Consider the following 136,431-nt stretch of genomic DNA (forward strand, 5'->3'; position numbering starts at 1 on the left):
TAACAAAACCCTATTTCCGCTACATCCAACATGTGGACAAATAGGACACAAATGAACCAAAAAAATTAAAAGTAAACAGTATTCATAAACTTAATCAACTCAAAGTCCGATAATTTTAATTGTAGAATGAATCAACTCAACGATTATCAAGACCCAAATACAAAAGCTAAACACTATAGTTTATGCTCAATAATCAACAACAACAACAACAACAATGGCGGTATCATACCCATACTTGATGACGTCTGTAGTGCTAGCTTGCCTACGCTAGGTGCCTGAAAGAAACAATCATGAGAATTGTTAGCTGGGGTAACAAAGCAAAAGTAGTTCACAATATAAAATTATATCTACCATTCTTCATACTCAAAACGATTTTAAATAAAGATCTACTGAAAAATACACGTTTAAGTTCATCCCTTGGAGGAAGGATAGAGAAAGAACCTAGCAAGATGTGTGACTTCTGCACTCTCTCTCAACAAAACGTAAATGGAATAAAAACCAGCATGTCATCATCACAAATGTTATGCTGCCTTCTCAATCTTTCAGTTATCACGACCAGCACGTCCTCTATTTAAGTTATTATCAATTTTATTCCAAATTATTAAGTCTACCTCCCTCAAACAATCAGTTGTTGAAGATACATCATTCACTGCCATGAGCATTGTGGCATACACATAGACTCCAATAGCTCACCAAACTGAAATCCAACTAATTCATAGAATAAAATTGTACAATAAACATATGTAAAGCTACAAGGACTCACGACCATTATGGTAATTATTACCTTATTAATCGGAACTTATCAATACCAAAAAACACGGCAATAAGTGACGCTTTTTTGGTAACATATCGACAGAATAGAGCGTCGAAATTTAGTATAGCGACGCCTCCGAGAATCGTCGATATTTTTATAGCCGATATTTACCGTTGCTTTTATGCGTCACTATTGTCTCCATTTTCGACGACTATTTTTTTACAAATAGACGCTGTTGGTGGTTGAAATATTTGGACCGTAAAAAGCGTCACAATTTACTTCTATTTCGCGCTGGCTTTATATCAAATTTAGACGCTAGAAAACGACGCTATGTTCCGTAGTTTTCTGTGTTACCGCCAAACATATATTTTTTCCCCCATTTTTTGCATAATATAGTAATTTAAAACCATGTATTTTCTCTAAAAATATATATCAAAGCACAAATGAATGCACAATTGAATTTATATATAATGAACTACATTGTCTTAAAACAACTCTAATTTATATTTAGCAAAAATTTAGTTACAAAAAGCGATAGTAATCATCCATACATTACACTGCTTTATTAAACAAAAATAAAAACAAGTTCTTAGAATCATTTTTTAGACATTAATCCAAGATGGACAAGTCCAAAACTAAAATAAAAAACTTCCTAATTAATTGAGTAAATCATATCGCCATGCTAGCTTAGCTTCAAGATAACTTGTTAATCTCTTGATATACATTATACTATTACCGCTTGAATCATCAATAACCTGCAAAGAAAATTTAATAAGTCAAATATATCTTTTTTGGTAAATAAGCAATCTAATAACCAAAAAGTGAAACATCATCCATACAACGTTATGCAAACAACAAAAAACCGCCATCCAAAAAGAAAGTTATCCGACAAAGTTAAACTAAATAACAAACAACATAACCCAACTAGTACCTAGGGCCTAAGCGCTAAAACAAAATGAAGGCCGAAATCAGAACCCTTACAACACTACTACAACCTTATTACTAGTCAACCAACAATAACTCTCAACACATTGTTGTTGAGAAGAAACAAGCAGAGCCGAAAATAAGGGCAACAAGTAAAGGCAACCTCTAACCTACACATACCAGTAACTAAACAACACAAACCCGCAACAGAAAAAAGACAACAAATCCCAGATAGCTGAGTCAACAAAGTCACAACATATATAATGCAACAGTAATGTTTTCTAATGTTGCATTGCCTGATCCACGCCTAAAAATGACATTTGTGAAGTTTTGTTTGCCCGACTCGAAGGCTTTCATTGTTCTATAGAATATTTCAAAGCCATGTGATGGATATGAGATTAGTATGACGATATGCACCCTTGAATTTTACCTCAAAAGTATCAATTTTTGCATAAAAGAGTTCAAGACTACTACTTAGTAAGAAAATGTCTGTAACTATTAAATTTCATTCTTACTCTTTTGCTGCTGAGGGGTTGTATCATCTTTTTATTTGTCCAAATATTTGAACACCAAGTTGAATCTGCTCCCTTTAGTTAGCCTTGATCTGTTTGTTGAACAAAATATATGTTTCACCTGCATTTAAAAGAACATCTTAGCACCCAAACAAGTGAAAGAACCGCTATAACTTTTCTACATTCAGGCTTCTAAAGATTCAATTTAGTTTCCTAAAGACAAGATAATCCTATCAGCAATGGAAATCATGGGGAAGCTTAGATATTATGTCAAATAAAAACATGTTATGCTAATGATAACACCTAATTGCCAAAGCACCTTTAGAACAACGCCTGATCAGAACACACGAGAGGCTTTAGAGGTATCATAAATCAATGCTAATGATAATACAAACCGAAACAGGTGATTAATACACAGGTAAACAAGTTTTTTATAGAGACAGGAGAAGATTGGAAGGGTGAAATCACATTTAGCCACAACAAAGACACTACTAGATCTTAGTAATCGCTTTATGATTCTGCAGAAAACTGTAAGAGTGCAGAAAATAGAGAAGTTCAAAGAAACAATACCTAAGAGTTCTCCATTTTGTCCAGCATCCACGAAATCATTCAGCTTAGAAAGCTCTTGACCAGTGAATATATTTTCGTACATCTTCAGGCCTTTAATGACATTTACCTGTCAAGTACAACTTTATATCAGAAACATATTCAAAACTTTAGTAACAACATAATTTCCATAATATGCAAGTCTATTATATACAAAATAATAATGTTCAACTTTCAACAACAAAACTCGTCATGTACCTTTCACTGGCGTTCCTTTCACTCGCCATGTAACCTAAGAGGAGTTCCATATCATCTGGAGATAAGATGACAAGGGGATACCATGTCAGTAACTCCCAGGAAATATGATGAGATCATATCCCGTAACCTAATAAACCTCTATGACATAACACCCAACCACAAGCAGTTTATGTAACGATATTTGAAAGGTCAAACCCCTATGACAATTGACAAGGCTTTATGTAAGAGTTTTATTAACCGAATGTTGGTAAGGTCATTCATATTAAAGACGCTACCATCATTTGGATGTTGATACCTCCATTGTTAGTCATATTCATCCACATCTGCTTTGTTTACTCTCAAGTCTCAACTGAGAAACAAGCATTCACATGTCCGAAGAGATAAATATAATATTTATCCTATCAAATTCGAATAGGCATCCGAAATTTTTGATGGCTGGCTAAATGATAAGCTAAGACATCCGCCTTTCTTTTTCTCGTACAATTATCTTAGTATTATATTAAAGATTGTTCAAGAACTATCCAGATGATAACATGCTTTCAACTTGATATTACTTTCATTAATTAGACTAAATCAACCACACAAGTGACTATCCAATGAAGCAAATGGAAGCTAAAAAAAACATCTTGCCTACTCTGATATTGTTGATAGAATATATATAAAGCATGGAGCATTCCTATCCATGTATTCTGGAGAATCTTTCTATGACAATCATATTCACATATAATAGTAAAGTAACATGCTATAGAAAATACAAAGGATATCTTTATCTGCTATCACAATCCACATGCATGTCCTTTATCAGCCACATATGATGCATGCAAGATAACAGATGCATGTCGTCTATTGATTAAGGATACTAGTAACAGGAAGGATCGATGCACAAGAGTATAACTTTACAATTTTACTAAAATAAGGAATTACTATCTTTCTTCTTTTCACACGAAAAAACACATAACTAAATTAAACTATTAAGCTTATTGAAATTTGTCTGACCTTATTTTACTCCATGTGATCGAATTTGGCTATGTAGCATACTGATTACAGAGTATAGATCTACAAACAAAAGCAAAAAATTCAAGATTACTCTATATTATCTAATACAATAAAACTTAAAGCAGAATTAACATGTTGCTACATCGGTAAACAAAAGGAGTAAAAGAAAATAAAAATAAAAACAGAAGCATAACATTAATTAATACTACTTCGTATAACATTTCTAGATATAAATATGTTGCGTTTTAAACGATGTACCCAACATTTAAATGCAACAAACCCATCCGACCCACTTGTGCTCCGTACATATGCAAGGAGAAAACAGAAGCCGCAACAAAGGCAATAACATGACAACGAAGAGCAGCCACTACAGCCATTGCAAATAGTCGATGCAACACAAGGAGGAACCACTAAAAAGAGTGGAGGCAACAACGTTAACTCTTAATTCATTAAGATAGTTGTCTTATTGTAGCTACCATTTTGTTCTAGTTACTTTTCTTAATTAGTTTTGTCTGTTAATGATTGTTGTAATTAAAAGGAGAAAGGAGGGTAGAAGAGAATCATCTAGAAAGTAGTGAATTAAATTGGGAGATCGAGAAGGGAACCTCTCGAAAGTTCTCCATTTTAACTCTTAAGCGTTATGCTCTATCTATCAAAAAATCAATCAATTCCTCTACTTGTTGGTGTGCTATTTTTCTGTATTGCAGGAACTTAGGAGGCAGAATACCTAGTTCGTTCCAATAAACTCCACCATATATAATCCAAGCAATCAACCAGACATTTATACCAACACAACAAGCCAAACATTTTCATTTTCCTCAATGTAAAACACAACTAAGAAACTTAGATGGTTTTCCTAGTGTTCCTTCACGGATTATTGGCTACTCCTATAACGATGTATGCTTGCTGCTATTGTTATACACTAAGAGTAGCTCCAATACTGGATTACTCTAGCTTGAGTGGTAGAGGTTGGGTACATACCACTCTATGCGTGCATGCAACTGATAGATTCCAAGTAGTTCCAAACAAAAAATATATAATTGATGAATCAAGCAGATGTTGGTGGGATGTACCTTGCCTCTCAAATATAGAAAAAAGAATCTCAACTTGGTCCGGGTCAACGACAAATAAATATTCTATATTCTTAATTTTTCAAACAATAGCAAAAACAAAATAAAAAATATTCTTAATTGTTCATTCTCACCCTTTTTCCATTGGTCATAGCACTCTCGAAACTGTATAATTTATTGTATAAATAAATATAGTACTGCAAGTTTCTAGGTTACTAAAGGTGTTGAGGTCAAGTGTTGCAGTACAATTTCATCCCAAGGGTTTAGTTGGCATCACCCATGAGTCTTAATTGTGTATTGGTCAACTTGTGCATGATGCACCGGAGTTTTGGATCAGCATGCAAGATTATCTAGAGGAAGAACTTAGGAACATACAAAGAAAAGTGTTATGTCCCTATTAACAACAAAATCACACTATTAAATTCAAAGGAAAATATAAAATTCATAAAAGAAGAGCTGATATTGATGAAGAAAACTTCGTTATAGAAACTAAGCAAATTTGATTCTCCATTATCAAAGCAAACAAATCCAGTTTCCCTCAATCCTTCAAGGATTGTGCTAAGGCGATGCTAGGTTTATTGGATTTAGGCTGAATGGAAAACTTTAATTAAGTCTCATACTCCTAAGATTAATAATTTGATACCTGACTTGTTTGGCTTCCTATACCAGATTACAAAAAAACAAGTTACGGTCTTATAGTTAAAATGTGTGATTGTGTGGCTTGCAGGACTGAACAGGTTGCAGAAAAAAGATAAGATTTTGAAGATTAGTGTTAGTGACTGTTCTTTATGCCTGATCTGTGGTGATCAACCTGAAACTCACAGCCATTTTTTAGGAAATGTGTATTTGCTAAAGAATGTTGTAACCACATCCTTGAATGGTTGGGAATGATGAGAATATTTTTTTTTACCTGAGATGATAGTCTAGTGCAGGCAGAAATATGAAGGCTCGAAATTTAGGAAGCAATCTTATGTCGATGCAATGATTTTTTAAAGCCACAATACAAATAATTAATTTTTGGAAGGGAGGTAGTTGATTGTATAGATTATGTTTCTAAGAAAATTAGAAACATTGTAAAAGCTACACATGTATAATAAAATAAAATAAATTCAGTGAGGATGACCAATTATGGTTTGACAATTTGTATTCTTCGAGAGTTAGTTTAGGACCTTTTAAGACTTATATGTTCTATGAATTTTAAACCAGAGCGTCATAAAGAAACACTTTCTCAACCTTATAATATGATTTCTTTTAAATATCCCCATTAATTCTTTCTCCATGTTACGGAACATATAAGAAAACCAACAAAATCATCGGTATAACAAAGTTTTCAAGGACTGTGCTGAAATGGAGACCTACAAAATCATGTTACACAGTCAGACTTCTAAAAATATTCATGGATACATTAATACTACAAGAAAAAGGCCTTTGGGCGTCAACCCATGACCTTTATTTCGACACACAAAGTTTAGGCGACGGTTTCAATTCGACACAAGGTCGTGGCACAAACCCCGCCGCACATAACTTAGGCGTCGTAATTTCAGTTTTCGTCGCCCATAATTTACCAATTGCCACAGTTATGCTTTCGCAGCCCTTACTATGGGCGTCGGTATAGGTTCTTTCGTCACCTATGATTGAACAATTGACAACTCTTTTCTTTGTTGGCCTAAGTTATGCGCGACGAATTTCGAAAATTGTGTTGCCCATGGAAGAACAAGTGCTACACTCTTACTGATTTTGTCGCCCTTGTTACGCTCATTTCTAGCGCAGTTTATATTTTACATTTTATTAGTAATATCATCATCACTACCATTATTGTAAAGGGAAAAAGAAGTCTTTATGGTACACATTTGATTCCAAAATGCTTAAATGCTCATTTATATAATAGAAACTTTGTGAATTATCACAACTTTACAGAAGTATACATGATATGAAAACATGAAATATTTTGCCATTGTTTATACATAATCGCTTCTCCTGAACTCCTCGCAAATAATTCACTGTCATTAATCATGATCTTGGATGATATCTGCCAAAACAAATGCAAATGATATAGTGGGAAGTTTGAGAACATATTATTAAAATATTATAATCACTCAATGTAAAAAGTCAATTGAACTCAATGTAAAAGTATTTATTTTAGGGAATGTATAAGTAAAAAATACATAAACTTCTTGTTGAATAAACACATTGAATTCCCTTTTTCCGCTTCAAATGAACCACTTTGAACCATTCAGGTTCAAAATTAAGTACTCTCTTATGCATGTATTATTAGAAAACATAGATAATAAGACAAAAGGAACAATAAAATAAGAGAAATCAAGAAAAACACGGACAAAGAAGTTGCAGATAAAGAGGAACGAGACTGAGACAACATAGCCTACATTTACAATTCATATAAACAAGTAAAGTACAAAAAAATAAGGAGTAAATATTTGGAGAAGTTACTCACCTTTGTATGTGTTCTTGCGCTTTCTTCCTATGATCTCCAGGGGGTATAAACTCCATCAGTATTGTCAATAATTCTGATCCAACCTAAAATAAGTTAATTACTCGTAAAGTCTTGATAGTTCACCAATAAGGTATAATTCGACAAGCCATGAAAGCACCAACTAAAATCTCAAGGAATATGCTCAAATTTAGAGTATATTTAAAATTAATAAATAAAATTCAATGTAAAAAAATAAACACAATGTTACCCCTTACTATAACAATAAGTATGAACACAATGTGCTTTCATCGTGATCACGAGCCTCGAGCACATACTCTTGGTGCATGCCTACCTTATTGCTAGAACCTCAGCACACACCCATCAATACTCACATGTCTACCAACACACTTGCATATTTACACACTCACTCAATACCACACCTAGCTACTACATCCCTATCTTCCAACTTATATCAACACAAGTTACAGAACCCCTTATAGATACTATCACACACATATTCAGTAATTCTAAAATACACATAACACAACATTTATACATGTAACCAATTGACTGTTGGTTCAGTGGTGATTGAGGCTGAACTTGGTAGGGAGGACCTGTGTTCGATCCCCCGCAACAACAATTGGGAGGGGAATGGAACCTATCCACTCAGAACTCGCCCCGAATCCGGATTAGCCCTAAGGGTGAACCGGATGGTACACCCAAAAAAAAAAAAAACATTTATACATGTATACGGGGACAACCAAGTACAAAAAAGCAAGTCTGTTGTGCAAATATTCATATTCCTAAGTCATTGGTCGTTTGGTCCAGGGAATTAACGAGAGAACATGAATCGAATGGAATCAAACATTCTAATTTTAATTTTAGTTAGTTTCAACTTTCATGAATTTATTTATTAATTTTAAATATACTCTAAAATTGTGAAAAATGTATTCCCAATCCAACAAATTGCAAGCCTGCGTCTAACATAACAAATAGTTCTTCCATTAAGTGTTTTCCACCTGCACGATTCAAGTTTTCCCTGACACTAGAAATAATCAAACACTAACTCGTACCCCGTATCAATCAATGATTCAACGGAACAGGTAACAAGCTATATTATAAATTATAGTAGGAATTGTATTAAATAATTGTAGCAGACAACATCAAATACAGTTAATCTAAAACTAGGGGGGATTATAGAGAAGGAGATGCTCAAATGCACATAACCTCGAAATGAACATTACAGAGAAGGAAAAAGGAGATACCTATTACATGAAGATAAGGAAACAATGGACATGATTTATGTCAGATCTAGCGGATACGACTCATGAGTGTTAACGGCTCGGCGACATCGGCTCATGAGTGGTAAGGGATCGGAGGAAACGACTCATTCGCGGTAAACGCTAGGCGGCGGCGGTGACGACAATGGGAAAAGGGGGTTTCATAGTTAGGGTTAGGTTGAGGATGGAAAATGAGATAGAGGAACAAAGAAAAATTGAGAATTGAAACCAAATTTTATTTTCAGAGGGTAAGAAGACCGCCTAAATATCTAGATTTTCGGTTTTTGGGCTACAAAATTGTAAAATCGTAGCCCAAAGTTGTATCTATGTGCCACGCTAAAAGAACTTGTGGCGCGTGGTCTCAATTTGTGCGATGAAAACTGCATTTGCCGCCAATAATAGCGGGTTGGGCCACGTTTCACATTTTTGTAGCCCATGCTTAAATTTTGTGTGATGAAGCTGAACTTTTGTCGCCCTAGATAAATCTTTATGCTACAAAATCACTTCGTCGCCCTTACTTCACTAGGTGCCACGTTTTTTGGTTTCGTCGCACTTAGAAAAATTAATTCGACGCCCAATATGATCATATAAACGTTAAAAAGTAGTCAATTTTACATGAGTTTGGTGATCCCCGTATAGAATCTGACAAACGTTCTTAATTTTGCACTTTCTCTTTGGCTGCCAGGTTTTGAATCCCTGCATTATTGACAAAAAATTGTTTCACCTTAAAATAAGTTTCCAAGACTACACTACACTCGATCTGTCTTACATAATAATACTTGTAATCAATCTAATCAAACTGAAATAAAACAATATTTTGTAACAAAAACAACTTACTAGTGTACGGGGTCATATCCAGAGAGGACAGAACATCAATGACAGAGCAAACCCTGACACCCAGGGCACACCCAAGTCAAAGAAAGACTCTAAACCCCAAGCCAAGCATATGCAACCCAGGCAGATTAAACCTCCTCAGATCACGTATAAAGACACAGAGCAGAGCTAGACAAAGCTGCATCAGTCCAAAAAGGGACCTGCAGGCTAAACGACAACGACAAGGAATAAAGTACATCGCCGTCATACACGTGGCGGCATTTAAGTAGGCCAAAGTACAGAATAGTACGCCTATAAATAGCACCCACATCATTCATGATGGGACACATTCTTACACACGGTACTTGCTCCACCTTCTCTCTATATTCCCTCTCTAAAGACTTCTTATCTATTTGTTGACTTAGGCATCGGAGGGGGTTTCCTCGGTTAAACACCCGAGGTTAGCTCACGTTTGCTCTGCTTGACAGGGCCAAGGCACTTCGGAACGTCCTCCCAGTTCCATACTCGGAACAAGTGGCGCTAGAAGGAGGGGACTTCCCAGACCTTGCTTCTAAAAGACCTACCCTCTCACAAAATGACTGAGTCAAGCGAACCGATAATCCAGCAGATAGAACCACCCACCTCAAGAAACAACCAGAGAACCACAAATGTACCTTTGTTCGGCATGCCTCAGAGTCTTGGTCCGCCAAGAGAGACACCACAACCCATAGCTATGGCAACCCCTAGCCAGGGCCAGGGCATCCCAGTTCCAACCAGTGCCTCACTAGCACGATTGGGGGCACAGTTCTCACCCGACCAGATGCGCACGGCCATAGAAGTCCTGACCTTCCTTACTCAGACAACACCACAAGCCCAGGTCATGAGGACAGCCCCAGAGGTTGAGGTTGAGCAGAGGAGAAAACGTCCCAGACCCCAAAATAGTCCGAACGTCTGGAGGAGGAATCTGCAGCAGGAGATGGAAGGGGCTGACAGCCAAGAATATGAGGCAGAAAGTATCACGCCTAGCAGAGCTCAACCCAGAGCAAGGACCGAACAAGCACCCAGTCAGAGGCACCACTCCGGGTCAGGTATGCCAAATCCCACCCGAGCAATAGTTAAACCTGATAATTCCCCCTTCTGTGATGAGATACTCTCGGAAAAAATGGAAAAGATAAAAATGCCCACCTGCAAATATTCCGGAAAGTCAGACCCAACGAATCACCTCTCTGCCTTTGGGGGACACATGATGCTATATACCAACACAGACTCTATGTGGTGTAAGGTCTTCCCTTCCACTCTGGAGGGGATAGCACAGAGCTGGTTCGGTAAAATACCCAAAGGCACCATAACCTCTTTCCGGCAGTTAGCCATCTTGTTTCGCACCCAATATGTGGCAAACATTGCCAGAGAAAGGGTGACAGGGGAGCTGATGTCAGTCATCCAAGGACCTCAGGAATCTCTGAGGGAGTACATATCCAGATTCAATATGGAGGCATCGAATATACCCAAGTTACAGCAAGAGGTAGCAGTCCTGGCTATGATGACTGGTCTGCGGGATGGAGAATTCAAGAGCTATCTGGGCAGAAAGTCATTCACAACCCTGGCAGAGGTACTGGGGAAGGCAAATGAGTTTATAAAAAGTGAAGAGATTGGCAGAGCAACCTCACGACGATATGTAGCAAGTGAGAACAATTACGGTAGTCAGAGCAGAAAAGAGCCGTACAAAAAAGAATACCCAGACAAAAGAGAAAATCAACAGCCCAGAAAAGATTGGCACGGGCAGGTCAGAGGAAGAGGTAGTGAGTTCAAAACTGAAAAGCGAGGCAAATTCAACGAATACACTCCTCTGGTTGCATCCAGAACCCATATTTTTTTCTATCAGCAAGGAGGATGAGAAATGGCAGAGACCACCGAAAATGTACAACAAATACAGGGACACGAAGAAGTACTGTGATTTTCACAAGGATTACGGTCATCTCACAGAGGAGTGCACTCACTTGAAAGATAACATTGAGGACCTGATCCGAAGAGGGTACCTAAAACAATTTAAGGCAAAGAGCTCGTATAGCAGGACCTACGAAAACAGGGATGATGAGGGTCGATTTGATAACAGAAAGACAGAGCAAAAGCAGAACCACCCAGCAGATCAGAAGAGGTCGAATGATATACTGGTCATAACAGGAGGACCAGTTTACGCTGGTACTACAGCCAGCGGTGCTAAGGCCAGTGTGAGCGAATTTAAACACCAGGTTAATTACCATAACTCAGGAAAATGGCCTGCCCCTCCAAAAATCCCACAGTGCACCTTTACGGAAGATGATTGTAAGGGCATAATTTATCCCCATGATGACCCAATTGTGTTAGCTCTGGATGTGGCTAACAGAAAAATCCATCGAATCCTGATAGACGGAGGTAGCTCTGCAAACATTCTATTCTGGCCAGCTTTCCAAGAGCTGCAGATTAAAGAAAAGCACGTAAAACCAGTTAACTACCCAGTAATTGGTTTCACAGGGGCAACGGTGATACCAGAAGGAATAGTCAGCTTACCTGTCCAAATTGGGCAGGGGAAAGATATCAAGGATGTCATGGTTGATTTCATGATAGTGAAAGTACCTGCAGCATACAACGCCATTCTGGGCAGACCATTTATCCATGATGCAGGAGCAGTGGTGTCTACTTATCACCTCACCATGATGTACACAACGAATGATAACAGATCAGCTAAGGTCAAGGGAAACCAAGAGCAGGCCAAGAGATGCTACCACACAGCCCTGAAACAGCCACCCAGACCCCCACCCCTGGCAGAGGTAGACATTCCCTTGTCCAGAAAGAGAAAGAGAGCAGAGCGTAAAAAAGACGCACTACTGGACATGGAGAATTTTGAGCATCGTGAAGAAGGACTGTTAAAACCAGCCCCAGCAGAAGAAACAGAGGAGATAGAACTGGAAGACGGAGTAGAGGACAGAACAGTCCGAATTGGCACAGGTATAGACCTTTCCCTGAGGGTAAATATCATCGATCTGTTGTGAGAGCACGCGGACATATTTGCCTTCTCTGCCGACGAAATGCCAGGGATTGATCCCAACGTCATGGTCCACAGGTTGAATGTTAACAGAGAAGTCAGGCCAGTAAAACAGAAGAAGAGAACTTTTTCGACAGAGAAGAATGTAGCCATCCAAGAAGAGATCAGCAAACTGTTAGCAGCCAAATTCATAGAAGAGTGTGACTACCCAGAATGGTTGGCTAACGTCGTGATGGTAAAGAAAGCAAATGGTCAATGGAGGATGTGCGTAGACTTTACAGACCTAAACAGGGCTTGTCCGAAGGATTGTTACCCGCTACCCAGGATAGATCAACTGGTGGATTCCACCAGCGGGCATGCCCTGCTGAGTTTCATGGATGCCTTTTCGGGCTATCACCAGATCAGTTTGTTAGAATCAGACCGGAAAAAAGCCGCCTTCATTACAGACGCTGGAGTTTACAACTACAGGGCTATGCCGTTTGGTCTAAAGAATGCAGGGGCCACATACCAGAAACTGGTAGACAAAATATTCGCATGACAAAAAGGCCGAAACGTGGAGGTGTATGTAGATGACTCCATAGTCAAGAGCAAAAAGGAGGGTGATCACATTAAGGATATGAAGGAAACTTTTGCAACATTGAGGCAATTTGGTATGAAGTTAAACCCAAAAAAATGCGTGTTCGGTGTTAAGTCCGGAAAATTTTTGGGGTTCCTAGTCAGTGAAAGAGGAATTGATGCCAATCCAGAAAAAGTAGAGGCCATACTCAACCTACCAGAACCAAGAAACATACGAGACATCCAGAGGTTGACTGGGAAAATGGCAGCACTCACCAGGTTCATCAGCAAGTCCGCGGATAAGTCTCTTCCCTTTTTCCAGGTGCTAAAGGGAAACAAAACATTTAAATGGGGAGAAGAGCAAGAGAAAGCATTCAAGGAGGTGAAGAACCACTTGAAAAGCCTCCCAACCATAGCCAGACCAGAAGTGGGGGACATATTACAGCTATACATCTCTGCCTCCAAGAAAACTGTAGCAGCAGCTCTGGTAGTCGAGAAGGATAAAATCCAGCAGCCAGTCTACTTTGTCAGCCACATCCTCAACCCAGCAGAACAGAGGTACCCCCTGATTGAAAAAATGGCCTTTGCCATCATGATAGCTGCCAGGAAATTGAAACCATACTTTGACGCACATAAAGTGCAAGTGTTAACTAATCAACCTTTAGAGAAGTCATTGCAAAGGTTAGATACTTCTGGTAGACTCCTGAAATGGGGGGTGGAACTCTCAGAATATGACATCGAGTACAAACCCAGAACCGCCATAAAAGCACAGGCACTGGCAGATTTCATAGCAGAGGCATCATACGAGGAGGAGGAAGAGCCATTGGGGACTTGGCAGATCTCAGTAGACGGCTCCGCTGCAGTCACAGGGCCGGGTGCAGGTATCATAATGGTATCACCAGAAGGCAACGTTTTCGAATATGCTATAAAATTCAAATTCAAAGCTTCAAATAACGAAGCAGAGTATGAGGCGGCAATCGCAGGAATCCAGATGTGCAAAGCAGCAGATGCTAAGAAAATAGTGCTCAAAACCGATTCACAGCTGGTGGCCAACCAATATAGAGGTGAATATGAAGCCAAAGAACCGTCTATGCAGAGGTACTTGGCCTTGATGAAAGAAGCAGTAACCCAGCTAGAAAGCTTTGAGATTCAACTGGTTCCCAGGGCAGAGAACAGTCAAGCAGACGCCCTATCCAAATTAGCAAGTTCGACGCTACAGGACTTGGAAAGAACAGTGATGGTAGAGGTCCAGGAAGAAAAGAGCATTGACAAAAAGCCTGCAGTCAACTTCATTGACACTGAGCCACAATGGTATGACAATATAGTCTCATACAAGCTGGGAAGGGGCCTTCACACAGCAGAGCAAGAGCAGAAAAAAGTAAAACGAAACGAGCATTGGTTCGTCATTTACCAGGGTAAACTGTACAAGAAGTCCTTTTCGTTGCCTCTGCTGAGATGTATATCAACAGAGGAGTCACAACGAGTCATTGAGGAAATACACGAGGGAATATGTGGAAACCACATAGGTGGCAGGACATTAGCCTTGAAAGCTCTCAGAGCAGAATATTATTGGCCAACCATGGTAAGTGATTCTCAAGCATATGTTAAAAAGTGCGACAAGTGCTAGAAATTCGCCCCAGTGATCAACCAGCCCTCTAATGACTTACAGCCAATCATCAACCCCATACCATTCGCCCAGTGGGGAATGGATATTCTGGGACCATTCACAGCAGCAAGCGGGGGAAGAAAATTTCTGATCGTGGCAGTTGACTATTTTACTAAGTGGATTGAGGCAGAGCCCACTAAAAGCATAACAGCCAAGCGGATGAAGGATTTCATCTGGAAGAACATTGTGACAAGGTTCAGCATCCCAGAAAGTTTAGTCTTCGATCATGGAGTACAGTTCGACTGCACTCCTATAAAGGATTACTGCGCTGAACTAAGAATAAAATTCGCATACGCATCTGTGTGCCATCCCCAGAGCAATGGTCAGGCAGAGGCAGCAAATAAACAAATCCTGGGAGCACTGCGAAAGAAGGTAGAAGATTTTAAGGGTGCATGGGCCGACCTTATTCCAGAGATCTTGTGGTCCAACAGGACCACTGAAAAAGAAGCAACAGGAGAAAGTCCTTACAAACTAGATTTTGGGGCTGAGGCGGTCCTGCCTGTCGAAGTGGGTCTACCTAGCTTTAGAGTGCAGTACTATGAGGAAGGCACTAATGAGCAGCGTATGAGGGAAGCATTAGATCTCTTACCAGAAGTCAGGCTGCAAGCAGAGCTCAAGTTGGCAGCAAACAAAGAAAAAATGAGCAGGGCATACAACAAGAGGGTAAAGCACAGACCTATGCAGGTGGGGGATCTGGTCCTCAGAAGAACAGCTGCCACTGGAAAGGGAAAGGCAGAAGGAAAATTCACTGCCAATTGGGAAGGACCTTACCAGATCACAAAAGAGGTAGCCCCAGGCTCGTACCATCTAATGACGATGGAAGGAAGAGAATTGAAGAACAGCTGGAACGCCAACATGCTAAAGAAATACTATGTATAGACACAAGAAGTTAATACTATAACAAGGCAATAGAAGCCAGAGTAGATCTCTTTACTTTTGTAATTTTCCACGCTTACAAGCATAATAAAAATTGGCCCAGCTACCTTCGATAAGAAAAAAGCACGTCAGGTCTCTTGGAAAAGTAAAGGGTGAACGGCTAAAACTCGTAAAAAAAAAAAAAGAGAGAGAAACGCTACCCACAAATAACTTGGTCTGATCAACCAAGTTATTGGGTAAGTTTTTTCTCAACGAGATTTAAGCGAAAACGTTTCTCGAGTTTTGTCCTGGCCAAAGCCAGAACAATTCAATAATGCGCAGCCAAAGTAGGCTGGAATAAATACGAAGACACTTCTTGAGCTTTGTCCTGGCCAAAGCCAGGACAATTCAATCATACGCAGCCCAAAATAGGCTGAAGTAAATACGAAAACACTTCTTGAGTTTTGTCCTGGCCAAAGCCAGGACAATTCAATGATACGCAACCCAAAGTAGGCTGGAGCAAATACGAAAACACTTCTCGGTTTCCGTCCTGGCCAAAGCCAGGACAATTCAACAATACGCAGTCCAAAACAGGTCGAAGTGAATATAGAAATACTTTTTGAGTTTTGCCCTGGCCAAAGCCAGTACAATCAAACATGCAAAGCGGGTCAAAAGGAAATATGGGGGAAACAAAACAATAAAAAATAGCAAGCAGAAAAACAAGGTAAAACGCAACATAAGCACGACGAGTTAACAAACAATGGGACCGGCGGCTATACCTCAAAAACTTATGCAATGTACAACCCTACAAAATGGCCACTGTTGATCAAAACTAAAAACGATAAATATTATTTCCAGAAACAAATTTTTACTCTCCACGCAGGGAGGACAAAAACAACCAGAAGAAATAAACTATGCATTGGCTGAGGTAGTGCAAGATGAACATGGGGACAGCCGTCTGTGCCATCATTGCCCAGCATCATCTTCAGCATCCGACAGAGGCAATTCCCCAGGGTGGACATTTTCAACACAATGATCAGGCACCCCATCATCCTCTGGCACCGCACCGCCTGCAGCCAAAGACGCTTGCTCGGCCTCCTTCTTCTTTCTCAGAAGCTCAACATGGAGCCCAGCCAACCAAGCAGCTTCGATAGGAGACCAGTCAAGATCAGGATGCTTTTCTTGCACTATTAGCGAAGCAGCCTTCCACCCGCCATCATAGCTCTGAGTGCGTAGAGCATACTGCTCATCTGACCGACGGAAGTCGCGAATGGCAGCCGCAAGTTGATCTTCGATGGAGTTCTGCAGTTGGGCCATCTCATTGTCATGAGATTGCTCAACAGAGAGAAAGTCTTGCTGAAGAGTCTCAATTTTCTGCTGTCCGGTAACCAGATCAATTTGGGCCTGGGAAAAGCTAGCCTGCAGCTGATCACGCTCTTCAGTAACAAGCCTCAATTGATCGTTGGCCGAAGTAAGACAGGTCGAAGATAGCTCCAGACTATCAGTTAGCTCCTCAATTTTTTTCTTTTGGGCCTCCATATGGGCAGCATTGGCAGCAAGTCGTTTCTGATAAACTATGAAAACTTCTGTCAACTCACGAACAGCGTTGCCACACTAAGAACATAGAAAAAGAGGCAAGCATTGTAAGTTAGTGCATACCAAAAGAAACGAACCAATGTACCAAAGGAGAAGAGAAATAAACCAAGTATACCTCCATGACCTTCTGGCAAGCATTCGCCCCAGGAGTATACAAACGCTCTTTGGGCAGGTCGCTGGGCAACTGCAGACCTCTCAACATCCTCAGGGCAAGCGTCCCGCCTTTCTCAGGGTAGTTCCCATATAAGCTTTCTGATTCGGATACGTCCCAGCGCGGAACAAAAGTACGATCCGAAGCAGAAGGACCAGAGAAGATAGCAGCCAGCTCAGGGTCGGCCTGGGGACGAATGTCGAGAAATTCTTTCTCAACAAACTCCTTATGCCGACCTGTGATATGCAGGTCAAGATCATCAGCAGCCAGATCATTTCCTTGAAGCTCTTGCTCCAAAAACTGTCGAAGAGAGCTACCAGAATTGTTGCTACGATGGGGATCAGCCGCAGAAGGGGAGGCTCGGAGTAGCTCAGCCCCACTATCAAGCCTGGGTTGTTTCCCAGGACGCTGAACAAAAGGCGGCTCTTCAGCTTCGATGTCCACAGGATCCGACGCAGAGCCCGAACGACCTGGCTGGTCACATACCTCATCAGCCACTTCCCCAAAATCATGACCTGCATCCTCTGTTGGAGCTTCGAGCCCAGCCTCGAAATCAGATCGGTCACGACGAGAGCCTGACAGGGCACCGCGATGGGAAGCTCCACGAGAGGTCTGCCCTCGGCGAATAGGAGTGCTCGCAGAGCCAGGGGTTGTAGAAGAGACCACCCGAGACACTCTGGGAACGATCCCAGAACCGCCACCCCGACCAGATCGGCGTGTAGAACTTCTCCTGCTGCCCTCTATTTGGTCAGCCAAAATTTGATACCCATTCGCAGCGGGATCGGGGGGAGCAGCGCAGATGAAAGAACCATCAGCCCGAACACCCAATTCCTCAAGATTCAAGAATCGACGACCTGGAAATAAAAAAAAAACGTAAGGAAGAGAAAAACAACTCGCACAAAGAGAAAAGAAAACACGAAGTGAGAAAGTAACACAGAACTAACCTTGAGGGTGAGTAGAACAAAGAAACATAGCGGACAACACGTCATTCCGCAGAACATAACTTGAATGCGGAAGCCAAACACGAGGCAACCGCCCAACCTCTTTACCAGCAGCATTAAACTTGGGCTCAGATGAAAAATGCTCAAAAGCCCTCTCCTCCAAGACAGCACCATCTAAAATCTCGACTCCCTCTAGCCGAGTCCGAGGTCGAACAAAACCCCGAGCAACAGGAAAGTCAGCAGGGACAGCGAGCCAGTAAAACCTATCCTTCCACTCCTTTTGGGCGGTAGGCATCCCATGGCAGGTCAATCTTCCACGATTGCAATAGATGGAAAACCAACCAATCTTGTTCCCAGTACCACTGTTGCGCAGATGATGGACTCGCTTACAGAGAGAAAGGGTCTCAGGGAACTCCAAAAACCGACAGACCCAAATATAGCTGATCAAAGTACGAACAGCGAAGGGATGGAGCTGAGCTAAGCAAACGTTAAACGCACGAAGAATCTTCACCAAGGTAGGATCCAGAGGAAAGCGCAAACCAAAGTCCAGACTATAGGCATAAACGCCTATGCACCCCTCTGGTGGATGAGTGATCCGAGCATCGTCGTCTGGCACGATGAGTCGATAACCATCAGGCAGACCATAAAAATCTTTGCCAACAACAGCGTGATTCTCTTTTCGCGCATCATCAGTCCACTTAGCGTTCAGCTTCGCGTGTAAGGGACCAAAAGCAGAGGCCTCAGAAAGGAAGGGCGTCGAATCCCCAGGAACGACATTCTCTTCCACGTAGTTCGGAAAAGGCCTCATCTCATTCACCTGGGCCAAAATATCTTCCCCACCAGCTTGCCCACCCACAGAAATAGTGACATGGTTGGCCATCATAGAAAGAAAAATAGATTCCCGGCGTCTGTAAACACGCAAAGACAGTTCAGACTCATTAGCTCCAGCAAGCTGCTCAAAATCATCTAACCAGGCCTGTTCAGACAGAGGCTGAACATCAAGCCCTGGGGGGACATTGGACGGCGGATTTATCCTAACTATCCGCGACAGATAGTCATGGCGCATCTCCCTAAGAGTTTGACGTAAAGATGGGGACAGGTCGGCTGTAGAGTCAGGACACCCAGAATCACCCGCATCTGGGGGGGGGGGGGGGCGGCTCCTCCCCAGAGGATTCATCGTCAGAGGACAAAGGAATCACAGCAGGCACAGAGCGAGACAAAACATCATGCATTGATTTGGTTCTGTGCTCAGCAGAAGCCCGAGTCTCCTCATCAGAAGATAAAGAGACAGAGGAGGGAGAAGAGGTAACATAGGAAGCAGAGGAAACGCTTTTAACGTCTGAGCTACTAAGGTTTTGGCTATCAGATGCATCAGACATTATGAACTGAAAGTCACAGGACAAGGGAAAAGGGCACAAAAGTTAAATAACAAAAAAAAAAAAGGGGAAAAGCTACTCAACAATGGCGGAAGTTCAAAAACGACTTAACAATGGCGAAAAAAACCAGAAATTGAAACCCAAAAAACCTCCAGAAACACTAAAATCAAGCAAACAACAAACAAAAGTCGTACAAAAGAATCGGAAAAACAACAAAAGATAGAAACTTACCGGAAAAAGAAGATAGGGTTAGAATCAAAAGGAACACAGCAACGGAAACCTCCTTCGCGAAATGGCAAACGAAAACACGAGGGGCAAATGACCACCACAAGCAACAAGAACACTAGCAATCGACCGGAAAAGTGACGACAAACACAAAAATGAGCAAAAGATCGAATTTTGAGAAGACTTTTGCAAATAACAAGCAACGGAAAATGAGAGCACTCGAGTGTTTTTCTCAGAAACACCAAGGAGAGAGAAGGTAAGAAATGAAGATGAAGAAGGAAGGAAGTTACCTTTTCTTTTTAAAAGCCAAAGAAGAACGGCTAGGATGCGAGCAACGATACAGTTGCACAAGCAGGATGAAGGACACGTGTAGACCTCAATTCAACTAAACTTAATCATGATGAAGGACGGTCCAGATTGAGCGACGATTCCAATTGACTCTTCGGATGGGCAACGCGTGGCACGAGGAAAAGCCGGTTAAAATCCCCAAAGATTTCTTACCATTCACCTCAAAGAAAGCCCGCCCAAAAAAAAAAAAAAAAAATAATAAAAAAAAAATTATTATTAGATCTACTCTGGAGGGACTGGTAGCAAGAAAATACACAGCCAGGACAAAAGCAAAAAGCCAACAAAACAAGCATTGCAGCTAGAGCTGTCAAAAATCGACCCGACCCGAAAACCGACCCGAACCCGACCCGAAAATACTGGGTCCTGAACAAGATTTTGTGACCCGTAACCCGATTTTATCCGAACCCGAACAACCCGAAAAGGAATGGGTCAAAACCCGACCGAACCCGTTTTAGACCCGACCGATTGAAAATCATTGTATTTATAGCAATAAATGAGATTATGAGAAAATTTAAGCATAAAAGACACGTTGTTTTTACTATTGTTCTGTGTAATATGATTTTAATTTGAATTATACGCCATTTTATGATTGAATTTGACAAAATATAAACTTTCGTAGGAAAATTTGTTAACTTGTGCCAATATTTTGTATATTTTTCACCTAAATTAATGAAAATATAATGCGCGTTTTAAAATCTCTCAACCCGTTGGGTCGACCCGAACCCGGAAGTTCTGGGTCTTGAACAAGCATTTGTAAACCCGAACCCGAAAGTGACCGACCCGATTCAACCCGAACCCGAAAGTAAATTTTTACAACCCGACCCGACCGACCCGTTTGACAGGACTAATTGCAGCCCCAAAGAGTCCAGATCAAGGACAGAAGAGCAGACCTGACTTAAAAGGCCAGCTCTACTCTTGAGGGACTAGTTGTACGGGGTCATATCCAGATCAAGGACAGAAGAGCAGACCTGACTTAAAAGGTCAGCTCTACTCTTGAGGGACTAGTTGTACGGGGTCATATCCAGAGAGGACAGAACATCAATGACAGAGCAAACCCTGACACCCAGGGCACACCCAAGTCAAAGAAAGACTCTAAACCCCAAGCCAAGCATATGCAACCCAGGCAGATCAAACCTCCCCAGATCACGTATAAAGACACAGAGCAGAGCTAGACAAAGCTGCATCAGTCCAAAAAGGGACCTGCAGGCTAAACGACAACGACAAGGAATAAAGTACATCGCCGTCATACACGTGGCGGCATTTAAGTAGGCCAAAGTACAGAATAGTACGCCTATAAATAGCACCCACATCATTCATGATGGGACACATTCTTACATACGGTACTTGCTCCACCTTCTCTCTATATTCCCTCTCTAAAGACTTCTTATCTATTTGCTGACTTAGGCATCGGAGGGGGTTTCCTCGGTTAAACCCCCGAGGTTAGCTCACGTTTGCTCTGCTTGACAGGGCCAAGGCACTTCGGAACGTCCTCCCAGTTCCATACTCGGAACAACTAGCATCATCTTTTGACGTTAATCAAGATATCAAGTGGACTTTCAAGCAAGCTCATTGGTAGTCACAGCAGTCTTGGAAGTCAGATCAAAGTGCGAGGAGGGGATGGGGGAGAGATAATGTAATGCTGCAATTACTGCGACTGTTATTTGGTGGTGGAGAACTGTTTAATAATGTGTGTTTACTAATTGGAAGGACTGTACAACTAGAATTCTTAGCCACATTAATATATCTTATATGGAATCATAATGAAGAGAAAAAACACATTAATAGAGTAAAAGAATACACGTCAGGGAGCAACCTTACCCTTGACGTAACTGAAGTAATATACCAGATACTTCCAAAATACGGAGGTTCTAGATACAACTAGTGGCCAGGGGCCAGCAGTAGAGTCTAGTGGAGGTCAACGACTCAACTGTCAGCATATAGGAATTGTATTGAATAGACGAGCATTGGGTCTGGAAACAATTTTAACTACCAACCTTCAACAGAAGTGATTCTTTGGTGGAATAATACAACCAACCAATGTGGCAATGGCAAATCCATATACGACAACAACAAACCATTCTCCTTATATATGGCATTAAGTGATTCAATAAGGCTAGTGCTAACTAAGTCAACTATTTTATTATTGGATCCTGATTTAACTGAACATCTGCTACTTTTAATTATGATACCATTGGCCAAAAATCAGCTTCTTCAATTAAAAGGATAAAAAATAACAATGGAAAAGAAAAAGGGAACTGGTGAACAAGAAAATAAGGTAACCAAGACATGAAAGCCTATAACTTCAAGGTCTCCTGTTATACACAGGAGTAAAAGTCAAGGAAAAATAATGAGAAACACCAAATTGTTCATGCTAAAACTAAGACTTAGGCAACTCAAAGAGACTTGTAAGGGATCAAGGAAGGTCCATAATTGCAGAAAAAAGAGACTTGTAAGGGATCGAGGAAGGTCCCAGATCAACATACGACATAAAATACCTACAAATAAAACCCAGATCGATCATACGGAGTAATAAAACAACGATAACTAACAATTAACCCAGAATCAAAAACATAAAAATATGTTGAATTGTCTAAAAAATGTTATAATTTGTAGAAAAGAAAGTTAAATCATACAAATTTAGGTAACATAGTGAAAAATCAAACCTGCGAAATATTCTTCGCATGGATTTTCAGCAAATTACGAAGGTGAAGAGTGAGGCTAGGAGAGGTAAATTAGGGATCTTGAGAACTCGCAACTAGCCATGGTGTACCAACGCGTGGATGGTGCGTGCACCTGCACCAAAACGCAAAAACATTAAAAGAAAACGCAAAAAACAAAAAAACGAAAAAGAACATTAAAAACTAAATAAAAAGAACTAGAGTAAACAAAAAGAACATTAACTAAACCTGAAAAGAACACTAATGTCAAAAAACTAAAGAAAATGTACAAAAATAAAAATAACATATTCTCTCTCCTGATAACTATAAAAAGAACAACTATTTTTCAAAAAGAACATCGTGTGAAAAATGCAATAGAAAAAAAAAAAAAAAAATACATATTATCGATAATATTATTAAATATTAAAAAACTGTAAAAAAAATTAAAAAGAACACAAAATAATTATAAAAAAGAACAACAACATTTTTACAAAACACAAAGAACAAAATTAGAAGAAAAATAAAATAACAAAAACTAAAAAAAAAAAAAACCACAATAAAAAAAGAAAAAAGAACAGAACACATGAAAAAAGAACATCATTTTCTTTTTCCTTATCAAACAAAAGAACATAATGAAAGGGACGAAAAGAACAACAAATCTATGTTCTTTTATTAGTTGTATTTGTTCTTATCAAACCAATTAGTGTTCTAATTAAAAAGAAGAAAACGACGATACTTTGATGCACTTAAAACTAGATCTATATTTTTATTTAAATGTATTTTTGTTTTTATCCCACACATAAGATCTATGTTCTTTTATTAAGTGTTATTTTTTCTATTCAAACGATTTTATGTTCTAATTAAAAAGACAAAACGACGATTTTTTGATGCACTTAAAACTAAATCTATATTTTTAAAAAAAAGTATATTTGTTCTTTTACCACGAATCAGACTATGTTCTTTTTTAAGTGTTATTTGTTCTTTTCAAACCATTATATGTTCTTTTTTAACAATCTATGTACGTTGATATAAAAGAACAAACTATGTTGATGACACAGTAAAAATAAAGTTGTGAAAAAGAACATAACAATCCGAAAAGAACATTAGATGAAAAAACAAGGAAACGTACCTTAAACACTTGATCAACATTTATCAGGAGCATCAACATTGAACTAGTGTTTTTCTTAATTCACTCATTTTCAACAAACGAGAAACATTCAGAAGGAATTTTAGAGAGAGAATAAGGAGAAAATGTATTTTTTTACTCTTTCATTTACCATCTCACTCTTTCTCTCTCGAAAAATCTCTCTTATGTTGAGAGAATATAAATCCTCTCCCCTCTCTCTCTCTCTCCAAAATGTATTTCTAAAATGACTAATGGTTATGACTCATAAGTACAATTATTATATATATAGTTGCTGAAAAATAGAAAATGAACAAATAGGAAGTAGAATCAAAGAATTGAAGAACAGAGAAGGAGAAAAGAAAAATTGTTAAAGGAGTGCATAATGAGAACCGTGCACATGTTTTTATTTTGTTATTTTAACAGAGTATTATGAAAAGAACAAATGAAAAGTCTTAAAGAACAAATATAGAGACTAAAAGAACAAGTCAAGTACTTTGTCCCACAATAACATATGATTCGGAATCATCATTTTCATCATTCTGTTATGAATTATCAAGCACATTATTCATAATATCTGAAAAAATAATAGGTTAATATGTATAAAAACAAGAAAAAGAACGCAATCAAAATAACAAAGGATAAATAAAAAATAACAAGAAAAATAACACAATAAAATAAAAAGAACAAGTTATGAAATGCAAATAAAATTGAAAATAATAAAAAAGAAGAACACAATAAAATAAAAGAACAAATTATGAAACGCAAATGGTCTATTTTTCTACTATAATGAAACTGTTCTTTTAATACGAGCATAATGTAATTGTTCTTTTCATTCGAGCATATGTTCTTTTAATACGTAAAACTGTTCTTTTCTGGAAAAAATCGTAATTACATAATCAAAATCTTCAAAATCAACGATTTCAACGAAATCAGCGTGTTATTACATAATTTGATTCATTAAAATCATCAAATTCATCAAAACACGATTATTACAAAATCAAAATAGTCAAAATCATCAAAAACACAACTATTACAAAATCAAAATCATCAAAACATGCCATTTGTTATTACAAAATTGAAATTTTACCTCCCAAAATCTGATTATCAGCTGTAGAATTCAGATTTGAAGAAGAAGAATCAATTTAATTTGATGTTGAAGCAGAAAAATCAACGAATTTTTGGGGATTTTCATTAATTTCTCTCTCTAAAACCCATTTTAGAAAACCTAGACTTTCTCTCTCCTCTTCACAGTTTGAATTCAAAACATAAAACCCAGAAGAATATATATCGCAAAAATAACAAAAATCAAATAAAAACGCGATAAACATAACTGAAAAGAACAGAGCCTTTAATGTTCTTTTGTTCAGGGGTGTTCTTTTGTTCAAGGGCATTGTTCTTTTTTCTGGGAATTTAATGAAAACGCGCGTTTTGTGTTTAATGTTGGTCGTTTTAATCCCGGTGCACCTAGAGCTACGTGCACACGCCTGCACCATCCAAATTGCGATGGTGTACTACGATGCCTTATGTCAATCGGGCGTCAACCACCATGTTATGCATCGGTTTTAAGCGATAAGGCTGCTGAACGATTTTGACTTTCATACATGAATTCAATTAAAAATTTATGGGGGAAATATGTGAATTGGAAAATGAAAGGATAAATTGGTACCTAGGGTTCGTGAATGATTGGCGGTGAGAATTACGGACGGAAATTAGGTGCAGCGGCGAAGGAGGCGGTGTAACATTGGATGGAAGGAGATCCAATAGCGTTGAGGAAAGACCTTGAGACAAATCACGCCATTGTTGTTTATATCTCTCTCCTCTCTACTAGACATTGAGGTTGAATTGTCAACCGTGCAGGAATTCGTGGGAGGTGGGAAGTGGAAAGTACTGTAAAAAGCGGGATTTTAGAATAATTTGTGCTTAAATTTTTAGATTAGCGGGACAATGGAAGGATAGGAAAGCTACACGTGTTTATTTTGCAACATAGTGACGCTTTTACGAGCCTATATATGCTTCGACTGATAAAAGCGTCTAAATATGTGGATAAAAAAAATTCGTCCCCAAATTTATAGCGACCCTTTCCAAAAGGGTCGAATCAAATCCGTCTAAATTTGTATGATTTTCTTGTAGTGTATATATGGGTTGAGGAAATAACAAACAGAATCTTAAATAACAAAAAATCTGCAATTTAAAAGCAACAAGAACAGGAACATGTTCACAACAGAAACAAATAGAAATTTTCTCCCGAAGTCTGGACACATTAACAGATAAACCTTCAAAGCCAAGCAACATGATAGAATACATAATGAGAAAGGACTTGCATAGTATGGAGTACTTAGCAACTTACCATCCAGAACCATATATACGGTCAACTTTAACATCTTGCGCATCACCATCGTTATTCTCCTTAAATTTACCACTACTAGTCCTGATGTACGCCAACCTACCTTTTCCCCTATTTCCACCATAATCTCTCCTCTCACACCATCATACCACTACCAATCTTAATGTACTCTAGCCTACCTTTTCCTCTACTTCCACCAGAATCTCTCCTCTCACACCATTCCATTTCTATATCCCCTCACTTCACCTTTGGGTTGATTACCTTCATTTACATCCATTTTCCTACTTAGTTGCTCAGAATTAGCATCATTATCTTGAACCTGATCCTCATAACCTCTCCTCTCGCTCTCAAAGCTTTGCCTTCCATTCCTGTATCTACTCACCATTATATTGACCTTGCATGATTCTCACAACCCTTTGTTTCACCAACAAAACCTGGTTTCCTATTCCTGTAAACGATAAAATAGTGACAAATTTTCAATTAGAAAAAGAAGAAAATTGCGATTAATGAAAATTTCTTAAATCACATAAATTTAGTCGTTCATACATCTAGGCCAAAAAGCTAAAACAAAAAAAATCGTCCAAAAAAGGGGCAACAAATCTCAAAATTGGTTATTTTCAAATAATAGAAGTTTGGGGAAGGAAAGAGATAGAAAGAAAATTAGTCCATACCTGACAACCGAGAACAACGACGATAGGAAAAGCCTTCAAAGATGAGAGAAATAAGAGCCACCACCGCAATCGGCGACGAAAAAAGTACAATCAAACTCTCTGTTGTTAGAGATCTTATATTGATTTTCTATCAATATCTTACGAGAATCAAAACCTTAGAAAGCAAAATCCCTAATATGTGAAGAAAGAAGCTAAGAATGTGGTAAAAAAATCCCCGCAATGGGAGATGGGCGAAGAGCACGTCCCACAAAAGCGAAGAAACAAAAATAAGAAAGGCAGCACGCGTAATGGGAGATCGAGGGGACAATTGAACATCCAAAAACAAGAACACAAACAAGGGAATGGAAGGAAAGCAGGAAAAGAGAGCAAGGAAAAACTGGAGGGGTTAGAGTTGTAATCACACTGCCTGTAAGGTAAAGGACAAAAAAATTTATGAAGGAAAATAGGGAGATTTTGGTAATTTCACTATTGTGGGAATAGTAAATACAACTGCATGCTTTTATAAGTGTTAGGATTTGGTTACGATTTTAAAATAAAAAATAAGGCCAAATGGTTGTATATTGTTGAATTTGTTTATACTAGTCTTTTTTTACTTAGCTTATTTGTTAGACTTTGTTTATTGTGTTTTTAGGTTTACAACTAGACATGTCAAATGGGTCGGTCGAGTCGCGCGGGTGGTAAAAAATTGTCTTCGGGTTCGGGTTACTTCGGGTCAATCACTTTCGGATTCGGGTTAATTTACAAATGTTTGTTCAAGACCCATAGCTTTCGGATTCGGGTCAACCCAATGGGTTGAGAGATTTTAAAACACTTGTTATATTAATTTAAGTAATAAATATACAATATATGAGCACAAATTAAAAAAAAATTACACACAAACTTATATTTAGTCAGATTCAACCATAGAATGGCGTATAATTCAAATTAAAATCATATTACACCCAACAATAGCAACAATGTATTTACCATGCTGAAAATTCCTAATAATCTCATATATTATGGTAAATACAATGAAAATCATACCACCGCATAAAGCGTGTTCCCTTCTTTCGAAAGAAAGATTTTCAATCGGTAGGGTAAAAAACAGGTTCGGTCTGATTTTGATCGATTATTTTTCGGATTGCTCGGCTTCGAATAAAATCAGGTTACGGGTCACAAAATCTTGTTCAAAACCCAGTAATTTTGGATCGGGTTCAGACCAGATCGATTTTTGACAAGTCTATTTACAACACATCAAAAGAGGAGCCTTTCACCAATAAAGAATTTAATTAAGGATTATTTACTTTTAATAATCCAACCTTTGAGCCATTTTCCAAAATTAACCCAACCTTTTGATTATTATCTAATAATCTAACCTTTATACCCCTTTAACCGATAATGCTCCAAAAAACTGGGAACCGACTGAACAAGTCAACTGAAGCATTGCTGCCAACGGGACTTGGGAATACCCCTTTAACAGATCTCAAATGTGGGAATACGAATGGAGTATTGAGTTTAAGAAACTGCCAAAGAGCGAATCCCGGTCAAAATAACCCACTTTAGTATCACATCCATTACTCCATAGAGCTCATAAACATGGGTTTTGCAGGATCAATATCAATCACAAGTTGCAAAAGGGGCAAAATCGAAGTGACAAGAGCAAACATCAAAGTTCGAATTGCTAATCGCCTTGCTAAAGATCCATGAAAGGCCATTAACCTTGAATTAAAAGTAAATAAAATAAAAATTGAAGCTTGGCCATCAATGGCGATTTCTAAGGATCTGGAGAAGAAGAAGAGGAGGAATAAATGTAAAGGGGGACAAATAAAAGGAAAGTGGTGTTTTAAATGTCCCACTCACACTATTTACAACAGCCATAAGCCACGTCATCAATATGACCGGCTTTACCTGTTTCGTAACAGGTAGGGTGCATTATTAGTTAAAGGGGTATAAAGGTTAGATTATTAGATAATAATCTAAAGGTTGGATTAATTTTGGAAAATGGCTCAAAGGTTGGATTATTAAAAGTAATTAATCCTTTAATTAATGTAATACAAAATAATTTGCATCGTATCTAACAAATAAATATGTGATGGCTTGAACCAATGCCAAAAATTTCTTTTTGTACATGCAGTTAAGTATTTAGTAAACAAAGATTTAGTTTCACAAAATAAGGCCACGTCACGAATAATATGGCAAATGATCTTTTTCATGCACGGCAAATCCACATTATTTTACTAGTGCGTAACCCTAGGCACCTTTATCGACTTACAAGATAAGGTGGTGTTGTTTGTTCGTGTATAGCGTCAATAACAATATTTATCATATATCATCTTTAAATAAGATTTTGTGTTTCTAAAATATACTTAACCTAACCCAAATACAAAGAATCACTAGTTCAACCACCACCTCGTGTTTTCGATCATAAGTTATAGCCAGTTGCAATAATTAAGTGCAATATTATTTAGAATACGTCAGTTTGGTAACGCTAATCAGTGCCTAATACCGCATTGTAACTTTTTAACTAGCTGGCAGATCAATAGACAAACTCAAAAAATTGAATATAAAAAACAGGGTTTTGGTTGAAACTAGTCAGATTGAAGAGTAGCTATTTCAAATTTTCACCACCACCAAAATGGGTGTCAGTATTTGGTTATTTTTTTCCATTTTTCTGTTGAATGGAATATTTGTTGTTGTTACACTTGCATCAACCAGTGAAGCCCATTTCCATGAAGTTGCAGTTTCTTTACTCGCGGTCAGGAGAAGAGCACGTCCTATAATGACTCCGCCTCCTCCTAAGCCTCATACTCCTCTTTATTTCAAGCGCCCACCATCACTTCTTCCACCGCTACCGCCACCGCCTCCACTGCTTCCACTGCTACCACCACCACCTCTTGATTCCCAGCCACCTGTATCTTATTATTCACCGCCTCTTTATCGTCCGAGATATTTAATACCACCACCACCGTACGGTTGAGGCTGGTTTCTTTTGCTGGTCTTCGTTGTTTTCTGGGTTGTTGGCACTCATAATATTTTTTTATCTTGATTTTGGACCAATTTTTATTATTATTATTATTATTTTGTCGTTTTAAACTTTGAACTAGATTTTTGGTCTTGGTATACCCTGTATAATTACATGGAGAACTATCATGGTGCCCTTAGAGTAATAAGTGAATCCTAATTATGTTATTGTCTTTATTATTTTACCATTTATTACTATTTTGTTTGGAAAAAAAACATGAAATACCGAGTATCACGAGCACTGGCTAATCCAAGATTGTTCAGCTGGTGTGTCACCATTGATTATAACGCATAATACATGTATTAAATTTTTTTGTAAAAGTAGAATTCGTCCCAAAGATAATAAATAATCATATTGCAATTAAATACCTACAAAATTATTATAATTATTCTGTAAGAGTTTCTTGTAAGTGGTGGAAACTCAATTTAAGAGACCAGGTGTATAAATAACTGGGCTCGTAGGTTTCTTAAGTAAATTGTGAAGGTGTTTTTTCATAAACATAAGAGACCAGGGTTTTATGGGACTGGTCTGTTAGATTTTATTGAGAATTTACCCGCCCCTGCTGGTCTCCTTTGATCGTTTTATTATTACCTAAAAGACCAGTTCTCTGATACACCAGTTCTTTTAGCTCTCAGTTTTACTTCTTTTTCCCCAATAAAACATTTGCTTGGTCACTTGACCCACCGGGTAGTTCCACCACTGATCACGAGTATGACTTATGTTAATGCATTCATATCGTATCCCTAAAAAAATAAAACTTATGTTAATGCATAAGTCCTTATTGTTAAAAACTCTTGATCAAGTGTATGTTTAATTTGATTCTCTATAAATAACTAGATTATGTCCCGTTGTAGGGGGTTGTTTTTCCGTATCGTGGTTTTGTTTTCCCCTACGGGTTTTGTAGATGTTGAATTTCGAAGGAGTCGCCACCAAACAATATTTAAGGGTCCGGTTTGGAAGACCAAAGTTGACTCTTGTGGATAAGGCATTGAATCTTAGAAACCGAATGGGTGAGATTCGGGCACGGGAACGAACCGCTTATTTAGCGAGCTTTAGAAGTACATTCGAATGAAAGACAAGAATCGTTTTCCAATAATCTTAATCATGACGCTAAGTTGGTTGGAGCATGCATTTTAGAACATAGAAATCGCTACTTCTATGTGGTCACTTTGCTTTAAATTTAATTAAAGGAACCTAAAGCCGATTTGTCAAAGAATTATCTTTGTTAAGCGTGATGTAACCTTTTGTATGTTGTTAAATTTAGCATGTGAGGTGATGAAAGAAATAAACATGTAAAACATCATCACAAGAAATAAAGGAATTATTGAAATGCGTACAAAACCACATCACCTTAAAAAAGGTGAGTAAAGAGTGCGGAATTGAAATTGCAAAAGTAAAGGTGCGATATTGAAACTGCGTTATTCAAATGCGATATTGAAATTGCGGTATTGAAAGTGCGATATTCAAATGACGATATTGAAATGACATTATTGAAATGACGATATTGAAATTGTATTATTGTAGTTGAGATCCAACAACTACTTAATAATAAGTGTGCCCGGTACGGATTCAATTCTCTGAAAAATCTCAACTTTAGACGAGTTGCACTTCATAAAGCATCCTTGACTTTGATTATTGAAATAGAACTTCAGTATTGAACTTGAATATAGAACTTGAATATTGAACTTGAATATTGAAATTAGGAGACTTGGTTCTTAAAGATTAGACCTTTTAATGTGAAAAAAGCCTCACCTTTAATATGCTCCATAACTTTTGAATGCGACTCTAGTTTAAGGAGTGATTACTAACAACCTTAAACATCATAGAATCTTGAAAATGGGACTTGTATTTAAACATAAAAGATGAATGTTCATGTGTTCTAGTTTGGAAAAGGGTTTTCACTTTTCCAAACATCCTTGAACTTGTACCACTACACCACAATAACCTTTTAATAGCGCTTTTTTCAATGAATAACAGCGCTTTTAATTATGCGCGCTGTTAAAAGACTAATAAGCGCTGTTAATGTTTTATCAGTTAACAGCATTCGATATATAAGCGCTTTAGATGCTCAAGCAAGAAGCAACATACTAATTTTATACAAGACTATCTATTTATTAGATTTTTGTTTAACAATTAAATGCATTAATGTACCAATAATAATACAATATACAATGTTTTAAATCCATTAACAACAATTCAATATAAACAACAAAAGCCATTTCATTTCTTCAATTATATATCAAATAAACATCTCATAGTTTTTAACCGTGTACACTATCCATTGTAACAAATTGGTAAAAATATATACTACACATAAAACACACAAGAAAAACAAGACAACCAAATGAGCCCTCATTCCATAATCTGGTCTTGATCAATAAACCATTATTTGAACTCTACATCTTCATGAATACATGTATGCTTGTGGATGATGATCTCCATTCATGAATCCAGTGCCATATCAGCCAAAATCAATGCCATTTTGCCGATAGCACTACAAAATCATCAATGTCAATTAATAATCAGTTTATTAAAAAAAGAATGACAACGAAACCAGATTTCGCGCAGAAGCTGCTGCATGACTTACGGCTTAGGAAGCATCGGATGGCCACTGCTTAGAACTCAGGTACATTTAACTTTTCTTCCTGCAATTAATGAAACAGTCCATCTTTTAAGCTGCCGATTTCAGGGTGAATTTGTTAATGTAAAACGTTAATTGCATACTTATATTAACGGAGCATTTCCTTCTGTCCAGAAGTCTACAAACCTACCTGAATTGTGATGTCACAACACTGTACAGAAAAACTCTAGCGACTCTGTATCAAGTAGCCAAATTTTGATTCTTTTCTTGACGTTTCAAACCAAAAATTAATTAGAGTAGGCAAGTATAGAATCTTAAAATGTTAGACAAAAATAAAGTAGGCAAGTATAGAATATTAAAATGTTTAACGTTCAAAAGATAAAACAAAAGCAAGGAACAACAAATACAAGTATAGTAGTATACTTGTTCTTAGCAGCTAGACCAAACAATTCTAACACCAGAGACCGGACTAACCTTCTAATATATTATGGTTTATGTTTCATTAATCTGGAGTGAACAGATATGCACGGGAATTCGAGGCAGAACTTAAAAGGATCAAGGGTAACAAAGACACTTGAATTTGTCAGATATGCAGACAGCAACACAATAGCTGATTCCGGTTAATCCTTAACCAGATACAAATTATTGCTCAATAAAGAAGTGCTGAAAGTACAATGGTTCTCTGCTCAGTTAATTCTCAAGATTTTGTAAACCGGTTAGCCACAAGCCCACAATTCTAACCAAATCTCTTTCTGGGTACATGTATTAACTAGAAAAATGGTTTGGCAACCAGTTGTGATTTGTGAATGTAACCCAAAATATGGATTCAAAAACCATAGTCTACAACTCTACATCATCGTCTTTTATAGAAAGTTCTAAGAAGATGAAAATGAACAGGAAGAGTAAACATAATTATACTGTCCCCAACAAACCAGATGCATACAACATAAAATTTTCATTCACAAAACACAAATTAATAACATCCCCCTCCCAATATAAGTCATGTTCTCTTCCCAACTCTCTGTTTTATAGGGGAGAGGAATCCCTTGGAACTCATAAGTCATAAGCATTAGCAATTGCAACACTCATATTAATAAGAGAATGATTAATGACACATTCACACATCCTAGGCTCGATCTCAACTGACATAAGAATATGGCACCCTGGATTCTAGTATATCTGATGTATAATAAATTAATAATAATGCAAGTATTTGTCTGTTTTAAAAGTCTAGCAAAAGAAATCAATCAGGGGGTAAAACAAGAAAAGAGTCAAGGACATAATTTTAAAATTAAAGAAGAAAAAGTACAGGTAATCTTGTGTAGTTTAAGGTAAACATAATCCCAACAAGTTGAGGGTTTAAACTTTTCATATCCACCCATAAACATTGAGGCCTGGTCCGCATTTTTCATACTGAAATGTACTTCCTGGTCAAGTTTAAATACGAAGTATATACTGTATAAATTTTGTAAATAAAGTTGTAGAGTTTTAGTTCACTCTATATCAATCCCAGAAATACCACTATTATTCTTTTAAAAGTCAAGGCAACTGCAGGGTTACTTGTAAGAATGTACAAAAATAATGAAGCACTTAATAAGGTAGTTCAAACAGAAAATTTGGATCAATATAATACGACGTGAGTGAGAGACGGAATTTTCTAGAACTTGAGATGACATAGCCATATTCACAAAATCAGTAATAAAAGTTATATTGAACAGACTACTAACCCAAGAAAATTCTGGCAAATTTAAATGGTTGTGAACCTTCCCTCTGCAGATCCTGTATGAGTACATCACAGCATTAGACCTTGAGTTCCCTTCATTCAAAGAAAACACACAAGAAAACAAAACATTTTGACTATACAAATTAAAGTAAATACCTCTTCTTCTGCTGCTTCCAGTCCTCCTTGAACCCAAAAGATATTTTTGTACCTGGCATTACAAAGCTGCTCGCAAGCAGGTAAAGATCTACAAACTCATATGCGCTAATGGTGTTAGGGGAATACAATATGAAAAATACTGATGAATCTAACATTAACATAAAATTCCCATAACCTGATTGTTCAAAGGGTTGTTTTGCATTAGCTAACTTGCAGGTCCAAAATCATAGGGAAGCCTAGCAAGTAAAATATTATAGAAGAACTACCACTCGATTCAGTCATCCCCAGTTAGGTGTCCAGTTGATGTGGACAAATGATTCTTGCTTAGTTGCTTACTTGCTTTAACTTTGTGTCATTTATTTTGCAACAAATCTACAATCTCAATATCGCTCTTGTGCATGTCTTGTTTATCATATACTGACATATCGTCATTTGGATCATTATTGTTCACATTCTATTTCCCCTTTCCATAGAACACAAAGATGAATGTGTAAAAAACATCACTGACCACAAAATTCATTCAGTTTAATACTTCAATTGAATCAGAGGCTCAAAGCACATCAAAATCATCTAAAATTTTAAACTATCCGAGTGAACTAGAATTTATAGATTAAAACCCAATTCTTCTGAAGATTTCTCAAGAAAAATAAAGGGAAAATGCAACAAGTCACAGATGATGCAGGCAAGAAAAATAAAGGGAAAATACTACATTGTAACTGCTAATTCCTAAAATAATATTTCTAGAACTTCACAGAATCAGAAAGTTTCTAACATTCCCAGAATCAAAAAGTTCTAATAACTCTCAATATCTAGTAACTAGGTGATAAACAAGCATATCAAATTGCTATAAAACTTGCAAAATTAATTACAATTAAAATTCCTGAAAACCCAATTAAATTGCTAATTTAGAAGAAACTCACAATTGATAACTCAACCAAACGCAGCCAGGCAATAGGTTCGCCAGATAGTAATCGCCGCTGAGAAACGCTCACCGGAGAAGAAGCTAAATACGAAAACATCTGGATTTGGATTGAAGGGAACCTGTAATTTGGATTTGGGAAATTTCGGTTTGAGTCAAATTAAATAGAGATTGAACTCTTCAATTCAGATTGAGATTGAACTCTAACTCTTGAATTCGGATTGGGATTGAACTCTTGAGTTCGATTGGAAACTCGATTCTTAACTGTGTAAGTCGTGGTGGGAGAAGAAGGAAGATGGAGAACGTGGGAAAGTATTTAGGCGGTGCTGATCCTTAACCGTGGAAGGGGTTTGGTTCTTTTAATTTGGTTGGCAGGTGTCAAAAATTTACTTACTATAGTTTTTTTGATAAATTACAATAATATCATAGTGTTTAAAGAAAAGTGCTATAATATATTAAGAGGGAAATTAAAATTGCTTTATTTAACAGCACTGGAAAATAAAGTGCTGTTATTTCATATAAATAATAGCGCTTTTCTATAAGCGCTATTAATTAGGCGCTGTTAATTAATGTTTTTGTTATACAAAGTTGGGGTTTTTGAAGATTTGATGATGATTGTTGTAAGGAATACTTTCAAGGATGAAAGTTTCAACTTACTAATCATGTTTTTTGAAAACAAAGCATAAAGATTGAAACTTGAAACTTGTAGAAGGAGTTTGGATGATTATTTGAGAGGGGTTTCAAGTATGAAATCCCCTCAAAGATTACTCCTTTTTTGACATTTCCTTGTTCAAGTGTGTATGAACATCACAAGAACATCATAGGAAAACTTGAAATAAGAAAGGTAGAAACTTTAATTAAATCATGGTAATTTGTATTAGGGATTTGGGATTACCTATTTAGGATTAGGTTAGCTTTACGATTAGTTCTCCCAATTTCTTAAGTATTTGGAAATTGTAATGGAAATTGTAGATTTGAACTTGAATTTTGTATTTGATTTTGAGAGGAAAATTGGAGATTACGACGTTGTATTAGAAAACTGCCTCCTCAAATGCTTAGGAAATGAGGGTTTATATAGGGTATTAAGTGTCTAAAATCCAAGAACCACCTGCGCCTGGCACAGGCCCAACGCCTGGCACTGGTGACGTGGTCTAGAATCCGCCAAAACAAAGACGATGACACCGTCCTTGTTTTGTTTTGTATTGATTTAACTTCGTACTATTTGTACAAATTTGGCACATAGTGTTCGCTTGGAGATTAAGTCTTGGGTTTGCGTCTAAAAGCAAGCCGTTTTAGAATTCGGATTTCGTGTTTGGACTCGGTTTTACGGGAAGGGGCCCGGCATGCTCGGTTTTGTGGATCGGCACTCGAATTTGGATTGCTTAATGTCATTTCGACTGGAAAGGACCTTGTAAAACCAATGGAGAGGTCCATTGGGTGAGATTGTGTTTGGATTTTGAAATTTATTTTTGGGAATTTAATTTTGTACCGAGTTCTGTAATGGGAACGGGCTCAGGAATTGGACTTTGGAATACACTTTAGCAATTGAGACTTCCGCACGGAGTTTCACCAACCACCTAGCAAGGATTATAGTATCGTCATCATCCCATTAGGGGAGACACGAATTAGGGTCTACAGAAGCCCCCACTTTGACTAAGCGTTCGGTTAGGAAAGCGAAAGTCAAAGTCAAAATTTTCGAATAGGGACGGAGAAAAGTCAAGATGCTATGCAATCAAGACTATTCTTTGATGCCGATACCTACACAAAACAAGTGTTAGAAAAAAAGGATAGAGTCTACCTCCGGGCGGTTGTGACGAATCTGATCTTTGTATGGATTGTATTGCTTTTCCGTCTTTGACTCAGAACGAAGCTTGGCATCAAAAATTTTGAATTTTGAATTTTGAATCTTGGATCTTGAATTTTGAATTTTTGAATCTTGAATTTTGAATTTTGAATACCCGGAGTTAATCTGCTGGGCTTTTGTACGAAGTCTCGTCCAAGGCTTGACCCGCTGGGGAATATGTCCACTAGGGAAAGAGTTTTTCTATTGACTCTTAAAATTTTGAAGATTTGGTTGATTTTCCCGGAGCTTGGGTCCACTGGGAGTCGAACGCTTGAATACTTGTATTTTTCGGATTTTGTATGCTTGAGATATTTATCTGTCAATGTATACCAGTATTCATCGGAAAGCAGTATGATTTGACGTTTGATGCCTAGTGCAAAAAACCGTAGCAGCAAAGTACGCGCAATTAGCATGGATGACCGGGCCTAGATTCTCATTGCATGAGCATAATCACTTGTTTTTTGCATGAGCATCGGAAAGGGCCAGCGCCCAGCGGAGGGCTTGCTTATATAAAGCCCCCACCGTGATCTTTGCATGAGCATAATCACTTTTTCCTTCTTGTTTTCTCGAAGTTCGATGGCTATCTCCCATTGATTTCATTGCTCTTGTCTTTCCTCTACCTTTGTCCATGTAAGTATTTCATGTTTTGCTGATGAAATTACCTTAGGATTGCATGTATGATAGGTTTTTGCACTTGAAATGTTCTCGTATTTGTTGATGTTGTACTTGTATGATAGTAGGCTTCTTGTATGAAGAAAATTGTTTGATAGCCACTTGAACTGTTGGAACTTTGTAGAAATTGAACTCTTGTATTTTGAATTTTGTACTTAGCACTTGTAGAGTTGTAGATAGTGATCGCACTGGTGACCTTGGTGGGTCTTGTAGGAGAATAGGCTGGGATAGCCTAGGTGTTGTAGAATTTGAATACCTGCTTCGGCGTGGATAGCCTAGGCGTTGGTGTAGAACTCGAATACCTGCTTCAGCATGGATAGCCTAGGCGTTGGTGTAGAACTAGAATATCTGCTTCGGCATGGATAGCCTAGGCGTTGGTGTAGAATTTGAATACTCTCTTGAAATAGAGGTCCCTGGCTAAACTTGTATGGCCACTGGGGATTTTTAGACTCTTGAATTTTTGTACGGGCTAGCATAAGATAGCCCCCAGACTTGGATGTTGATTTTGTATTTTGAATGTTTTAGTATGCCTCGGGTGAGAGTGCGTCGTTGGATGCTCGTGATTGATTCCTTGAAGAAGCATTGTATCAATCTGACCAAGAAGCTTGTTGGTCGAGACAGGGATGTGAGTTTACGAGGTGTTTGTACTCTTGAAACTAGTATATGGATGCCTGATGCTTGAAATTTGAATTTTGTACAGGAGCGTCGTCGAGGCCACAAAGGATATGAGGATAGGGAAACTCGAGCCAGTATTTCGATGGAGCAGACCGGACGTAGCTTAGGTCGAGGCACAAACTTTGGTGCTGCGACTCGCTAGAGGCACTCGGATGCTGGTTGGGGAGATATTCCCTCTACTTCTGCCCAGCCTAGTAGGCATTCGTATTCTTTAGGAGGTACAGGCGGTCAAATGCCTTTCATGCCTTCCCCTGGCGTCCACTTAGGAGCGAGTAGTTCTCAGCCCTAGGGTGCGGCGTCTTGGACTCAGTGGTACGAGATGGAGCGGATGCATCAAATTCAGGACATGGAGATGCAACGTCGGTTTATTGCGACCCAACAGTCTTATTGATCAGTTTCCTTCCCATCAGCAGGGTCCTCAACAGGTTCCTAGTATTCTCCGTAATCTCGGAGCAGGAGCCAGTTACCCCTGAGACGGAGCTTGATCGGGACCTAGAGCAGTACATGAGCCGGAACAAGAACAAGGAGCCTCTGATCGAGACTGTGGTTGAGGATGACTCGGACTGATCCTGCATGATAGCGAGTTCTATCTCTGCCCTTGGTTGGGCTTTTGTATGGATATTTGTGTGGATATTTGTAGTTGTACTTGTATTTGGATTTGTATGGTTTGAATTTTTGGATTTTGTATGGTTTGGAATTTGTATGGTTTGGACTTGCACGGTTTGAATTTTGCTATGTGTTTTTTTTTGCGAGGTTTTGAATTGAATTTAGCATGCGCTGTGTGTGCATTTTTGATATTTGTGGTTACATGTATGCATGTAAAATGAAAAAATTTGCCCAAATTTTTGGGTGTATATACCCACTATAAGCCCCCACTTTGACTGAAGTTTTTTGGTTAGAAAAAGCGCAAGTCAAAGTATATTCAACTTTTTCTCATGCACATGGTGACTCTAAAAACAAATTTACCCATTTATTCGGGTGTATATACCCACTTAGGACGCCGATCTAGGACTAGAATGCTTTGAATTTTGAACAAATTGACCCGGGTGTTGATTCGAACTGCTTGAAATTGCGCGGCTTGCGGCTTCTGGAATATACGACATAAATCATTGGAGCTGATTTGGTTGTACAATTCCATGAGGAGTGCGTACTCGATGTCATAAAGTGGGACGTTGGGTTAGTCCTTCTTGCAAGCCCTACGCTTGGCGCAGGCTTTGACGTCCAGCGCAGGTGGTACTTTCGAATACCACCATAAGTGTTGGTTTTTGTATAAATAGAGAGCATTCCGGATCACTTTCCTTGCACCAATCCTTCACTGCTCTTCTTCACCTTCTACTTCTTCTCAAAAAAGAAAGCAAATGGATGTGTCATTTGAAAATGCCTTGAACTCTTGGCTTGGTTCGCTAGGCAAACTGGAGAAAAGGGAGCTAGATGGCATGCATCTTGGGTTGCTTGTCTCCTTCCGATTCGTGAAACTTGACATGCATTTCATCCATGCCGCTTTGGAAGCTTGGGTTCCGATTCACCACGTTTTCTGCTTTGCTAACAACGAGGTATGTCCCCTCCTTGAAGAGTTTAGTGCCATATTGGGCTGGCCCCTTATGATAAAGCCTTGTATGCCTAGTGTTGAGGAACACGTTTTACTTGGCTTTAGAGTGGTATTTGGGCCTAAAGCCCCCACTTATGAGTGCTGTTGTATATGGCCGAGGGGTGGATTTGTCCCTCTTCATCACCCATTTTGCTGGACTTGATATCCCCAAGGTCTACCGCTTGAGGGCTTTGAGTTTTTGTATCTTTGCTCGCTTCCTGTTTTCGAGGCAGGGTTTTGGCAATGACGATGCCTCCCTAATAGAGATTGTGGAGCAGTTTGTTTGTGGTAAGGACCCAATGCCTCTCGTGATTGGCGAGACATTGTTGGGCCTTGATGTGCTAAAATCGGACCCCTCGTCTATGCCATCGGGAAGCGCGGTGCTACTCCAAGTAAGAATCTGGAGTTTTTTCTATATTGAAATTTGTACTTGTATTTAGAATATTGAATATTGAATTTCTTTCTTGTATTTTCCCCAAGGTGTGGCTTTTGGAGAGACTCATGTTGGTGGCACCACCAAAGAACATGTCAAGCTATAATAGGAAGGGATTCACCGTGCGGTCTATGATGTATTGTCGGCTTTCACTGGACGAGTGGCGCTGCGCACTCTCGGAGATTGGATCTTGTATCAGTTGGGTAATTCCATGGTGGGGGAATTGCGGCTATAAGATATGCACCTGGCTCTACTGCTTTGAGGGTGCCGAGCCTTTCTATGTTAGTCTTCTACTCTCCTGCTCAAGTGATGAGACAATATGGCTTAAAACAAGAAATCCCGGATTGTGTTGAGGAGCATCCAACCCCTGTTGTACTGAACGCTGATCGTCTTGAAGTTTGGAGTCGGTATTGGGTTGCCAAACCATTCTTGAACATTCAATTCCCACCTGAGCCAGCTCCTCTGTCTGCGGGGTATATTGTATGGATGGAAGGTCCAAGCCAAAGATACATTTCTCTCTACAGGTCCGTGGGAGCCCGAGGTTCTAGAGCTAGACGCCCTGCATCAATTGATTATGAAGAAGGTGATGGGAGTGTGGCCTGTCCGGTGCTTGACCGTTCTGGGTCTAAAGGAGGTTCATCATCCTCCCGTCTTGGAAGATTAGCTGGTTCCTTCTTCCGCCGCTTGGGCAAGGGGAAGATTGACGAATGATCGCAAGAAGGGCAAGGGGATAGTACTCAAGGTGCCAAGACTGAAGAGCATATTCGCCCAAGCCCAGATCTTTGTAGGATTGATGTGTTTGAAGTTGTATTTGTAGGAAATGTGTTTCAAAGTGTGTTTAGAAGATGTATTTTGGAAGTGAAAAGTCTTTGAACTTTGCTTCACTTGATTCCAACCTTGTAATCGAATTAGCTTTGATAAAGTTATTTGAAGATTATGCTTTGCACAACAATTGGATTTTGAATTTTGAATTTCGATTTTTAGGATGCCCTTAATTGAGCAAACTTTGAATTTTTTGTATTAAGGTGGCCGGGCCTCGGAATGAAGTTGCCTACCTATCCCGTTAAAGAATCAGGCCGAACTTAGTTCTAACATACATAACTTTTTGAATTTTGAATTTTAAATTTGGACATAAAACTTCTTGAGTTGATCCAGGCTCGTCAAAGAACGGAATTCAGTCCCATCGGCATCTGTTAACTCGACTGTTCCACCGGAAAGGATTTTCTTGACAATGTATGGCCCGACCCAGTTGGGTCTGAATTTTACCCTTGGGTCCATGACGCTCTTGCGAAGGGCTTTCCAGACAAGCTCGCCTTCCTTGATGTCTCGGGTTCTAACCCTTTTGTTGAAATGTCTGGCCACTCGGCGCTCATAGACTTGTACATGGTGAGCGGCTTGAAGTCGACGCTCATCGAGCATGACTAGCTCGTCGTATCTTGATTGTACCCATGCAGCTTCTGGGATTTTGCTTTCGAGGACTATCCTTAGGGAAGGCAGTTCTAGCTCAAGAGGTTGTACCGCTTCCATTCCATAGACCTGTAGGGGAATACAGTTAAACATACATAACATGTGCGGAACATCCCCAAAGCCACGAAACATGTATAAAGCACAGTTTCAGCATACTTACATTCGAAGAGTGTTTTCCCGAGTATTGTAACAACGAACACGAACAAAGAATTCCACTTGTCGTTCCTCTATTTGGTTCACCGACACATTCAGATCCGTCTTAATTATTGTAGCTTAGACAACGCATAAGATTTTTGCTTTTCGGGGTGAACAGTATTTGCAGAGAGAAAATCTGAAGAACGTAATTTAGGAATTAGGTTTAGGTTAGATGGAAAACTAATTATGTCAGTGTGTGGAAAAATATAATAACCTAATTATATTATTAATGTAACCGGCCAAGACCAAAAGGCCTTGACCGGCCACATCCCACAAGCGAGCAATAACCCGCACCCAGCCAACACACTGCAGGCCGAAGCCCACAGCGCGCGCAGCTGAGCAGCATGGGCCGTGGGCCTTGCGTGCTCGCTGCTGTGTTGATGTGCGGTGATGCGCGCTGCCACGCCCCGCGGGCTGGCTTGCTTGCTGCGTTGCGAGCTCGCTGGGTCGTTGGGCCTTGCGTGCTTGCGCGCTTGGCTCGACGAGCTGGCAGCTCCGATGCAGCTCGTATTCGCGACCAACGCCTTACGGCTATTGTATCATATACGACGAATCACCATCGTATGATACGATTATTCGTTTTTCCCTGCTTACGAATATTCGCGGTACGATATACGATTCCGACGCAAGGTCGTATCGTATAATACGTTTTCCAAACTAATTCCCGAAAAGCTATTAAATGAATTTCCGATTCATTTAATCCGGTGATCTGTTACATGCCATTGGTGTGACCTTATAGGTTCAGTCAAGAGTAAGTTGTGAGCCTAATATAGATTGGAACTCACTGATCGGAAGCATTGCTCCAACTAGCTGTTCCGATCACTTGATCTTACTGAATTAATTGTTCGCAATTAATCTGAACCTTGGTATTAGACTTAATGTGTAACACCCTAATAATTCCTTGATTTTATAAAATCATTTTTCAACTTAAAATAATGGAATTACTAAAGTATTACCGCCACCGTGATAACGGTTAAGGCTATTACCAGAATTACGCAGCGGAAATTAATGTCAACTAACTTTTAAAAACATAATTAATGAAATATTGAGGCCTCCTACAATTTGGAACCATAACGGCCCAAAAACCAAAGTATAAATAGTTCAAACATTTCAAACATAATTAAAGTATAATTAAGTAGTTCAAAATACGAAAACATGCAACTATCTCGATCATCCCAAGCCACATGATTCCGATTAACCAACCTGCTATATTATTCTACTCCCCATCAATTCAAGTGCAAATGATAGATCATCATAGGGTCATTAAGGCAAAGGCCATGACCAAAACACACAAAGCACGTAGTCAGCAAAAGTTGAGTACTTACACGAATAGAGTGAATGAAACTAAAACATGCATCACTCACTAAGTACTAATCAACATGCAAAAGCCATTAAATAAATAACAAGCAAATCATGAATACAAGACTCGACTCTTGACTCGACTCTTGACTCACAATTTAATTAGAATAAGCATCGAACGGGCCAAAAGAAATTTTATAAAGGAAAAGGTGATGGGAGCCAACCATACACCAAGTAATAAATAATAAATTCGGGCCATACCGACGGAATTACTGCGCATAATATAAATGAAACAACGTCTTGTATCATTAGTAGGAGTACGAGCTTTCCGGCAAGACTCCCCCCATTGTTCATACTCAAGGTACATACGTTCCAAGAGTTTTGAAGCTTGTTCTGGTTGCACTTTACGTTTATTAATATTTTATTAAAGGTGAACTCAAGACTCAACAACGTACACACATACAATTAATAAACAACAACCAAAACACTCTTATTTTAATGTTTTTAAGACTTGTGATGAACCAAGCAAGACTCTTGTGAAAATTACTACCATGTTCCTCCTCACTAAAGTGAGATTCCACATCATGCCCATTAGCATGAGGGTTGTGCCCTTGCACGACAAATACCAATTCATTTCATACAAAATATTCCCAACTGAACCCTACATGTGTTGTGGCTTACGTGAGCTAACCCTTCACATGTGGTAAAATAAATAGTACAACGAAGTACGAATAATTGGCTCAAAGTATGCTAGACATCCCGTACAATAGCATAAAAATAAATAATCCATCCATTGCATGTGAAACAAACCATACGTGCGTAAATATTGAACAACATGATTGACAATGAAATCCATACTCATAATCATCTCAACATGCTTGTTCAATCAACAATTCAATAATTCCAATAATATTAATCCACACGATCGTTCACCAAAACATATATGAATCCACATAATATAATTCACATCATCAACAATCATGTAATGTCCTTGACAAAAAGTGTGGTCGCCCTAGACTTGTACGTACCTTGAATACCTAAGCGTAGGGGCCACTTTGCAACAACGAGCACTCACTCAGAAATCACCTCCTATTAAAAAAATAATGAAACTTAAATTATTTCCAAGTTCATTAAATTTCCAGCAACTTTATAAAATCTAAAACCTTATTTAAACTTTAGAATTCAATCGTTTTTCAAAATATAATCGTCTCAATTTGCAAAACCAATCCCTAGTACGAAAACGTACTTTTTCCGCCTTTAAAATCAATAAAAATCAACACTTTAAGCCTTTATTCAAATCTGAAAATATAATTGATTATCATAATTAAAATCATCACCTAATTATGCTAATCAATTGACTCATTAGGTCTAGATTAAAATCCTAACTTGAAAATCCCATTAAAACCAATTTATCATCATAAAAATCAATTCTTTATTCAATAAACGAATCTGAAAATTCATTATTTAATAATTAAAACAAGCCTAATGAATCACAACACGTAAATCCTCAAAGCACGGTGTTCATAACCGATTCCCAGCATTTTAATCATCCAAAACAATATTAATATTATAATTTAAAATACGGAATTGAAATAGAATATGTAAGGAAGAAGAGAATTATACCAATCCGGCCTATAGCACGGAACAACCACGAATTAGAGTGATTGGGCCAAAAGGAATTGAATTACGAATACGAACAACACACACACACACACATCCGTGTGTGCACGCGCAGGGACGAAGGGACGCAGCAGCGCTGGCGTGCGGGACAGGGAAACACGGCACGCTGGGCGCGCGCGAGGAGGGGCGAGAGAGTAGGGGCACAGCGCGCGCTGGCGCGAGAGAGCGAGCGAAGGAGAGCGGGTGTGGCTGGCGCAAGCAACACACACAGCAACAACAACAATGGCACAGCAGCAGCGCAAGGGGCGCGCTGGCTAGGCTCGAGCAAGAGAGTGGGCGAGAATGTGGGGCGAGCAACAAGGGAACGAGCAGCACACGAGGCACGAAGTTCTCGTGCTGTGCGTGCGGGTGAACCGGACCAAAGAGGAGAGAGAAAGAGGAGTGTGGGGCAAGAAAGGAAGGGAGGCTTTAATGAAAAATAAGGGGTTCATTTAATGAGGAGAGTCCTATTTATTGGCTCTCAAATCCCTAGTGGACTAGGCTTGGAAATTTAGAATTGGGCTTAGCAATTAAATGATTGGGCTAGCCAAGAGCTTGGAATTAAATTCTTTTGATTGGGCTCGTTTAATAAAACGAATTGGACTTTTCATTAAAACCCAAAACCTTTGAAATCACTTGCAACCCATTTAATTTTCCGACTCAAGAATTAAATTCGTTTCGTAATTAATTAAAATAATAAATATTCTAATTAATTAAAATACATTTAAATATTATTTAAATGCGAATTAATTTCCAAAAATCTTAAAATGCTTTGTAAATATAATAAAATATATTAATAAATATTATAAAAATACGAGGTATTACAGTCTACCCTCCTTAAAAGAAGTTTCGTCCCGAAACTTGGGTTCGAAAATCAAAATTTAACTCAAAACTTGAGACTTTATGAGACTTTTAATGCGTGCATTTGCAAAAATTTTAAGTTGTTGTACTCTTTACATGATTAAACAGGACAATAATAAGCGCAAATTCAATAGAAAGCACTAAATTGAGCATAAAATAGGGGAAAACAAGGTAAAAAGCGCGAAATTCTACCGCACTCTACCCCCCTTAAAAGACACGAGTTACGACCCCGTAACTCAACTAACCTCGGGAAAAAGCTCGGGATATTTCTTTCTCATTTCGTCCTCTGCTTCCCAAGTTGCTTCCTTAGATTCTTGATTAGACCACAACACTTTGACAATTTTCACATCTTTAGTACGCGTACTACGCACTTTGCTATCAAGATTTTGACAGGTCTTTCCTCAAAGGTTAAACTTTGGTCTAATTCTATGGTCTCCGGTTGCAACACATGAGATTTATCCGGGATATATTTCCTTAACTGAGATATGTGGTGAAGGAAATAATGCCCTTGGTCCAAGTATGCATATAACGTTAAGTCTAATAAATGCGGTTCAGTATTAATTGACAAGTTAATTAATTCAGTGAGATCAAGTGAGCTTAATGCCTAGCTAGAGGCCGCTTCAGTTCAAGTGGAATTAATTATATTAATCCACAGCTTACTCTTGACTGAACCCGTAGGGTCACACAAATAGTACGTAAACAGATCAAGTATTTAATGGAATTAAATACTCCATCTATGGATATTCGGAATCGACAGATCTTGGTTTCAGTGGGAGCTGAGATCGTCAAAGGCAATAAATGAATACTCCGGAAACGATGATATTGCCGGAAACGGAAATATGGATCGTATCGGAAATATAAATATTATCCAAGTCGTAGATGTTGTCGGAAACGGAAACATGGTACGTATAGGAAAATATTATTGGAAATGGAAATATTGCCGGAATCGGAAATATTGCCGGAAACGGAAATATTGTCAGAATCGGAAATATTATCGAAATCGGAAAATAATTCCGGAGACGGAAATATTAAATATTTGTTCGAAACGGAAATTAATTCCGGAATCGGAAATGTTAAATATTGTTCGTATCAGAAATGAATTCCGGAATCGAGAATTTAACCGGAAGCGTATCGTACGAATTAGCATCGGACTAGGCCTGCCAGACGAAGGCCCAACACGAAGTCGGGCCATCGCCCAACAAGCCAAGCGCAACAACCACACGCCAAGCAACGACCAGGCCCAGCGCAAAAGCCAGGCCCAACAGAAGCTTGGGCGCGCGCACGGATAAGGCTGCGACGAGTGGGCCTTGCGCTGTGCGCTCGGCGTGGGCCGCAAGGCCTGCGTGCGGGCATGCGGTGCTTGTGCGCCACTCGTGTGTGTTACTCGGAATCCTAAGGCTACCGGGATTTGTAATATGATTAAATCTAATCCTAATAGATAATGTTTGTTTAATTAGAGTCCTAGTAGGATTATAATGAAATAGATTTGTATTCTAATAGGATTATAATTCCTTTCCATAAACTCTATAAATAGGTGCCTAGGGTCACATATTTACATCGAGAATTGAAGTATTCAAAGGTAAGATTTTCAAGCAAAAATCAGCCACATACACTTTCCCTATTTAGCCGAAATTTATAGTACCTTAAGGGCGATTCTAGTTGGTCAATCTTAAGGCGGATCCGGACGTGCTGTGGACTATCTACGGAGGGACGACACTTGGAGTCCTAAAGACTTGTTCTTGTTCGGTTCGGGCGCAGCTAGGGAGGGCACGCTACAAAGTGTATGCATCTGAATTATGCTAAATGATTATGTGTAAATAATATGTTTCCTGGCATTAAGGTTTTTCCGCATGATTTATGTTTTTTCATATGTATCATAACCTAACAGTGGTATCACGAAACTCTTATTATTTTCATAATCTAAATTGCATGAACATGGTTAAATTTTACAAATTTGCAAGGAATTAAAGGGGTGATTAGTTTTCGTAATTAATTACAAATTGCGTTTCTTTAATTATATGTACGCAGTTTTTCGGCAGAATATTCGTTACTCAACCAAATCGAGTGATTTTTGTGTCAATTTCGCATGTAAAAGGCATTCTAAAATTTTGATAAAATTAATATTTTCCGGCCGAACCCAGAATTCCCAAATTCAAAGCCTAACTATGACTTTTCGGAGGTTTAAGTTTTTCGAACGCAAAAGTTTGTAAATTTAAGATGTTAAATTAAGTATTTGCGATTCTTGTTGATAAATCTTGAGTTTTTAATTGACCTACAGTATATGTTTAACAATTATGAATGCCTAGACTTGTTAATTATACAACCTAATTTGTAATTAAGATTAATTTGTTGAAATTCGAATAATTTAGAATTGGTTTGTTTTTCATAATTAATTAATAATTTAATTAGGTATCCATGATTAAAATCCACCATAAAAATTGTTAATTTATGTTAAATTTTAAATTTTTATGACCTAGATTTGAATCTATGTTAATCGGAAATTAATTGATTAATAAATTTTCGATTTTTCGCCGTAAAATTATGAAATTAATATGATTTATTAATTTGTCATTAATTTTGAATTAAAAATTTTAAATTTTTATAAAGCACACCCATAAATCTTGCACGCACAAAGCAATGGACGCTACGTGTTACCCTTAAGGGGTGTTGTATAGTGCGGGCACGCGACGACGAGCAAGGGAGCTCGTCGCCCGTGCGGTACAATGCAGCGAGCAAGGGACATGGCGTACGAGCACAAGGCAGCACGCTGCCCTTGTGTCGAGTGCCGTGTGCAGCGTGGGCGAAGGGGCAAGGGCGAAGGCATTGGCGCAAAGCCAGGCGAGCAGTCGCGTGTAGGCAGCGAGCATGCTGCGCCACAGCGCGCGCTGCAGCGCCCAGCGAAGCATCCAGACGCGTCGAATTGAGCGGGCTGCGCGTAGCGTGGCCTGGGCTTGCTGCGTTGCGTGTGGCCTGCTCGCGTATGCCATACGATTAGTCGTGCGGGGCGATGCGGCCTCGTAGCTCGATGGGGCTTGGGCGCAAGCCCTAGTGCCTAGTCTTGAGACGATTGATACGTTTTGATATTAATTTAGGAATTTCTGTTCGGAAATAATTTTAATTAATTTTAAAATTAATAATTAAAATTGTTTTCTCGGATTTTAATTTTGAATATTATAATTATTATAAAATTTATTTATACTAATTATTTTACTAAAATTAAACCTTGAATTAATTTAAATTTATTTAATTCAACTAAAAAATAAATTAAATAAAATGGATTCAATTATAAATTTATACGAGCTTTAAATTTTAATTAAATTTGTATGTTTCCGGTTAGACTAGAAATACATTTTTATGTTTAAAATTAGTAAAGCATATGAATTTATTGGTTTAAGTGGGAGCAATTTTAGTCATAAACTCTTTATTAGGTCTACAAATCCTTTAAGGTTAAACAACTTCATTAGAATTAATAAGGACTGAATAATTGGTAGATTATTGGTGCCCTTGATTAATTGCTGCAAATATTTATGTGATGCATACAATGTGTTTTTACTAACCAATTATGTGGGTCATTCATGATAATGAATGGGTGAATTGTATATATTGTATATGTATTGTTTTGCAGGTTATGAAGTGACTAGTATGGCCCAAATAGGATAGAAAATATGGTCTGCGTACCATTAATTTGAATGTAATTGGTCTAAAGCACCAAATTTGTTTTTCAATTCAAATATGGTCTGCGTGTTAGGTTATGATACATATGACAATTCATAAATCATGCGGAAAAACCATAAAGCCAGGAAAGCATATTATTTACACATAATCATTTAGCATAGTTTAGATGCATACACTTTGTTGCGTGTCCTCCCTAGCTGCGCCCGAACCGAACAAGAACAAGTCTTTAGGACTCCAAGTGTCGTCCCTCCGTAGATAGTCCACAGCACGTCCGGATCCGCCTTAAGCTTGACCAACTAGGATCGCCCTTAAGGTACTTAGAATTTTCGGCTATTGTAGGCAATTGTATGACTGAATTTTTGCTCTCAAAAATCACTTTGAATACTTGAATCGTATATACAAATAATGACCCTAGGCCCTTATTTATAGAGGTATGGAAAAGGAATTGTAATCCTATTAGGATACGAATTAATTAAACTAGAATCCTAATAGAATTCTTTATTTAATTAATTCATCCTTTTAGGTTTAGGAATTTAATCATATGTCGAAACCTGATAGCTTTAGGATTCGTATAGCACACAAACACACACACGCATGCACAGCAGCTCATGAGGGGCGCCATGCGCGCGCGCGCAGCCCGCGAGCTCGCAGCCCATTGCCACGAGGCCCACACGCTGCCGCAGCCTTGGCGCGCGCTGGGCCTGCCTTGCGGTGGGCCTGGCGCAGCCTTGGCTGGTGCGTTGTGGCGCGCTGGCTTGCTGGGCGATGGCCCGGCTTCGTGCTGGGCCTTCGTCTGGCAGGCCTCGTCCGATGCTAATTCGTACGATACGCTTCCGATTAATTTCCCGATTCCGGAATTCATTTCCGATACGAACAATATTTAATATTTCCGATTCCGGAATTAATTTCCGTTTTGAACAAATATTTAATATTTCCGTTTCCGGAATTATTTTCCGATTCCGATAATATTTCCGATTCTGACAATATTTCCGTTTCCGGCAATATTTCCGATACTGGCAATATTTCCATTTCCGATAATATTTTCCGATACGTACCATGTTTCCGTTTCCGGCAACATCTACGACTTGGATAATATTTATATTTCCGATACGATCCATATTTCCGTTTCCGACAATATCATCGTTTCCGGAGTATTCATTTCTTGCCTGTGACGACCTCAGCTCCCACTGAAACCAAGATCCGTCGATTCCGAATATCCATAGATGGAGTATTTAATGCCATTAAATACTTGATCCGTTTACGTACTATTTGTGTGACCCTACGGGTTCAGTCAAGAGTAAGCTGTGGATTAATATCATTAATTCCACTTGAACTGAAGCGGCCTCTAGCTAGGCATTCAGCTCACTTGATCTCACTGAATTATTAACTTGTTAATTAATACTGAACCGCATTTATTAGACTTAACATAGAATGCATACTTGGACCAAGGGCACTATTTCCTTCAGTCTCCCACTTGTCTTTAGGGACAAGTGTGCATTTCCTTATTCCTTTGTCGCTCGATGCTTGCTCTTGAACATAAGGTAAGAGTTGTCATCCTTATTATGTCCAGAGGTGTTCCTCGATTTCAGAGTTCAACTGATCAAATAAACAGATAATCATAGCCTATGATTCATCCGAGCACGGCCATGCATTTCACAGTTTCTAGCTCTCCGAGTGGCCTTGTACAACTTTTAAGCATTTCATCCCGATTTATGGGAGGACAATCCCAATCTTGCGATCTTGAGATTAGACTTCGTTTGATAGGTGATTACCTGAGCGTTGCCTTTATAGCCTCCTTTTACGGTGCGACGGTTGGTCAACGTCAAAGCAACCAGTTCTCAAACAAGTAATCTCAAATCACTCACGTATTGAGGATTTAGTGTCTAATAATTTTAATGAAATTTACTTATGACAGATTTTCATCTCTTACAGTAAAGTTTCATAGGTCTTGTCCGATACTAGTCTTCCCAAAGCAAGTATCTATGCAAATGATTATGACATTGCCATGTCTACATAGTTCAAGAAATAGAACTACTAGTCATCTTGCATTCTAGTCGTCTAACGTTTTCTATGCGTCCAATTTTATAGAAAACTCCGACCAGGGACCATTCTCAACTTTTGACATTCAAGTTCACTTGATAGACATTTCTTAGTCACAGGACTGGTCCTGACAGTCTATCTTGAATATTTCGTCAAATTGAAGGGACTCATCATTTAATACTAAATCAAGATTAAATGGAATATGAAAATACATTTCATATATGATAAATGTTCAACCCCAATGTTTTACAACCATGGGCCTTAAACCCATCTTTAAAACAGTTCATGGAATTTCAAAGCTATGTTTGATTTCCAGTGCTACAATGTGAGGGTTGCTTCTCACTTGTTGCATAGGTTTAGTTATCATGCCTTGCCAATCTTAATATCCTTTTCATCGAATGATTTTCGAGATATGATGATAAGATCTTTTGAGTTTGTTTATTATGTGATCTAGTCTTTCTTACTTAAATAGTGGTTCTACGCATTTTGCAATGAAGAACCATCAAGTTAGCAGACATGTGATCCACCCAAGTTCAATGAAGAACTCTTTAATATAAACAACTCTATTTTATTGCTTCTAAGGCAATAAGTACTTTTACTTCAACTGTATAGGTTGCTAGTGATGCTTTGTTTGGATTTACTTATCCAAGCAGTTCACAGATATGCGGAAGACTTTCCAACTATATCTTAGAACTTAGAAATTTAATTTCCCACGCAACAACTCATGGTCTCCAATCCATGTTGCCATTTCAAATCACGATGCTCTATGGCTCGTCTTTGTCAATGGTTAACTCCATAGGGTCTTGCTTGATCCTTTGCCAGTGTTTATGCGTGTAGCATCAATATTTAGCACATCTTTATTTCCTTGAATCAAGAACTATTCCTATGTACCCTTTTAAGTACCATAAGTATTCTTGATCTCAATCTAGTTGATCTTTACTTAGATCAATAGAGATTGGTATATGTTCGTCATGCCTAAAGTCATACGATACATTTTTGGCGATCCTCATATTATATCATACATGATAAATTCTTTTGCAGAATAATTCTCAATTGAATTGTATTCATGTAACTTTAGCTCATTCAATTTCAGTAGATACTGAATCCAGCTAAATTCTTTGACATATAATATAGGTTAAGAATCTCACTTAGATCCTTTGATGTTTTAACTTAGTAAATGCTTATACATAGTTCAAACATTCTTTTACTTAGATTTATTCACATGGGTCGAATATCTCCAATGGAGTATTTCGTGTTTGATTTAGTAAATGCCATTACTTAATCCAAAACAATATTATAAGATCTTTGTAAATAGATCTTAGTACCCAGTATGTACTAAGTTTCGCCTTGGTCCATCATTGATGAATAATCTCAAATCTAAGTATTTAGCATTTGAATGTTATTTCACAATAGAGAGATATGTGTGTGATACACATAGGACCAATTAAGTTTTATGTACTCCCACTAAACTTCTTATATATCTATAAGAATCATGTACATTTTATGAAACTAAAATACTTATTAGCTTCACTAAAATACATGTCTAATTCCCAATTGCTTGCTTAAATCTGTACTTAGATTTTATAAACTAGCTTTTCTTTTCAAGCATTTATTTGGATCCACAAATCCTATGACATACCATGTACATAGTTTCTTCCAACATTTGACTGAGGAAGATGTTTTGTCATCCAATTGCCATATGTACCAATATGCAATCATTGCTTGAATTATAGACTTAAGCATTACGATTTTGCATGAGGTTTCAACACAATCCACATCGTGAATTTGCTTGTAACCTTTAGCAACTAATCTAGCTTTGTGTGTGAACACAATTTCATGTTTGATGGTTTTTATCCTTAAAACAAACTTTGCAACCAATAGGTGTGAAACTATTCTTCCAAATCAACAAAATTTCAATTTTGTCATCAAAACATTGAGTATGTTTTATGGCCTCTAACCATTTAAAACATTTGAGTCTATATATGGCCTCTAACCATTTTAGGGAATCTGGGTTTCGTCATAGCTTTCTTACAAGTCACAAACTCATTAATCTACATGATAATAGTTTAACTGCAAGTTGTAGGTTTCTTCACTATCTAATAGAAGAATTGCATAGTTTCAGTGACCTGAACTCCATGTTTCTTCACTATCTAATAGAAGAATCTCATAGTTTCAGTGACTTGAACTCTATGCCTACAAGGGTATAGAACATCAAACAACAGAATATCAATAGCCACTTAAAAGTCCTTTGAATATTCTGTTCTCCTTGAAGCACTTGTAAAGTCTTCTAAGAGATGTCTATTCTTTAAAGCCACTTCTAAAGTCCTTAAAGAATACGTGTTCGGATTTTCTAAAGAACTTCGAAAAGCCTCCGGAATGTCCGTTTATGTTTGTTGTTCGCCTCGAAGACTTTCGAGGTCATTTTTCTCCCACTTGTCATTTTGGAAACGAATCTCCAAAAGGACATTATTTCGAGCAAACAAACATTATGTTCTCAAAAATTCGTGGTAGAAACAATACCCTTGTGTCTCATTTGAATAAATCACAATGAAACATATATCTATACTTGGGCCTTAGTTTGTCGAATAACAAACACTAAGCTCCCACTGAGTTTTGCAACTCTCTAGATATATTTTATGAAAAGTTATTCTGAAATTACTTTTCAATAGCTTTGACGAATTTGGTTTAGTTTGGTGGTAGTTGAGCATTTTGTTTTAGAAATTATAGGAAAAGTCTTTATGATTCATCATTAATCGAATCAAGTACTAATTGACTTCGATTATTCCAACTAAGATATGCCATATCTTATGGACCTAGATTGTGAAATTACAACACACAACCATTGATGATCATATTTGGTCTCAAGTAATCATCAACATGATCTAACCTAGATCTTTATGATTTCTTGCCAAGTGGATTTTATACTTCTGAATCTTGGAACTACCCAAACAGATTCAACTTATATCACATTTGAGTCAATAAACCTATATTCACTCAAATCCATGTGAAATAATAAAGTCATAAAATCTTTCTTTAGATTTGAACTCTATTGTCTAGGCGTTCTAACAATAGTTCATATCTTTTGTTACTTTCAACAAGTAAGACTAGTCGTCTTAAATTGATCTAGAAATCAATGAACTTTCAAAAGTCCATTAAAATAGAGCTTTTGAATGTTAACTTGTTGATATGGTCTAAGCAACAATGCCAAAGATTAGTGGAACTCAAATCAAGGGTTTGATTTGAACCTAGTAAAGTTTTTATTTTTAAAGAGTTGTTTGTTTTAATCAAGCATATTGACTCAACCCGTAAATGACCATTTCATTCAAATAAACAAACAAACATTGTTTTTGTTTTTCTGAATGTGAGTCTTTCTGTGTTTGAAACAGAAATTTAGGTATGCTGATTATGGAACAAAATATCCATTAAGTTCCAGCCTTTGAAAGGACTTAAAACAAACTAGATGACCCTACAACTAATATAGCATTGCCATGCTTCATTTCCCACTTGTAGGTCATTAGTGTAGCCTAGCTTCCATTGTTTGAGTTATTACCGAAGTAAGAACCTCAAGCGGTATATGATACCAAGGAAGTTTGATTGCTAGGTCACTTCTCTTTAAACATAAACTTATAGGTAGAAACGGAATCGTAAATTCCTTTCATTTGTTCCTTGTTTTCCTATTTCTTGTACCCTTTCTTATAGTCTTAAGAATTGAATTCTATAGTGTTGACTTTTATACTTTGTTAGACATGTCCGATGTCATTCCAACAGAGTTCTTACCATTTTATTTATGTTGAATATTCTGTTTCAACTAGATGATCTTACCAGAAGCTTCTAAAGTTCTCTAAGCATCAATCTTATTCGACTGTCTAGGGACTAGACTCATTCGAGAATTAAATCGACAAAGATATTAGGTTGTTAACCATTGGTAAAGCTGAGTGTTTAAACTCAAAGCTTTATGATCTCAAAACTACATTGTATTTTGAATTCACAAGCACCAATCGGTTTGCCATTCGACTTTGATACTCGAAAACAACCATAAAAGTCGCTAAAAGAAACGTATATTTTAAATCGCTCATTTTCTCTCATTTCCGTGAATCGTTCTTGAATTCCTACCAATCGAGGAAATTTACTGTTACCTTTCTAAAAGGATTTATTGCAGTGCAAGATATTTAATTATAAACAATAATTAAAACATACATTGAAGCATGCAAAGTCTAAACATTTATCATGAATAATAACTTGAAAATGAAAGCAATCATGCAATTTAAACAAGTCATTAGCATTTTATTCGAATTATGTGTTCCGGCAGGTGTGAATAAAATGATTCAAAGACCCTAAAACCATTGAAGAATTAAGCACAGTTTGTCGACTCAATTCTAAAACATTTTAGGTAAGCAAAAGCCTTTTGCTAATAGTCTAGAAACTATTCTTGGTTGATAGGTACGTCTAAGAACTTATTAGGTAAACCTATCGATTTTGCCACGACATAAAAGGACTCCTTACTTATATCGTTGAGTTTCACCAAAACTAACATGTACTCACAATTATTTGTGTACCTTGCCCCTTTAGGACCAATAAGTAACACCTCGCTGAGCGAAAACTATTACTAGATTGATGTAAAGGATATCCAAGCAAGTGTATATTTTGGCATGACACCTTATAACTCAATTTTTAAGTTTGGAACTTAAGGCTCTTACTATGTTGGTTAGATTTTAAGTGAACTAAAATCCTTAATCATGCAACATAATCAAGCCACAATCTCATGCATAATTAAGACATATTTAAAGCAATAAATAACTTAAAGCATGCATAAGATAAATGTGATCTAGTATGGCCCGACTTCATCTTGAAGCTTTAACTTCAAAGTCCGTCTTGAAAATCTCCGTGGGAGGCATCATTTTCTTCAAATAGGATAAGCTATAATTAAAACTAATTACAACTATTTGATGGTACGCAGACCATATTTGAATTGAAAAACAACTTTGGTACTTTAGACCAATTACATTCAAATTAATGGTACGCAGACCATATTTTCTATCCTATTTGGGCCATACTAGTCACTTCATAACCTGCAAAACAGTACATATACAATATATACCATTCACCCATTCATTATCATGAATGGCCCACATAGCTGGTTAGTAAAACACATTATGCATCACATAAACATTTGCAGCAATTAATCAAGGGCACCAATAATCTACAAATTATTCAGTCCTTATTAATTCTAATCAAGTTGTTTTAACCTTAAGGATTTGTAGACCTAATCAAGAGTTTATAACTAAAAAGGGCTCCCACTTAAACCAATAAATTCATATGCTTTACTAATTTTAAACATAAAAATGTATTTCTAGTCTAACCGGAAACATACAAATTTAATTAAAATTTAAAGCTCATATAAATTTATAATTGAATCCAAAAAGTTTAATTTAATTTCAATCGTATTTAAATTAATTCATGATTTTAATTTTAGTAAAATAATTAGAATAAATAAAATTTATTATAATTACAATATTCAAAATTAAAATCCAAGAAAATAATTTAAATGATTAATTTTAAAATTAATTAAAATTACGTAAACTGAAAATTTCAAATTAAAATTTCAAAACGATCTAATCGAAACGCAACAATCCCACGCAACGCACGCCCATGGGCCACACGCACACAACCATCGCTGGCCATGTGCGTGCAGCCCATGCGCTGCGTCACATCGCTGCTGCTCACCATCGCAAGGCATCAATCGAACACGCGAGCTGGTGCTCGCTGCGCGCGCCAGCGCTCGATGCACGCGAGCCATCGCTCGCTGCGCTCGCTTGCCAGCGCTCGATCCATGCGAGCCATCGCTCGCTGCGCGCCTGCCTTTCCCGCACGCGAGCTTGCGCTCATCGCACGAAGCAGCAGTATGCGAGCTGGCGCTCGCTGCGCGCGAGCCATCGACGTTGTGCGTAGCGCTCGTGGCACGCGAGCTTGCGCTCGCTGCGCGCGAGGCTCCGCATGCTTGCGCGAGGCAGTGCGCGCTGTGGCGCAGCACGCTTGCTGCCCACACGCGACTGCTCGTGCCTTGCTCTCGCCCCTGCCCACACGCCCATTGCTCACAGCCCACGACACAAGGCAGGGCTGCTGCCTTGTGCTCGTGCACCATGCCCTTGCTCGCTGCATTCGTACCGCATGGGCGACGAGCTCCCTTGCTCGTCGTCGCATGCCCGCACTATACAACACCCCTTAAGGGTAACACGTAGCGTCCATTGCTTTGTGCGTGCAAGTTATATGAGCGAGTCGCATAAAATTAAAAATTTATATTCAAAATTAATGACAAATTAATAAATAATATTAATTTCATAATTTTAGGGCGAAAAATCGAAAATTTATTATTTAATTGATTTCCGATTAACATGGATTCAAGTCTAGGTCATAAAAATTTAAAATTTAACATAAATTTACAATTTTTATGGTGGTTTTTAATCATAGGTATCTAATTAAATTATAACTAATTATGAAAATCAAATTAATTCTAAATTATTCCAATTTTCAACAAATTAATCATAATTACAAATTAGATTGCATAATTAACAAGACTAGGCATTCAAACTTGTTAAACATATACAGTAGGTCAATCAAAAATTCAAGATTTATCAACAAGAATCGCAAATATTTAATTTAACATCTTAAATTTACGAAATTTTGCATTCGAAAAACTAAAACCTCCGAAAAGTCATAGCTAGGCTTCGAATTTGAGAATTCTGGGTTCGGCCGAAAAATACTAATTTTGTCAAAATTTTAGAATGCCTTTTACATGCGGAATTGACACAAAAATCACTCGATTTGGATGAGTAACGAAGAAACTGCCGAAAAACTGCGTACGTATAATTAAATAAACGCAATTTGCAATTAATTAACAATTACGAAAATTAATCACCCCTTTTAATTCTTGCAAATTTGTAATATTTAACCATGTTTATGCAATTTAGATTATGAAAATAATAAGAGGCTCTGATACCACTGTTAGGTTATGATACATATGACAATTCATAAATCATGCGGAAAAACCATAAAGCTAGGAAAGCATATTATTTACACATAATCATTTAGCATAGTTTAGATGCATACACTTTGTTGCGTGCCCTCCCTAGCTGCGCCTGAACCGAACAAGAACAAGTCTTTAGGACTCCAAGTGTCGTCCCTCCGTAGATAGTCCACAGCACGTCCGGATCCGCCTTAAGCTTGACCAACTAGGATCGCCCTTAAGGTACTTAGAATTTTCGGCTATTGTAGGCAATTGTATGACTGAATTTTTGCTCTCAAAAATCACTTTGAATACTTGAATCGTATATACAAATAATGACCCTAGGCCCTTATTTATAGAGGTATGGAAAAGGAATTGTAATCCTATTAGGATACGAATTAATTAAACTAGAATCCTAATAGAATTCTTTATTTAATTAATTCATCCTTTTAGGTTTAGGAATTTAATCATATGTCGAAACCTGATAGCTTTAGGATTCGTATAGCACACAAACACACACACGCATGCACAGCAGCCCACGAGGGGCGCCATGCGCGCGCGCGCAGCCCGCGAGCTCGCAGCCCATTGCCACGAGGCCCACACGCTGCTGCAGCCTTGGCGCGCGCTGGGCCTGCCTTGCGGTGGGCCTGGCGCAGCCTTGGCTGGTGCGTTGTGGCGCGCTGGCTTGCTGGGCGATGGCCCGGCTTCGTGCTGGGCCTTCGTCTGGCAGGCCTCGTCCGATGCTAATTCGTACGATACGCTTCCGATTAATTTCCCGATTCCGGAATTCATTTCCGATACGAACAATATTTAATATTTCCGATTCCGGAATTAATTTCCGTTTCGAACAAATATTTAATATTTCCGTTTCCGGAATTATTTTCCGATTCCGATAATATTTCCGATTCTGACAATATTTCCGTTTCCGGCAATATTTCCGATACCGGCAATATTTCCATTTCCGATAATATTTTCCGATACGTACCATGTTTCCGTTTCCGGCAACATCTACGACTTGGATAATATTTATATTTCCGATACGATCCATATTTCCGTTTCCGGCAATATCATCGTTTCCGGAGTATTCATTTCTTGCCTGTGACGATCTCAGCTCCCACTGAAACCAAGATCCGTCGATTCCGAATATCCATAGATGGAGTATTTAATGCCATTAAATACTTGATCCGTTTACGTACTATTTGTGTGACCCTACGGGTTCAGTCAAGAGTAAGCTGTGGATTAATATCATTAATTCCACTTGAACTGAAGCGGCCTCTAGCTAGGCATTCAGCTCACTTGATCTCACCGAATTATTAACTTGTTAATTAATACTGAACCGCATTTATTAGACTTAACATAGAATGCATACTTGGACCAAGGGCACTATTTCCTTCACTGCGTACCATCAAATAGTTGTAATTAGTTTAATTATAGCTTATCCTATTTAAAGAAAATGGCGCCTCCCAGGGTGAAATTCAATACGAAGTTTCCAATCCATTTTCAAGACGGACTTTGAAGTTGAAGCTTCAAGATGAAGTCGGGCCATACTAGATCACATTTATGTTATGCATGCTTTAAGTTATTTATTTCTTTTAAATATGTCTTAAATATGCATGAGATTGAAGCTTGATTATGTTGTATGATTAAGGATTTTAGTTCACTTAAAATCTAACCAACATAGTAAGAGCCTTAAGTTCCAAACTTAAAAATTGAGTTAAAAGGTGCCATGCCAAAATAACACTTACTTGGATAACCTTTACATCAATCTAGTAATAGATTACGCTCAGCGAGGTGTTACTTATTGATCCTAAAGGGGTAAGGTACACAAATAATTGTGAGTACATGTTAGTTTTGGTGAAACTCAACGATATAAGTAAGGAGTCCTTTTATGTCGTGGCAAATTCGATAGATTTTCCTAATAAGTTCTTAGACGTACCTATCAACCAAGAGTAGTTTCTAGACTATTAGCAAAAGGCTTTTGCTTACCTAAAAGATTTTAGAATTGAGTCTAAATACATAATGTGCTTAATTCTTCAATGGTTTTTAGGGTCTTGGAATCATTTTATTCACACCTGCCGGAACACATAACTTGAATAAAATGCCAATAACTTGTTTAAATTGCATGATTGCTTTAATTTTCAAGTTATTACTCATGATAAATGTTTAGACTTTGCCTGCTTCAATGTATGTTTTAATTATTGTTTATAATTAAATATCTTGCACTGCAGTAAATCCTTTTAGAAAGGTAACAGTAAATTTCCTCGATTGGTAGTGAATCCAAGAACGATTCACTGAAATGTGAGAAAATGAGCAATTTAAAATGTACGTTTCTTTTAGCGACTTTTATGGTTGTTTTCGAGTATCAAAGTCGAATGGCGAACCGATTGGTGCTTGTGAATTCAAAATACAATGTAGTTTTGAGATCATAAAGCATTGAGTTTAAACGCTCAGCTTTACCAATGGTTAACAACCTAAAATCTTTTTTCCATTTAATTCTCGAATGAGTCTAGTCCCTAGACATTCGAATAGATCGATGCTTAGAGAACTTTAGAAGCTTCTGGTAAGATCATCTAGTTGAAACAAAAATATTCAATATAAAATGGTAAGAACTTTGGAATGACATTGGACATGTCTAACAAAGTATAAAAGTCAACACTGGAGAATTCAATTCTTAAGGCTATTAGAAAGGGTACAAGAAATAGGAAAACAAAGGAACAAATGAAAGGAATTTATAATTCCGTTTCTACCTATAAGTTTATGTTTAAATAGAAGTGACCTAGCAATCAAACTTCCTTGGTATCATATACCGCTTGAGGTTCTTACTTCGGTAATAACTCAAACAATAGAAGCTAGGCTACACTAATGGCCTACAAGTGGAAAATAAAGCATGGCAATGCTACATAGTTGTAGGGTCATCTAGTTTGTTTTAAGTCCTTACAAGGCTGGAACTTAATGGCTATTTTGTTCCATAATCAGCATACCTAAATTTCTGCTTCAAACACAGATAGACTCACATTCAGAAGAACAAAAACAATGCTTGTTTGTTGGTTTATTTGAATGAAATGGTCATTTATGGGTTGAGTCAATATGCTTGATTCAAAACAAACAACTCTTTAACAATAAAAACTTTACTAGGTTCAAATCAACCCCTTGATTTGAGTTCCACTAATCTTTGGCATTGTTGCTTAGACCATAACAACAAGTTAACATTCAAAAGCTCTATTTTGATGGACTTTTGAAAGTTGGTTGGTTTCTAGATAAATTCAAGACAAGCTAGTCTTACTTGTTGAAAGTAACAAAAGATATGAACTATTGTTAGAACGCCTAGACAATAGAGTTCAAAGCTAAAAAAATATTTTATGACTTTATTATTTCACATGGATTTGAGTGAATATAGGTTTATTTACTCAATGTGATATAAGTTTGAATCTGTTTGGCTAGTTCAAAGATTCAGAAGTATAAAATCCACTTGGCAAGAAATCATAAAGATCTAGGTTAGATCATGTTGATGATTACTTAAGTCAAGAATGATCATCAATGATTGTGTGTAGTAAAATTCACAATCTAGCTCCATAAGATATGGCATATCTAAGTTGGAATGATCGAAGTCAATTAGTACTTGATTCGGTCAATTATGATTCATAAAGACTTTTCCTATAATTTCTAAAACAAAATGCTCAACTACCACCAAACTAAACCAAATTCGTCAAAGCTATTGAAAAGTAATTTCAGAATATCTTTTCATAATATATCTAAAGAGTTCCTAAACTTAGTGGGAGCTTAGTGTTTGTTATTCAACAAACTAAGGCCCAAGTATAGATATACGTTTCATTGTGATTTATTCAAATGAGACACAAGGGTATTGTTCCTACCACGAATTTTTGAGAACATAATGTTTGTTTGCTCGAAATAATGTCCTTCTGGAGATTCGTTTCCAAAATGACAAGTGGGAGAAAATGGACCTCGAAAGTCTTCGAGGCGAACAACAAACATAAATGGACATTCTGGAGGCTTTTCGGAGTTCTTTAAAAAATCTGAACACTTATTCTTTAAGCACTTTAGAAGTGGCTTTAAAGAATAGACATGTCTTAGAAGACTTTACAAGTGCTTCAAGGAGAACAGAATATTCAAAGGACTTTCAATTGGCTATTGATATTCTATTGTTTGATGTTCTATACCCAAGTAGGCATAGAGTTCAAGTCACTGGAACTATGAGATTCTTCTATTAGATAGTGAAGAAACATGGAGTTCAGGTCACTTAAGCTATGCGATTCTTCTATTAGATAGTGAAGAAACCTACAACTTGCAGTCAAACTATTATCATGAGTTTGTGACCTGTGAGAAAGCTATGACGAAACCCAGATTCCCTAAAATGGTTAGAGGCCATATATAGACTCAAATGTTTTAGATGGTTAAAGGCCATAAAACATAACCAATGCTTTGATGACAAAATTGAAATTTTGTTGATTTGCAAGAATAGTTTCACACCTATTGGTTGCAAGTTTGTTTTAAGGATAAAAACCATCAAACATAAAATTGTGTTCACACACAAAGCTAGATTAGTTGCTAAAGGTTACAAGCAAATTCACGATGTGGATTGTGTTGAAACCTCATGCAAATCGTAATGCTTAAGTCTATAATTCAAGCAATGATTGCATATTGGTACATATGGAAATTGGATGAAAAAACGTATTCCTCAATCAAATGTTGGAAGAAAACTATGTACATGGCATGTCATAGGATTTGTGGATCCAAATAATGCTTGAAATGAATGCTAGCTTATGAAATCTAAGTAAAGATTTAAGCAAGCAATTGGGAATTGAAATTGTATTTTAGTGAAGCTAATAAGTATTTTAGTTTCATAAAATGTACATGATTCTTATAGATATATAATAAGTTTAGTGGGAATACATAAAACTTAATTGGTCCTATTTGTGTCATACACATATCTCTCTATTATGAAATAACATTCGAATGCTAATGACTTAGATTTGAAAATTATTCATCAATGACGGACCAAGGCGAAACTTAGTGCATACTGGGTATTAAGATCCATTCACAAAGATCTTATAATATTGTTCTGGATTAAGTAATGGCATTTACTAAATCAAACATGAAAGACTCCATTGGAGATATTCGACCCATATGAATAAATCTAAGTAAAAGATGTTTGAACTATGTATAAGCGTTTACTAAGTTAAACATCAAAGGATCTAAGTATGATTCTTAACCAATATTATATGTCCAAGAATTTAGCTGGATTTAGTATCTACTGAAACTAGATGAGCTAAAGTTACATGAATAGAATTCAATTGGGAATTATTCTGCAAAAGAATTTATCATGTATGATATAATATGAGGATCGCCAAAACCGTATCGTATGACTTTAGGCATGACGAACATATACCAATCTCTATTGATCTAAGTGAAGATCAACTAGATTGAGATCAAGAAAAACTTATGGTACTTGAAAAGGTACATAGGAACAGTTCTTGACTCAAGGAAATAAAGATATGCTAAATATTGATGCTACACGCATAAACACTGGCAAATGATCAAGAAAGATCCCTTTGGAGTTAACCATTCGCAAGGACGAGCTATAGAGCATCGTGTTTTGAAATGGCAACATGGATTGGAGACCATGAGTTGTTGCGTGGGAAATTAAATATTAATTTCTATGTTCTAAGATATAGCTGGAAAGTCTTCCACAAATCTATGAACTGCTTGGATAAGTAAATACAAACAAAGCATCACTGGCAACCTATACAATTGAAGTAAAAGTACTTATTGCCTAAGAAGCAATGAAACAGATCTAGTTGTTTACATAAAGAGTTCTTCACTGAACTTGGGTAGATCACATGTCTTTTGACTTAATGGTTCTTCATTGCAAAATGCGTAGAACCACTATTGAACTAAGAAAGACTAGATCACACAATAAACAAACTCTCTTATCATCCTATCTCAAAGAACATTCGATGAAAAGGATATTAAGATTGGCAAAGCATGATAACTAAACCTATGCAACAAGTGAGAGGCAACACTCACATTGTAGCACTGGAAATCAAACATAGCTTTGAATTCCATGAACTGTTTGAAAAATGGGTTTGAGGCCCATGGTTGTAAAACATTGGGGTTGAACATTTATCATATATGAAATGTATTTTCATATTCCATTTAATCTTGGTTTAGTATTAAATGATGAGTCCCTTCAATTTGATGAAATATTCAAGATAGACTGTCAGGACCAGGCCTGTGACTAAGAAATGTCTATCAAGTGAACTTGAATGTCAAAAGTTGATAATGGTCCCTGGTCAGAATTTTCTATAAAGATGGACGCATAGAAAACATTAGACGACTAGAATGCAAGATTACTAGTAGTTTTGTTTCTTGAACTATGTGGACATGGCAATGTCATAATCATTTGCATAGATACTTACTTTGGGAAGACTAGTATCGGACAGACCTATGAAACTTTACTGTAAGAGATGAAAATCTGTCATAAGTAAATTTCATTAAAATTATTAGACACTAATCCTCAATACCTGAGTGATTTGAGATTACTTGTTTGAGAACTGCTTACTTTGACGTTGACCAACCGTCGCACCGTAAAAGGAGGCTATAAAGGCAACGCTCACGTAATCACCTATCAAACGAAGTTTAATCCCAAGATCGCAAGATTGGGATTGTCCTCCCATAAATCGGGTTGAGATGCTTAAAAGTTGTACAAGGCCACTCGGAGAGCTAGAAACTGTAAAATGCATGGCCATGCTCAGATGAATCATAGGTTATGATTATCTGTTTATTTGATCAGTTGAACTCTGAAACCGAGAAACACCTCTGGACGTAATAAGGATGACAACTCTTACCTTATGTTCAAGAGCAAGCATCGAGCGACAAAGGAATTAGGAAATGCACACTTGTCCCTAAGGACAAGTGGCAGACTGAAGGAAATAATGCCCTTGGTCCAAGTATGCATATAATGTTAAGTCTAATAAATGCGGCTCAGTATTAATTGACAAGTTAATTAATTCAGTGAGATCAAGTGAGCTAAATTCCTAGCTAGAGGCCGCTTCAGTTCAAGTGGAATTAATTATATTAATCCACAACTTACTCTTGACTGAACCCGTAGGGTCACACAAATAGTACGTAAACGGATCAAGTATTTAATGGAATTAAATACTCCATCTATGGATATTCGGAATCGACGGATCTTGGTTTCAGTGGGAGCTGAGATCGTAAAAGGCAAGAAATGAATACTCCGGAAACGATGATATTGCTGGAAACGGAAATATGGATCGTATCGGAAATATAAATATTATCCAAGTCGTAGATGTTGCCGAAAACGGAAACATGGTACGTATAGGAAAATATTATTGGAAAGGGAAATATTGCCAGAATCGGAAATATTGTCAGAATCGGAAATATTATCGAAATCGGAAAATAATTCCGGAAACGGAAATATTAAATATTTGTTCGAAACGGAAATTAATTCCGGAATCGGAAATATTAAATATTGTTCGTATCGGAAAAGAATTCCGGAATCGAGAATTTAATCGGTAGCGTATCGTACGAATTAGCATCGGACGAGGCCTGCCAGACGAAGGCCCACCACGAAGCCGGGCCATCGCCCAGCAAGCCAAGCGCAACAACCACACGCCAAGCAACGACCAGGCCCAGCGCAAAAGCCATGCCCAGCCGAAGCTTGGGCGCGCGCACGGATAAGGCTGCGACGAGTGGGCCTTGCGCTGTGCGCTCGGCCGCAAGGCCTGCGTGCGGGCGTGCGGTGCTTGTGCGCCACTCGTGTGTGTTACTCGGAATCCTAAGGCTACCGGGATTCGTAATATGATTAAATCTAATCCTAATAGATAAAGTTTGCTTAATTAGAGTCCTAGTAGGATTATAATTAAATAGATTTGTATTCTAATAGGATTATAATTCCTTTCCATAAACTCTATAAATAGGTGCCTAGGGTCACATATTTACATCGAGAATTGAAGTATTCAAAGGTAAGATTTTCAAGCAAAAATCATCCACATACACTTGCCCTATTTAGCCGAAATTTATAGTACCTTAAGGGCGATTCTAGTTGGTCAATCTTAAGGCGGATCCGGACGTGCTGTGGACTATCTACGGAGGGACGACACTTGGAGTCCTAAAGACTTGTTCTTGTTCGGCTCGGGCGCAGCTAGGGAGGGCACGCTACAAAGTGTATGCATCTGAATTATGCTAAATGATTATGTGTAAATAATATGTTTCCTGGCATTAAGGTTTTTCCGCATGATTTATGTTTTGTCATATGTATCATAACCTAACATGTGGAACACATTATGCACTCTATGCAAGTCCATAGGCAAGGCTAGTCTATAAGCTACCTTTCCAATTCTTTCTAAGATTTCACATGGGCCTATGTACTTAGGGCTTAACTTTCCTTTTTTTCCAAATCTCATGACACCTTTCATTGGTGACACTTTGAGCAACACCATATCACCTATATTGAACTCTTCATCCCTACGTTTCAAGTCTGCATAACTCTTTTGGCGATCCTGCGCCGCTTGAATCTTTGATTGGATGGTTCGGATTTGGTTCATGGTGTCCTCTATCATTTAAGGTCCCAACATTACGGTTTCACTAATGTCGTTCCAGCAAAGGGGACTTCTACACTTTCGTCCATACAAAGCCTCAAACGGTGCCATTCCAATAATAGCATGATAGCTATTATTATAGGAAAACTCAATCAAATCCAGGCTATCTTCCCAACTTCCTTGGAAATCAATAACGCATGCGCGAAGCATGTCCTCCAGGGTTTGGATAGTCCTCTCAGTTTGTCCATCCATGGCTGGGTGGAAGGCTGTACTCATTTTCAATGTCGTACCAAAGCTCTTCTGCATACTTTTCCAGAAATTCGAAAGAAACCTTGAATCCCTATCTGATACGATATCCTTAGGAACTCCATGTAACCTCACAACATTCTTAATGTAAGCTTTAGCAAGTTGTTCCATCTTCCAGGTTTCCTTCATTGGTATAAACACTGCTGACTTAGTCAACCTATCTACCACAACCCAAATTGTATCGTTTCCGGTCTTTGACTTAGGCAAACAAGTGACGAATTCCATAGAAATACAGTCCCATTTCTAGTTTGGAATCTCTAAAGGTTGGACCTTTCCTTGAGGTCTCCTGTGCTCTATTTTAACTTTCTGACAAGTGAGACATCTAGCCACAAATTCAGCCACTTAGTTCTTCATCCTTGGCCACCAATAGACCTTTTTCATGTCCTTATACAACTTGTCACCACCTGGGTGCACAGAATATGGCGTATTATTCCCTTCTTTCATCAAGTTCTCCTTCAATTCTCCACACTTTTGAGGCACACACCACCTGACTTTGTACCTCAAACTTCCATCATCATGGATTCGGAATTCTAACTCCTTCCCTTGCGAAATCTTTTCCTTGATTCGCTCCAACTTCACATCACCAGCTCGATTCTCCCTAATCTCGTCAAATATTGACGGCTGGATGGTTAAGGCATTCATCATTCCCTCAAGGCTTTCACCACTCACTATTTCAAAGTTCAAACGCTGCATGTCCTTACACAGCTCGTTAGCAACTACTAACGTATTAACACTATGACTTGATTTCCTACTCAAGGCATCCGCAACTACATTGGCTTTTCCTTCATGGTACTGGATGTCCAAATCATAGTCCTTAATTAATTCCAACAACCTTCGTTGGTGCATATTCAGATCTTTTTGTGTGAAGATGTACTTTAAACTCTTGTGATCCGTAAATATCCTACACTTCACACCATACAGATAGTGTCTCCATATCTTCAATGCAAACACTATAGCAGCTAGCTCTAAATCATGGGTAGGGTAATTGGATTCATATGGCTTCAACTGCCTTGATGCATACGCAATAACCTTCCCGTTCTGCATCAATACACACCCTAAACCATTCTTAGAGGCATCACTATACACATCATATGTACCACTCTCATCTGGCAAGGTTAACACGGGCGCGGTTGTCAATCGCGTCTTCAAGGCTTGGAATGCTCCCTCACACTGGTCACTCCATTCAAACTTTGCTTCCTTCTTCATCAAGGTAGTCATGGCTTGGCTATCCTAGAGAAGTCTTGCACAAAAAGTCTATAGTAGCTAGCTAATCCAAGAAAACTTCGAATATTAGTCACACTCTTGGGTGTAGGCCATTCACTAACAGCTTTGATCTTAGCAGGGTCAACTACCACTCCTTCTTTAGATACAAAATGTCCCAAAAATGCAACTCTTTGCAACCAAAACTCACTCTTTGAGAATTTGGCATACAACTGGTTGTCTCTCAAGGTACTCAACACAGATCTCAAGTGTTCAGTGTGGTCCTCTTCACTCTTTGAATACACTAGGATGTCATCTATGAAAACCACTACAAACTTGTCCAAATAGGCATGGAATACACGGTTCATTAAGTCCATAAATATTGCAGGTGCGTTGGTTAACCCAAAAGGCATAACAGTGAACTCATAATGTCTGTATCTAGTCCTGAATGCGGTCTTTGGTATGTTATGATCAGCGATTCTCAATTGATGATAACCCGAACGCAAATCGATCTTTGAAAAGATTCCTGCTCCTTTCAGTTGGTCAAATAGGTCTTCTATCCTAGGTAAAGGATACTTATTCTTGATTGTGACCTTATTGAGCTCCTTGTAGTCTATACAGAGCCTCATACTTCCATCCTTTTTCTTCACAAACAACACTGGTGCTCCCCAAGGCGATGCACTTGGCCTAATGTAACCTTTCTCCAGTAAATCCTCCAATTGGCCTTTTAACTCATTCATTTCTGCTGGAGCCATTCGATAAGGTACTTTTGAAATAGGCGCGGTTCTAGGCACTAAATCTATGGTAAAGTCAATATGTCGATTGTGAGGCATCCCGGGATCTCTTCCGGAAACACTTCAAGGAATTCATTAACTACTGCAATATCTTCAGGCTGATCCTTGATCACATACTCTAGGTTCCTCACATTACATAATAAGACTGGGTTCCCTTTACCGACTAGCTTTGAGAGTTCCATTGCCGTGATGATTCCTATGTTCTTAGGCTTACCAAAACGACGATATGACACTACTTTGCTTAGGCTAGACTTCAAGTGAACCTTCTGCTTCTCACAATCTATTTTGGCTTTGAACATGGCCAACCAATCCATTCCTAGAATTACATCTAGCTCTCCTAACTCAAACTCGATTAGGTTAGATAAGAACACGGTCTTGGCTATGGTCAAAGGCACATCTCGATCTATGGATTTTGGTACACTTCACTATACTACCAGTAGGTATGACTATAGGTATTTCAATTGTTTCAAGCTCTTTCAACCCTAGTTTCCCCAAAGCATCTACTGATATAAAAGAATAAGTCGCACCAGAATCAAATAGAACTTTAACTAGAACGGAATTAATAGAAAAAGTACCCGCTATGACGTCAGAGGAAGTTTCCGCTTCTTGCCTAGATATCACATTCAACTTTCCTTGGGCAACTCCTTTGTTATAGCCACCTCCATTGGCGTTTCCATTGTTGTTTCGGTTCCCATTCTGCTGTTGATTTCCTCCAGGCTTTCCATGGTTCTGGTGATTGCCATGGTTGTTTCCATTGTTACCACCTTGGTAGTTCCTTTGGTTTCCCCCTCCATTTCCCCCATTTCGGTTCTGATTATTCCGACTATTGCCTTGGTGGTTACCTTGGTTAGGCTTTCCATTCTTAGCATAGCATTCATACTCCCTGTGGCCTAACTTCTGACAGAATCTACAAGTCACTAAGTTTACATCACAATCCTTTCCAGGGTGATTCATGTTACAGCGCCTACAGTCGTAGGTCCTTGCTCCATTCCTTCCAGATTGATTTCCACCACCTTGGTTGTTGCGATTACCACCATTGTTAGCCCTAAACTGGAAGTTCTCATTCCCTTTGTGCTTCTTCAAATTCCCCTGATTCTGATGGTTATTCCCTTGATTCGAGCTTCCACCATCCTTTCTCTTTTCAGTACCCCCATTCTTCCTTTGTTGTAACCCATACAGGTGAGCATCTTTTTCGTACAGGGTGTCTAATTAGGTAAAGGTCTCTCCAGACAACAACAGCTGCAACTCCATGGTCAAACCATTCTCAAAACTTTGAGCCCTGAGCTCCTCCGTTGCCACCACTTCAGGTGCAAACCTAGACAGCTCTATAAACTTAGAATAGTATTCCGTCACAGATAGACCCTCCATTTTGAGTTCAATGAACTCCTGCGCCTTTTGCTTCTTCAGGTAAGGTGGGTAAAACTTGTTCCTCAGTGCAGTTTTGAATGCTTCCCACCCAAAGTTAGGTGTGGCTCTAAGGGTATTCTCACATCGTTGCCACCATAAATCAGCTTCACCTCTCAGGTAGTACACAACACTGTTCACCCTAAGGTTTTCGGGGCAATTCACAGCTACAATGAGCTTATCAAACTCTCTCAACCAGTTTTCAAGCACACTTAGTTCAATCTCTCCGCTATACAGTCGAGGCTTGCTTTGAGCTATTTTCTTAAACATTTCCCCACCCGGATCATGCACCGGGTTGGCTCTAGTTTGAGCTAGGTCTCGAACTACCTCAGCTAGTTGTCTAACCACTTCAGAAATCTCTTGGTTATCCATATCCCTTCTCCTGAATAAAATAAAAAGGATAACTTTAATATTGGTTGGACATGACATTACTAAGGCACTAGTTCGACAACGAACCTACTCACAACAAGAACACATTTAGGCGCACCCTAGGGGAAGAGTTGGCGCCACTTTTGGGCCTTCTCACCCCACTATTCGATGCATGTAAATTTAGATGGTTGCTACTTGACCACCTTGCACATAAAATTTCATTGAAGAAATAACAATATATCCCTTTGCGATACCCACAAGACTTAGAATTGAGGATTGAACTTAAGAGATAACGAAAAGGAAATTCTATTCTTTTATTAATGCTTCAATGAATAAGTCTTACATCCACTAATGTCATAACATTTATTCTCCAACTATAATAAAACTAAAAACCATAAGTAGTAGCTTTGCCACTTTATTATTCAACGGAAAAATAAAACTAAGGATTACATTTCTCTAGAGACTAACGTCATCATGGCGATCTTTATTTCCTTGTATTGCTCTGGAGTAAAGTCTTGATCATTAGGATCATCCAAGTCTTCTTCCGGATCCGAGTCATCGTCCATAGCCTCATCATTCTGTTGTGGCTCACTATCAACCACATTGTTCTCTTCAAGCTCATCTTCAGATCCACTGGATATCTCAATGGTTGGTTCAGGAACTACCGGATTAGGATTTTCAATCTCTACTACATCATCATCACTATCCTCATCAACATCACTAGCTTGCTCATCATGGATCATGTCATCCTCACCATCACTTTCTATTCCTCCATAGCCCATACCTAGACCCGCAGAATACTTCCCATCCTCATAGCTATTCTCCGCAACCTCTAAGATAGTAGCAAGAACCTCAGAATCATACTTCCACCTACCATCTCTAGTCCCATATTTGTACCAATTAGGGGTACGTACCATCATTAAAATGCATGTCACTGAACTTGTTCTTGAGGTCTGTGTAAGGGTTCTTATGGGGCAAATAATGTATAACCATACTAGCCATCATATCTTTGTGCCTAAGGTGGGGCATATCCTTGGTCAAAGCCAAATAGTCGCAAGCAAACACGATCTTCTGAACATACATGCGAGGAGTCTCATTATCCATCTTCTCTAAGTATCCTAGATTGGTGAACTTAGAAGGTAGCATCCTTAATTCCTGAAAATTCACAACTAAAAAGTATTACTAACGCGTTCCCATAGAAATTCCAACCCAAAAAGGATATAATAATTAGTTCGTGGAGCCATACAATTTTCAATGCACAAATATATGCTCAACATGAAATATGATGCAATTAATCACATAAAGCAAGATAAAACATGATTCGAACGCATACATGGCACTTAATAAATAACATTGTCACATAATATGCATTCTTAGATGTGAGGGGGTCGAAAAAGCGCGAGGCTAATGCGTGACCTTGTCCCTCGTGGGTGTGACGATTATTTTTATTCAATCAAGTGTAATTGGATTTCCTGTGAGTATACACCCAATTGACTAGTAATATAGGAGTCGCCATTCAGTTTTTAACAACAATGAGAAAAACTGACAAAACCCGGTTATCGTGACATAAAGGGAGTGCAATTATGTTTGACCACGACGGCCGTAGGTTCCCTTGTGATCCCTGGTGTGGGGATCTCTCAATATACACCCGCAAGGTAGAGATTGAGGGTTCGGGGGACTGTAACTACCGAGAGGAGTAATTCGCTCGTCGATAACTCCAGAGGCAGGATATCCTTACTAGCTCAGCATAAATAATAGAAGGGACATGCGTTAACCATTAAACTAATCTGAATTGATTTTAGCAATATGCAACATATAATACTAATTCGATCCTGATTATCTGGTTTAAATAGCATTAAGGGACCTAGCATGATAATCCGATTTCCCAAAAATATTATATTTGTTAGGCATGATAGAACAATCATATTAGGTTAGTTTAACAGTTCATAAAAAGGGCGAGGAAAGCAGTTAAATCATCGAAAAGGGACACATTACGACGCACCCTTGAGAGGTGCGTCACGGTTCTCAGAAAACTAACCACTTTGACTTTGCTATTTCTCCTTTTTATTTAACGAATCTCGATTATGGGACAGGAATCATTATGTTCGATTTATGGATCGATTGCGACAGAATGCGTGAACAGTTTCGCAGCGAGAGGCTTAGGCTAAGGGGTTTAGAGTCAATACTCAGAGTATATTATGTGTTGTTGTGTGTCCTTTCACGTCGAAACTAGGGGCCTATTTAAAGGGAAGAGTTCGTGGAAAGATAGAATTGCAGAGTTCTAATCCGCAAAGAATTAGGAAAAGAGACGTACCCAGGTACTTTCAGCGCCCAGGCCTGGGCGCCGAAGATTTCGGCGCCCAGAGCCAGGCGTTGAAAATAGGATCCGGGCAGTTTTGTTTAGTCAGATTCGGATTCCTAAAATCCGTAGAGTTTGAGATTAATTCGAGTCTTTTAGCGCATATCAATTTCATGACGGAATGCGTCTGGGCCCGTTACGAACTCTAGGCTCGTTAGGATTTTGATTAATACGTAACTCTTATTTCTGAATCCTATTAGGAAAAGGATTCTCGCGGTTTCCTATCTCATTTAGGATTTATGTTGGAGTGCAACACCTAATTCTGACAGGTTTCTATCTTTTATGATTTGCCACTTTTAGACGCTACCTTTTACGGCAGTTACTATTTTTACCAGGTTTCCATAAATAGCAGGTTTCGGGTGAAATGAAATAGGGAATCGAGATTCGTTTATTTTATAGGAGATGCGTTGTCAAGTGGAGTTTTTATGCTTTCATCATCGAACCTTTCCCTTGCGGGAATGGGGACAAAAGTAGGTGTCTACAGTTAGCCCCCACTTTGACTGAGTCTTGGAGTAAGACGATGGTCAAAGTATTAGACGGAGTGCGTCACACAAGCCATGGTGTATGTGACCTGTTTTGCGAAGAGTCTCACGAGCCCCCGACTGATAACATTTGACTTAAGGGTCATCACTTGAAGTGTCGACATATCCCTCACGTGTCATTGGGATTTTTCAACTGATAGTATAAAAACTTCCTCACTTTGTCATTGGAAGGATCTAAAGATGCGTAGAAACTCCCTCACTTTGTCATTGGGAGTAAGTACAGATGTTTTCGAAATTAAAGCTGTAAAGTGTAATTGGGCCTGGCCAAGCCCAATCACGAGGTAAAACGTTTTTAAAGATTCTCATTTTCAGGGCTAGCTAAACGAGAAAACCCCCTTGTTTTTATAGGACGTAAAACGAAGGAAAATCCAACAAACCAATCCTTTAATTTTTGGAAAAAGGGAAAACCAATAAAAGTTATCGCTGCAGCGACTAAGGACCTGCGCTGTTAGTGACGCAGACCCCGCCCGCCGAAGGTGGGCGAGCCTGTCCGCTGAGGGTGGACCCCCCGTCCGATAGAAGTGGACGAATCTGTTTTGAAAATAAGGACCTACGCGGTTTGTGACGTAGACCCCGCCGGCTGAAGATGGCGAGCCTGTCCGCTGAGGGTGGACCCCCCGTCCGATAGAAGTGGACGAATCTGTTTTGAAAATAAGGACCTACGCGGTTTGTGACGTAGACCCCGCCGGCTGAAGATGGCGAGCCTGTCCGCTGAGGGTGGACCCCCCGTCCAATAGAAGTGGACGAATCTGTTTTGAAAATAAGGACCTACGCGGTTTGTGACGTAGACCCCGCCGGCTGAAGATGGCGAGCCTGTCCGCTGAGGGTGGACCCCCCGTCCGATAGAAGTGGACGAATCTGTTTGAAATTTTTGTTTTTTTTTTTTTTTTTGAAAATAAGGACCTACGTGGTTTGCGCCGTAGACCCCGCCGGCTGAAGATGGCGAGCCTATTTTAATTTTGAAGACTTTATTCTTTGAAAAACTGAGGACCTGCGCGGCTAGTAACGCAAACTCCGCCCGCTGAGGGTGGGCGAGCCCATTTTGAATATCTTATTTTGCCTATGTAGAAGAGCTTTTGGTGATTACAACCTGTTGGTGGGTCGTAATATTTCCTGATTAGATGTGTCCTATAAGTGGGTCCACACTATGTATATTTAACAATATATTTTGAGATATCCAAACATGATAGGTGCGTGGCGCAGTCTGGGAATGTGATTTTGATTGCGCGCTCTTTGTTGGAGTCCACTTTTCGCGAGCCCCCAAGTGTTGGGGCTCGTCGGTTGTTTTTCGCGTCTTGTAATCATGTTCGGGGTCACGCTCGTATGTGCGAGCGACCTCCTATAGTAGTGTGCTATTTTAGTGAAGCCGTAGAGTGCGACTTTAGCTTTCAGGCGACATCCGGTTTTGGCTTGGCCCGGATTATCCCTTTGACAGACAGACATTTTCTATTCGGAAAACCAATGACTTGACGACACATATTTTTGGTGTTTCGAAGAATGACCATGATATTTAACTTGCTTTTTTTTTTGAAAAGTGTACATGAGCGTTTTCTGAGATGAGTCTAAGTTTCGACCAAGTTTCAATGTTATTATTATTTTTTGCTTATTTGGGGAGCTAAAGGTGCTTTGGGCTTGATCTTACTTTTAATAGGGCCTCGTGTTTTAGCAACACGGTCTTAAGTCCTTTCCTATTCCGTGTTTTTGTGAAATCTGGGCCTTGGGCTGCATTTTCAGCGCCCCAGCTCAGGCGTTAAAAATTCCGGCGCCCAGAGGTGGGCGCTGAAAGTTCTTTCCTGGTAATATTTGATTTTCGGATTTCTAAACACGTTTCCGAATGGGATCAGGATGTTTATTGGGTGCGTTCATCTATATATAGGGGATAGATACGTCCTTATTTTCCACCACTCTCAAATTCTTTCTCTCTTTTTGCTGTGCTCTAATTTATTTACTGCTTTTGCCATGTCGACCCCTACTTTCTCACTCCAACGGACTGTTAGGCGTTGGCTACGAGCCCTTACTCCCACAGAAAAAGCTTTGTTAAAAGAATACCACTTAGAGGCACTTTTAGGCTTACAACAAATTAATATTGATTATAATTTTCTGCATGCTGCCCTAAACTTTTGGGACTCCGATCATCATGTTTTTTCCTTTCGGGGCAATGAAATATGTCCTTTGCCTGATGAATTTGCTGCGATCCTTGGTTATCCTACTAATGCTACTCCTGTTACCCCGGGCACTATTGAAGAGGGTAAAACAACCATAAGGGCTTTCCTAGGGCTAGATGATAACATGTTTGCTGAACTTGTTGTAGACGATAAGGTTAACTTGGCAAAACTTGTAAAACATCATTTTAGGCCTAGTAAGAATATGACCGAACAAAAATTGAACATTCGAGCCCTTGTATTTTGCTTGTTGAATCATTATTTGCTGTCGAATAATAATGGTGAGTTCGGTGACATAAGGCTGATCCCCTTGATTAGCCAGATGGAAAGTTGCTATTCTATTATGCCGTTGGTTGTTGCTGAGACTTTGCTGAGTGCGGATGAGCTGAAGAAGGATGCCAAATCCGAAATTTTTAAGGGAAGCACCCTATTACTGCAGGTAATCTATTTTTTTCTTTGCGCACACATACGCCACTTTTATATATTTCTTTTTGCCTGGGGCTGAGTTTCAGCGCCCAGGGCTGGGCGCTGGAATATTCGGCGCCTGGTCCTGGGCGTTGAAACTGCGCCCCAGGAACCTTTTTTCTTTCTTTTCATTCTTTTGATTCGATCGTACCTGTTTTTGCAGATTTGGCTTGCGGAACGGCTTAGACTTTTGGAAGCTCCTGCCGATCCTAAACATTATCGCCCTATAGCTTTGGGTAACCGAAAATACTTGCACCAAGGCCAGGACGAGGCCGAATGGACCTCCTTTTTTACTTATGGCATTTGTTCTATTAAGTGGGTGGTACCATGGTGGGGTTTGACTACTATGACAGGGGGGTCTGATGTATCAGTTTATATTTCTTTGTTGGGGCTATCTTGTCCCATTTATATTTTCCCTTACCGAGTCATGCGTCAATATGGTTTAAGGCAGACTATCCCCTTTTCTGATACCGTACCACCTAAGGTAGCGACTTTTGCACAAACACGGGTCTTAGCGTGGGCTAGGTATTATGATGGTCTCCCGCGTTGGGCTGTAGCTACAAATGGGTTTGTGGGTCTTTCTGAAAACTATAAGTTGTGGATGAGTTCTGATGACAAGGATGTGAGGACCGAGGCTCGTAATGGGGAGCCGGCTGAGCTTTTGATACCTCGTATTCGTGTTAAGTATGAGGGTCCTGATTCTGCCAGACCTCGTACCTATAGTTTTAAGACTGTGAAAGCTCGTCCTGATCGAAAGCGAAAGGAAGTTCTTCCCCGTTCCAGTGTCAGGCCTAAAAAGATGCCTAACATGAAAGGGCCTGCTGTTGTTAAAAGAAATGCAAGCTCTCGCGGAGATCGTCGCCGGAACAATGTATGGGTTAGGAAGGCTCAGCCGCCTGTAGAAACAGTGGCTAGTCCAGTTGACGATAGTAATCCTTCTCCCACCACTGTTTGTGCCCTTGAGGCTGAGCGGGCTATAACTGAGAATGTTTCTAAAGCTTTGGCATCTTTGGAAGTTAGTGTCCAGGAGCCAGTTCTTATGGAGATTGATATTGGGGCAGCGCAGAAGACTATGGAGGTGGATCCTGCGAACATTGCTCTCTTCAAGACTTTATTTGATGATCCGGAAGAACTAGAGTAGTGTAGTTCTTTGCTAGGGTGTAGGTGCCCTCTATTTATTTCAGTTGTGTTTGTTTTTATTCCTAGCACTTTGTTTTCCTTCTTATTATATTTTAATAAAGGCGTATTTTTAGTCTCCATTCAATTTTGTTTATATGTCTAACACTTCTTTACACAAAGAATATAATTTTTTATTATTATTTGGACCGAATCCTTGGTAAGGATTGCCTACGTATCTTGTCAGAATCAGGTCGCGCGTAGTTCTTAGCTTTAGAATAACTTCTAGTATGCCGGATTTCGGTAGATATGTCCTGAAGTGGAAACATATTACTTAATCGGTCAAATGAGTGAAGTATTTGCCATTATTTTCATCTGCCGTTTTCCATAGGTTGCGTAAAATTCGACCAATTTGTTGGTAAACCTATTTGGATACGTACTGTACCCCCCAAGTGTTCGTTATTTTTCCGTTGTGTGCGGAAAAAATGACGAGCACTTTTCGAAAAAAGGAAAACTTTTGGCAGGCAGAGAGTTTCAACGCCCAGGCTGGGGCGTCAGAAATTTCGGCGCCCATCCCTGGGCGCTGAAAATAACTTGGGCGGTCAATTTTGACGTTTTTGCTTCACATGTTCTTGCGTTTATTTCTATTTCGTTTTTTGTGCCTTGATATTTTGCTCCGTAGTCGAAGTTAATTTTGATGCTATTTGGAGGCTTTTTTTACTGTTAGCGTGAAACGCATTTTTGTCCAGATTAATTTTTTCTATTGGTGACTCAAAACAGTTTTGAAAATGGAGTTAGGGTGCGGAACTTATGAAGATCTTTGTGGAGGGTATGATGGAATTTATGTGAAACCGCTGTTGGTGGATTCTATGTTTTATGAATTTATTTTTTTGGTAACATTTGCATTTGTTTTAAATTTTTGATTTCTTTTTGATTTTGGGTTGCATGGATTGGCTCTTATGATGACATTGGTTGGCTTTTTAGGTTTTGAGGATGGGATAGTGTGGTTTATTTTGTGGGTTTCGGGAACTGGTTCACATGGCATTATTTCAAAACCGAGTGGGCTTTGTTTGTTGGGCCTATAGTGGGCCGCTTCTTTATTATTATATTTTTTTATTTGCAAGTACATTTGGTGTTTATTTAGTGTTAGAATAAAAAATTTAGGAAAAATATTACGCCTTTATTGATTTGGAAAGTAAGGAAAACACACCGAAATAAAACTGACCCATATTCTAAAGGGCCTTAGGACCATCTAAAGTCTCTATTATTTTTTCTATCAATCTAAAGAACTACTAGGCGCTTTTTACTAATGGTGCTCTATGTGGCTCAAGCCTGAGGTTTAGTCTCATATATCTTTGGTCCTTCACCGGTACTCATCTTGAATTCCATTCCTTTTGCGTTGACCCACTGATATGTCTTCACCCATCCGTCCCCGACCTCTTGTGGTGTTGATGCAGGAGAGATTAACCGGGTTGGATCGAAACCTTCATCTTGTAAAGCTAGGGTAGTCATCACAGTCTCGTTCTCCATAGGCCTCGATTCGTTAAACAATGTCCATAGAGCCTGGTTGTCCAATATTTCAGCTATTTTAGTCTTGGTGAGGTGGGGTGCCTCATCCAAGGTGTGGCAATCATGGAAAATTTCAAATCCGGGTTTTAGCAAGCCATCCTGAACGAAGGGTTCAGGGAAATCACAGCATGGGTGTTCTTCTCCTTCCCGAACAAACATCCCGTTAAGGGTCCTTTGATATGGGGGAAGGAGGGTGGTTTGTTTGGCTTTGTTAAGGCGTAGCCTAGATAGGCGGTCAGCAATATCTTCCTCCGTTGGTTCATAACCTAAGCCAAAGGGAGTAGATTTGTCGGGAAAATGATGGAATGTGCATTCCTTCTTCCTTATGCCCAATGGGGTTCCTGGGAAATAACCTTGAGCTAACAGCATTCTAGGGATGACTCGGGATGCACGCGGGTCTAGGAATGCTGGATCATAATCTTCGATGAACTGGATTGTTTCTTCCATTTGAAACCCATAAAGGTCATCTGCAGTTTCGGCCGTTCCAACCATAGTACAATTGAAGTCGAGAGGAGGGGCGCGGATATCTAGTATTACCCCGTTATGGTTAAGTTTAACCATTTGGTGCAAGGTAGAAGCCACACCTCCTAAGTCATGGAGCCAAGGTCGCCCCAAGAGGAGGTTGAAAGTGGGCTTGATGTCGATTATTTGAAACTCCGTGGTGCGTGCCACAGGCCCGGTTTGTATGCTAAGGTTGATTTTTCCCAATACAGGCCTTCGGGAGTTATCATAAGCTCGTACCCCTTGCGTGGAGGTTTGGAAGTCGTCGTTTCCCAGCCCTAAGCAATGGGCGGTTCGCAATGGGCAGACATTAACCGCCGAACCATTAGCTACGAGCGCTAGGAGGATGTTTTGTCCTTTGCATCCAACCACTAAGTAAAGGGCTTTATTGTGAGCACCCCCCTCTTTGGGTAAGTCTTTATCAGTGAAAACTATGGCCTTTTCTCCAGCATCTCTCGTGACATGGCTAACCAATGAGTCAGGTGTGATATCTGTGGGTACTGAGATGAGGTCAAGTGAGCGAATAAGCTTTTCGCGATGTTCCTTTGAAGTACACATAAGATCCCATATGGTAATCTCAGCCTTGGTTCTTTTCAGTTGTTTCAGGAGAGGATTTTCAATGACTTCCGCGACGGTGGCGTGCCGCCCGTTCTCAGGAGTTTGCCTAACCGGGATGTCGTCCATAGGAGGTGGGTGAATATCCGGTTAGTATATCCTTCCGGATCGGGTGAGGTTGTCGACCTCGGGCTCCTGAGGGGTGGTGTCAATGAGAGCATTCCCGGGCCAAGTTTCAGTGAAGAGGTCCTGGCCCGAGACTTGAGATAGGTAAATATCTTCGGCATCATCGTTCCACACACCGCATACTTCCCCCTCGATTCGATCCATAGGTACCACAGCGAGTGGTGCACCTTGAGGTGTAATATACACCGTGGGGTCGAAATTCTCTGGTTGGTCGAGAGAGATGTGACAAGAGCCGAGTGGGCTCTTGTTGTTGTTGGGTTTGCCAACGTTAGGGAGAGGTATTACTTCATCCTCTATCATGTCCTGGATCGTATGTTTTAGATGCCAGCAGCTTTCAGTGTCATGCCCATTTCCTTGATGGAATTTGCAGTAAGTACCTTCGACCCAATATTTGTTTTTGACAGGAGGGTCACGGGTGGGGCCTATGGGTCTCAACTTTCCTTGATTGGTTAGTCTTTCAAAGGCTTGTACCAAAGTTGACCCGAGTGGGGCAAACTTTCGGTCTCGGACCCATCTTATAGGGTATCTTCGGGCGGGAGCCTCTTCTACAGCACGGACTTCTTGGGCTTGGGGTGCGTTACCCCGATTATAGGTGTTGGTCTTATATGCAGGTTTGCTCTGTATGGTTTTGGCGAGGTCGTCCTCGATTTTTATTCCCACATCATAAACCCTTTTGAAAGTGTCGAGTCCCAGGTACCTAAGGTGTTGTCTGTAAGCCGGGTCTAAGTTGTCAATGAATTTTTGGACCAATTCTGTTTCGGGAGGCCTATTGATTAGCTGGGCCGCCTGGTCCCTCCATCTAGCAAAGTAGCTTGTGAAACCCTCATTTTTCTTTTGGAAGAGAACTTCCAGCTCGCGCATGGTGACTTGGAAATCCATGTTCGACGAGTATTGCTTGATGAAGACATTGACAAAGTCTTCCCAAGTGGGGAAGAGCTTAGGGTCCTGGTGATAGTACCATTTGAGCGGCACAGGTTCCAAGGACAAAGGAAAGGCAGGTAGGTACATGGACTTGTCCACGCCTTTCAAGTTCATGGTGTTCACAAAGCTCAGTAGATGATCACGGGGGTTATCCGTGGCCTTGAACTTTGGTAAGTCAGATGAACTGAACTTTTCTGGTAATTTGCCAGAAAAAGGTTCAGGCTCGAGGGAGAAGTATTTGCTCCCCATGGTTTGCTGTAGGACCATTTTTTCAATCCTCTTCTCGTTTTCGAGGTCATTTTTGGCTTGCGCAGCCGCTAAGGCTTCATTTTCCATTTTCAGTTGGCCCATGAGTTGGGTCATTTGGACCATCTGGTCTCGCAAATCTTCGATGGACATGTTTGGAGGTGCGAATCGAGGTTGGGCAAGCGGAGATCTTTGAAATGAGGGACGACGGACGGAGCTTGGAGCTACTAAACCTGATGTTGGTGATGTATCTTCGAGACGCACTAGCCGTTGATTCCCTGATCGGCAGCAAGTGGCAGGACCGGTCCTAGGCATAAGATAAGCTAAAGTTTAGGTTCCCAAAGTTTCAAGCATTACTTATTCTAGACTTCGACTCTCTAAATTGTTTTTTCACTTTTTCGCTCTTTCTTCTGTCGTTACACATTTTGGGGGTTTTTTTTATTTTGGTCATTCTTTGGATTTTCGAAACACTTGCCTGTGTGACATTCATAGTTGTTAGCATGCTCGGTTTTGGTGCCGAGCATTGCCGTCGTAGGAGGTCTAACGACGACACAAAGAGTTATTAATTTTTCGCGAGTCGCCTTTTGAAATCGAGTGCTTTTCTTACGCCCTCGTAGCAATTCTTTTGATGAACATTTTTTGTGCTACGTACTTTCTTTTTGCTTGGGCACCGAAGCTGCTGCGCCTGACCAGAAAGCCAAGCAGCAACTTCAGCGCCCAACAGTGGGCGTGAGAAATTTTGGCGCCCAGCCAGGGGCGTTGAAAAATGCGTCCCTGGCTGGTTCTCGTTTTCTGTTTTCTGTTTATGCGACTTCGATTTGCGTGCTTGCCTAATAACGTCCTTCACGCGTAACAGCGTTTGTGGGATTCGTTACAGGCCATCCTGAGTGTCGCTTATTTTGTGGCGATCATTCAGGTTTGCGGAACACGTGCTTCGGTATAACTCTTTGGCAAATTAGTCTATGAATGTTTGGGAAATTTTTAAGGTTATTGGTTTTCTAGGATAGTTTGTTACACACAATTACATATTTCGCTACACATAACATTACAAACATGGATTTGAAAATTAAATATGCCACGTAGTTTATGATAGGCTTCTATGGGTAGTTTATTTACGCCTAGCTTGGTACCGCTTCTATCGTAGATCCAACACATGCCCCGGTCGAGGTAGTGTCTTCAACAGACGAATTTCGCCCAAGAGGCCAACCCGTAAGTGCAAGCCAAGGGGGCATGCAGGCGAGAGGGACCTAATGGGCGAGCGATTGGGTTCGGGATAGGTGTACTACCTGCACAAGTACCGAGTGGGAAACATGCGCGGCGTATGCACCCCCCTATTGGCGAAAAAAGGTATCCTTAGTCCCAACTCCCGAGGGAGCCGAGATTCGTTATGATGTTCTGCCCGTTCACATTAATATGCTGATTTTCAGGTCGTCCCAACTTGATGGGGAAATAAACGCGGGGTAGGATCGTTTCACCCTTCGGCTATTTTGATTACCTACAAGCACGAGTATTTCCTTCACTATCCCCAGTGGAGTCGCCACTGTGAGGGGGTCGAAAAAGCGCGAGGCTAATGCGTGACCTTGTCCCTCGTGGGTGTGACGATTATTTTTATTCAATCAAGTGTAATTGGATTTCCTGTGAGTATACACCCAATTGACTAGTAATATAGGAGTCGTCATTCAGTTTTTAACAACAATGAGAAAAACTGACAAAACCCGGTTATCGTGACATAAAGGGAGTGCAATTATGTTTGACCACGACGGCCGTAGGTTCCCTTGTGATCCCTGGTGTGGGGATCTCTCAATATACACCCGCAAGGTAGAGATTGAGGGTTCGGGGGACTGTAACTACCGAGAGGAGTAATTCGCTCGTCGATAACTCCAGAGGCAGGATATCCTTACTAGCTCAGCATAAATAATTGAAGGGACATGCGTTAACCATTAAACTAATCTGAATTGATTTTAGCAATATGCAACATATAATACTAATTCGATCGTGATTATCTGGTTTAAATAGCATTAAGGGACCTAGCATGATAATCCGATTTCCCAAAAATATTATATTTGTTAGGCGTGATAGAACAATCATATTAGGCTAGTTTAACAGTTCATAAAAAGGGCGAGAAAAGCAGTTAAATCATCGAAAAGGGACACATTACGACGCACCCTTGAGAGGTGCGTCACGGTTCTCAGAAAACTAACCACTTTGACTTTGCTATTTCTCCTTTTTATTTAACGAATCTCGATTATGGGACAGGATACGTTCTGTTCGATTTATGGATCGATTGCGACAGAACGCGTGAACAGTTTCGCAGCGAGAGGCTTAGGCTAAGGGGTTTAGAGTCAATACTCAGAGTATATTATGTGTTGTTGTGTGTCCTTTCACGTCGAAACTAGGGGCCTATTTATAGGGAAGAGTTCGTGGAAAGATAGAATTGCAGAGTTCTAATCCGCAAAGAATTAGGAAAAGAGACGTACCCAGGTACTTTCAGCGCCCAGGCCTGGGCGCCGAAGATTTCGGCGCCCAGAGCCAGGCGTTGAAAATAGGATCTGGGCAGTTTTGTTTAGTCAGATTCGGATTCCTAAGATCCGTAGAGTTTGAGATTAATTCGAATCTTTTAGCGCGTATCAATTTCATGACGGAATGCGTCTGGGCCCGTTACGAACTCTAGGCTCGTTAGGATTTTGATTAATACGTAACTCTTATTTCCGAATCCTATTAGGAATAGGATTCTCGCGGTTTCCTATCTCATTTAGGATTTATGTTGGAGTGCAACACCTAATTCTGACAGGTTTCTATCTTTTATGATTTGCCACTTTTAGACGCTACCTTTTACGGCAGTTACTATTTTAAGCAGGTTTCCATAAATAGCAGGTTTCCATAAATAGCAGGTTTCGGGTGAAATGAAATAGGGAATCGAGATTCGTTTATTTTATAGGAGATGCGTTGTCAAGTGGAGTTTTTATGTTTTCATCATCGAACCTTTCCCTTGCGGGAATGGGGACAAAAGTAGGTGTCTACATTAGACTAATATGCCCTTCTTAGTCTACCCATTCCTCACTTGAAAATAATATTAATTTTCGAAATTAATTAAGAAATAACTCCTAACTTAGTTGAAATTATTTAAATTAAAATCGAAAATTAATAAGAATTATTAATTTATTAAACGAATTAATTTCGGATAATTAAAAATAATAAAAAAAAAAGAAATTCGAAAATTTCAAAAATATATTTTCGAAAAAAAAATATTCGAATAATAATAAATAAATAAATAAAATTAATTCGGATATTTAAATAAAAGAATTTCCGAAAATAATAAAATAATTCGAATTTAATTCGACAATCTCGAAAAAAAAATCGAAAAAAAACTAATTCAATTAAATAATAATCCCAACTTTTCAACTCGTTTCAAACGACCCAAAATAATTAATATTTGACCTTTAAAATATTGAGTACTCAAAAAAATACGTTTTGACTTTAGGAAAATAATAGTTAAAAATCTTAAAGTTCCGCATTAGTCTCCGATTACCACTTTGTAGTATTGATTACTACAAAGAAGGAATGAAAGTAAGATCTAGTATACCACTTTGTAACACCCTAATAATTTCTTGCTTTTATAAAATCATTTTCCAACTTAAAATAAAGGATTTACTAAAGTATTACCGCCACCGTGATAACGGTTAAGGCTATTACCAGAATTACGCAGCGGAAATTAATGTCAACTAACTTTTAAAAACATAATTAATGAAATATTGAGGCCTCCTACAATTTGGAACCATAACGGCCCAAAAACCAAAGTATAAATAGTTCAAAGTTCAAACATTTCAAACATAATTAAATTATAATTAAGTAGTTCAAAATACGAAAACATGCAACTCTCTCGATCATCCCAAGCCACATGATTCCGATCAACCAACCTGCTATATTATTCTACTCCCCATCAATGCAAGTGCAAATGATAGATCATCATAGGGTCATTAAGGCAAAGGCCATGACCAAACACACAAAGCACGTAGTCAGCAAAAGCTGAGTACTTACACGAATAGAGTGAATGAAACTAAAACATGCATCACTAACTAAGTACTAATCAACATGCAAAACCATTAAATAAATAACAAGCAAATCATGAATACAAGACTCGACTCTTGACTCACAATTTAATTAGAATAAGCTTCGAACGGGCCAAAAGAAAGTTCCATAAATTAAAGGAAAAGGTGATGGGAGCCAACCATACACCAATAAATAATAAATTCGGGCCATACCGAGTGTCGGGCCATACCGACGGAATTCCTGCAAATAATATAAATGAAACAACGTCTTGTATCATTAGTAGGAGTACGAGCTTTCCGGCAAGACTCCCCCATTGTTCATACTCAAGGTACATACGTTCCAAGAGTTTTGAAGCTTGTTCTGGTTGCACTTTACGTTTATTAATATTTTATTAAAGGTGAACTCAAGACTCAACAACATACACACATAAAATTAATAAACAACAACCAAAACACTCTTATTTTAATATTTTTAAGAATTGTGATCAACCAAGCAAGACTCTTGTGAAAATTACTACCATGTTCCTCCTCACTAAAGTGAGATTCCACATCATGCCCATTAACATGAGGGTTGTGCCCTTGCACGGCAAATCCTAATTCATTTCATAAAAAATATTCCCAACTGAACCCTACATGTGCGGTGGCTTACGTGAACTAACCCTTCACATGTGGTAAAATAAATAGTACAACGAAGTACGAATAATTGGCTCAAAGTATGCTAGACATCCCGTACAATAGCATACAAATAAATAATCCATCCATTGCATGTGAAACAAACCATACATGCATAAATATTGAACAACATGATTGATAATGAAATCCATACTCATAATAATCTCAACATGCTTGTTCAATCAACAATTCAATAATTCCAATAATATTAATCCACACGATCGTTCACCAAAACATATATGAACCCACATAATATAATTCACATCATCAACAATCATGTAATGTCCTTGACAAAAAGTGTGGTCGCCCTAGACTTGTACGTACCTTGAATACCTAAGCGTAGGGGCCACTTTGCAACAACGAGCACTCACTCAGAAATCACCTCCTATTAACAAAATAATGAAACTTAAATTATTTCCATGTTCATTAATTTTCCAGCAACTTTATAAAATCTAAAACCTTATTTAAACTTTAGAATTCAATCGTTTTTCAATAATATAATCGTCTCAATTTGCAAAACCAATTCCTAGTACGAAAACGTACTTTTTCCGCCTTTAAAATCAATAAAAATCAACACTTTAAGCCTTTATTCAAATCTGAAAATATAATTGATTATCATAATTAAAATCATCACCTAATTATGCTAATCAATTGACTCATTAGGTCTAGATTAAAACCCTAACTTGAAAATCTCATTAAAACCAATTTATCATCATAAAAATCAATTCTTTATTCAATAAACGAATCTGAAAATTCATAATTTATTTAATAATTAAAACAAGCCTAATGAATCATAACACGTAAATCCTCAATGCTACTCCTGTTACCCCGGGCACTATTGAAGAGGGTAAAACAACCATAAGGGCTTTCCTAGGGCTAGATGATAACATGTTTGCTGAACTTGTTGTAGACGATAAGGTTAACTTGGCAAAACTTGTAAAACATCATTTTAGGCCTAGTAAGAATATGACCGAACAAAAATTGAACATTCGAGCCCTTGTATTTTGCTTGTTGAATCATTATTTGCTGTCGAATAATAATGGTGAGTTCGGTGACATAAGGCTGATCCCCTTGATTAGCCAGATGGAAAGTTGCTATTCTATTATGCCGTTGGTTGTTGCTGAGACTTTGCTGAGTGCGGATGAGCTGAAGAAGGATGCCAAATCCGAAATTTTTAAGGGAAGCACCCTATTACTGCAGGTAATCTATTTTTTTCTTTGCGCACACATACGCCACTTTTATATATTTCTTTTTGCCTGGGGCTGAGTTTCAGCGCCCAGGGCTGGGCGCTGGAATATTCGGCGCCTGGTCCTGGGCGTTGAAACTGCGCCCCAGGAACCTTTTTTCTTTCTTTTCATTCTTTTGATTCGATCGTACCTGTTTTTGCAGATTTGGCTTGCGGAACGGCTTAGACTTTTGGAAGCTCCTGCCGATCCTAAACATTATCGCCCTATAGCTTTGGGTAACCGAAAATACTTGCACCAAGGCCAGGACGAGGCCGAATGGACCTCCTTTTTTACTTATGGCATTTGTTCTATTAAGTGGGTGGTACCATGGTGGGGTTTGACTACTATGACAGGGGGGTCTGATGTATCAGTTTATATTTCTTTGTTGGGGCTATCTTGTCCCATTTATATTTTCCCTTACCGAGTCATGCGTCAATATGGTTTAAGGCAGACTATCCCCTTTTCTGATACCGTACCACCTAAGGTAGCGACTTTTGCACAAACACGGGTCTTAGCGTGGGCTAGGTATTATGATGGTCTCCCGCGTTGGGCTGTAGCTACAAATGGGTTTGTGGGTCTTTCTGAAAACTATAAGTTGTGGATGAGTTCTGATGACAAGGATGTGAGGACCGAGGCTCGTAATGGGGAGCCGGCTGAGCTTTTGATACCTCGTATTCGTGTTAAGTATGAGGGTCCTGATTCTGCCAGACCTCGTACCTATAGTTTTAAGACTGTGAAAGCTCGTCCTGATCGAAAGCGAAAGGAAGTTCTTCCCCGTTCCAGTGTCAGGCCTAAAAAGATGCCTAACATGAAAGGGCCTGCTGTTGTTAAAAGAAATGCAAGCTCTCGCGGAGATCGTCGCCGGAACAATGTATGGGTTAGGAAGGCTCAGCCGCCTGTAGAAACAGTGGCTAGTCCAGTTGACGATAGTAATCCTTCTCCCACCACTGTTTGTGCCCTTGAGGCTGAGCGGGCTATAACTGAGAATGTTTCTAAAGCTTTGGCATCTTTGGAAGTTAGTGTCCAGGAGCCAGTTCTTATGGAGATTGATATTGGGGCAGCGCAGAAGACTATGGAGGTGGATCCTGCGAACATTGCTCTCTTCAAGACTTTATTTGATGATCCGGAAGAACTAGAGTAGTGTAGTTCTTTGCTAGGGTGTAGGTGCCCTCTATTTATTTCAGTTGTGTTTGTTTTTATTCCTAGCACTTTGTTTTCCTTCTTATTATATTTTAATAAAGGCGTATTTTTAGTCTCCATTCAATTTTGTTTATATGTCTAACACTTCTTTACACAAAGAATATAATTTTTTATTATTATTTGGACCGAATCCTTGGTAAGGATTGCCTACGTATCTTGTCAGAATCAGGTCGCGCGTAGTTCTTAGCTTTAGAATAACTTCTAGTATGCCGGATTTCGGTAGATATGTCCTGAAGTGGAAACATATTACTTAATCGGTCAAATGAGTGAAGTATTTGCCATTATTTTCATCTGCCGTTTTCCATAGGTTGCGTAAAATTCGACCAATTTGTTGGTAAACCTATTTGGATACGTACTGTACCCCCCAAGTGTTCGTTATTTTTCCGTTGTGTGCGGAAAAAATGACGAGCACTTTTCGAAAAAAGGAAAACTTTTGGCAGGCAGAGAGTTTCAACGCCCAGGCTGGGGCGTCAGAAATTTCGGCGCCCAGCCCTGGGCGCTGAAAATAACTTGGGCGGTCAATTTTGACGTTTTTGCTTCACATGTTCTTGCGTTTATTTCTATTTCGTTTTTTGTGCCTTGATATTTTGCTCCGTAGTTAAAGTTAATTTTGATGCTATTTGGAGGCTTTTTTTACTGTTAGCGTGAAACGCATTTTTGTCCAGATTAATTTTTTCTATTGGTGACTCAAAACAGTTTTGAAAATGGAGTTAGGGTGCGGAACTTATGAAGATCTTTGTGGAGGGTATGATGGAATTTATGTGAAACCGCTGTTGGTGGATTCTATGTTTTATGAATTTATTTTTTTGGTAACATTTGCATTTGTTTTAAATTTTTGATTTCTTTTTGATTTTGGGTTGCATGGATTGGCTCTTATGATGACATTGGTTGGCTTTTTAGGTTTTGAGGATGGGATAGTGTGGTTTATTTTGTGGGTTTCGGGAACTGGTTCACATGGCATTATTTCAAAACCGAGTGGGCTTTGTTTGTTGGGCCTATAGTGGGCCGCTTCTTTATTATTATATTTTTTTATTTGCAAGTACATTTGGTGTTTATTTAGTGTTAGAATAAAAATTTTAGGAAAAATATTACGCCTTTATTGATTTGGAAAGTAAGGAAAACACACCGAAATAAAACTGACCCATATTCTAAAGGGCCTTAGGACCATCTAAAGTCTCTATTATTTTTTCTATCAATCTAAAGAACTACTAGGCGCTTTTTACTAATGGTGCTCTATGTGGCTCAAGCCTGGGGTTTAGTCTCATAAATCTTTGGTCCTTCACCGGTACTCATCTTGAATTCCATTCCTTTTGCGTTGACCCACTGATATGTCTTCACCCATCCGTCCCCGACCTCTTGTGGTGTTGATGCAGGAGAGATTAACCGGGTTGGATCGAAACCTTCATCTTGTAAAGCTAGGGTAGTCATCACAGTCTCGTTCTCCATAGGCCTCGATTCGTTAAACAATGTCCATAGAGCCTGGTTTGTCCAATATTTCAGCTATTTTAGTCTTGGTGAGGTGGGGTGCCTCATCCAAGGTGTGGCAATCATGGAAAATTTCAAATCCGGGTTTTAGCAAGCCATCCTGAACGAAGGGTTCAGGGAAATCACAGCATGGGTGTTCTTCTCCTTCCCGAACAAACATCCCGTTAAGGGTCCTTTGATATGGGGGAAGGAGGGTGGTTTGTTTGGCTTTGTTAAGGCGTAGCCTATATAGGCGGTCAGCAATATCTTCCTCCGTTGGTTCATAACCTAAGCCAAAGGGAGTAGATTTGTCGGGAAAAGGATGGAATGTGCATTCCTTCTTCCTTATTCCCAATGGGGTTCCTGGGAAATAACCTTGAGCTAACAGCATTCTAGGGATGACTCGGGATGCATGCGGGTCTAGGAATGCTGGATCATAATCTTCGATGAACTGGATTGTTTCTTCCATTTGAAACCCATAAAGGTCATCTGCAGTTTCGGCCGTTCCAACCATAGTACAATTGAAGTCGAGAGGAGGGGCGCGGATATCTAGTATTACCCCGTTATGGTTAAGTTTAACCATTTGGTGCAAGGTAGAAGCCACACCTCCTAAGTCATGGAGCCAAGGTCGCCCCAAGAGGAGGTTGAAAGTGGGCTTGATGTCGATTATTTGAAACTCCGTGGTGCGTGCCACAGGCCCGGTTTGTATGCTAAGGTTGATTTTTCCCAATACAGGCCTTCGGGAGTTATCATAAGCTCGTACCCCTTGCGTGGAGGTTTGGAAGTCGTCGTTTCCCAGCCCTAAGCAATGGGCGGTTCGCAATGGGCAGACATTAACCGCCGAACCATTAGCTACGAGCGCTAGGAGGATGTTTTGTCCTTTGCATCCAACCACTAAGTAAAGGGCTTTATTGTGAGCACCCCCCTCTTTGGGTAAGTCTTTATCAGTGAAAACTATGGCCTTTTCTCCAGCATCTCTCGTGACATGGCTAACCAATGAGTCAGGTGTGATATCTGTGGGTACTGAGATGAGGTCAAGTGAGCGAATAAGCTTTTCGCGATGTTCCTTTGAAGTACACATAAGATCCCATATGGTAATCTCAGCCTTGGTTCTTTTCAGTTGTTTCAGGAGAGGATTTTCAATGACTTCCGCGACGGTGGCGTGCCGCCCGTTCTCAGGAGTTTGCCTAACCGGGATGTCGTCCATAGGAGGTGGGTGAATATCCGGTTAGTATATCCTTCCGGATCGGGTGAGGTTGTCGACCTCGGGCTCCTGAGGGGTGGTGTCAATGAGAGCATTCCCGGGCCAAGTTTCAGTGAAGAGGTCCTGGCCCGAGACTTGAGATAGGTAAATATCTTCGGCATCATCGTTCCACACACCGCATACTTCCCCCTCGATTCGATCCATAGGTACCACAGCGAGTGGTGCACCTTGAGGTGTAATATACACCGTGGGGTCGAAATTCTCTGGTTGGTCGAGAGAGATGTGACAAGAGCCGAGTGGGCTCTTGTTGTTGTTGGGTTTGCCAACGTTAGGGAGAGGTATTACTTCATCCTCTATCATGTCCTGGATCGTATGTTTTAGATGCCAGCAGCTTTCAGTGTCATGCCCATTTCCTTGATGGAATTTGCAGTAAGTACCTTCGACCCAATATTTGTTTTTGACAGGAGGGTCACGGGTGGGGCCTATGGGTCTCAACTTTCCTTGATTGGTTAGTCTTTCAAAGGCTTGTACCAAAGTTGACCCGAGTGGGGCAAACTTTCGGTCTCGGACCCATCTTATAGGGTATCTTCGGGCGGGAGCCTCTTCTACAGCACGGACTTCTTGGGCTTGGGGTGCGTTACCCCGATTATAGGTGTTGGTCTTATATGCAGGTTTGCTCTGTATGGTTTTGGCGAGGTCGTCCTCGATTTTTATTCCCACATCATAAACCCTTTTGAAAGTGTCGAGTCCCAGGTACCTAAGGTGTTGTCTGTAAGCCGGGTCTAAGTTGTCAATGAATTTTTGGACCAATTCTGTTTCGGGAGGCCTATTGATTAGCTGGGCCGCCTGGTCCCTCCATCTAGCAAAGTAGCTTGTGAAACCCTCATTTTTCTTTTGGAAGAGAACTTCCAGCTCGCGCATGGTGACTTGGAAATCCATGTTCGACGAGTATTGCTTGATGAAGACATTGACAAAGTCTTCCCAAGTGGGGAAGAGCTTAGGGTCCTGGTGATAGTACCATTTGAGCGGCACAGGTTCCAAGGACAAAGGAAAGGCAGGTAGGTACATGGACTTGTCCACGCCTTTCAAGTTCATGGTGTTCACAAAGCTCAGTAGATGATCACGGGGGTTATCCGTGGCCTTGAACTTTGGTAAGTCAGATGAACTGAACTTTTCTGGTAATTTGCCAGAAAAAGGTTCAGGCTCGAGGGAGAAGTATTTGCTCCCCATGGTTTGCTGTAGGACCATTTTTTCAATCCTCTTCTCGTTTTCGAGGTCATTTTTGGCTTGCGCAGCCGCTAAGGCTTCATTTTCCATTTTCAGTTGGCCCATGAGTTGGGTCATTTGGACCATCTGGTCTCGCAAATCTTCGATGGACATGTTTGGAGGTGCGAATCGAGGTTGGGCAAGCGGAGATCTTTGAAATGAGGGACGACGGACGGAGCTTGGAGCTACTAAACCTGATGTTGGTGATGTATCTTCGAGACGCACTAGCCGTTGATTCCCTGATCGGCAGCAAGTGGCAGGACCGGTCCTAGGCATAAGATAAGCTAAAGTTTAGGTTCCCAAAGTTTCAAGCATTACTTATTCTAGACTTCGACTCTCTAAATTGTTTTTTCACTTTTTCGCTCTTTCTTCTGTCGTTACACATTTTGGGGGTTTTTTTTATTTTGGTCATTCTTTGGATTTTCGAAACACTTGCCTGTGTGACATTCATAGTTGTTAGCATGCTCGGTTTTGGTGCCGAGCATTGCCGTCGTAGGAGGTCTAACGACGACACAAAGAGTTATTAATTTTTCGCGAGTCGCCTTTTGAAATCGAGTGCTTTTCTTACGCCCTCGTAGCAATTCTTTTGATGAACATTTTTTGTGCTACGTACTTTCTTTTTGCTTGGGCACCGAAGCTGCTGCGCCTGACCAGAAAGCCAAGCAGCAACTTCAGCGCCCAACAGTGGGCGTGAGAAATTTTGGCGCCCAGCCAGGGGCGTTGAAAAATGCGTCCCTGGCTGGTTCTCGTTTTCTGTTTTCTGTTTATGCGACTTCGATTTGCGTGCTTGCCTAATAACGTCCTTCACGCGTAACAGCGTTTGTGGGATTCGTTACAGGCCATCCTGAGTGTCGCTTATTTTGTGGCGATCATTCGGGTTTGCGGAACACGTGCTTCGGTATAACTCTTTGGCAAATTAGTCTATGAATGTTTGGGAAATTTTTAAGGTTATTGGTTTTCTAGGATAGTTTGTTACACACAATTACATATTTCGCTACACATAACATTACAAACATGGATTTGAAAATTAAATATGCCACGTAGTTTATGATAGGCTTCTATGGGTAGTTTATTTACGCCTAGCTTGGTACCGCTTCTATCGTAGATCCAACACATGCCCCGGTCAAGGTAGTGTCTTCAACAGACGAATTTCGCCCAAGAGGCCAACCCGTAAGTGCAAGCCAAGGGGGCATGCAGGCGAGAGGGACCTAATGGGCGAGCGATTGGGTTCGGGATAGGTGTACTACCTGCACAAGTACCGAGTGGGAAACATGCGCGGCGTATGCACCCCCCTATTGGCGAAAAAAGGTATCCTTAGTCCCAACTCCCGAGGGAGCCGAGATTCGTTATGATGTTCTGCCCGTTCACATTAATATGCTGATTTTCAGGTCGTCCCAACTTGATGGGGAAATAAACGCGGGGTAGGATCGTTTCACCCTTCGGCTATTTTGATTACCTACAAGCACGAGTATTTCCTTCACTATCCCCAGTGGAGTCGCCACTGTGAGGGGGTCGAAAAAGCGCGAGGCTAATGCGTGACCTTGTCCCTCGTGGGTGTGACGATTATTTTTATTCAATCAAGTGTAATTGGATTTCCTGTGAGTATACACCCAATTGACTAGTAATATAGGAGTCGTCATTCAGTTTTTAACAACAATGAGAAAAACTGACAAAACCCGGTTATCGTGACATAAAGGGAGTGCAATTATGTTTGACCACGACGGCCGTAGGTTCCCTTGTGATCCCTGGTGTGGGGATCTCTCAATATACACCCGCAAGGTAGAGATTGAGGGTTCGGGGGACTGTAACTACCGAGAGGAGTAATTCGCTCGTCGATAACTCCAGAGGCAGGATATCCTTACTAGCTCAGCATAAATAATTGAAGGGACATGCGTTAACCATTAAACTAATCTGAATTGATTTTAGCAATATGCAACATATAATACTAATTCGATCGTGATTATCTGGTTTAAATAGCATTAAGGGACCTAGCATGATAATCCGATTTCCCAAAAATATTATATTTGTTAGGCGTGATAGAACAATCATATTAGGCTAGTTTAACAGTTCATAAAAAGGGCGAGAAAAGCAGTTAAATCATCGAAAAGGGACACATTACGACGCACCCTTGAGAGGTGCGTCACGGTTCTCAGAAAACTAACCACTTTGACTTTGCTATTTCTCCTTTTTATTTAACGAATCTCGATTATGGGACAGGATACGTTCTGTTCGATTTATGGATCGATTGCGACAGAACGCGTGAACAGTTTCGCAGCGAGAGGCTTAGGCTAAGGGGTTTAGAGTCAATACTCAGAGTATATTATGTGTTGTTGTGTGTCCTTTCACGTCGAAACTAGGGGCCTATTTATAGGGAAGAGTTCGTGGAAAGATAGAATTGCAGAGTTCTAATCCGCAAAGAATTAGGAAAAGAGACGTACCCAGGTACTTTCAGCGCCCAGGCCTGGGCGCCGAAGATTTCGGCGCCCAGAGCCAGGCGTTGAAAATAGGATCTGGGCAGTTTTGTTTAGTCAGATTCGGATTCCTAAGATCCGTAGAGTTTGAGATTAATTCGAATCTTTTAGCGCGTATCAATTTCATGACGGAATGCGTCTGGGCCCGTTACGAACTCTAGGCTCGTTAGGATTTTGATTAATACGTAACTCTTATTTCCGAATCCTATTAGGAATAGGATTCTCGCGGTTTCCTATCTCATTTAGGATTTATGTTGGAGTGCAACACCTAATTCTGACAGGTTTCTATCTTTTATGATTTGCCACTTTTAGACGCTACCTTTTACGGCAGTTACTATTTTAAGCAGGTTTCCATAAATAGCAGGTTTCCATAAATAGTAGGTTTCGGGTGAAATGAAATAGGGAATCGAGATTCGTTTATTTTATAGGAGATGCGTTGTCAAGTGGAGTTTTTATGTTTTCATCATCGAACCTTTCCCTTGCGGGAATGGGGACAAAAGTAGGTGTCTACATTAGACTAATATGCCCTTCTTAGTCTACCCATTCCTCACTTGAAAATAATATTAATTTTCGAAATTAATTAAGAAATAACTCCTAACTTAGTTGAAATTATTTAAATTAAAATCGAAAATTAATAAGAATTATTAATTTATTAAACGAATTAATTTCGGATAATTAAAAATAAAAAAAAAATAAAAAATTCGAAAATTTCAAAAATATATTTTCGAAAAAAAAATATTCGAATAATAATAAATAAATAAATAAAATTAATTCGGATATTTAAATAAAAGAATTTCCGAAAATAATAAAATAATTCGAATTTAATTCGACAATCTCGAAAAAAAAATCGAAAAAAAACTAATTAAATTAAATAATAATCCCAACTTTTCAACTCGTTTCAAACGACCCAAAATAATTAATATTTGACCTTTAAAATATTGAGTACTCAAAATAATACGTTTTGACTTTAGGAAAATAATAGTTAAAAATCTTAAAGTTCCGCATTAGTCTCCGATTACCACTTTGTAGTATTGATTACTACAAAGAAGGAATGAAAGTAAGATCTAGTATACCACTTTGTAACACCCTAATAATTTCTTGCTTTTATAAAATCATTTTCCAACTTAAAATAAAGGATTTACTAAAGTATTACCGCCACCGTGATAACGGTTAAGGCTATTACCAGAATTACGCAGCGGAAATTAATGTCAACTAACTTTTAAAAACATAATTAATGAAATATTGAGGCCTCCTACAATTTGGAACCATAACGGCCCAAAAACCAAAGTATAAATAGTTCAAAGTTCAAACATTTCAAACATAATTAAATTATAATTAAGTAGTTCAAAATACGAAAACATGCAACTCTCTCGATCATCCCAAGCCACATGATTCCGATCAACCAACCTGCTATATTATTCTACTCCCCATCAATGCAAGTGCAAATGATAGATCATCATAGGGTCATTAAGGCAAAGGCCATGACCAAACACACAAAGCACGTAGTCAGCAAAAGCTGAGTACTTACACGAATAGAGTGAATGAAACTAAAACATGCATCACTCACTAAGTACTAATCAACATGCAAAACCATTAAATAAATAACAAGCAAATCATGAATACAAGACTCGACTCTTGACTCACAATTTAATTAGAATAAGCTTCGAACGGGCCAAAAGAAAGTTCCATAAATTAAAGGAAAAGGTGATGGGAGCCAACCATACACCAATAAATAATAAATTCGGGCCATACCGAGTGTCGGGCCATACCGACGGAATTCCTGCAAATAATATAAATGAAACAACGTCTTGTATCATTAGTAGGAGTACGAGCTTTCCGGCAAGACTCCCCCATTGTTCATACTCAAGGTACATACGTTCCAAGAGTTTTGAAGCTTGTTCTGGTTGCACTTTACGTTTATTAATATTTTATTAAAGGTGAACTCAAGACTCAACAACATACACACATAAAATTAATAAACAACAACCAAAACACTCTTATTTTAATATTTTTAAGAATTGTGATCAACCAAGCAAGACTCTTGTGAAAATTACTACCATGTTCCTCCTCACTAAAGTGAGATTCCACATCATGCCCATTAACATGAGGGTTGTGCCCTTGCACGGCAAATCCTAATTCATTTCATAAAAAATATTCCCAACTGAACCCTACATGTGCGGTGGCTTACGTGAACTAACCCTTCACATGTGGTAAAATAAATAGTACAACGAAGTACGAATAATTGGCTCAAAGTATGCTAGACATCCCGTACAATAGCATACAAATAAATAATCCATCCATTGCATGTGAAACAAACCATACATGCATAAATATTGAACAACATGATTGATAATGAAATCCATACTCATAATAATCTCAACATGCTTGTTCAATCAACAATTCAATAATTCCAATAATATTAATCCACACGATCGTTCACCAAAACATATATGAACCCACATAATATAATTCACATCATCAACAATCATGTAATGTCCTTGACAAAAAGTGTGGTCGCCTTAGACTTGTACGTACCTTGAATACCTAAGCGTAGGGGCCACTTTGCAACAACGAGCACTCACTCAGAAATCACCTCCTATTAACAAAATAATGAAACTTAAATTATTTCCATGTTCATTAATTTTCCAGCAACTTTATAAAATCTAAAACCTTATTTAAACTTTAGAATTCAATCGTTTTTCAATAATATAATCGTCTCAATTTGCAAAACCAATTCCTAGTACGAAAACGTACTTTTTCCGCCTTTAAAATCAATAAAAATCAACACTTTAAGCCTTTATTCAAATCTGAAAATATAATTGATTATCATAATTAAAATCATCACCTAATTATGCTAATCAATTGACTCATTAGGTCTAGATTAAAACCCTAACTTGAAAATCTCATTAAAACCAATTTATCATCATAAAAATCAATTCTTTATTCAATAAACGAATCTGAAAATTCATAATTTATTTAATAATTAAAACAAGCCTAATGAATCATAACACGTAAATCCTCAAAGCACGGTGTTCATAACCGATTCCCAGCATTTTAATCATCCAAACCAATATTAATATTATAATTTAAAATACGAAATTGAAATAGAATAGGTAAGGAAGAAGAGAATTATACCAATCCGTCCTATAGCACGGAACAACCACGAATTAGAGTGATTGGGCGAAAGGGAATTGAATTACGAATACGAACAACACACACACACACACACGTCCATGTGTGCGCGCGCAGGGACGAAGGGACGCAGCAGCGCTGGCGCGCGGGACAGGGCAACACGGCACGCTGGGCGCGCGCGAGGAGGGGCAAGAGAGCAGGGGCACAGCTCGCGCTGGCGCGAGAGAGCGAGCGAGGGAGAGCGGGTGTGGCTGGCGCAAGCAACACACACAGAAACAACAACAATGGCACAGCAGCAGCGCAAGGGGCGCGCTGGCTGGGCTCGAGCAAGAGAGTGGGCGAGAACGTGGGGAGAGCAACAAGGGCAAGAGCAGCACACGAGGCACGAAGTGCTCGTGCTGTGCGTGCGGGTGAACCATACCAAAGAGGAGAGAGAAAGAGGAATGTGGGGCAAGAAAGGAAGGGAGGCTTTAATGAAAAATAAGGGGTTCATTTAATGAGGAGAGTCCTATTTATAGGCTCTCAAATCCCTAGTGGGCTAGGCTTGGAAATGTAGAATTGGGCTTAGCAATTAAATGATTGGGTTAGGCAAGAGCTTGGAATTAAATTCTTTTGATTGGGCTCGTTTAATAAAACGATTTGGACTTTTCATTAAAACCCGAAACCTTTGAAATCACTTGCAACACATTTAATTTTCCGACTCAAGAATTAAATTCGTTTCGTAATTAATTAAAATAATAAATATTCTAATTAATTAAAATACATTTAAGTATTATTTAAATGCGAATTAATTTCCAAAAATCGTAAAATGCTTTATAAATATAATAAAATGTATTTATAATTATTATAAAAATACGAGGTATTACATAATGCACCTTGGGTGAAGGACATATTTCCCTCAGTCTCCCACTTGTCATTCAGACAAGTGTGCATTCACATTCCTTTGTCGCTTAGTGTTACTTGCTGAACATAAGGTAAGATCCAAGCCATCCTTATTAGGTCCAGAAGTGTTTCTCAGATTACAGAGCTCAACTGTTAAACTTTTACAGAAGGTTAAGCCTTAACCATTATGAGCACGGCCATGCATTGTCACAGTATCTAACTCTCCAAGAGGCGTTGTTACATAGAAACACCGTATCCTATCAAAGATAGGAGGACAATCCATTCTTGCAATCAATGAACACTCACTTTGATTCATAGTACGCCCAATAACTGCTTTTATAGCCTCCTTTTACGGTGCGACGTTTAGCTAGTATCAAAGCGAAGTAATTCTCAAACGAGCAGACATAATCACTCATGTTCTGAGGAATGTTCTAATCACCATTAATGAGAACTACTTATGACATGACTTTAATCACTTAAAGTGTTCTCATGGTCAATCCGATACAAGATCCAATAAGTATCTATGCAAAAGATTCTGACATCCAGTCAATCTAGTTCAAGAAACCGAACTACAAATCTACTTGCGATCTAATCTTCATTAGTCATTGGTCGTCCACCTTTCAATGACCTGGATTAGGGATCCTTTGTGACTTCAATATTCAAGTTCACTTGTGCGTGTTTCTTTGTCGAAGAATCCATCTTGACATCCCATTTGAATGTTTTGAATCACTTGGACGTCATCATTTAATACTAAACCAATATTACATGATCTATGAAATGAAATTTCATAAATGATAAATGTTTAAACCAAATGCTTACCAATTTGTGGGCCTCTAACCCAAAATCAAGCATTTAATGTTTTACAGATATAGGCCTAGCTTTCACCCAATACTTAAAACATTCATGGAACTCAAACTTGATTCCATTTCTGCATATGAATGTTGTGTCTCATTCAATGCAGAGGTTTAGTTTATCATACTTTGATATTCTTAGCATCCTTTCAATCGAAAGCCTTTAGATGTAAGATGAAAAGATCTTTGAATATGTTTATAGAATGATCTAGTCTTTCATTGCTGTTAGAATGATTCTCATATTCAAAATAGAAAATTATCCAGATAGCAGACTTGTGATCAACCTGAGTTCATTGAAAAACTCCCACTAGAAACAATTCCCTCTCATTGCTTCTTAGGCAATAATGAATTCATTTCAATTATGTAGAATTGCAAATGATGCTATCCTTTTTGAAATACTCCAACCAGCTCACAGAGATGTGGGAGATACATCTTTTAACTGATCGAGAACTTGGAATCTAATCATTGATTCAGTTTTCCATGCATCACATATGGTTTAGAACCTATGTTACCACCTTTTAATCACGACGCCTAATTGCCCGTGTATGTTTGTGGTTTGCCTAACAACAAGATTCAACTTTTGCTTAGGCAAATGCATGTAGCATCAAAACTTTAGTTCATCTTCACTTCCTCTTATCAAGTGCTCATCCTACATGTCCAAATGTATTGGATGTTCTTGATATTATTCTAATGATCCTTACCTAGATCAATAGAGATTGGTATAAACTCGTCATGATCCAATGTTCACGAGTTATCTTGGCGATCTATATATCACATCATACATGATTGATTGTAATGCAAAAACCATTCGCATTTTAAAATCTATCCATGTAACTTTTAGCTTTATTCTGTTTCAAGAGATACTTAATCTTGCTAAAATCTTGGCATTGCCATGTGATATAAGGTGAAGGCACCTCTTCAAGGCCCTTCATGCTTAACTTTAGTGATAACAACCTAGCTTTATACTTAGTTAAGCATTCATTACTTAGACTTACTCATATGGGTTGAGAGTCTCTTTTGAGTCTCTTAATTGTGTTTGATTTAGTAATTACTTTTACAGAATCCAAACAACGCTTTAGATCCTATCCAATAGATCTTTAACCCAGTATCTTCTAAGTTTCGCCGTGGTTCTAATATTGACAAATACATTCAAATCTATCCATTTAGAATTTGAACGTCATTTTCAATAGAGAGATGTGTATCTAATATATATAGAACCAATAAATTAGACTTAGCTCCCACTAAACTCCTCATCTACAAGATGATCCATATTTTCATAGAGCCATGATTGCTCAATAGCCTTGTTCAAAAATATGTTCCAATTCCCACTTGCATGCTCTAATCTACGAATAGATTTCTTAAGCTTGATCTTTTATCTAGCATCCAAAACTTTTACATTGTGTGATGTACACAATTCCTTTCTACAAAACCAATTGAGGAAGGTGTTTCGTTTTCCCATTGCCATATTTCCATATGCAATGATTGCTAGATTTATTCAAAAATAGCTAATAACAGAAGTCTAATGGCCTGTTCGGTATCATTTCCAATTTTGAGTTTTAAGTTTTTAAAAAACGAAAACTGATTTCCGATTTTATTTAATATTTTTCCAAAACCTAGGGAGTATTATATAACACACTTCTTTTACTTCATATTTTCGAGGAAGTATGAAACAGAACAAGTGAAACAGAACAAGTTAAAAAAACACCGCCATAGTTAACAAACCTTTCTCTCCAACTCACCCAAAAAAAGTCTTCATCTATCTTCCATTTTCTACCTCATCAATCAACACCGCCATATCTCTAAAATCCAAAACTTTGCCTTTCAATCTATCATGATCCTTTTCATCATCCCCTAAATTAGTATCTGAACATATTTAAATTAAAGAATTAATTGATACCACTATCAATTATTAAAAAGATCAACTTTTGGTTGCTTACTAATGGTGTGTTGTTCCGATTAAACGGATAACGGCTAAGAACAACAAGCATGCCCTCTCTCTTGATTAAGTGATTGAAATTTCTAGGGCCACAAGGTCAAGATCTATGGCGAAAAAATCCAGGAGAAATGAATTACATAACAAAGGTATTCTTCATGAATGGATCACAAGCTCTGTTTATAGAAGAAGGAAAGATGCAGATAGATAGAGAGTTGAAAAAGGAGAGAAAAAGTCACAGTAAGGAAGACTAGAAACTGAACTATTTTTAAAACAAAATTTCCCAAACCACTTTTAGTGGTTTCTATATTTCCGTTGTGGTTTCTGCAAAACTGGGCGAAAATTTGTTTTGGGAAAAAAACGGAAATCAAAGAAACCACATTGATACCAAACAACACCTAAAGTTTTGGTTGTCTTCTAGACACTCTCTCTTTACAGGAATTTTGTAGTTGGGTTCTCTTGTCTCGCCATACAGGAATACTAGAAATTTCACAATTGTATTCAAAAAGAACTAACAAGATCTACCTACAGATAGACAAAAGCTAAACACGAGAGAAAAATGTATCCCATATTCAAACCCCGACTTTAAAATTCACAAGAAACATGAAGAAAATTCTACCACAACAAAATCAATCAAGCTCTGTTATTTCATCTGTCATGCTTTCCATCTACATTCAAGCATTTTCACTAACATCAAATGCTGATAGAGTTAAAGTATGTTTTAGTGTAGACTCAAAAGTTATATTTGACTAATTAACAGAAATCAAAACGACAAAATTAAAACAAAACCCAGAAATCAAAACTTTGAATTGTTCGCCTATCATCAACGTCGGTAATTTTCATTTTTAAACGACACTATCCAAGGGAATTGCTCATTTTACACATATATGTTAACCAGATTGCCTTCAATTTAGAGGAACAACTATTATTATCCTACAGTAAAAATCATGTGCCGCTCACAAGAACTTAATTGTGTGCAGGCTGCAAATAAGTCACAGGCCGGTATAATGAATAAATAGAAATTACCTTTATGCAGTGATGATCGATTTTCAAGAAAGTAAGCAACAAGCCTGAAATAAACCCCAACGAGTCCCAGTTTGATAATAATTTATTAGTTAATTGATGACTAACCACTTAATCATGAATCAAGAGATGACTTCACAACAGCAAATGGAAGTGGAAGGAAGAGAACACCATAAATCTAAAAAAGTGAAGCGCCACACGCAAAACACCCACACGCAAAACAAAAAAAACACCCACGCGCAAAATAAAAAACATCCATAAGTCCAAAATGTAAATCAACAAAGGAAAACCCACTTAGAATTACCCCACATATGACTTTATTCAGAATTAAAGCAAACAAAACCAGATGTAAATGGGACATTGAAGTTCTAGGCTCCATGTTAAAGGAGTATAACCTAAATCAAATACTAGACTTGAGTCTGCAATTAATTTCATGAACATCACCCATAAACTCCAACAAAGAAACCACTATTGTAGCTTCTACAATTTCCAAAGTCGACAACTACAAATCAACAGAGAAGTACCTATTTTTACTTGTCAGCCCAAATATAACTCGATCTTTCATGTAATTGTATCACCTATCAAGGCCTCTGATATATTTGCAACCAAAACTTGTTCACAACAAAATATCAGATCACTTATATAAAATATTCGTACTTGAACTAGAACTCAATAAGGAGGATCTACTTTATTCAAAATATTCATTATACCAACCTGGTAGAATTTACTTAATTTATTAACTGAAATTAATCTTTCATTATCAAAATGACAAATCAAAGTTCTATAGTTATTAAAATTGAATGAATAAACTGGAAATAAAGAGACTATAATTTTTGAAGATAAAACAAGGGAAGCAAGAGTTAATAACAACAACAGCAAAAACAACGACAGAGGATCAGACCTGCGACGGTGGCCGAGGATAGTGCGGCACGGATTCCGTGGCTCAAGGGAGAAAAGATATAAGTACGAGGAGAGGAGGGCACCACCACTTCAAAAACGATGTCGGCGGTGGAGTGGTCGTCGCACCACAACAAGAGGAGGGAGAAAATCAATTGAAATTGTTAGGGTTTGCCCAATTGGGGATTTTAATTTCATTAACGAAGTGGGTTAAGGAGATTACCAGGTCGTGAGGAGGCAGTAACGACGGAAACAGCAGGACAGAAATAGAGGAGTGTGTTTCTTCATTTTGCGGAGCCGCAGAGACATAATGTGAGGGAAGGAGATGAAGAGCGGGAAATTGAAAAAAAGTTGAGGCCCCTTTCTATCGTGTGAGGGAACAGCACCAGCGACGCGTGGGGGGTGGGGGGGGGAGGCAGTGAGGTGTGTGCAGAGAGTGTTGTGGTTTCATAGTCTTACCCAGAGAACAAGAAAGGAAGAGAAGAACCAGAGAGGGGAAGAGAGATGAAAATTGGTGAAGCAGAGAAGAGGCCAAGGACAGAGAAGCAGGAAACCAAAAAAAAATTAGGAATTATTTTGTGTGGGTCTTTTATGAATGAGCCCGCACTTGAGTTTAAAGCCCGCATTTGAACTCAAGTGCTGCCAATTTTCTAAAATGTGCCCGCACTTGTGAAAATATTTTTCTATTTTTTTTTGTGCTCTCAAGTGCTGCCAATTTATTAAATGACCCGCACTTGAAGAGAAGCACATGACGATTTTTCCTCTAGTGTAGTTCAAGCATTCCGACTTGGTGAAAAAGATTTTAACATTATCAACGTCGTGAAGTTGTTTATATTCTTTAACCACCAATCTAGCTTTTCTTTTGTATGTGTATACAATATCATCTTTGTATGTTTTGAAAACATGTTTGCAACCAATGGGAGTGAACCCTTTATGCAAATCAACGTTGTATGTTTAGAAAACATGTTTGCAACTAATGGGAGTGAACCCTTTATGCAAATCAACCAAATCATAGATTTGATTCTTTAAGATGAAGGTACTTTGGATGAAATGGCCTCAAACCATTTTGTATGGCCTCGAACCATACTTATGTTTCTGATGGCCTCAAACAATACTTGGGAATTTTTAATTCGTCGTAGCTAACCTGTAAGTCGTATGTTCTTGAAGCACTTTCCAAAGTCTTCATAGTTTTCATTCCTCAAGATATCTATGTATCTGTCTTGGTTGAATTCTATTCCTTATACGATTTACCTAGGTATTGAACATCAAACATTAGTGTCTATAAATACATTACTCAAGTCCTTTGAGTATTAGGATTCTCTTGAAGCACTTCCAAAGTCTTCCTAAAGCTCTTCCAAAGGCTTCTAAGTACGGAGCTTTTCCAAAGACTCCTAAGTATCCTACATTTGTTTGTTGCTTGACTCGAAGTTCTTTTGAGGTCACTTCGAGGTCATTTTTCTCCCACTTGCCTTTTTGGAAATATGATGGTTTCCTAAAAGACATTATCTAGAGCAACAACCATATGTTCACAGATTTGTGGTAGAACCAATACCTTTTGTTTCTAAGAGTCGCTCATAAAGAAACATATATCTATACTTGAGTTTGTTTGATGTAAACACTAACTCCCACTGGGTTTGACAACCCTAGATATATATTTACTGAAAAGATGTACTAAACCAAAGTTCAATCCTTATGAAATCTTATCTTTATCTTTGACAACTTTCTTTAGTGTGATACTCACTTGAGAGTATCATTTAGAAACTATATAGGAAAATAGTCGTGATTATCGTTAATCAAATAGATTGCGATTTCTCCATTTGGATATACCATATTCTTATGGAGCTTCGATTACCATAATGCCATATAAACAATCTAGATAATCTTTCTTGGCTCAAGCAAACATCACCTTGACCCAGCCTAGATGTTCCAAAATTCTTGCGAAGTTGATTTTATACCATTTTGTGAATCGCATTGAAGCATTTCACATAGTTCACGTTGAGTAAATATATCCATATTTTCTCAAATTCTTGTGAAATAGGTAAGTCATAAAATCCAATCTTTGGCCCATGAACTTTATTTTCTAGAAACTTCAAACAATAGTCCATTTCTATGTCATGTTCAACAAGCAAGAACCACGTGTCTTAAATTAACCAACTTTCAGAAATCCATGCCATTGAATCTTAGAATGTTGTCTTGTTGATATGGTCGTATGACATTACCAAAGATATGTGGAACACAAATCAAAATGTTTGATTTTAAACTTCTGAGTATGAAAAGATTCGTTTGTTTATTAATCAATCATATGACTCAACCCTTAAATTACCATTTCATTCAAATAAACACTCAACGAATGTTTTTGTTTACTTTGAATGTGAGTCTTTTCGTTGTCCAAACATAAATTGATTATGATGATTAATGGAACATAATACCATTAAGTTCCAGCCTTTAGAAGGACTTTAAAACAAACATGATGACCCTACAACTAATGTAGCAAGACTTTGCTTCATTTCCCACTTGTAGGTCAATTAACCAGACTTAGCTCCCGGAATTTGAGTTCTTAACAAGAGTTAGAACCTCAAGCGGTAATCTAATACCATAGGAGTTTATTTGCTAAGTCGTTTCTCTTTAACACAAACTTTTAGGTATAAATTGAATCTTGAATTCATTTCTTTTGTTCCCTTTCCTATCCTTTCTAGCACATTTTCTTATAGTCCTAAAGATTTTACTCTTTGCTTAATCTTCTTACTTTGTTATGCTTATAAAGTATCTTTCTTTTATTCAATTTGAATGAAAACATCCAATGAGTCTAGTTCATTTATTGAATCAAAAGAAAATTGGTTGTTAACCATTGGTTATACATGAGTCTTTAACTCAATACTTCATTATTCCAAAACTACCCAATATTCTGAATATATGAGGTCCAATTGGTCTACCATTCAAATTTTAGTTTGAAAAAAACCATGAAGATCACTATAAGAAAATAGTATTCAAGATACACTCTCACTCTCCTTTTCTTTGAGAGTCGCTAACAAAATAAGTTACCAATCAATCGAGAAAATATCGCAGTTCTATTATCCGAACGCAATAAAGTTGAACATTTACGATTCTACAGAATGAACTAGCAAAGAAAAACATTTATCACACTTTAATAACATGAAATAAAAGCATTCATGCAATCATTAAAGCTATTAAACATTTCATTCATGCAAAAGCAAAACATGGTCCAAAATGAATAAAACGATTCCAAGACCCTAAAAGTCCTAAATCCTTAAGCAGCTTTGGCATGTCTCAAGTATTTTAAGATTCTAGGTAAGCAAAACATATTGCTAGTAATCTCCAAATTAGTCTTGGTTAATAAATTAATACCATAATTTATCCCATTGCCACAACATAATGCCATTGTTGTTTGAGTACAAACCACAATCAACGTGCTCATTTGGGACGCCTTACCGTCTAAGTCAACTAATATAGCACCTTGCTTTGGCGTAAACCTACTACGTTAGATCCTTAGATTTTTGTAAGTGCTTGATTTGGAAGGCAACTTTTGAAATCAATATTTCTTTAGACCTAGTTGTTTCTATGTTGGTTCGATTATTTAGTGAACTAAATCTAATCGAGTCATATAAACAACCTATTCATGCATAATATACATTCATTCAGGCATAACATATATATATATATATATATATATATATATATATATATATATATATATATATATATATATATATATATATAGTGCATAAATAATAGGTGAACTAGTATGGCCCAAAACTCTTGTCTTGAAGCATCCAATCTTCTTCACCATCTTGTTAGCTTGGCATCGTCTTGAATCTTCATTCATTGCTAACTTAATGTTCTAAATTAGAAATACTTGAAATAATAAAATTACTTCAAAATTTCAATGGTTCGCAGACCATATTTAAAACTTTACATTCACAGATAGAACGGTTCGCATACCGTATTTAACTATCCTAGATTGGCCATACTAGTCACATGGAGTACCTGCATTACATAAAATATACATTCTATGCATTCACCCATTCGTATGCTAAAACGAATGGCCCAATTAATTATTCAAGTATTTACGTGAATTAATTAAAATTCACGTTCACATAAACGCGTCCTAAAAGATTAATCAATTTTCAAATTATTAATCCTTATACTTTATTCTAATTAAAATTGAATTTAATTAAAATAATGCGACCTACGAAAATAATTAAAATAATTATTTCATATTTAATTTCATTTAGCGGCTCCCACTCAAACCAATAATTAATCCGGATAATTAATTATTTAAATATTAAATTAAACTCACGGCCCGTCCCAAGTTAAATAAAATAATTATTAATTATCCCGTTAGCCAATTTTTAATGCAAACATAAATGTCAAGCCCAACGAAGCAAAAAAATTTTGTTCGAGTGCAATGCGGGCTAGCACTACTACAAAATTGGCCAAAGAGACCCGTCAAAAATGGCCTAAGAGACCCCATTTGAGAGGGTCTCTAGATAGGGAGGTCTCTTTTATAAAGAGATCCCCTCATCTAGAGGGGGTTTCTTTGTTAAAAACAAGAGACCCGTTATCTAAGAAAAGAGGTCTGTTGTGTTAACCATACAAAAAAATAATATAGAAGGGGAAGAGACCCCTTATTAGAGATATGGGGTATGTTTGTAAAAGAATTCAGACCCAATATTTAACATAGGAGGTCTCTTTGAATTTTTTAATATTATTTTATCCAAAAAACTCAAACCCCATATGTAAGATAGGGGGTCTCTTTGAGTTTTTTAATATTTATATAATTAATAAATTTAGACCCCATATGTTAGATAGGGGGTCTCTTTATATATTTTACTATTTTTTTTTATTATACCGGAGAGAGCTCTTTTTACACTTAACGGGTCTCTTTTCATTAATATTTATTAAAAAAAATCACCATAAAAGGCCGTTTTCCGGCCAAAAAAATCAGCATTAATTTAACCAATTTCGTAATTCCAAAATAATTCTTACAATTACATTTAATATATAAAAGAAATATATATATATCCCACTTTACATCAATTGTAATTGTATACATCAATATATATATATCCCACTTTGCATAATTCATGTACCTCCTGCCCTCCTGGTAACCGCATCCACTCTCTTCAATAGACTCCTTCAACTAGGTTAGGTCCCGTGCAACACACGGTTATTACTAAAATATTTTAATATTTCAATACTCTGTAGTATCTAAATAAATGACTTGTGATATTAGAAAAACGTGAAAGTAAAAAGAATATATGTAAAAGTATGAATTCATAGTGTATAAAATAAATATCTAAATAAGCTAAATATGCATATTAGTACAATACGGAGTACAAAGTTAAGGATTATATAGCTGTATACTTACCACTTATTATTATTTCAATTAACATCCGTATTCACCGTGTATTATTATTAGACTAACATTAGAAATCAATTCTTCAATATTATATAAATTAATTAAAAAATTAAAACAATACATAAATAAAATCAAATTGTAAAGGAGAAAATAATATTGATTCATCTTTCCTCCAATAATATATCATGTACTACGTAGTTACATTTATGGTTGTGAGAAATAATTCCCCTGACTTTCATTGATTGTGTATTGTCAGTATACAAACTATTTTTTGTACAATAGCGTGATATGAGGCTATTAATTAGGAATCTAAATATTTACAAAATAACTGCATATTCTATCAATGGTTATTCAATTATATTTTTATTTCTTTTTTTAGTTAGTTTCCTAAATAAATGCAAAGTAAAATCTTTTATTAAAAAGTTTTAAAAAATATATTTTGGCGGGAAAAAATCGCATCAGGAAATGACACGTGTCATTTTTGGTGTCTCTTTTAGTATATAGTAATAGATGCTTTCATTTTCTCCTCCTGCAATTTATGAGTATATATAAATTCTAGAAACTAACACCCAAAAAGTAACTAGAGCTAGAATAATTAGTATCAGGTTTTCAATGTTTTTAAATGTCTAAAGGTAGCACCAGAGCAAATGATTAGGACAAGAAAAATAACAAATCATTGAGGTTATTTTAGCGGCAAGAAAAATAACAAATCATTGAGGCTGTTTTAGCCAGTCTTTTAATAAACTTAAACCACTGTAACCATAGTTCTTCAAATAGCTCACAACAACATCCTCTTGCACAACTATTGTGATAATAATTTTAGGATGGAAGGGAGTACTAAAAAAACAAGTAGAGTTTCAAGGTCACCAAGCGGCAGCATAAGAAGCGTTTATCATGAGTCTAGACTCTAGAACTCATCTCTATGTACAAAGTAACTAGACAACAACCAAAATAGTAACTCCTCATTAATAAGCAACTAATTCTTAAGCATATGAGATCCTGAATTTGCTGTCAAACACAACTATTTTCAGTGATAAAATTCTAGCAGAACCACATCAAATTGTTGGGTAAACGCAGTGTAGGGTATTCAATGGTAGATATTTAGTTCTTACATCTAAGGAACGAAGTATAACAAAGAGCTCGATAAAGTAAGAAGATAACTAACATAGTTAATTAACACTTAATATGTTGTAAAACACAAATAAAACAATCAACAATAAAAAATAAAAGACACATTTTCACTTTTAAGGATGAAAGATCTGTATAGATCATCGATCCTATTTGTTCTTAATTAATGATCCTGGTAGACTAGTGTCCATGATACAAAATTGGATGGTCAAAATCTGGCTTAAGGTCCTTAGAGTACCACGAGGAACTGGCTCATGGTCCTCAGGGTACCGCATTAAGAACTGGCCCAAGATCCTCAAGGTACCACGAAAGATAAGTAGGTACAACTAACAACTGTACGACGTAATCATTTCAATTGGTACGACAAGAGTTCAGATAAGAAAAAAAGGGATTTCACGAGGTGAGACAGATTGATAAATACCTGCATCTTAGGCCGAAGTGCCTCAAGTGGTCCTTTAAGCTTGTCTGTGACTTGCTGTTACACAGAAACAAAAAAAAAAAAAATTAACAAGGTCATTGAAGCCAAAACACTTTTGTCTGAAGCTAAAATATCACACCCTTTAGAACAATATATTTGTCTCCTAGTCACTATTCTGATTATACAACACCAAGAAAATCTATCAGAAAGATCCTATTGGTAAGCTTAATATACTTCCAAACTTTAGTCTCCCTGGGTATAGGAGCAACCTTGCAAACCTAAAGACAAACTTAGACAAATTAGAATAAAATATCTCAAAAAATTGTAACTTGAAGTGATTAATCAAACAAGAGGCACTACTTCTTTCGTGCGCATTGTTTTGATACCGATTTCCCAACATTGGGATAGCCTTTTTACATGTACCTCTCATTTTCCCCCCTAATCATGTTTTGGTTCCCATTGAACCCTTATGTAACTTATATCAACTCAAAAACACATGATAATAAGAACATGATTTTCTGACTCCTTATATGATAAAAGGTCCCCAAAATTGTTGAATGAAGGTGCTCCAAAATCCATTGAAATCATAGGCGATTCTCTTACATAAGGCAGTGAAATTGAATTAAAATGCATTCACAGGAATTGACAATTATGAGTAGACAACATTAGAGGATGATAAACGTGCACAAGAAAAAACAACAAACATAACACAGGTCATATCAAGAGAATACCAAGTCTTATACTCAACTAAGCAATTACAATCGCAAATTTACATAACTACAAACCATAAGCCAACCTACTGTAATTATCATAAACACCTGATCATTTCAAATTTCCGTATCAAAAATTAGTTCAATTTCCAGAAAGAGCAGGCATATAATTATCATAAACACACCTGATTGTTTCCTTTTCCCCGAATCCTCTATCTAATTTAAGCATCAGCAAATTAAATCCATATTTAATCAAAATCAAGTAAGAGATTTTTAAACTTCAACCAACAACATTCGCCAATTCCTAGCAATAGAGAAACGACTATGATAGAAGAATTTAGGACATCAACACCAGCAATAAACGAAGACTATGGTATTCACAAAATAGATGTTCACTGATAAAGGGGCACAACTGTTCACAATAGTGAAATGAACAATCTCTAATTTGACTACCGCAAAATCGACAAGAAATCAAAAGCACAACAAACCCAGAACCAATGATCTAAAAAAGCAGATCTAAATCCAAAATGCATATCCACAAAACCCTAAAAATACCCCCATATGCATATTTCTTAACCAAAATCAAATCAATTCAAATTATAATTTTTTTCTTCACAAATCGAAAACAATAAAAATAATTAGATCTTACAGTTTTAAGTAGAGACTCAATGTTCAAAACGGTTGACCACGAACAAGACCTTAGGTACCATCCATAGAAATAACCCTAACGATATTCTTCACCAAATCTTGCGCAACCTCAGAACCAATCGAGTCTCGTCGGTTAAAATCTTCCAATCGAACATCAACGGCATCGATCACTGGCAGACCATTCCAACGGAGCATTTTTCGATGAATTCGTAGGTGGTTTAAAGGTTCCAGCTCCTCCGGATTTGGGGAAAGTCTGAGCTGTGGCAGCAGAGTAGGAGGTGTAGTCGACTAGTCGGCGACATGGTTGATAGAGATGAAGGAGAAGGATAAGGAGATGGAAAGTTGTGAACTGGGGGGACCGGGGAGCACCAACGTGAGTAGTGAGGAGGGGAGAGAACACAAAAATAACTTAAAAGCTTCACAATTTTTTTATTTAATTTAGGATGGGGAAGAGAGACCCGTGTTCTATCTTATTAGGTCTTAATCTTTCCTTTTCCTTTTCCTTTTCTAAGCGCCGTATTAGTGGGCCCAACGCAAAATAGAGATCCGTTATCTTACTTAAGGGGTCTCTCTCCTTTAAGATTTAATGTAGTATGCGGGGTCCAGTATATATAAAAGAGCCGTTATCACTCAAATTAGATCTCTTGTTTTAAAGAGACTCGTTATGTCGTTCAACGGGTCTTTTATTAAGGGTCTCTTTAATGCACACTATGTGGCCCATGAGGCACACGAGCGGCTGCCCGGCCATGTCCCCGCAGCCGACGCCCACGTACCACAGCTCTCGCTGCCCCATGGTGCCTGTTGTACTCGACGCTGCGCAAGGCATGGCAGCCTTGCTTGCTCGACGCTCCACAAGCCAAGGCAGCCTGCCTTGCTTGCCCCTTCCTCGCCCAGCGCGTGCGCGGCACGCAGCATGCTTGCTGCTGCCCGTGTCGCTGCGGCTCGGCACAGGCGTGGTTGCCCGTATGGCTCGACGAGCCACACGTCCACCCCACCTCGAGTTCGTGCCTTTGGCTCGTGCTTACGGACCAACTAATTATAAAAAAATTAATTTCACGAACATTTGCATTAAGTTATTTTTCATACAAAATTACAATTTTTATTTTCGAAAAATAACGATTTTTACGATTTAATTAATTTAACAACAATTCAATTTCGTTAAAATTATTAAATCAAGGCTAACATTATTCAAATTTTAAGAACGAAAGATTTCAACTGAAAATTTGAACTTTTAAATAATCAAATCTAAAATTTAAATCATTCTAAACATTTAAATTTCAGATTTTTAACGAATTTGGTTTAAGTGTCGATTAAAATTAACGAAACTATTCAAAATTTTAATCCAATAATTTTTAAAATTCGCCACTGACCATGAAATTATATACCCTTTCCCAATTAACCAAATTACTATATCCAAATTATTTAAAAAATCAATTAGCGATCTATACTTTAGGAATTTGGGGAAAGCAAAATATGGGTTTATACTTGTCAAAAATGGCTGAAATGTTTAGCAAAATTATATAATATACCCAAAAAACTTGTGCCAAAATTTCAATCAATTCCGTGTAGTTTAGGTCGACCAATTAATTGAAAAACTTTCCGAATTTATTAATTTTAACACGAAAATTAACAAAAACGCCCAAAAACACATACTTTGAGGCCTGTTTTTGCAATTCCATTCTCATGTGCTGATCTTAGAAAATCGTTTTCAATCAGATTAGGGTCAGAAAAATCTAAATTTCAACAATTTTTGAATTCCGAATTGTTTCTTGCGATAAATCCAATAATCCAGAAACATTCGAAAAGATTCCGAAAAATACAACCAAAATTCGACAACAGCAAAAACAATAATTCATGCTAAAAAATTCTTTGAATACATAAGGCTCATGATACCACTGTAGGGGAATACAGTTTAACATACATAACATGTGCGGAACATCCCCAAAGCCAGGAAACATGTATAAAGCACAGTTTAAGCATACTTACATTCGAAGCGTGTTTTCCCGAGTATTGTATCAACGAACATGAACAAAGAACTCCACTTGTTGTTCCTCTATTTGGTTCATCGACACGTTCAGATCCGTCTTGATTATTGTAGCTTAGACAATGCACAAGATTTTTGCTTTTCGTGATAAACAGTTTTTGCAGAGAGAAAATCTGAAGAACGTAATTTAGGAATTAGATTTAGGTTAGATGGAAAGCTAATTATGTCAGGGTGTGGAAAAATATAATAACCTAATTATATTATTAATGTAACGGCCAAGACGAGAAGGCCTTGACCGGCCACATCCCACACGCGAGCAATAACCCGCGCCCAGCCAACACACTGCAGGCCGAAGCCCATAGCGCGCGAGGCCGAGCAACATGGGCCGTGAGCCTTGCGTGCTTGCTGCTGTGTTGCTGTGTGGTGATGCGCGCTGCCACGCCCTGCGGGCTGGCTTGCTTGCTGCGTTGCGAGCTCGCTGGCTCGTTGGGCCTTGCACGCTTAGCTCGACAGGCTGGCAGCTACGATGCGGCTCGTATTCGCGACTAACGCCTTACGGCTATCATATCGTATACGGCGAATCACCGTCGTAAAATATAATTATTCGTTTTTTCCACCTTACGAATATTCGCGATACGATATACGATTCCGACTCAAGGTCGTATCGTATAATATGTTTTTCAAACTAATTCCCGAAAAGCTATTAAGTGAATTTCCGATTCATTTAATCTGGTGATCTGTTACATGCAATAGGTGTGACCTTATATGTTCAGTCAAGAGAAAGTTGTGAGCCTTATTTAAATTAGAACTCACTGATCGGAAGCATTGCTCCAGCTACCTGTTCCGATCACTTGATCTTACTGAATTAATTGTTCGCAATTAATCTGAACCTTGGTATTAGACTTAATTCACCTTGGGTGAAGGACATATTTCCTTCAAAACCAATGAAAATGGAGTTGCGCCAGTTGAAGTGTGAATTGAAGTTCGATACCCCCACAATGCAAAGTGCAGCTTCTAGGGCCAGTCTTTGTAATTTGTTGTCATTTTCATGATGATGGTGTTGACATTCTTGTTGGCTGCTTCGACTCCCCCATTGTTCTGTGGGCGATAAGGCGAAGAACGGTGATGTTGAATTTTGTACTCGGTGAATATATCTTCACACTCGCCTTGGAAATGGGTTCCCTGGTCGTTAATGAACTCGTGAGGAACGTGAAGGAAATAGTGCCCTTGGTCCAAGTATGCATATAATATTAAGTCTAATAAATGCGGTTCAGTATTAATTAACAAGTTAATAATTCAGTGAGATCAAGTGAGCTGAATGCCTGACTAGAGGCCGCTTCAGTTCAAGTGGAATTAATTATATTAATCCACAGCTTACTCTTGACTGAACCCGTAGGGTCACACAAATAGTACGTAAACGGATCAAGTATTTAATGGCATTAAATACTCCATCTATGGATATTCGGAATCGACGGATCTTGGTTTCAGTGGGAGCTGAGATCGTCACAGGCAAGAAATGAATACTCCGGAAACGATGATATTGCCGGAAACGGAAATATGGATCGTATCGGAAATATAAATATTATCCAAGTCGTAGATGTTGCCGGAAACGGAAACATGGTACGTATCGGAAAATATTATCGGAAATGGAAATATTGCCGGAATCGGAAATATTGCCGGAAACGGAAATATTGTCAGAATCGGAAATATTATCGGAATCGGAAAATAATTCCGGAAACGGAAATATTAAATATTTGTTCGAAACGGAAATTAATTCCGAAATCGGAAATATTAAATGTTGTTCGTATCGGAAATGAATTCCGGAATCGGGAATTTAATCGGAAGCGTATCGTACGAATTAGCATCGGACGAGGCCCGCTAGACGAAGGCCCAGCACGAAGCCAGGCCATCGCCCAGCGAGCCGCACGCAGCAACGCACGCCTCGACCAGGCCCAGCGCAAGGCCAGGCCCAGCCAAGGGCGCGCGCGCGCGCAGCACCGCACATGGGTTGTGCGCTTGTCGTGGGCCGCAAGGCCTGCGCGGGTGCACGGCTTGTACGATGCGTGTGCGGGAAATCCTAATCCTATTAGGATTCGTGCAAAGATTAAAATCCTGATCCTATTAGATTTGCTTTGTTATTTAGAGTCCTAATAAAGTTCTAATTAACAAATCCACATCCTAGTAGGATTACAATTCCTTTTCCATACCTCTATAAATAAGGGCCAAGGGTCATTATTTGTATATACGATTCAAGTATTCAAAGTGATTTTTGAGAGCAAAAATTCAGTCATATAATTGCCTACAATAGCCGAAAATTCTAAGTACCTTAAGGGCGATCCTAGTTGGTCAAGCTTAAGGCGGATCCGGACGTGCTGTGGACTATCTACGGAGGGACGACACTTGGAGTCCTAAAGACTTGTTCTTGTTCGGTTCGGGCGCAGCTAGGGAGGGCACGCAACAAAGTGTATGCATCTAAACTATGCTAAATGATTATGTGTAAATAATATGCTTTCCTGGCTTTATGGTTTTTCCACATGATTTATGTTTTGTCATATGAATCATAACCTCACAGTGGTATCACGAGCCTCTTATTATTTTCATAATCTAAATTGCATGAACATGGTTAAATATTACTAATTTGCAAGAATTAAAAGGGGTGATTAATTTTCGTAATTGTTAATTAATTGCAAATTGCGTTTATTTAATTATACGTACGCAGTTTTTCGGCAGTTTCTTCGTTACTATCCAAATCGGTGATTTTTGTGTCAATTCCGCATGTAAAAGGCATTCTAAAAGTTTGACAAAAATAGTATTTTTCGGCCGAACCCAGAATTCTCAAATTCGAAGCCTAACTATGACTTTTCGGAGGTTTTAGTTTTTCGAATGCAAAATTTCGTAAATTTAAGATGTTAAATTAAATATTTGCGATTCTTGTTGATAAATCTTGAATTTTGATTGACCTAGTGTATATGTTTAACAAGTTTGAATGCCTAGCCTTGTTAATTATGCAATCTAATTTGTAATTATGATTAATTTGTTGAAAATTGGAATAATTTAGAATTAATTTGATTTTCATAATTAGTTATAATTTAATTAGATACCTATGATTAAAAACCACCATAAAAATTGTAAATTTATGTTAAATTTTAAATTTTTATGACCTAGACTTGAATCCATGTTAATCGGAAATCAATTAAATACTAAATTTTCGATTTTTCGCCCTAAAATTATGAAATTAATATTATTTATTAATTTGTCATTAATTTTGAATATAAATTTTAATTTTTATGCGACTCGCTCATATAACTTGCACGCACAAAGCAATGGACGCTACGTGTTACCCTTAAGGGGTGTTGTATAGTGCGGGCATGCGACGACGAGCAAGGGAGCTCGTCGCCCATGCGGTACGAATGCAGCGAGCAAGGGCATGGTGCACGAGCACAAGGCAGCAGCCCTGCCTTGTGTCATGGGCTGTGAGCAATGGGCGTGTGGGCAGGGGCGAGAGCAAGGCACGATCAGTCGCGTGTGGGCAGCAAGCGTGCTGCGCCACAGCGCGCACTGCCTCGCGCAAGCATGCGGAGCCTCGCGCGCAGCGAGCGCAAGCTCGCGTGCCACAAGCGCTACGCACAGCGTCGATGGCTCGCGCGCAACGAGCGCCAGCTCGCATACTGCTGCCTCGTGCGATGAGCGCAAGCTCGCGTGCGGGAAAGGCAGGCGCGCAGCGAGCGATGGCTCGCATGGATCGAGCGCTGGCAAGCGAGCGCAGCGAGCGATGGCTCGCGTGCATCGAGCACTGGCGCGCGCAGCGAGCACCAACTCGCGTGTTCGATTGATGCCTTGCGATGGTGAGCAGCAGCGATGCGACGCAGCGCATGGGCTGCGCGCACATGGCCAGCGATGGCTGTGTGCGTGTGGCCCATGGGCGTGCGTTGCGTGGGATTGTTGCGTTGCTATTAGATCGTTTTGAAATTTTAATTTGAAATTTTCAGTTTACGTAATTTTAATTAATTTTAAAATTAATAATTTAAATTATTTTCTTGGATTTTAATTTTGAATATTGTAATTATAATAAATTTTATTTATTCTAATTATTTTACTAAAATTAAAATCATGAATTAATTTAAATACGACTGAAATTAAATTAAACTTTTTGGATTCAATTATAAATTTATATGAGCTTTAAATTTTAATTAAATTTGTATGTTTCCGGTTAGACTAGAAATACATCTTTATGTTTAAAATTAGTAAAGCATATGAATTTATTGGTTTAAGTGGGAGCCCTTTTTAGTCATAAACTCTTGATTAGGTCTACAAATCCTTAAGGTTAAAACAACTTGATTAGAATTAATAAGGACTGAATAATTTGTAGATTATTGGTGCCCTTGATTAATTGCTGCAAATGTTTATGTGATGCATAATGTGTTTTACTAACCAGCTATGTGGGCCATTCATGATAATGAATGGGTGAATGGTATATATTGTATATGTACTGTTTTGCAGGTTATGAAGTGACTAGTATGGCCCAAATAGGATAGAAAATATGGTCTACGTACCATTAATTTGAATGTAATTGGTCTAAAGTACCAAAGTTGTTTTTCAATTCAAATATGGCCTGTGTACCATCAAATAGTTGTAATTAGTTTTAATTATAGCTTATCCTATTTGAAGAAAATGGTGCCTCCCACGGAGATTTTCAAGACGGACTTTGAAGTTAAAGCTTCAAGATGAAGTCGGGCTATACTAGATCACATTTATCTTATGCATGTTTTAAGTTATTTATTGATTTTAAATATGTCTTAAAATGCATGAGATCAAAAGCTTGATTATGTTGCATGATTAAGGATTTTAGTTCACTTAAAATCTAACCAACATAGTAAGAGCCTTAAGTTCCAAACTTAAAAATTGAGTTAAAAGGTGCCATGCCAAAATATACACTTGCTTGGATATCCTTTACATCAATCTAGTAATAGTTTTCGCTCAGCGAGGTGTTACTTATTGGTCCTAAAGGGGCAAGGTACACAAATAATTGTGAGTACATGTTAGTTTTGGTGAAACTCAACGATATAAGTAAGGAGTCCGTTTATGTCGTGGCAAAATCGATAGGTTTACCTAATAAGTTCTTAGACGTACCTATCAACCAAGAATAGTTTCTAGACTATTAGCAAAAGGCTTTTGCTTACCTAAGATGTTTTAGAATTGAGTCGACAAACTGTGCTTAGTTCTTCAATGATTTTAGGATCTTGGAATCATTTTATTCACACCTGCCGGAACACATAACTTGAATAAAATGCTTAATGAACATTGAATTATGCATGTATGCTAGCATTTAAGTTTATTTAGAGAAACTGTGAATGGTTATTTATTTGTTTATTCTTTTCAATTGTAGTTTTAAATATGGCAAACAACAATTCATTCTACATTCGATCAATTCTCGAAAAGGAGAAGTTGAGCGGGATAAACTTCCTTGACTGGTAAAGGAACTTGCAAATAGTTCTTATGCAGGAAGAAAAGGAGTATGTCCTAGAAGAGGCGATGCCCGAAGCCGCAGGCGACGGGGTCACTCAGGCAGCCCTCAATCGTTGGATTGATGCCAACAAGGATGTGAAATGTCTAATGCTCGCCACCATGAGTGCAGATCTGCAGAAAACATTCATCAACTCAGATGCTTTCACAATCATCAGTGAGTTGAAGAACATGTTCCAAGATCTGGCTCGAGTCGAAAGATTCGAGACTCATAGGCAAATTCTTGAGACCAAGCTTAAGAAAGGCGAGCCCGTAAGTCCACATGTTCTCAAAATGATTGGACTCATTGAGAATATGAGTCGGCTGGATCAGCAATTTTCTCAGGAAATGGCTATAGACACCATCCTCCATTCTCTTCATAGCGGGTATGATCAGTTCAAACTGAACTACAGTATGAATAGTCTGGACAAAACGCTCACTGAGCTTCACGGTATGCTGAAGACCGCTGAAAAGACGCTCAAAAGTGATAAGCAGGATGTGCTTATGGTGCGTGGGGGCAAGTTCAAGAAATCTGGAAAGAAGAGGAATGCTAAGAAAGGTGGCAACAAGGCCAGCCCAACTAAGCAAACTGGCGCCAAATCTGTAAAGAGGAAGGTCAGTCAAACCACTTCTGAATCCGAATGCTTCTACTGCAAGAAGAAGGGGCATTGGAAGAGAGATTGCTTAAAGCTAAAGGAAGATCAGAAGAACGGAACAGTCGTTCCATCTTCAGGTATTTTCGTTATAGACTGTATACTTGCTAATTCAACTTCTTGGGTATTAGATACAGGTTGTGGCTCACACTTATGTTCCAATCCACAGGGACTAAGAAGAAGTAGAAAGTTAAGCAAGGGTGAAGTCGACCTACGAGTGGGAAATGGAGCACGGATTGCTACATTAGCTGTAGGAACTTATTATTTGTCGTTGCCCTCCGGGCTAGTTTTGGAACTGGAAGAGTGTTTCCATGTTCCAAGTCTTACTAAAAACATCATTTCAGTTTTTTGCTTAGATGCTAAGGGATTTTCCTTTTTAATAAAAGACAATAGTTATTCGTTTTATTTTAAAGAGATGTTTTATGGATCTGCTAGATTAGTCAATGGACTTTATTTATTAGATCACGACAAACAAGTATATAACATAAATACCAAAAAGGCCAAAAAGGATGATTCAGATCTCACCTATCTGTGGCATTGTCGATTAGGCCATATAAACTTGAAACGCTTAGAAAGACTTCAAGAGGAAGGAATTCTAGAACCATTTGACTTAGAGGATTATGGTAAATGCGAATCATGTTTACTTGGCAAAATGACAAAGCAACCTTTCTCTAAAGTTGGAGAAAGAGCAAATGAACTATTGGGTTTAATCCATACAGATGTATGTGGACCAATGAGTACAAATGCTAGAGGTGGTTTCAGCTACTTTATCACTTTCACTGATGACTTCAGTAGATATGGTTATGTCTACCTATTGAGGCATAAGTCTGAATCCTTTGACAAATTCAAGGAATTTCAGAGTGAAGTAGAGAATCAATTAGGCAAGAAGATTAAGGCACTACGGTCTGACAGAGGCGGTGAATATCTGAGCTATGAATTTGATGACCATCTGAAAGAATGTGGAATTCTATCAGAATTGACTCCTCCTGGAACACCACAATGGAACGGTGTGTCGGAACGGAGGAACAGAACCTTGCTAGACATGGTCAGGTTAATGATGGGTCAGGCCAAACTTCCATTAGAATTTTGGGGACATGCACTAAATACAGCTGCACTCACTATAAATAGAGCTCCGTCTAAAGCTGTCGAAAAGACTCCATATGAATTATGGTTTGGAAAGCCTCCAAATGTGTCTTTTCTTAAGATTTGGGGATGTGAAGTATACGTCAAACGATTAATTTCAGACAAACTTCATCCAAAATCTGACAAATGTATCCTTGTGGGCTATCTAAAGGAAACAAAGGGGTATTACTTCTACAATACATCTGAGAACAAGGTGTTTGTTGCTCGAGATGGTGTCTTTTTGGAGAAAGATCACATTTCCAAAATGACAAGTGGGAGAAAAGTAGACCTCGAAGAAATTCGAGTCGAACAACAAACTCTAGAGAATGCTCAAGATGACATTCAGGATGAAACTCAGAGATCTTTAGAAGAATCTGGTGAGAATCATGGTCAATCTAGAAATGTTACCCCGCGTAGATCGCAAAGATATAGATCTCAACCGGAAAGGTACTTAGGTATTTTAACGAACGAGAGCTATGACGTTCTATTACTTGAAAGTGATGAACCTGCGACTTACAAACAAGCTATGACGAGCCCTAGCTCCAAGCAATGGCAAGAAGCCATGCAATCTGAATTAGACTCCATGTCTGAAAACCAAGTATGGGATTTGGTCGATTTGCCAGATGGCTACCAAGCCATTGGAAGCAAATGGGTTTTCAAACTGAAAAAGGACAAGGATGGGAAACTTGAAGTTTTCAAAGCTAGATTGGTTGCAAAAGGTTACAGGCAAGTCCACGGTGTGGATTACGATGAAACCTTTTCACCAGTTGCAATGCTAAAGTCTATTCGGATAATGTTAGCAATTGCTGCATATTACGATTACGAAATACGGCAGATGGATGTCAAAAATGCTTTCTTAAACGGCGTTTTAACAGAAACTGTGTTTATGACACAGCCTGAAGATTTTGAGGATCCAAAGAATGCTAAAAAGGTATGCAAGCTAAAGAAGTCAATCTACGGATTGAAGCAGGCATCCAGGAGCTGGAATATACGTTTTGATGAAGCAGTCAGTGACTTTGGTTTCATCAAGAACGCAGACGAATCTTGTGTATACAAGAAGTTCAGTGGGAGCAAAATTGCTTTCCTAGTATTATATGTCGACGACCTATTACTTATCGGAAATGACATTCCTATGTTGAACTCTGTCAAGATTTGGCTTGGGAAATGTTTTTCGATGAAAGATCTAGGAGAAGCACAGTACATATTGGGCATCAAGATTTACAGAGATAGATCTAAAAAGATGATTGGACTTAGTCAAAGCACTTATATCAATAAGGTGCTTGATAGGTTCAAGATGGCAGACTCCAAGCGAGGCTACCTACCCATGTCTCATGGAATAACTCTAAGCAAGACTTAGTGCCCAAAAGCACTTGATGAGCGTAGACGAATGAATGGGATTCCATATGCATCATTGATTGGTTCAATAATGTATGCTATGATATGTACACACCCGGATGTTGCGTACGCACTCAGTGCTACGAGCAGATACCAGTCAGACCCAGGAGAGGCGCATTGGACTTCTGCCAAGAATATTCTGAAGTACCTGAAAAGGCACAAAGATGACTTCCTGGTCTATGGTGGAGATGATGAATTAATTGTTAAAGACTATACGGACGCAAGTTTCCAAACCGACAAAGATGATTTCAGATCACAGTCTGGGTTTGTCTTCTGCCTCAACGGAGGTGCAGTAAGCTGGAAAAGTGCTAAGCAAAGCACCATTGCGGATTCTACAGCTGAAGCGGAGTACATTGCTGCACATGAAGCAGCACCCGGAAGCTATATGGCTAAGGAAGTTCATAGGTGAACTTGGTGTAGTCCCCTCCATTAAAGGACCAATAGCCATGTATTGTGATAATAACGGAGCTATTGCACAGGCAAAGGAGCCTAGACACCACCAGAGAGTCAAGCATGTACTTCGTAGATTTCACCTTCTACGAGAGTTCGTTGAAAGAAAAGAAGTCGAGATAAACAAGATTGGAACTGATGACAACATATCAGATCCATTGACTAAACCTCTGCCGCAGGCGAAGCACAACTCGCACACTGCAGCTATGGGAATCAAGCATATTGGAGAATGGCTTTGATATCCCTGTTTAATGTTTTAAAGTTTTAGAGTTTAAATCTTTGTAAAACATTATTGGTTAATCATTCACAATAAATGAAAAGAATTCATTTAATTTGTGGTTTGTTAAATGATGAGTCCCTTCAATTTGACGATATATTCAAGATATACTGTCAGGACCAGTCCTGTGACTAAGAAATGTCTATCAAGTGAACTTGAATGTCAAAGGTTGAAAATGGTCCCTAGTCGGAGTTTTCTATAAAATTGGACGCATAGAAAACATTAGACGATTAGAATGCAAGATGACTAGTAGTTCTGTTTCTTGAACTATGTGGACATGGCAATGTCATAATCATTTGCATAGATACTTACTTTGGGAAGACTAGTATCGGACAAGACCTATGAAACTTTACTGTAAGAGATGAAAATCTGTCATAAGTAAATTTCATTAAAATTATTAGACACTAAATCCTCAATACCTGAGTGATTTGAGATTACTTGTTTGAGAACTGGTTGCTTTGACGTTGACCAACCGTCGCACCGTAAAAGGAGGCTATAAAGGCAACGCTCAGGTAATCACCTATCAAACGAAGTCTAATCTCAAGATCGCAAGATTGGGATTGTCCTCCCATAAATCGGGATGAGATGCTTAAAAGTTGTACAAGGCCACTCGGAGAGCTAGAAACTGTGAAATGCATGGCCGTGCTCGGATGAATCATAGGCTATAATTATCTGTTTATTTGATCAGTTGAACTCTGTAACCGAGGAACACCTCTGGACATAATAAGGATGACAACTCTTACCTTATGTTCAAGAGCAAGCATCGAGCGACAAAGGAATTAGGAAATGCACACTTGTCCCTAAGGACAAGTGGGAGACTGAAGGAAATAGTGCCCTTGGTCCAAGTATGCATATAATATTAAGTCTAATAAATGCGGTTCAGTATTAATTAACAAGTTAATAATTCAGTGAGATCAAGTAAGCTGATTGCCTGACTAGAGGCCGCTTCAGTTCAAGTGGAATTAATTATATTAATCCACAGCTTACTCTTGACTGAACCCGTAGGGTCACACAAATAGTACGTAAACGGATCAAGTATTTAATGGCATTAAATACTCCATCTATGGATATTCGGAATCGACGGATCTTGGTTTCAGTGGGAGCTGAGATCGTCACAGGCAAGAAATGAATACTCCGGAAACGATGATATTGCCGGAAACGGAAATATGGATCGTATCGGAAATATAAATATTATCCAAGTCGTAGATGTTGCCGGAAACGGAAACATGGTACGTATCGGAAAATATTATCGGAAATGGAAATATTGCCGGAATCGGAAATATTGCCGGAAACGGAAATATTGTCAGAATCGGAAATATTATCGGAATCAGAAAATAATTCCGGAAACGGAAATATTAAATATTTGTTCGAAACGGAAATTAATTCCGGAATCGGAAATATTAAATGTTGCTCGTATCGGAAATGAATTCCGGAATCGGGAATTTAATCGGAAGCGTATCGTACGAATTAGCATCGGACGAGGCCCGCTAGACGAAGGCCCAGCACGAAGCCAGGCCATCGCCCAGCGAGCCGCACGCAGCAACGCACACCTCGACCAGGCCCAGCACAAGGCCAGGCCCAGCCAAGGGCGCGCGCGCGCGCAGCACCGCACATGGGCTGTGCGCTTGTCGTGGGCCGCAAGGCCTGCGCGGGTGCACGGCTTGTACGATGCGTGTGTGGGAAATCCTAATCCTATTAGGATTCGTGCGAAGATTAAAATCCTGATCCTATTAGATTTGCTTTGTTATTTAGAGTCCTAATAAAGTTCTAATTAACAAATCTACATCCTAGTAGGATTACAATTCCTTTTCCATACCTCTATAAATAAGGGCCAAGGGTCATTATTTGTATATACGATTCAATTATTCAAAGTGATTTTTGAGAGCAAAAATTCAGTCATATAATTGCCTACAATAGCCGAAAATTCTAAGTACCTTAAGGGCGATCCTAGTTGGTCAAGCTTAAGGCGGATCCGGACGTGCTGTGGACTATCTACGGAGGGACGACACTTGGAGTCCTAAAGAATTGTTCTTGTTCGGTTCGGGTGCAGCTAGGGAGGGCACGCAACAAAGTGTATGCATCTAAACTATGCTAAATGATTATGTGTAAATAATATGCTTTCCTGGCTTTATGGTTTTTCCGCATGATTTATGTTTTGTCATATGAATCATAACCTAACAGAACGTCGTATCTACATATGATGTTTTCTTGTATGAACTGGGCCACTTGCTTGGAACCCAATATTTTGAATGACCTGGCTTTGACCCACTTAGTAAAGTATTCGATTGCCACCAGTATGAATTCATGGCCCCCGGTGCATGTTGGAGTGATTTTGTCGATGATGTCGATACCCCAAGCTGAGAATGGCCATGGTGATGATTGTGAATATAGCAATGATGGGGGAATGTGCTTCAGGTTCGCACACTTTTGACAGATAGGACATTTATTGACGAAGAAGTAGCAGTCTCGTTCGAGGGTGGTCTAGTAATACCGAGACCTAATGACTTTGAGAGCTAGCATCTTCCCATTCATGTGAGTGCCAAAGACCCCGGCATGTACAGTGTCCATGACTTTTTATGCTTCGTGCTTGTCAACACATCGGAGATTGGGGCTGTTAGGGGACCTTTTGTATAAAATGCCGCCTTCTAGAACGAAGTTGGCAGATTGTAGGCGTAAAGCCCTTTATTCGGAATTTTGTAGATACCTTTGAATGTCTGTAAACCAAGGCTCATTTTCATCAGGCTCAACGTCGTCAATAGCATGGGCATATGTTGCTTCTTGACGTGTTTCAATTGTAAAGGGCATTTCAGCCATGCCATTTGGAATGTGGATCATTGATGCCAGTTTTGCGAATGCGTCGGCGAACTGATTCCCCTCTCTGGGGAGGTATGTGTAACGCAGCTCTTCCACTTGCTCAGACAACTTCTAGAGATAGGACTGGTATAGGGCTAAGATTTTTCTTCTGACTTTCCATTTGCCGAAAATTTGATTGATGATCAGGGAGGAGTTCCCGTATACTCGAAGTTTCTGGACACCCAATGCTATGGCGGCTTCCAGGCCCATAATGCATGCTTCATATTCGACCGCGTTGTTTGTAACATTGAATTTTAACTTTGCTGAGATGGGAGTGTGAGTGCCGTCAGGAGCTACTAGGATTACCCCGACAGCTTATCCGCTTTGATTAGAGGCACCATCAAATTGCAGCGACCAACTGTCGTCGCTTGTCATTAGAATTTTCTCATCGGGTAGGTCGTAATTCTCCTCTTCTGCCTCGACAGGACAGTCGGCTAGGAAATCTGAGACCGCTGAACCCTTGATAGATTTTGAGGAATGTATTTCAGATCAAATTCAGCTAACATAACCAACAATCTGGACAGCCGTCCGTTGAGAGCCGTTTTTTCGAATAAGAACTTGAGATGATCTGTTTTGCAAACCACGTGCAATGTATGGAAGATCATGTAGTGTCGGAGTTCTTTGTGGCTCAAACCAAGGCGATACTGAGCCTTTTGAGTAGAGTATATATGGTCTCGTACTCGACTAGCTTCTTCCTTAAATAGTACACGACATTTTCTTTACCTTCGATCTCTTGGGCAAGCATGGCCCATACTGCTGGCTCAGTTTTTGTAAGGTAAAGCTTGAGTGGAACACCCGGTATTGCTGGCTTTAACACTAGTGGATTTGAAAGATAGCCCTTGATCGTTTCAAATGCATGTTGACAGTCTTCGTCCCATACCTTGGGCTCACTGTTGCGGAGTTTTCGAAATATTGGCTCACAAATCATTGTGAGTTTTCATACGAACCTGTTGATGTATTGTAATTTGCCAAGGAACCCCTTTCTCATTCGATGACGGTTTCATGTCCAGAATGTCCTTGATTTTTGAAGGATCAACCTCGATGCCCCGAGAACTGATGACATACCCGAGCAACTTGCCTGACGTTTCCCCGAATGCGCATTTCTGAGGATTGAGCCTCATGTTTTATTGCCTGAGCCTATTGAAGAATTTTTGAAGCACTGTTGTATGCTCATATCGTTCCTTGGATTTGACGATCATATCGTCGACATAGACCTCGATTTCTCTGTGAATCATGTCGCTCATAATGGTTGAGGTTGTTATTTGATACGTAGCCCCTGCGTTTTTCAGTCCGAACGGCATAACTGTGTAGCAATATGTACCCCACCGAGTGATGAAGGTTGTTTTCTCCATGTCATCCTCTGCCATGGGAATCTGATTGTAGCCTGCGTACCCGTCCATAAAAGAGAGGAAGGCATGATTTGTTGTGTTTTCGACCAGAATGTCGACGTGTGGGAGTGGAAAACCGTCTTTAGGGCTAGCCTTGTTAAGATATCTGTAATCAACGCACATTCGGACCTAGCCGTCTTTCTTCGGAACTGGGACGACATTTGCAATCCATTCTGGATATTTGGATTCTTGAATAAAACCGACCTCTAGCTTCTTAGAGACCTCTTCTTGAATTTTGAGGGAAACCTCCGGTTTCATGCGACGAAGTTTCTGCTTGTTGGGCTTCGAACATGGAATGAGGGGAATTGTATTTTGACTGATGCTTGGATCAACCCCTGGCATATCATGATAGGACCATGAGAAGACGTCTATGTACTCTGAAAGTAGCTCGATAAGATCATCCCGCTCTGCTTGAGATAGAGTCAAACCAATCTGAACTAGTTTTGGATCACAGCTGTTTTCATGATTTTTGATAGCTTTTAAGATTTTGGTCAGTTTCTTAAAAAGCAAAGTTGTTTGAATTAGGAATGTGTTTTGAATTTGGACTTGAAGAGCAGGAGGAAATTGAAGTATTATTGAAATTAGCAATCATTACATCGACAGCTTTATCTTGAAGTTCGGGCTCTAAGGGCTCTTGATTGATGCAAGACTCTATATCTAGACTCTTAGACTCATCACTATACTCAGATCCGGACTCATCCTCTGACTTGGACTCGCTCATCATAGATCCTTTGCCCATAGTAATCTTGAACATTTTTCCATTTGGAGCAGTAATCTTGAGGGACTTCCTCCAACCATTGACCATCTTCTCACTAGGAGCAATAAGCTTAGATGGGTCAAAATTTTCGATTTGAGTAATCATTTGGACCATAGTATCTTCAGAGATGATTGGTGCTACTTCTTGGCCAAACAAGAGACCAAAGGCTGATGAATCAAGGCATTCAGGGGCAACCTTGCTTTGTATTGGAGGAGCATATTCGAGGAAGTGGCAGTCTTTAAGGATTTCAATCCCAGGGTAGAGGATCCCTTTTGAAGTATCATAGAAAGGCTCTGGAAAGTCAAAGTATAGGTCATCTTCTCCTTCTTTCATGAATTGTCCATTGAGTGTACGCTGATGGGGACGTATCTTGAATTGGTCGTTACCAGATCAACGGGCCCTTAGCTTGGCCTCTTGTTGCTTGTTGTCATTCTTAGTTGGCTTGTATCCCATACCAAAGCAATTAGTCTGTCCATGAGTCTTGAAAGGAGATTCGATAGGCGGTGGCAGATTGGTGCCCAAGAAGCGCCCACGTTTGATCATTATATGCCTTGCCATGGGATTCATTTTGCACTCGATGGCTCCTACTTCAGCACTAAACCCCCAAAGGTCTTCTGAAGGAAATATGTCCTTCATCCAAAGGTGCATTAGTCCAATACCAAGGTTCAGATTAATTACGAACAATTAATTCAGTGAGATCAAGTGATCGGAATAGCTAGCTGGAGCAATGCTTCCGATCAATGAGTTCTAATCTATATTAGGCTCACAACTTACTCTTGACTGAACCTATAAGGTCACAGCATTGGCATGTAACAGATCACCGGATTAAATGAATCGGAAATTCATTTAATATCTTTTCGGGAAATTAGTTCGGAAAACATAATTATACGATTTAACATTGGATCGTGAAATCGTATATCATATTGCGTATATTCGTAAGCTAGGCAAGACGAATAATCGTATCGTACGACATTGGATCGTCAAGTACGAAACGATGAATAAATTGTCGAAGGATAATTTAATCGCAACACGAAAGCAACCCACGAGCCGGAGCGCACAAGCGCAAGGCCCATGGGCGCAGCGCGCATGACAATGCAGCGCTGGCCCAAAGGCCTTGGCTGTGTAGCGCGCACGGATCAAAGGAGTAAGGAGCAGCAGCGGCACGCGGCCCACGGCCCAGCTGTGCGCGCCAGCTGCTTCCTTTGCGTGTGGGCTTGGCCGGCCAACTTGATTGGCTTGCCCACCAAGTTGGTTGGCTTGCTAATTATGACTACTACGTTGTTCAAATAACCTTAGTACATTTTTCCAACACACACAATTCAGTTTACACATCAAACCCTAAGGAAAAGAGAGAAACCCTAATTCTCTCTTAGCCTCCATTGATGTGTTCTTCCCAAAAAGCACAAACTCTTGAATATTGTCTAAGCTACGATTATCAAGACGGATTTGAACGTGTCGGTGAACCAAATAGAGGAACGACAATTGGAGTTCATTGTTCGTGTTCGTTGATACTAAACTCAGGAAAGCATGCTTCGAATGTAAGTACGCTTAATCTGTGCTTTATACATGTTTCCTGGCTTTGGGGATCTACCGCACATGTTATAGGCATTTAACTGTATTCCCCTACAGTGGTATCATGAGCCTTATATATTCAAAGCATTTTTTAGCATGATTTATTGTTTTTGTATGTTGTCGAATTTTCTTATACTTTTCAGAATTTTTTCGAATGTTTCTGGATTTTTGGATATATCGCAGGAAGCAGTTCTGAATTCAAAGATTATTCAAATTTCGAATTTTCTGACCCTAATCTGATTGAAAACGGTTTTCTAAGATCAACTCATGCGAACGGAATTACAAAAACAGGCCTCGAAGTATGTGTTTTTGGGCGTTTTTGTTAATTAACAAATTCGGAAAGTTTTTGAATTAATTGGTCGACCTAAATTACTCGGAATTGATTGAAATTTTGACATATTGCTGTTGGGTATATTTTAAAATTATGGTAAAAATTTCGTCCATAAATGTTAAGTATAAACCCTAATTTTTCTTTCCCCAAATTCGTAAGTTTTAGATCGCTAATTGATTTTTTAAATAATTTAGATCTGGAAATTTGGTTAATTGGGAAAGGAAATATAATTTCATGTAAAGTGGCAGATTTTAAAAATTATTAGATTAAAATTTTTATGAGATTCGTTAATTTTAAACAACATTTAAACCAAATTGGTAAGAATCTCAAATTTAAATGTTTAGAACGATTTAAAATTTTAGATTTGATTATCAAAACGTTCAAATTTTTTGTTGACATTGCTCTTTCATTAAAATTTGAATAAAGTTAGCATAGATTTAGTAAATTTAACAAAATCGGATTGTTATTAAAAATTAATTAAATCGTAAAGTCGTTATTTTTCGAAAATAAAAATTGTTAATTTTGTGAAAAATAACTAAATGCAAATATGTTAGTGAAATTGATTTTTTTTATTAGTTGGTTCGTTTGCACGAACCAAAGGCACGAACACGAGGGGTGTGTGGACGTGTGGCTCGTCCTAGCCACGCAGGCTGCCTCCCCATAGTCGAGCCACAGCAACGCGGGCAGCAGCAAGCGAGCTGCGTGCCGCGCGTGCTGGGGCTAGTGAGCGAGCAAGGCAACGAGCCTTGGCTTGCGAGCTGCGAGCAAGCAAGGGCGAACTGCCTTGCCTTGTTGCGCGCAGCGTCGAGCACCACAACGACACAACAGTGCCACACAGCAGCGACGAGCTGCGGTATGTGTGTGCGATGGCTGCGGGGGCATGGGCGACGTGCTCATGTGCCTCGTAGGCCACATAGCACGAAGCAGTGCTGGGCTAGGCGCAAGCCAAGCCCGCATTGCACTTTTTGTGCATTTTTCGTTTCGTTGGGCTTTAAAATTTGTATTTGCATTAAAATGGCAAACGGGATAATTAATTAATTATTTTATTTAACTTGGGCCGGGCCCTGAGTTTAATTTAATATTTAAATATTTAATTATACGGAATAATTATTGGTTTGAGGGGGAGCCGCTTAATGAAATTAAAATGAAATAATTATTTTTGTAGGTCGCTTTATTTTAATTAAATTAAATTTTAATTAGAATAAATTCTAAGTATTAATAATTTGAAATTGATTAATCTTTTAGGACGCATTTATGTGAACGTGAATTTTAAATAATTCACGTAAATACTTGCCTTTTTAATGGGGCCATTCTTTTTAGGATACGAATGGGTGAATGCATAGAATGTATATTTTTTGTATTGCCGGTACTCAAAGTGACTAGTATGGCCAATCTAGGATAGTTAAATACGGTCTGCGAACCGCTTTATATTTGAATGTAAAGTTTTAAATATGGTCTGCGTACCATTGAAATTTTGATGTAATTTTATTATTTCAAGTATTTCTAAGTTTAGAACTTTAAGTTAGCATTGAATGAAGATTCAAGACGATGTCAAGCTAACAAGATGGTGAAGAAGATTGGATGCTTCAAGACAAGAGTTTTGGGCCATACTAGTTCACCAATTTTATTTATGCACTATATATTATGCTAGAATGTATATTATGCATGAATGCGTTGTTTATTTGCTCGATTAGATTTAGTTCACTAAATAATTGAACCAACATAGAAACAACTAGGTCCAAAGTAATATTGAGTTAGGTTTAGGGATCTAAATCAAGCACTTACAAAAATCTACGGATCTAAGGTAGTAGGTTTCCGCCAAAGCGAGGTGCTATTTTAGTTGACATAGATGGTAAGGCGTCCCAAAGGAGCACGTTGATTGTGGTTTCAACTCAAACAACAATGGCATATATTGTGGCAAAGGGATAAATTATGGTATTAATTTATTAACCAAGAGTTATTTGGAGATTACTAGAAATAGGTTTTGCTTACCTAGAATCTTAAAAGACTTAAGACACGCCAAAGCTGCTTAAGGATTTAGGACTTTTAGGGTGTTAGAATCGTTTCATTCATTATGGACCATGTTTTATTTTTGCATGAATGAAATGTTTAATAGCTTTAATGATTACGTGAATGCTTTTATTTCAATTTATTAAAGTATGATAAATGTTTTCTTTGCTAGTTCATTTTTGTAGACACGTAAATCTTCAACTTTATTGCGTTCGGATAATAGAACTGCGATATTTCCTCGATTGATTGGTAACTTATTTTGTGAGCGATTCTAAAAGAAAAGGAGGGTGAGAGCGTATCTTGAATGCTATTTTCTTATAGTGATCTGCATGGTTGTTTTCAAACTAAAATTTGAATGGTAGACCAATTGGACCTCATATATTCAGAATACTGGGTAGTTTGGAATAATGAAGTATTGAGTTAAAGACTCATGTATAACCAATGGTTAACAACCAATTTTATTTTGATTCGATAATGAATTAGACTCATTGGATGTTGTCATTCAAAGTGAATAAAAGAAAGGGACTTTGTAAGCATAACAAAGTAAGAAGATCAAGCAACACTAAAGGAAAAAACCTCAAGTGCGGGCTCATTTTAAGGGGTTTAGTGCGGGCTTTTACATGTGCAGCACATGGCCTGCCCGCACTTGATGTTTCTCAAGTGCTGCCAAAATATTGGCAGCACTTGATGTTTCAAGTGCTGCCAATTTGGAAAATGAGCCCGCACTTGACATATTTTGTGCTCCCAATTTTAGAATATGAGCCCGCACTTGATATATTTGGTGCTGCCAATTTTAAAAATGAGCCCGCACTTGACATATTTGGTGCTGCCAATATTGAAAATGAGCCTGCACTTGACATATTTGGTGCTGCCAAATTTGAAAATGAGCCCGCACTTGACATAGAAATGGGCAGCACAAACATAAAAATGAGCCGCACTTGGCCTATAAATGAGCCGCACTTGATTTAGATTTGTTGTATAACCGATTTCCCTGCTACATATTACAATTGGACTACGCCACTGATTAACCTCCATACATCATATAAAAAGTATCCAATTATATAGATAATTAAATTAAATAGTATATAATTGTAAATATAAATGTCGATTACATTACAATCATATGAAAAACTAGCTAGCATCCATAATTTAAGATTCTATACAATAAAATATCAAAGACAATCACTGGTAATGAAATTTGCCAACATTTCTCGAACTTCATCTATCTCCTCAAAGGTGAAAGGCCGCTCCCTCGGATTATTGAATACCTTAAAAAGATAACCATCAAAAAAAAATACACACTTTAGTTATATTATAAATATTGAATCGTACAATAAATTAAGACTAAATTTGTTCATAACAAAGAAATAATGAACCGTATAATAATAAATTTGGTTAATTTCGGTCTCAACTTTCAACTAATGAACTGGAATGAGTATTTTAAAGTCATTCCATGTTTAATACACTTAGTTTTATGTTTCAAAGACTCATTCTCACCATTTTGGTGGAAGTTATGCACATTTAATCTTCGTTAGTTCATTATCGATCACGTTTTGACTAAAATGGCTAATTTCGATCCTAACTTTCAACTAATTACTACTACAAAATAGGGCTATAGCAACGCCTTTTTAGATAACAGTTTTCCTGGCGTTGCTATATTATAGCTATTGCAACAGTTAAATAATTATTAATTTTAGTAGACTTTGACTTTGAAAAAACGTTGCTATAGAAAAGCTATTGCAACACTTATATATTATGACTATTTTATTGCAACAGTTTTTAGTTTTTTAATATTTTAATAAGATATTGCAACAGTTTTTTTGTCAAACATCTAAAACATGTTAAAAATTAAAAATAAAATCAAATAAGAAATAGGTTTATTAAAAATATTTCATATGGGCGCGTTTTTTTCCCCAACAGATTGCGTTTATTTTGGGTTTCCCTCTCACTGCTTTCACGGTTTAGGGCTTTGCGTTCCTTGTTCTCTTTCGCCTTCCTCCTCTGCGTTCCTTAAAGCAACAGATTTTATCTTCCATCATCGTTCCTTTGAAGCAACATATAGAAAGTGACGAAATTCAGTTCTGAATTTGCGCGAAAAACCACGTTAGTTTTCATAATTTTGCTCTTAAATTTGATCGAATTTGCTCTTAAATTTTATCGAATTCCCTCATAAATTTTGCTGTTTAAGTTTTCAACCGATTATAATGGATTTTTGTTGTGTTTTTTTGAGTTCTAAATTAGGGTTCTTAATTAGGGAATTCGGTTAATTGGGGAATTTGGATGATTGGGGAATTTGGATGATTTTATTCATGGTGTTTTTGTTGATTACAATGGTTATTTTGGCTTATTTATTAAGTTTGGATCAGTTGTTTGCTCGGTGATGATGCTATGTTGGTTTTTTTTTCTCGTTATGCTCTGCGCTACCCTGTTCTATACTGCTACTGTTATACTACTGCTACTCGTTTTCAACTTGGAAATATATGGAGGGAATATTTCCATATATGTATAAAGTAGCAGAGCATGTTAGGGAGGGAATGTGATGTTGGATATATGTATAAAGTTGTATTGAGTTTTAAAGTGTTCACTTGTGAGAGAATCAAGAACAACGAAAGCTTGAATACTGGTTATATTTTCTGTATATTCCAGATTATTAATTAAAATCACCCATCTTGTTCCTTGCAATCTGCTTATTTGATGTCTACGCTATGTAATTCATAGCAGTAACCTCCATTTACTCTGCTATTATCAGTTGCACCTTTTCTTTTCTTTCCCTTTTTTGAGGAGCGGGGGGTGACAAGGGGTAACCGGGTTTCTCTGTTTCTTGCTGCTTGCCTGCTTCTATAAACATGAAAATTCCACAAAAGAACACCGCTGGCTACCAAGCTACGTGAGTATAAATATGAATAACATTTGATTCTTGGTGGTGAATATATTAAAATTGCATGTGACACTACAAAAAAACGCGGCACATTGTGACGCTTTTTGGGACAAATTGTGACGCTCTACAGTGTCGCTATTTCACATAGCGACGCTTTGGGAGAGGGTCGCTATTTTCATTGCCGCTATTTACCGACGCTTTAGAGCGTCACAATTTGCAAAATATCGACATATTTCTCCGTCGCTATTTGGGATATAGTGACTCTATAGAGAGTCGCAATATTTAGACTGTATAAAGCGTCACTATTTGCACGTGTATAGACACATTTTTCCGCCACTATAAACCACATAGAGACGCTTTAGACACCCGAAATATATAGACTCTTATTAGAGTCACTATATGTTCACTTTCGTGCGAGGTCCCCCCATTCCCTCCAAAATAATTTAGACCCTTTGGAGCGTCACAATTTGCATCATATTATTTTTCATATATACATAATAATTTAGACGCTTTGGAGCGTC

The 136,431-nt window shown here is 38.6% G+C and overlaps 5 protein-coding genes and 3 long non-coding RNA genes across 17 annotated transcripts; 2 read left to right on the plus strand and 6 right to left on the minus strand.

The window, feature by feature from the left end:
• Nucleotides 1-1,193: 1,193 nt before the first annotated feature.
• LOC130459682 (uncharacterized) lies at nt 1,194-4,286 on the minus strand. Of its 2 annotated transcripts, XR_008919260.1 has the most exons (5): nt 3,991-4,286; nt 2,995-3,049; nt 2,761-2,866; nt 2,194-2,311; nt 1,194-1,509 (listed from the first exon to the last, which is right to left on the minus strand). It is a non-coding gene; the product is annotated as an uncharacterized lncRNA (long non-coding RNA). The 2 variants fall into 2 exon arrangements; XR_008919261.1 differs by lacking the exons at nt 2,761-2,866; nt 2,995-3,049; nt 3,991-4,286 and adding an exon at nt 2,510-2,706.
• An 8,936-nt stretch (nt 4,287-13,222) lies between these two features.
• LOC130471528 (uncharacterized) lies at nt 13,223-15,706 on the plus strand. The gene is made up of 2 exons (XM_056841716.1): nt 13,223-14,743; nt 14,831-15,706. Exons 1-2 carry the CDS (start codon nt 13,223-13,225, stop codon nt 15,704-15,706), a joined length of 2,397 nt encoding a protein of 798 aa, XP_056697694.1.
• A 1,594-nt stretch (nt 15,707-17,300) lies between these two features.
• LOC130472520 (uncharacterized) lies at nt 17,301-19,964 on the minus strand. The gene is made up of 2 exons (XM_056843754.1): nt 18,374-19,964; nt 17,301-18,283 (listed from the first exon to the last, which is right to left on the minus strand). The coding sequence occupies exons 1-2, from the start codon at nt 19,545-19,547 to the stop codon at nt 17,331-17,333; spliced, it is 2,127 nt and encodes a 708-aa protein (XP_056699732.1). The 5' UTR covers nt 19,548-19,964; the 3' UTR covers nt 17,301-17,330.
• Nucleotides 19,965-23,118: 3,154 nt separating this feature from the next.
• LOC110801547 (uncharacterized) lies at nt 23,119-27,507 on the minus strand. The gene is made up of 3 exons (XR_008933005.1): nt 27,118-27,507; nt 26,450-26,894; nt 23,119-25,989 (listed from the first exon to the last, which is right to left on the minus strand). It is a non-coding gene; the product is annotated as an uncharacterized lncRNA (long non-coding RNA).
• Nucleotides 27,508-29,731: 2,224 nt separating this feature from the next.
• Nucleotides 29,732-30,073, plus strand: LOC130471529 (leucine-rich repeat extensin-like protein 3). Its single transcript, XM_056841717.1, has one exon. The coding sequence runs from the start codon at nt 29,732-29,734 to the stop codon at nt 30,071-30,073; it is 342 nt and encodes a 113-aa protein (XP_056697695.1).
• A 2,247-nt stretch (nt 30,074-32,320) lies between these two features.
• On the minus strand, nt 32,321-35,874 carry LOC110801542 (uncharacterized). Its single transcript, XR_002536957.2, has 4 exons — nt 34,579-35,874; nt 34,427-34,478; nt 32,706-32,763; nt 32,321-32,612 (listed from the first exon to the last, which is right to left on the minus strand). It is a non-coding gene; the product is annotated as an uncharacterized lncRNA (long non-coding RNA).
• Nucleotides 35,875-71,857: 35,983 nt separating this feature from the next.
• LOC110801546 (uncharacterized) lies at nt 71,858-113,207 on the minus strand. 8 transcript variants are annotated; one of them, XR_008919101.1, is made up of 6 exons: nt 104,678-105,227; nt 104,459-104,545; nt 103,561-103,604; nt 102,341-102,464; nt 98,272-98,332; nt 96,939-97,156 (listed from the first exon to the last, which is right to left on the minus strand). XR_008919101.1 is itself a non-coding variant. In XM_056827056.1 (5 exons), the coding sequence occupies exon 5, from the start codon at nt 72,480-72,482 to the stop codon at nt 72,009-72,011; it is 474 nt and encodes a 157-aa protein (XP_056683034.1). In that variant the 5' UTR covers nt 72,483-72,717; nt 98,272-98,332; nt 103,561-103,604; nt 104,459-104,545; nt 104,678-105,257; the 3' UTR covers nt 71,858-72,008. The 8 variants fall into 8 exon arrangements, 5 of the variants coding, with proteins under 5 accessions (XP_056683034.1, XP_056683036.1, XP_056683035.1 ...); XM_056827056.1 differs by lacking the exons at nt 96,939-97,156; nt 102,341-102,464 and adding an exon at nt 71,858-72,717 and having other exon boundaries at nt 104,678-105,257; XR_002536966.2 differs by lacking the exon at nt 102,341-102,464 and having other exon boundaries at nt 104,678-105,032.
• Nucleotides 85,897-94,945, minus strand: LOC130459592 (uncharacterized). Of its 2 annotated transcripts, none has more exons than XM_056827054.1 (2): nt 87,230-94,945; nt 85,897-86,114 (listed from the first exon to the last, which is right to left on the minus strand). In XM_056827054.1, the coding sequence occupies exon 1, from the start codon at nt 93,539-93,541 to the stop codon at nt 92,024-92,026; it is 1,518 nt and encodes a 505-aa protein (XP_056683032.1). In that variant the 5' UTR covers nt 93,542-94,945; the 3' UTR covers nt 85,897-86,114; nt 87,230-92,023. Both variants share the same exon structure in this region, with proteins under 2 accessions (XP_056683032.1, XP_056683033.1).
• Nucleotides 113,208-136,431: the final 23,224 nt, after the last annotated feature.

This window comes from Spinacia oleracea, chromosome 4, assembly GCF_020520425.1.
Source record: "Spinacia oleracea cultivar Varoflay chromosome 4, BTI_SOV_V1, whole genome shotgun sequence".
Taxonomy (NCBI): Eukaryota; Viridiplantae; Streptophyta; class Magnoliopsida; order Caryophyllales; family Amaranthaceae; genus Spinacia; species Spinacia oleracea.

What these genes read in the sequence shown, in the direction of transcription:
- LOC130459592 (XM_056827054.1), bottom strand. Translation starts at nt 93,541, where the DNA reads ATGCCTAGGACCGGTCCTGCCACTTGCTGCCGATCAGGGAATCAACGG.
- LOC130472520 (XM_056843754.1), bottom strand. Translation starts at nt 19,547, where the DNA reads ATGAATCCTCTGGGGAGGAGCCGCCCCCCCCCCCCCCCAGATGCGGGT. An exon ending in TTGTTCTACTCACCCTCAAG is followed by an intron (nt 18,284 to 18,373) that starts GTTAGTTCTGTG and finishes TTTTATTTCCAG; the next exon opens with GTCGTCGATTCTTGAATCTT.
- LOC110801546 (XM_056827058.1), bottom strand. Translation starts at nt 72,482, where the DNA reads ATGATGGTACGTACCCCTAATTGGTACAAATATGGGACTAGAGATGGT.
- LOC130471529 (XM_056841717.1), top strand. Translation starts at nt 29,732, where the DNA reads ATGGGTGTCAGTATTTGGTTATTTTTTTCCATTTTTCTGTTGAATGGA.
- LOC130471528 (XM_056841716.1), top strand. Translation starts at nt 13,223, where the DNA reads ATGAAGGAAACTTTTGCAACATTGAGGCAATTTGGTATGAAGTTAAAC. An exon ending in AATATTATTGGCCAACCATG is followed by an intron (nt 14,744 to 14,830) that starts GTAAGTGATTCT and finishes AATGACTTACAG; the next exon opens with CCAATCATCAACCCCATACC.